The sequence below is a fragment of the Cynocephalus volans genome, chromosome 7, assembly GCF_027409185.1.
Source record: "Cynocephalus volans isolate mCynVol1 chromosome 7, mCynVol1.pri, whole genome shotgun sequence".
Taxonomy (NCBI): Eukaryota; Metazoa; Chordata; class Mammalia; order Dermoptera; family Cynocephalidae; genus Cynocephalus; species Cynocephalus volans.
Window position 1 is genome coordinate 144,255,870 of NC_084466.1, and position 138,887 is coordinate 144,394,756.

Genomic DNA, 138,887 nt, shown 5'->3' on the forward strand with positions numbered 1-138,887 from the left:
TTGCTTGCTGGAATTCAAGTGAGGTTCGGTTAGCAGTAAGATTACTGCCCATCTGCAGGGTGAGAGCTGCAGAAGGCTCGCCCAGAGGACTGTTAAGATTTTTCGTATTGTCCTGAATGTTGTTCAAGTTACTGTTTAGGCACTGCAGTGTGACTTCCCTGGGGAAATTCTCCCATCTCGGCAGTAGCTGTCAGATAATCTCCTGAAACTAGTTTCATCCAAGGCCCCAGCTGCCCAGCCTCAGCCATTTTCCCATGCCTTTTTTACCTTGAGATTCTGAGGTGATGCCGTGTTTATAACCTTTTGATGAGGAGGACCCACCTCCTGCGATGTGAGCCTTCTAGGAAGTGAGAAGGACTCTAATGCTTGTAAGTCAGGCAGGGGCAGGAGCCTACTCTGCCTCTTCCAAGGTGCACCCAGATTTCTCTCATGATATTTATGTTAATGTACACGTGAGTATATGAAAACTGGAAACACAAAATTCACAATACTGGACATCTGGAGAGGAGATGGGAACAACACAGAAGTATTGACAGCTTGATGTAGAGCATGTACACAGTGTTAAATGTTGGTTGAGTGACTGTCACCCAAGCCTTTGCCTTTGTAGACATTCCTCATTTACTTGATTTAGCCGGAAAGCGTCACGTTCCCCTAAAGCAAATCCAGCATCACTTTGTGCATAATTATTCTCACTGTCTTAAGGAGCTGGGATGTATGCTTTAACTCTTAGACAATTAATTGGTGCCTGTTACACACTTAAGGGGCTTTAGCTTTGGGATAGCTGTATTTCTGCTCCTCATGCACCCCAATCCCCCAAAACAGCTTTGTTCTTAGTTGTGTAGTTCTTGCTCTGGCTTCATTTGCTGCCTGTTGCGCACTTCAGGATCAGGTGTTTTGTTTTCTTTGGGATGGTTTCTCTCATTTAATAGGTACTGTTTCTTGCTCTTCCTTAACAAGAGGGCTGTGGTTAGTGACTACTGTGTAGTGCTGGGAAATACAATTTTTGCAGCTCTGCCTGGCACCCTCCTTTGCATTTGTTCCTTTCATGTGTGCTTTTTTACCTTTGCCTTCATCATTTGGGGGACAGGATGCAAAGAACTTTAGTTAGGGTTTCATCATACCCGTAATCCTTTCTAGGTCAAGAAACTGAGCAATTAAAAATTAAGCATTTTTTCAGTGTTACAAAGCCAATAGGCAGAAGAGCTGGAGGGGGATCCCTAGCTCTCCTCTTCTCCAAAGCGGTGGCCATTCCACTGCCCTGGGTGCATCCCTGTGCATGTTGTCGAGGACTGAAGTCTCCATTTATCTCTGCACAGAATTCAGAGTCATCAACATGCTGTATATGTTTATAACCGAGACATACTGTACAGGGTGATTTGTGAATTCACATTTTAAAAGGGCATTTACCGCCTACAAGTTACAAGGCACTGGGATTGCAACAATGTGTAAAGCAAAGTCCTGGGAAGCAAGAAGCTCCCAAGCCCTCTGGGATGATGGTCCTTCATAATAACTTTTGGTTTTTTAAAGTCCCACAAACCTTCACAAAGGAAGGGTTGTCATGGATGATGAAAGTGGTTGCACAGCTTCTCCCTGTGTAAAAAGCCTCCACCTGCTGGTCACCACTCTCTAGAGCTGGAGCCACCTGACTTCCCTCTTCCCCGCATGCACACCTGATGGTAAGAGCTGATAGGCATCTGGGACAGGCTGATTGTACTTTGATGTGAAGAAATTTGAAGCAAGTGGTATTGCCACCAGTACTTATACTTTTAGCCCTGTACTAAATCATGGCATGAAAATGTGAAATATCTGCCAATTAAAGACATGTCAAAAATGTCAGGAACGTCCAGGATTGAAACCCAACTTCTCCAAGGTAAGTCTGATCAAGGCAAAAGTGTGCTGGTAAATGTTGATCAACCAGCATAAGGGGTGGGGGGAGAGGGTTGTCAGAAGTGGAATTCCCACTTTCACTGGGACCCAAGGTCTGCCCTTCTCAGACCTTTCATGTGTCCGGAGTGGTACAGGCCACTCACCATGCGTGGCTCCTGGACACTCAGGATGGAGTTAGTCCAAACTGAGATGTGCTGTAAGTGTAAAAAAAACCCCCAGGATTTCAAAGACTTTGTATAAAATATGTCTACAGTGATTATATATTGAGATAATATTTTGGGTCTTTGAGTTAATATTATTAAAATTTAGTTTGCCTATTTCTTTTCGCTTTTTAAATGTGGCCTCTAGAATATTTAAAATTACCCATGTCTTGCATTACATTTCTCTGGGACCATGCTGATGTTATAGTCAGAGACCACCCTCCCCCAGCATTTAGACCTCAAGACAGGTTCTCTGCAGGGATGATACATTGGTATATTTTGTATGCTGCTCTTCTGTGGCCCTGTCTTTACTTTTGGGTGCTCAGTAAATGTTATTGAGAGGAGTGAATTAAGAGAAAAATTGATCCTTTTTCTTTTCTTTTTTTTTTTTTTTTTTAAACTGGAAGCTGTCAACGTTGGGAGGATTGGAAACCAACTGATAACTAGACCGAAATGCAGCGTTTTTGATTTTTTTAAAAACGAAATAGAAAAAACAGGAAAAATGTTATTTGCCCCTCAGAGTGACATTTACAAGAATAGTGAGGGAGGGGCACGGAAAAGAGGAAACATCATTCTCCTGAGGGCAATTTAAAAGCCTTAAATTGTTTATACTCTGTAGCTTAGAAATTTACCTTCTTGCAGTTTATTCCAAGAATTGGGCAAAAGCAGAAAGATCCCTAATCGCATTATTAAAATTGGAAGTGTATTGTTCAACAATAGCAGATAGGTTAAATACATTAGAACATTATATGGTGGCTAAAAGCAGCTGTTCAAAAATGGAAGCAGAAAGTCCAGTTAATAATGTACAGTGTGTATGGAATGAACTAAAAAAAATTTAAATTTTTATATAAGTAAAACGATGTTGGAGGAACATACACTGTAATGTTGACAATGATGACCTCTGCGTGGTGGAATACGATCAACTTGCTTAGTAGTGTGTGTGTATATATATATATATATATATATATTTTTTTTTTTTTTTTTTGCAGTGAGCACTCATTATGCAATACTTTTTCGATGAAGTGTGAAAATTATAGATTATGCAATCATAGCCCACATTCATTCAGATTTGATTATGTACGAAGCATCGTGCCCGCGTTGTGCTATATTGCTTTGTGGCATTTGATTTTAAAAAATCAGGCACCCTCTAGACATTAAACGAGGATGCGGGCCAAAAGGTCCGCACATTGTCGCTCAACTGCAGTAACAGGACAGACAGGTAAACAAAAGGCAATTGCCATGACAAATAGAAACGATGCCAAAGTCAGCGTTTTCTCCTGGGTCGGAGCAGTAAAGCCTGCGGAGTGGACAGCGGGTGGCCCAGCGCCCACTGCTGCACCGCTCAGAGGCTGGGAGACCCGCAAACAGGTCAGTCCCTTATTTGCCGACCTTGGCCAACGCCAGGTTCCCAGAGGCGCCGGCTGCGCGCCCTGGGGACAGCACCTCCGACCTGAGCGCGCCGTCCTCCCCGCCTCTCCTGGGAGGGACAAACAGGTGTCCCACGTGGCTGCTGCTGCCCCACGTGGCTGCTGCTGCCCCCCGGGGCGCCCCTCCTGCGGGCTCGCAGCGCCCCCTGGGCGGAGCGGGGCGGAGCGGGGCGGGCCGCAGAGCAGCTGGACGCCGCGCTCCTCCCGGCGAGTCCGCGCGCTCGGCTCCCCGCTAGCGGCCTCGGCAGGGGCGGCTGCCGGCTGCTCTGCGCTCTGAGGAGCGGAGCCGCCCTGCGCCGAGCGCGGAGCGTGCGGGGCCCGCGTGGACGCGGCGGGCTTTGTTCGCGTTGTCGGCGCCCTCCCCAGCGCGGCCTGGCTGGGGCGCCGCGTCCACCCCGGAGCGCACCTGGCGCGCCTCCCTCCCGCCTCCCCGGCTCCCCGCCGCCGGCCCGGGGCGAGCCCAGCCCAGCCCGGCCCAGCCGAGCCCAGCCGAACCCAGCCGAGGGCGCGGGACGCAGGTAAGGGGGTGGGGGTCAGCGTCGGTGGAGGGAGGGCGGCATGTCGTATTGAACCCCAGCTGCCTGGCACAGTCGCCGCACCCTCTTCCCTGGCGGCCCCACCCCCTTTACAGGACAAATAAAGGTGTTAAGGTGACTTCGTGCAGTTTTCCCAGGAAGCCCTGAACCCGGTAGGTGGCCGCTGTCCTGAGACCCTCCCTTGGACGGTTTGGGCGGTGGGGAATCCAGGGAATTTGTCCTCCGTGGTGACTCGGTATGCTAGGACCAGCTCCCTCGCTGAGCACCCGTTCCCCAGCCGGGCGCAGCCGTGCCGCCTGCGCTCCTCTCAGCCAGGCCTGGCCCTCGGCCACCTGCTGGCACTGTAAATGGGAGCGTCTCAGAATTTTACCCTAGAATTTGCCAGGAGCGTTGATTTCAAAACAGCGTGGGCACCAGGCAGAAGGGAAGGGAGGCAGGCGCCTTGCTGCCTTCATTGTGGAATCAAGGGCTCCAGCTGAGAGGGGCCTTTCAATGGGGACACCCTGCAATGTGTTTGATGTCTTAGAGATTTGAAGAATTAGAACCTGTACAGTTTTCAAATTATATAAGCTCCTTTAGTGAAACAATAACAACAGCAAACAAAACCCCTAGAACCTCTGAGAGTTTTATAGATTCAGGCCTAAAAATTCAAGGTCTGTTTTGTTCCTAGTGTGACATTGTATTAAGAAATGTCTATTTATTGGGAAAAAAGTCAGAAAAGAGAAGGAGCAAGTCAGAAAAGTGAGAGAGGTACCATTGCAGTTGGCAAAAGCCACAGGAGGGAGTTTGTAAATGCTGCCCGCGGCTTTCAGTAGCCTGAAGCTGTTCTCTTCTTGCGAAAGCTCCACCAGCCTTACTCTTTTGAAGAAATCCACCCAGAGCCATCTCCTGAGGGTATAAGAATTTCCCAGACTAGGTCTCCAGGCAAATCTCAGGGGGTGGGGGGCGGGGTGGGATTCCTTCCTCCATCATCTCTGTCTATTTGACTGAAATAGTGATGTATTTTTCGTAATAACGTAGGATATGCTTAATAATTTTTATTGGTCTACCATCTGGAGCTGAGAGTCACTATTTTCCCTCCTGTCAATAGGCTTGGGTCCCCTGGATGAATCATAGTCAGAGGCCCATGTTTTTACAGATGAGGAAACTGAGACCCAGTTTTAGAGTTTTAGGTTCAAAACAAAATTGTGGAAGGTACAGAAATTTCCCATCCACCTCCTGCCTTCATATGCATAACCTCCCCCACTGACAATATCCCCAACTGTAGTGGTACGTTTGTTATAATTGATGAACCTAAATTGATATGTCGTTATGCCCCAAAGTCCTTAGTTTACATTAGGGTTCAGTCTTGGTGTTGTACATTCTATGGGTTTTAGCAAATATATAAGGGCATGTATCCACCATTACAGTATCCTACAAAGTAGTCTTACTGCCCTAAAAATCCTCTATGCTCTGTCTATTCATCCCTCCCTCCGCTACCCCCTGGCAACCACTGACCTTTTAGTGTCTCCATAGCTTTGACTTTTCCGGAATGTCATGTAGTTGGAATCGTACAGTATGTAGCCTTTTCAGATTGGCTTCTTTCACTTAGTAATCTAAATTTAGGTTTCCACTCCTGGCTTTTTAATGAGCTTCATATATGGCACAATCATTAATTGGCAGTAATGACACTGGGGATAAGATCCTAGTGAAATGCCTTTTGTTGATATTGTCCCCACTGTGCATGCATCTTACAGTTACAAAGCATTTTCATGGCATCCTCAACACCTGAAAGGATGCTGGGCACAGGGCAGGTGGTTAATAATTTTTATTGGATAAATGAAATTGCATATAATTACATCAGTGGAAGGGTCGGCAACACTATGAGGCGTTTTAGAACAGTGGTTCTCAAACTTTTGCACTTCACACATCAGTAAATAAAAAATTGTTTTAATTGGGAAGGCAGTAATAGAATTGCTAATTTTTTAATTTATCCAATAAGGCTATTTTAAAATAAGATAAATCCCTCCCCTCATCTGCAAGGCTCTGGAAAGTCTCTTGTTGACTCTGCTTGGGGACTTTGCACATCCATCCCTGTAACGCTTCTTTCAGCATCACTCCAGGCCAGCTCTCTGGGACAGCTGAATCCATCTGAAGTCCCCTCCTTTAGTTTGTCCTTTCTCTTCTTCTGAACAGGTCTGCTTAGACTGCTAAATGTTCCTCTTCCACCCAGAAGATTACCTGCTGACTTTCCCTGATTGCAAGTACTACCCTCAATCCTCCACTTCCCTTCCTAATCCAAGTCTCTTCTGTTGAGCTGATTTCCCTGATCTCAAATTAGGAAACTTTGCCCTTGGCCAGGGGGGCTTTTGCACTGTGGTTTCATGGGATCTTTCCCAGGTAACTAGGATGGGTGGTGTCACTAGAGAGAAGGAAATTGAGAGACTGAAGTGAGGAAATTGACCAGAAAGACTCATGCTCATGTCCCCTGACATGCAACTCTTGCTCTCTCCACCTATGTACTGCACACTTCTTGTCATGGCTCAGAACACCAGGGTTGGACTCCAAGCTTGTGGTTTACTAGCTTTGTGGCCTTGGGCCCCACCTTCTCCAAATCTGGTTCCTCGTCTATAAAAATGGAAATGATCATATCAACTCCACAAGGTTATGAGTTGTTAAATGAAATTAATATTTAATTGTGATGATAATCTTTTAACATCATTCATTTGCAAAGAGTTTTACCGTTTAGCAGGGACTTTCCCACACAATTTCACTGGATCTTCACAACACTGTGTTTGTGAAACTGAGATTTTTCCCATTTGACAGGTGAATGAACTGAGGCAGGGAGGTTTTTGGATGCAGAGTCATCCAGCTGTTAGAAGCAGAGCTAAGCTGGAATCCTGTCTCAGGACTTGGAGGTCGGTCCTGTGTGTGTTCTCTCATACTTCAGTGCTTTTCGGAGTCCCACGACAGTGAATTTGGATCCTGTATAGCTTAAAGCATTTTCAAATGCCATCAAAACAAACATGAACATCTCTTCTGGCTACAGATATCTCCTAGCAGGTGCGGAAAGTGTGGGAAGCTCTGTGATTTATGCCATTCTTCCCAGATTTCTCGCTGACCTTCCAGGGAATCCAAAAATGGCACATTGTTGATTGGTGCTGACTTCTGATTGTCAGACTGTTGGGTTCTGAAAATTTGCTAATTCTTTTAGGGGGAGCATAACTTTCCTCAAGCAGCTTTTAAAATGCTCTCCCTGCCATATCAAACTAGAAGCATGTTGTCCACCTCCCTTGACTCTCCGGGCCTGAGCCAAATATTTTGCCAAATAGACAAGGAAGATGATTGTTATTGTAAAAGACAAGAACTTCCTGGCTGGAGACTTTACCTCCAATTTTAGTCTTCCTGTTCAGGTGTTGGGTGCTTGCAAAGGGCTCAGGTTTCCATCCTGCTGATTTGAGGGAAGCTGCCAAGGGCTAATCTAATATTTGGGGTTGGAATTGCATTTTTTTAGGAGGTGGAAGTGGTTTCCTTTTTCACCCTACACTCATTTCATTTCCGATCATGGAGGAGAAGGCAGGCATTGTCCTGCAAAACTGCCGTTAGCTATTGCCAATCCAGCCCTTCTTTTTTAAAAGTAGCCTTGTTTTGGCCTTTGTTTCCTCCTGTGTCATGAGAAATGTAATCCCCAGGTATTGCAGAGTGGAATGTTTTAGTGGCATCCTGCAGCAACCTCACTTGCCCATTGAACCTAATGCTGCTAGTGTTGTGTGGAACCAGGATCTGAGGGCAACAATCAGATGAGACAATCGGAGGGGTTGGGGGCATCTAAGTCCATGTGTGAGAACCCCGAAAACCAGGGATAATGTATGGGATTAGCCTGGGCAATGGAACAGAAAGGAACAAAGATGATGAGCAGAGTGTTCTGTAATGGAAAAGGCTTGACAAGGTGTACCTGGGAGCGAGCAGTCTGTTCCTGTCCTTGGCTTGCAGATGACTCTTGACTACTTTGTACAAGAATGCAGAAGGCCCTGGAAATCTCATGTTATGTGCTCGGGTGTGGCTGTTGCTGGCAGGTATTAGCTGGGTGGAAAACTGCCAAAGGGAGGGATTCAGGGTGGCAGATTTTTAATTATACTTCTGTTCTTCCATTACTGCTCATAGTTCATAGCCTTTTTGCTGGAGCCTGGACCTCTGCCAAAGTGTCCCCTCTCAATCCCTAGCCCTGATGTCTCTCCCTTGTTATGCATTCTGTGGCAAATCCTAGAGTCTCCAGAATCAGGGAAGGTAATGGGTTGAACAACTAGCTGGGAGGCCAGAATGGAACTGGATGCACCAATTAGCTATGTAATCTGGGGCAAAACAGTTCTCAGTGCCTCATTTTTTCTCATCTGTAAAATGGGGATAGTACACCCTCACTGGCTGGCTGTGAGGATTAGGAGAAAAGATACAATAAATGCTCACTAGCTGTTGATTTGTTCTGTGGAATTCATCCTTTTTAAAAAATGTTTTCCAGGTGTCAGGCCATATTTGGAATGTCAAATTAGTATTGGAGGAAAGTTTTGGTATGTGATAAGAGGGGAATAAACCGAATATTTGACATGATTGGGTGTGAAGAGTCAAAGAGTGCTAGCCGTACTTTGCCAGCATCAAAACAGCATTTGTTTCACTTATGTTGGTATAAAAAGGATGCAGTGAGCACAAAGATACACCTGGGAGGATCCCTCTAGCTGGTCTGCTGTAGGCATCATGGTGCTCTGTTTGTCCAGCAAGCACGTGCCTCACCTGCTATGGAACAGGCACATGCTGGAGCACATGGGGCTCCAGCAGAGACTGAGATACAGTCCCTAGTCTCAGGCATTTTCCCCCAGGCAGTGTCAGTGTGAGCTGTGTGACAGTCGGGGTTGTGTTGGGGAATGGGGCCAGGAGAGGCAAGTCCTGCTGAGGTTGCAGAGCCAGCACCCTCTGATCCAAACACTGGGGAGGAGGCACTCAACATCTCACTTCCATCTGCAGATTGCCAACCTAAACTTTGTCTTAATGAGCAGAAACTTAAGAGACTCTGGAAAAGCATTGAACTGGGCAGGCAGAGGCACCTAATAGAGAGAAGTGAAGCTGCTTAGGTTTGTCTCATGGCATGGAGGGATGGGTCCTGTGCTTTCCAGGCGCCTTCCTTCACAGCGGGAACCTCCTGTACTTCCTTCTATTGTATCCTCACAGCAGCCTGGGGAGCTAGAATCTTCATTTTGTAAATGACGAATAGGCCTGAGCCTCTTGCATGTGCCCAAGGTCAGAAGCTATAACCCCAGAAAATCATCCTGCACCTACAGACTAGACAGCACTGAGAAGCCCTTTACCTCTGCTCTACACTGCCCCTCATCCTCACTGCCTCGCCCCTGCCTGGCTCACAGGCACCGACACGGGCTGGTTCTGTGTCTTGTTGTGTGGAGTAAGAGAAAAGTGAACATGCCCCCAGGAGAAAGGAAAGGCCCAAGTCTGTCTTGCTAGCATTGCCAGCGTGCACCAGGGCTGGAAGCTGGCAGGAAGCCTGTGAGCCCCTCCGCAGGCCAGTATCCTTTCTGGCCACCTTTCTTCCTTTGATCGGATCTGGGGACCTCCTGACTTCCTCGCTCTTGTGACATTGGATATCTGATTTTTACTTAGATTAGGTGAAGAATTGAGCCTAGTCATTTGAAGCAGGAGGACCCTGCAGAAAGACGCTCAGCTGGTGGGGACATTTGATTTGGTTTGTTGTAGAAATGTTTTGAAATCCAAGGAGCTGAATGTACAGAGGAGTGAGGTCTGACCATCATAGGGAGGGTCATGGGATTTTTAAAACCAGAGGACACCTTAGCAACATTGAGTCTAACCTCCTCGTTTGGTAAGTGAGGAACTACGGTCTCTCTCAAGGTCACAAGGCATCAGGATGAGAACTGGGGTCCCTGGATTCATATTGTCAGCTCACTGCCAACATGGGGCAGGAGTGGCACCTGCTGGGGTCAGATAGCTATTTACAGGTGTGCCATCTCAGTGCGGGTGGACTTCTGAGCGTTGGCTCCAGTACTGTGAGCTGACTGTGGCGCCATGGTTAGAGGAAAGTACATGTATGAGGAGCTGGAGACCTGAGCTGTGTGACCGCCCAGGTCCCCTCCTCTCCTGAGCCTCACCAACTTCTTGGGTCCATCCCTGAGGTACTGTATGGCTCATTCATTCTGAGTCTCCTCTTTACTTCCCTGTCATAGTGTGACCCTCTCATTCCCCATTTCTGCTCCCTGAGGATGGGAATGGAGCCCAAGGGACAAGCAGTGTCCCATGAAAGCACCCCACACCATGCTGAGTATTTCTCTTTCCTGCAGTTGCAAGTAAGCTCTGGCAACAGCAACTTCCAAACATGAGCTGGGTCATTTTAAGCTTTTCTGCAAATCTAAAGAAGCAACATGTCCTAGAAAACTGCTTTTTCAGGGCAGTCCTTGTCCTCAGTCTGCTCAGCAAATGCTCTGGATGTGGAGTGCAAGCTCTGGGGTGTTCCCACAGCTGGAAAGTGCATTTTTATGCCCTAGTAGAGCTGGTAGTGTCCGTCAGACCAGTGAGAGAATTCATTGTAGTGCAGGTTAGGTTAGACTACAAAAGATGCCCAAGAAGCTCATGCCATATGTTTTGGAGAACTGACATCACCCAGTGGAGGTGGGGAGGCCCACAGGCCTGAAAAACATGAAGACTTTGCATTCCTGCCTCGTTATCCGTGTTCTGAGATGGAGGACAGTGGTGCTTATTTAAGGAGTGCGTCAGGCTGCAGTGTGTGTCCCACTAGATGCTTCTGGCTTGTGATAGCTCACGTGCTGATGATCTCCTCTCTCAGCCTTGGTCTCTAAAATCTGGGAGTCTCCTGGAATCCTGCAATATTTCTCTTTCCATATCCCTGCCCTGGGTTTCCTCCTTGGAATTAGTTCCTCAATGAATGCCAATGGTATTTGTTTGATGGAAGGAAAATTTAGTAAGACCTGCGGGTAGCCCTGCCTTGCTCTTCCCAAGTCTTTCTTAATGCACAAGTTCAATGCAAAGAAACTACAGGGTGATTTCAAATGTATTGGATCCCATAGGGCAAAAAATAGAATTTTTAGAACCTATTGTTAGTGATATTTTTAGATTTTCCCTGATAAATTATACTGGGGAAAAAAGTCTAAATTTCATTCTGTGTGACCCCTTTCTGTTCTTCTACTATGTGTTCGCTTACTTAAACAGAAAGCTATCTGAATTGTGTGACATATCTGTGACTGAAATGGTAATGATGGATTTCCTGGGCTTCACAGCTAAAATTAGAAGTAAACCTCAGGTATGTGCCCTTATGGAACCAAAGTTACGCTTTATCATTTCTTATTAAAAGCATTCAGTTTCTGCTCTTAATACTCCTCTCAAAAATTAATAATCAGGCCCCATGGAACTGAATTTTACCCATGCTAGAAGCATTATTAGATTTAAAAACTTAAAAAAAAAAAAAACCACTTTTTTTCCTTCCTCAGCCAGAATACTGTTTATAAATAATTTAGAAAGTTCAGGCTTTCTTTTGATGCCATCTTCTTAACTAGGGAAAGGTTTGTTAACCTTGCTAGTTTTCAAAAAATAGAACATTGAAAACCACATCTTCAACCTTCAGATTCTAATTCCTCATGAAGAAATGAAGACCCCACTTTACCCAAGGTCACATGGTATATTAGTCCATTTCTGTTGCTTCTAACAAAATACCTGAAACTGGGCGGTTTATAAAGAAAACGAAATTTATTGCTTAACACTTTCAGAGGCTGGGAAGTCCCACGTCCAGGGAACATATCTGATAAGTCTTTGGTGGTGGCTTTACAGCAATGCAGGGATCTCATGGTGGAAAATGGCAGGGCAGAGAGAAAGACTGTTCAGAAAATAGAATAGTTTGGTCAGGGCCCTGGCCTCGGGTCCAGTTGGGGGTGGTTCAGTAAGCAAATTGCGTGTGTGTAGGTGGAGTTAGTGTGCATGTGCACCAATGTATCTTTTTAGTTTTGTTCCTATTCTTGTGAACTTCAGAGTTTGTGAAGCAGGCTGGCTAGCTGGTGTTTTTCTGCCCCGGGCGTCCACTCTGCACAGCCATGCTTTCCAACCTATGGCTTCCAAGGACCTGTTTGCTGGTTCCCTAGCTCATAGACCTGTGTGCGAGGGGTCTGGTGACCCAGCCTGGCATGTGAAGGGTTTGTGACCCAGTCTGTGAATGGGCTTGAGGGGTCTGGGAGCTCCAGACCCAGCCCTAGCTCAACAATCGACCCAGTTGGTGCAGGATTATGGGCAAGTAAAAGAGCCTGACAACTGGCGTGGTCACTTAACTTTACAATGGGCATCTCGAACAGGATTAAGAGCTAGACAACTGGTGATGTCAACAGGATTCCGACATTAGCCAACAGTGTGACAGAGACTAACGTCTCATGTGCTCTTCTTTTAAAGCCCTCAGAACCACGCCCCAACCACCATTTTTAATCCATTCACTACGGCATGGTTCTACAATCCAATCAGCTCTATGAGGCCCGGCTTTTCAATTACCGTAATAGGATTTCCCACCCTCAACAGTTACAGTGGGGATTAAGCCTCAGTGAGGTTGGGGGGCATCCGATCTACAGCACGTGGCTAGTGAGGGCCTGGGCAGAGCTAAGAGCCAGGACTCCTACCCCTGGTCAGAGCACACCTTCCCTGGGTCTGTGAAGAAGCTGGGGTGGGTTTGGGGAGCAAGAGTGATATTCTGGGGAACATGTTAGATTGTTGTTTAAACTCAAAGTCATTGGAGAAAAGTCTTCCATGGCTTTGGGGGAAGTTGGGTCTTCTCCAGGCTACTGTAGTTTTGATGGTGAGGAGGGACTTCCAGGGTCATATTTGTGCCTGGCAGAAGGCTGAGTAGTTGCCATCTTGTTTGGTGGTGTGGCTTGGGGAGTTCACAGAACTAACTGCTGTTGCTTTGTTTCTTTTCCCAGCCCTATAGTTATATCAACATGCCCTCTTTCCTGTTGCTGGAAGCCATCTGTATTTTCCTGTTTTCCAGAGGTAAGATGTTTTTTGCTGGGGGGTAAAGTATTGGGGGTTTGGTTTATTTCAAATCCTATTAATTTTAACTTTTAAAGATCCTCGCATACATCTACGTCTGCCCATTCCACGGTCACCGTCCTAGTCTAAGGCACATCATCTTGTTCTTGGACCTCTGCACTAGCCTCCTGACTGGTCACCTTGGGTCCATTTAGTCCTCCTCCAAACCATTCTCCACGCAGAAGCCATTTCAAAATGCAAATCTGGTCATGTCTGGACCCTTCTCCACCCCCGCCTGAAACTTTTAAGCGACTTCCTATTGCTCTTAAGAGTCCCTGTCTGATGCCGTCCCCTCTTGCCCCTCCCCACCACCCTCTGCCCAGCACCCTTGCTGTCTCCTACCAGAGGTGCTATTTATGGTGGCCCCTCTGCCTGGATCACCCCCTCACGCCAACACTGCCACCCTGATAAACTCCTACCCATCCTTCAGCACCCTGCACAATTCCTCTGGGACCCCCAGATCTGTTCAGATTCCCCTGTTCAAATCTCCCATAGTTCTGCTCTGTAGCACTTAACACAGATTTGAGTTTACTCTTTCGTGAATTTTTATTCACCACCAGATTATCTCCTTACCTAACACTGTGCGTGGCACATGGTCTGTGTTCAAGAAGTACATTAGTGAATGAATATGGAGCAAATCAACTTTCTTTTTACTTCCCATTTTGTCCCTCTGAAGTTCCAGCCTCTTTGAAATATGAGATGGTGGCAAGGAGTCAATGTGTCTGTGGTTTGTCGTCATCCTGCAAGTGAGAACAAGTGGGCTGAGTGGCTGAACTGGCCGAGTCTAGCTGGGGATCCTCTTCTATAAAATTCAGGGGGTTGGACAGTTGGACTGTGTCCTCTGAAGTTCCTCCCTGGTCTGTATTTTGGTGAGAAGGTATTTGCTCTCTGCTGAGCTGGCTGCTGTCACCGCCTGCCTGTTCCTGGAGCCTGGGGGAGGCCAGAAAGGGGGGATGTAAGGGGCTGTTTGCCTCAGCCTTGCTGTTAAAGCCACCTGTTCCCCCACATCCCATCTCCAAACCATGTAGGGTGGACAGTGTAGCAAAGGAGCCTCATGGCCAATGGATTGGGGAGGGTCAGATGCGTCTGGGGCAGGGCCTGAATGAGGTCTCTGGGGCCTCAGGCGCAGTCCAGGTTCTGTTCCAGCTTGTCCTGAAACTTTGCCTTCTGTGCCCCTGTCCAGCCTACAGAGCATGTTCACATGCACTTGATCTGACCATCCCTGGGTTGTACAGATGAGGCAGGGGAGACCCAGAGAAGCTGTGTGGCTTGCCCAGGGTCACACAGCTATGTAGTAGAGCTGGGGCTACCACTCAGGTCACCCCACTCCTGAGCCGGTTCCACCACTCTGGGCTACTCTGGGTAGACAAAAATGTGCAGGAATTCTCTAAGTGCTAAAGTGAAAGAGTTTGACTAGATTTGTGATCCTCAACCTGCCTGCTCATTAGCCTCCCCTGTCCCCCAGGAGATTAAAGTTCTGGAGCCCAGGCAGGTGGTAGTCAGTGGAAAGGGGTTAGCAGCAGCAGCAATCACACTTTAATCAGCAGCAGCAATCACATATCAATCAGCTCCCTGTTCCAGGGGGAACCTCGGCAGAGTCTGGGTGTAATTTCACACGGAACATTTGGGATGTCACCCAGGCTGAAGGTGGCCTCACTTGGAGCCTGGCACCTGCCATAGTAGCTGAGCACATGGTACAGGGAGGCACAGTTAGCTGAGTGACATCTTTAGTGAATGGTCTCTGGTCATGGAACTCCCTTGCCCTCCCATCCTGGGGAGACAACTGGCCTGTCTCCAGCTGGAGAATTTTCTGGTAAGACATTTAAAAAGAAACAGTATTTTTCTGTTCTTTGAAGGGTCTTGGAGATTCCTCAGCTACTGGGCCTTTTGCCAGTAATTCATGGACTCATTTCTGGAAACCTTTGTGCCTGTGTGGTGCATGCAGAGAGCTGGGCTAGGTTCAGTGGAGTACGGGGGGAAATGTTTCTGTCCTCAGGCGCTTCCAAGGGAGCAGGGGTGAAGGGCCTACGGGGACACCACCACATTATGGGATGGGCTACAGTGGGCCCCAGGAATTGGCACAATCTTGATGATCTCTGAATGCAGTAAAACAGAAAGCCTCTAGTTTTTTGAAGTACTGTCCCTGCCTCTGTCCCAACATCTGCCATTTTTTAATGCAAATGGAAGATTTTTTTTTCTTTAATTCAATCTACTTACTGTCTTTGCCTGTAGTATAAGTCGACATATTTCCACCTCTGGTAACAAAACAGCAATGGCAATGGCAGACTGTCCTAGACCTAATGAAAGACATTTATCCGACAGCTTTTGACTGTGGTGCTAATTGCTGGTTCAGCATATTGACTTAGAATCTCCACAAGTAGAGATTGAGGGGAGAGAATATCAGGTGAGCAGGAACTGTCTGCTTCAAGATATGGTGGGGAGAGAGTTAGAGACTAGTTTAGTTTGCACTAGGGACTAATGAATGGGGAGGAGGCATGGAAGATAGAGCTGCGACCAGCCCAGGGGATGCTGAGCTAACAGGATGACCAACAGCATCGGCCACTGGCATTTCCCGGTAGAACCTGACAGCATTGTTTGGTGTCTCTCTTGTAATCACTTTCCTGGCAGGTGCAAACTCTGGGAGCCCAATTCTCCTGTGCTGTGTGATTTTACCTCTGTTTCCAGCAGCCCCTCATGCTCATGTTCCTTCACCTGTCCCCTTCTCGGGCCTGTTCCTGAGCTCTGCCCACCCCAGCCGTGTTTTCTCTGTGCTTAGTTGCCGGCCATCAACATTTATAAAGCAGCTGCGTGGACACTTCCTCTGCCACTAGACATCTACCTCTGCATTTGCAGAAGGGATTCTGGCCTTTCAAAATATCCCTCCAGGTGACCTCTCATTGTCCTTATGACTGGCATCATGGTTGGCTCGCCATTCAGCCGTCCTGGGGCTTGCTTGGGGTGTCACCCCTGCCCTCAAAATTTGTTTCTTAAATTGTGACTGATTGCTCATATACCATTATTATTTTACTGGGTATCAAAAAGAACAAAAAATTTATCCATGAACTTCCTACCCCAGAACTTTTTAGCCCTTGTTCATGTGAATCACGTTGAACAAATAAGTTGTCATTTCCTCATGCACCTCTGTCTCTAGATGTCCGTTCTCTCCCATGTTCCTCCAGCACAGATCACACTGAAGGGGGATCTCAGTGCCCACTTTGCTGTCTCTAAAGCTGTTTTTCCTTCAGATCAGTTCTCAGGTGCGATACTACAGAGTCAAAGGGTGTAAGCATTTTTATGACTCTTAATTCATTTGGGCAAATTGTTATCCAGATGGGTTGTACCAGCTTACCGTGCCAGCACTGGAAAAAAACTTTCCTAATTTCATCCTTCCCCAATTATATTTAAATTTAGAATTTGGTCACTTGAAGTTTACATTTAAAATGGTGTCTCATCATTTGAGTCAAAATATTTTGTCACCTGTTTGAACATTTTCCCTTGAGCTTTCCCATGAATCTGTTTCTTCTGTGGATTGTCTGTTCACAGCCAAGGTTAATTTTTATGGCAATGAGGTGTTTTGCCTGTGGGCCTGGCAGGGGGTGGGGGGTGCTTCTAAGGATGTACCTAGCGATAGTGCAGGGAGCTGCACCCGGAGAGGGACCCAGTTTTCCTACCTAAATAGGCACAAAAGTCTTCAGAATCCTAGGCTTGCTCTAGCCCCTCTGGATGTATTTTTAATCTTTCTCTTCAAAATATCCAGATTTAAATACTTCCTCCTAGAAGTGAGGTAGTTGGGGGGTTTCTTTATGCCCTCCATGTGGTCATTGCTGAGATACAAATATCATCAAAGTCTTGCACATTCCTGTGTTCTTTCCTGTTACCTGTGAGTCCCGGTCCCAGCATGTGGGGACTCAGACTCCTCTCCTCTCCGCCTTGCAATGACTGCTTCTGGCATTTTCTCTCCTAGTGTCCCCATGCCTCCCTCTTCAGGAAGTCCACGTAAGTCCGGAGACCATTGGGAAGATTTCAGCCGCCAGCAAAAGTAAGCCCATGTTTTACCCTCCAGACGTGCATTCAGACCCTGCCTGACGGACCTGAGGGAAACCTGCTCTTCCCGGGAGCTCCTGCCTGGCTCCCATCTTCCTTTCGTGCTGTGCCCAGAGTCATTTTCCCCAAATAGAGGCCTGACCACATGACTCTCCTTAGTTAGAAAACAAACAAACAAACAAACAAAACACCTCCGTGAGTCTTTATTGCTGAATTTCTTGGCCTGAGCCCCCAGGTCTCGTTACCCGACCACTGTCTATCCATCCTCGTCTTTGCCATATCCCTAACCCCCCCCACCCCACTCAGTGTCTGTCCCCACGCTGAAGCCACCCCAGCACGTTCCTGGAGGCCCCGCCTGCCCCTTTACCCATCTCTGGTGAGGGCCCCTTGTGCGTGCACAGCCCCAGTGCTGCCTTCTGGGTGGTGCTTGTCTGACTGTCACTCTCTTGTGCCCTTGTGGTGATGTGGGGACAGCAGGCAGCCTGGCTTTGATGCCTGGCTCCACCACTCGCTGGTACTTTGGCCTTAGAAAAGTTCCCGTGTTACCCCGTGCTCTGCTGTCCTCACCTGTCTAGTGGGACTAGAAAGAGTAAATCTACTTAGGGTTGGATGTGGGAGGTGGGGCGCGGGGGGTGACAGCTAAGAGACACAGGATTTCTTTTTGAGGTGATGGAAAGTGATCTAAAATTCAGGTGATGATGGGTTGTATCTGTGCATCTACTAAAAACCATTGGATTTTTCACTTAAAATGGGCAAATTGGGTGGTATGTGAATGATATCTCAATAAAACTTTCAAAGAAATGAGAAGGAATCTGTCTCAGCGTGGTTGTGGGAATGAAATAAATTAGTGCACGTCAGGTGTTTCCAGCAGCACCTGGCCTGTAGGAAGGGTGTGTCATGCTGGCTGTCATTATTACTACCTGAACTCCTGGGGAACACGGCCTCATGTATCCAGGTGCTCAGATGAGATCGTGGCCCCTCGAGGGCTGGGACCACAGCTTTTCAGTGTCCCTCACTGGGCAGTAGACCCTCCTCAGAGAGCTTAGTTAGTGTTGTTGAACTAGACTCTTCTATCGTTACAACAGCTTTCATGCAAGGGCCTGTTTGTGAGCTTCGTGCCTAGGGCGGGTGTGGGCTTCCCCCTTCTGAGGAGTTTCTTCAGTGTACGAGGGTCCTTCAAAACATTCATGGAAAGATTAGTATTTTTTTTTAATTCTATTTTTCCACAAATTTTTTGAAGTATCCTGGTATCTCTCCCCATCGTGATAAGAGGAGCAGTAGCCTGACTCACCGTGAGGTCCATTCCCCTTTCACTCTGCATTGGGAGTCAGAACCACTTGCTACCAAACTACAGGGAAGCTGGTTGTCACCCATCTGTCTCACTCTCCCTAGTGATGTGGTGCTCGGCTGCAGTGGACATCCTGTTTCTGTTAGATGGCTCGCACAGCATCGGCAAGGGGAGCTTTGAAAGGTCCAAGCACTTTGCCATCACGGTCTGTGACGCTCTGGACATCAACCCTGAGAGGGTGAGTGCAAGTCTTGTCAGTCTTTGTGTTAGGGTGTCTTTGGCTACAAGTGACAGAAACCCAATCTGAAGCCAAAGAGGGCATTTCCTAATTTGTGGAACTGGGAAGACTGAGGGGTAAGTCCTGGTTCCAGGTGTGGTGGGGTCTAAGGGCTCAGTCAAGGCTATCCGGCATCCTTCTCTTTTTCTCCTCTCAGTTTTTCTTTCCTTGGTTAGCTTCCTTCTCAGGCAGGTGTTGTTACATGGGAAAGCTACCCTGCATTGTCCTTCAAACTAGTGACCCCAGTAAAAAAGAAAGTAGACTTCTTTCCTTGTATGTCTGGCAAAAGTCCCAGGGAAGGCTCCAATTGGGCAGGCTTAGGTCACATGATGATCCTTTGGCCAATCACAGTAGTCAGAGGAAAGAGTCTCTGTTCAGACCAGAGTCAGTACTCATTCACGTTTTTGGGGTGGGAGGTGAACACATGGATTTGGTTCCCCAGTAGAAAGAGAGGCTGTGATTGAAGAATAGTGGGAAAGAGAGAGTATGCCGAGTAGACCAAAACTGGAAGTACCTGAGAAGACAAGAGTCTTAATATGAAGCACAGCTTTCACCCTCTCTGTTCACGTGAAAGCAGCTCCTCCTGCCTGAGTGAATCCAGCCAGTATCTTCATTTCTCATTTTTCCTGGCTTCAAATAGCAGGTCTTAACTATCAGCAGAGTGTGGTGGCTATGGCTCTTTTGTCTAGAGGGCATTATTTAACAACCCAACAGAAAAATGAGCAACAAATAGACAGTTCCTAGAAAACAAAACCCAGATAACCCTTAGGCATAGGAAAAGATGCCCAACCTCACTCAATGTAATAGCAAATCTCCAACTCACATACCATTTTTCACTGACTGAATTAGCAAAAATCCAAAGTTTGGTAACATGCTCCATTGGCAAATCTTTAAGAAACTTGTTTCCATGCGCTGCTGATGGGAGTATAAACTGGTGCAACCTCTGAGGGGGCAATCCAACAGCATCCATCAAAACTACAAAGGTTTGGACCCTTTGATGCAGCAATTCCACTTCTAGGAATTTATCTTACAGATACTCCCATCAGTGCAAAATAACACCGTCCAGAGTTATTCAGTGCAGTGTTATTTGTAATAGAAAAAGATTTTAGGCAATCCAAATGTCCATTGACAGGGGACAAACTAATCCATTATGGTGCATTCATATAATGAAACCCTGAGCAGCTGCAGAAAATGAATGAGGAAACTCTATAGGGAAAGACGCCACAACCAATTATGTGTAAAAAGTAAGTGCAGATGGTATGTAGAATATGTTGCTTTTTATGTAAAAAAGTAAAGGGGAATGAATGAGAATCTGTATTTGTATTTGCTTGTCTACTCATAAAGAAACTGGAAGGATTTGTAAGAGGCTAAAAACAGTGGTTTCCCACTGACAGGGAGGGTGGGTGTGGGGGACGTAAAAAATTGTAGTAGAATTGTAGAAAAATATACCTTTAATGTACGCAGTTTTGTAACAAATGCTTGCTAAACACATTTTAATTAAAGCAGCTCCTGAGAGGCCATATAAAGGTCAGGCGGGCCCAAGCACACTAAACATTCCAAGGAAGGGAATGACCCCACCCTGTTCCAGGAACTAACTAGTTCCTTATCAAAAGGCCACCCAGCTAGACCCCAGGGAAGATAAACGATTGAGAAATGCGCTGTTCCTTATCGGGGTGCCAGCCAGCCTGCTAAAGCCTACCTGTAAATCTAAAGGTGCCACAAATCTATTGGGGTACCAGCCTGCTAAAGCCTACCCATAAATCTAAAGGCGCCACAGATTACCAGCAAATCATCCTGTCACAAAGATCTGTTCAGAAAAACTATAAAAGATGCTTGTATTGTAAACTCGTGGTCGCTTTTGTCTTGAATGCCGAGTGACCCCAGCATGCTGGAAATAAACTCCTCTTGCTTGATTGCATCGGACTCTGTCTCGTGGTCTTTGTGAGGTGAGCCATCCCAACGTGTGGGGTTTGTGCATGGTGCACGGATCTTACATGGGAACTGAGCAGACAGGGCACAGGCCAGAGGGAGACTCATCAATACAGACTTTTTTACACTTTCTGTATTTTGAACCATGTGAACCTACCCAAAAATCAAATAAAAAATTAGGAAGGGCATTTTGGTCTGGAAAGCCATAATTATTTGAATACAGGTTGGGGAGGAAGTGGTTTTCCAAGATGATATTCCTTGGGTTAATCCTAGCAAAACCTCTAGGATTTAGGAGCAAAGGGGGCTTTTAATGAAGGCCAGGTTTTCTCCAGAATGGCATGTCATTTTGAAAAGTGAGCACCTTACCCTGGACCTCAGGCAGTCTCGCACAGCCATCTGAAGACTCCATCGCAGATGTTCACTCTAGACACAAGCAGCCCAGAAGTTGTGACCGTGATGTCAACTCAGCATAGACCTTAAAAGGGCCAGGGCCAAGGACTTCTGAATCCCCACCCTCCTCCACATGGAGCCCTGCTTTTAAAAGGATTCCCTGTGAAGTTTCACTGGTTATTCATGAAGGAAGTAAAATAAAGATCAAACACTACTGACCTTAGCATTGGTGTAGTGTGTCCTGAAATGAGTGGCCTGGAGACCCCTGAGGATGGCAAGTTGGGAGAGAAGAGTTGGATGGATTATTAGTGCATGTTTTACTGATGAGGAAATAGGCTCGGAGAGGCCAAGTGACTGCCCAGTGTCACACAGCAATCTCAGGAGATAGCTAAGTGTGGAAGAACTGGGGTTCTTGACTCTCAGCCCAGCGCTTGCTCCATTGGGCCATTTGTCTCTCCCAGTGACTAGCCTCTGGGCAGGGAGGAGGTGATGACACTCAGAATTCACACCCTGCTATCACACAGCAAATGGCCAGCCAGTGATGTGGCAGAGTGTGGGGGTGGAGAGATGTAAGAAAGCCAAGACAAGAAACTTCATGGCTGGTTCTGTTAGGGGCAGATCCCCAGAGTTCAGGGAATTTAAGTTCAGTGTTGCCAGGCCACATCTGGAATGTGGCATTGAGTTCTGGGGGCTGATTTTTAGGTTAGATAATAGCAAACTGATCGTCTGCACCAGAGAGGCAGGACAGTGAAAGGCCTGGAAACTTCTGTAGATGAGGGAACCTGATTATCTTTTTCATGTGAAAGATGGTGCAGAACAGCTCTATTTTATTAACCATAATCTGAGAGAACTTTCTCCCAGCAGGACTCAGGGAGCAAAGGAATCAGGTGTCTATTTGAGTCAGTGTCTCGACCCCCATGGTGCTTACACAGACTCCTCGGCTTCTGTAGAAGGGTTTTTGCATAAGGGCGATTCCAGATGGTTCAGTCTGATGTGGGGCTTCAGGTTTTATGTTTTCGATGCTGCATTTTTGTGTCTTCTTTTTGTTATCTCCGTGTACAGGGATTTTATTTGCATCTTGTCTTGCTTTCTATAACTTCCGGTTTTCACAAGGAAATTTTCAAGTAGGTGTAAATTAAGGATTTAATGGGCGCTCTGTTGTTGAGGTTGATTTAAGGTGTTTGTTCCTCTCAACACTTCAAAGCTGAGAAGCTCACTTCCTGGCCCTCTCATGATTGCAGCAGAGTGATTACAGTGTGGTGAGAAACCTGGGTGGGTTTGCTTCTGAGTAAGTAAACTGAAGATAAAAAGCGACTATTTGGCTCCCAAACTACCCATTAAATAAAATGCCTTAACTCCTGACTTAAGCTGTTTTCCTTCTTGTTTTGTTTTGAAGTTGTATCCTTCCTGTTTAACCCAAGTAAATACACCCAGCTGTTGGTCGCAAGGGAGTTTTTTTTTTTTCTTTTTTTAAACTAAGTACTATAATTCATTCACGTGGTTCAATAAAAAGATTTACAGTGAAAAATCTCCCACCCACACATTTCCTATTGCTCAGTCCTCCTACCTGTTCTCTTGAGCACCCTTTCAGAATCACTTCATGCAAATCAAGCAATATGAGTAGAATCGAGTCCCCTTAGGGGATATGTTCCAAGATTCCCAGTGCATGCCTGAAACCACAGATAGTATCAAACCCCACATATACCATGTTTTTTCCTATACATACCTATGATAAAGTTTATTTTATAAATTAGGCACAGTAAGAGATTAACAACAATAACTAATAATAAAAATAGAACAATTATAACAATTATAACTAATAAAAATTATGAGAATGGGGTCTTCCCTCTTTCTCTGTCTCAAAATACCTTATTGTATGAGGGTATTACAAAAAGTTCATGGAAAGATTTGTATTGTCTTTCAATTCTATTTTTCCACGAACTTTTTGTAGTACCCTTGTATTGTACTCACTCTTCTTCTTGTGACCTGTCAATCTGATAATCGAGAGGCCTACTAAGTGACTAAAAGGTGGGCAGCGTAGACAGCAGAGAGACGCAGAACAAAGGTATGAGTCACAGCCAAGCAGCCTGAGCAGGATGAAGCAGGGCAGTGCGAGATCTTGTCACACTACTCAGAACGGCACTCAATTCAAAATCCATGAATTGTTTATTTCTGGAATTTTCCATTTAATATTTTTGGACTGCAGTAGGCTGCAGGTAACTGAAACCATGGATAAGGGGGAACTACTGCATATATTTTTATTTCCCCCTTTTTACACAAAAGGTAGCATCGTATACACACTGTGCTAGCTCCTGCCTTTTTCTCTTCACATTATCTGGGAAATCTTTCCATATCCGTATATAGGTATGTGTTATTTTTTGCAGCTAATTAATGTTCCATTATAAGGATTTATCAATTTCTAATTAGCCAACTTCTTATTGATGGACATTTGCCATTACAAATACACTGTGACTTATAAATATGTCATTTCACATATTTGGAAGTGTATCTATAGGATGAATTTCCAATAGCCCTATGCATTTTTAATTTTCAATAAATATTGACAAATTGCTTTCTATGGATGCTGTATCAATTTACATTCCCACCAGCAGTATTTGAGAATGCTTACCTCCCCCTGCAAACATTGTATCTGTTTTTTTGCTAAACTGATATGGGAAAGTGCTATCTCGGTGTGGTGTCTGCAGTATGTCAAGCATCTTTCCATTAAAGAGTCATTTGTATTTCCTGTTCTGTGATCTCTGTTCATATCCTTTGCCCATTTTCTGTTGGATTGTTGGTCTTTTGTATATCAACTGCTAGACACTCTTTTATGTATTGAGGAAACTAACACTTTGTCTCCAACATGAGTCGCAGATAATTTTTCCATTTTGTCTTCATTTTTTATTGCATTAAGGTATGTTTGCCCTGCAGAAGTTGGTTTTTTTCATGTATTTGGATTTATCAATCTTTCCATTATGGGCTTCTAGATCTTAAGTCCTAGTGAGGTCTTTTGTACTTTTAAGTTATAAAGGAATTCTCCCAGGAGTCCTTCTAGAACTTTCATGGTTAGATTTTTCACTTTTGAATCTTGAATCCACTTGCAATTTACCCTATATTTTTTGTAGATTGCTCTCCAGTTGTCCCAACAGTATTTACTGACTAGATGATTTGAGATGCCCCCTTTTTATCAACATACTAAATTCAAGGTAAATCTTGGAAGGGATCCTTCTCAGAAACTTCATCCTGAGTTTGTCTACTGCTCTGACTTCCTGCGTTCATCTCCCCTAAGTCCCCACCCAAGACTTAAATTTCTTCCTACTTAAGATGCCCAACAGCTGCTCCTTGGAACTTGCTGCCTGTAGAAGGGAAGTCCAGAGCTGAGCCCATCTCCCGAGCACCAGGCCTGTTAAGGGACTGCAGGGAGGGGATTCAAGTGGGGAGCAAAAGGCAGCATCATTGCTCAAATGTGAAGCACTTGGTCTGTTTGAAATCTTGGTTGGTACTGGGATTAGTTGTGAGAATAGTAACTGAGAAAGTGGTTTTCTCCAGGGGCTTTGGAGACCCAGGAGTGGGTGTAAGACTTGGGCCCTCGAGAAGAAACCCGAATATTTATAATCTTCTCTGCTCAAGACACGCTAGTGACTTAAGGGTCCAAAGAATGACTTCACTCAGTTTTCCTTCTCCTGTTTTGCAAGGCATTGGACTTTCTCCTGTTAAGAGACAAAATACGTTCGGATTCCCTCACGACGGGGGAAGTTTACCTCCTGTGTTGCTCGTGGTCAGTTTTGGGTGCTGATTGTACCCCAGTCTGACTCTGGTCTAGAGACCCAGCCTTTCTCTAGTTGGCAGGAGCAGGCCTGGAGGGGCTGGCCATCCAATGAAGGATGGGTGTGGGGAGGTTGTGGTTAGTGATGAGCCACCAGTGATGGTGGCTGTGGTTAGCTTCTGTGGCATAGGCCTCTGTTGGCTGCTGAGATGGCAAGAAGGTAAGTGAGACCTAGGAAGGACCATAGGCACAGAGTCCAATGGCCTGGCTCCCTTTCTTACCGGCCCTGGGCAAGCAAGCCCTTGCCTTGGGCCAGATCTGTACACTCTTCACATTTGAGTTTCTCCAACAATCATGTGTGTATTAATCGTGCCTCTACGAGTTAAATGAGATCATGGATGAGACTACACGAAACAGCTCTTGTGCCTGGTAAAAATGAGCGGAGACCTGCCCTAAAGATGCTCACAGCTCAACTAAGAAAGCTGCCAGGATGTTTAGCTACCCTTTGGGGGGAGATGGCTCAAGAATGTTGGATGGGGTTATCAGTGCCGAACACAGGCAGATTTGACTGCTTCCTTCCAGATTCTCCAACTGGTCTGTGGAACCTTCTTTTAAGGAGGCTAGAGAATGCTCTGGCACTGGTATTTGTTGAGTAGGCAGAAGGCAGGTTCATTAACCTTTCTTGTCCCTTCTTTCCTCTCGGGAATGTTTATGACCTGACCCCAATCTCGGGCCCTGGGCCCCCTGTCTCCTACTGCAGGTCAGAGTGGGAGCATTCCAGTTCAGTTCTGCTCCTCTTCTGGAATTCCCCTTGGATTCATTTTCAACCCGACAGGAAGTAAAGGAAAAAATCAAGAGGATGGTGTTCAAGTAAGTATGATAAGATACCGCAGTGTTAGGGTGAAGCCAGCTGCTCTTAAAATCGCTCCCTTGAAGGGTTTGGCCCTGCTTTTGGCCTCACAGAGCAGGCTCTGGACCCTGGGCCTGCTTCCAGAACCCCAGCTGTGCACTGTGGGTAACAAGTATTCCCTTCTCATGACTGTCCCTCCTTGTTAAATGGTAATGTCCCAGGTGGGAATTTAAATGCAAGTTTAAAAAAAATAGAATTTGCTGCTACTATATGTATTTGTCAGTTACCTAGGACAAAGGGCTATTGGAGGTTGAGACTGGGGTTGAGAGCGTGGGGTGGTGGGAAGAACACTGGGTCCTGCTCCCAGTTCTGTCCCTGGTGGCCACTGCAGCTTCAGTAGTTCACCACACTTCTCGGAGCCTCATTTTCTTTCTAAAAAGAGTAAGTGCCCCTCTGTTATTGAGAGTGCTTTAAAAAATATGAATAGGTATGTGCACACCCTGTATATACTCATATCTGTATGTAGTAGGGTCAAACTTTACTCACATTACAAGTCAGCTGACGTGTGTGTCTGCATGTGATGTGTGTGTGTGCTTGTGTGTGTGTGTGTGTGTGTGTGTGTGTGTGTATGCAGTACTTCAGAAAGTTCATGGAAAGATTCATATTACCTTTCAATTCTATTTTTCCATGAACTTTTAGAAGTACCCTCATATTTTGTGTATAAATATTTTGTATGTGTATTTATATACAAACATATATACATATAATCTGTATATATATAAATGTGTGTTATACACACACTCATATATACATATACAGACATATATTTACACTTACATATATCTACACACACACGTATAATGCTCTTCCAAGCCCTCACAGAAGAATGACTTTGCTTTGCCGCTTGCCACTCTGATCTCTGGATCTGCTCTTGTCTCTGCTGCCCCTTGTGCTAGCGTCCACTGAAGTCCATGGTCCTAGCCATTTGTGATTGTCACCTCCAATTGCAAAGGTCCTGAACTCTGAGGTCCTTTTTCCAGTCTTAAGCCTCTGTAGCTCCACCAGTGGTCTCAAGAAGCCTGAAACCACATACTGGGCACAGCAGGAACTTTGGGGGTCCCACAGACCCCAGGGAAGCCCTAGGGACCCTCAGTCACTTTATCTTAGACTGTTTATCCCTGCCCTTTCCTCTGCTTGTGGATGCCCTGAACAGAAAGAGCAAGTCATATGCAAGAAGGTGTGAAAGGAAAAAGCACATTAATATGTTTTTTAAAAAATATATTAGTGCACACCAGTGTTTCCTTTTCCCCTAGGAGCCTTCTGCCCATGGGGCCTCCAAGAATTGGTTTCCTATAGAGAATAGTCTCAGCCTCGCTCCCACATCTTGGGCCCAGACACACAGAGCAGAGTTTGTCGAAGTGAGGTCTTAGGGCCACCCAGGTCAAAATCGTCTAGGGAGTGTGTTAAAAATGGCTGCCTGGTGTCCCTCCCAGATCTACTGAATCCCTCTCTGGTCTGGGCTGGTATACTTAGGAATCCATACTTTAAAAGGTGTCTGCCCACCCCCACCTTCCCTATGACTGTTGTACACACTAGCTTTTTAAAATAGCTTCATTGAGATGTCATTCTTATGCCATGAAGTTCACACATTTCCTGTGTACAATTCAATGGTTTTGACTGTATTTACAGAGTTATATGACTATTACTATAATCTAATTTTTGAACATTTTTATCATCCCCCCCAAAAACTTGTAAATAGGCATTTCTCCAAAGAAGAGATACCAATGGCCAATAAGTACATGAAAAGATGCTCAACACTGTTAGCCATTAGGTGAGATTGGGCGTGTTCAGGGTGGTGTGGCCGTAGACTCAGGTGTTAGAGAAGTGCAGATCAGATGCACAGTGAGATACCATGTCATAGTCACTAGGAAGCCTAAAACAGCAGACTGATAATGAGTTGGCAAGGACATGGAAAAACTGGAACTCTCATACACTGCTGGTAGGATTGTAAAGGTTGTGCCTGCCACTTTGGGAAATAGTTTGGCAGTTCCTCAAAATGTTAAACACAGAGTTACCGTATGACCAGCAATTCTACTTTAAGAGAATTGAAAACATATACCCACACAAAGGCTTGTACACTAATGTTCATAGCAGCATTATTTATTATTTATTATTCAAACATATACCCACACAAAAACTTGTTCACTAATCTCATAGCAGCTCCAATGTGGAAACAACACAAATGTCCAACTGAAGGATGGACAAACAAAATGTGTTATATCCATGTAATTGAGTATTATTCAGCCCTAAAAAGGAATTCATACAAAAACTAATTCCTGCTACATCATGGATGAACCTTGAAGACATAATGCTAAATAAAAGAAGCCAGTCACAAAAGGTCACATACTGTGTGATTTATTTTTATGAAATGTCTAGAATAGGTAAATCCATGGATAAAAAGTAGACTAATCATTGCCACAGGCTGGGGGGAAGAGGAATGACTGCCGATGAGTGTGGGGTTGCTTTTGAGGATGATGAAAAAAATGTTTTTGACTTAGATGGTGATGGTTGCCCAACTCTGTGTCTGTGAATATACTAAAACCCACTGAATTATGGTATATGAATCATGTCAATAAGGTAGTCATAAAAAAAGACTTTGTACACATTATATACACACTGTATAGAATGTGCCTCTGCAGAAAAAAATTAGCCTATTGGTTTAAGTTTAGCACAGAGAGTCAAATACCATATGGGTGACTTTGACTCAAATGATTCAGCCCTGCTCTCATCTGAAAAACTAAGCAAATTGCAAAGAAATCACACAAAAAAGCACGTTAGAGGTCATCGAGCATCTAGTCCAACCCTTTATTTTACAGAGGATATTTTACAGGTAAGGAGCAAGTGGCCTGGCTGGGTCACACTGTTAGTCCGGCTGTCCTTTTCCACCTCTCCCCACCCTCCACCCCCAAATAATTAATTGAGCCTCTTTTCAGCTGTGTTGAAAGTCCTAACAAGGGGCTTGAGAGTGTTATTCATGACAAATGAGATCCAGAGACACACTAAGCATGTGCCAAGTGAGGACATGAGGATGGAGAAAGTAGCCTCTTTATGCACCGACCAAGTTGAGCTCTTCTTTTAGGGATGTGCATGGTTAGCACTTCTGTATCCTAGGACACCTAAGAGAGACAACAAACAAGGCAAGGAGGTGGTAACTAATTTTTGGCTACAGTTGTGGTGTCATTGAGGACACTAAGAATGAAGACATGCTATCGTGAATCAGAACAGAAGAATGTTGGCCGAGTAGGAGTGATGACCTCCCTGGGGTTACTCTGTTTCTGCAATGAAGTCTTAAATGCTTGACTGATTAGGACAGCTCCACACAACCCCAGGACCCTTGCCTTTCCAGACCAAAGCAATCCACCAAAAGTGTGGTTTGAGTTGGTTAAGAAACCACCCTGACAATCTCATTATTGCTACTTGGCAAGAAGTTTAAAAAATGTTACGGTCAAGCCTTCTAATATTGCACCCAATGGTGACATAAAATCAGATACAACAGGGCTGGCAGTTGGTTCCCAAATGCTCAGAACTCCTGGCCAGCTGGCCCCATGGGCTCACCCGCTTACTTCATTAACCCGCTTACTTCATTAACCTCACAGTAACAACCTTGAGTTCTCTTTGACTGAATTTTTTGGACTCCCTTTACTGCTTTATCAGCACTTTGTAGTTTTGTCGCTACTTTACCTTAGCACAAAACCTTTTACAGCTGTCATTGGTCCCTTCCAAACTGAATTAACATTTAAAGATACCTTTTAGAATAGTTAGAATTGCAAAGCATTTGTTCTTTTTTTTTCCTTAATATTATTTGGTGTGTGCTTTTGCATAAAGATGTATTATTTTTTCATGTTGATCCTTTTTAATGATTATATGATTATGTAGTGAATTTGGCTATCACAATGTATTTAATAATTCCCCTTAAAATTAAACATATAGGTTGATTCCAGGATTTTTGTCTACCGCTTTAAAAACAAAGGCTGTAATCAAATCCCTGTACCTGCAGTGGGTTTTCCTGTGAAGTATTTTTCAAAGTCTGTTCCTTGGCCTATCTGCATTAGAAACCCTTGGAGGGGGCCTTGGTGGGGGTGGGGGTGGTTTAAAATGGAGATTCTCAGACCCAGTTGCACACCTACCAATTTGGACTCTCTGGGAATAGAATCCACATTATTAAGTGTTTTGAGGGATTTTTATGCACACTAGAATTTGAGACTAAACTCCAAAGATAAGCCCCTTATAGCAGGCTGCTGGTTTGTTCATAATGATAACTACCACTGCTGGAGCAACCCACTGGGTCCGAGGTCCCAGAGCATTTAATCTTCAAATAATGCTATTACCTTCCCCATTTGAACATGGCATTTGTAGGCCATATGGTCTCTGCATAGACAGTACATAAGTGCATGGGTGTGGCTGTTTTCCAATAAAGCTCTTTTTACAAATACAGGCAGCAGGCTGGGTTTGGCTTGCAAGCTGTAATTTGCCAAACCCTGGAAAGAACAATGGCTTCAAAATCAGCCTGACTGGGGCTTAAACTCTAATTCTAACCTCTGCTAGCTGGGTGGGAGGCAGGTGGCTTGACTAGCCGCGTATCTGTATGATCGAGAACTTGAGCTCTGGAAGTGGAGGGCCCAGCATTCAGGTCCTGCCTCCACCACTCATAAGCTGCATGACCTTAGATAAGACCATTCGCTGAACTCCCCTATCTCAGAGAATTAAGTGAGAGTATATATGAGGATATGTTATATCCTCACCTGTTAAATGAGGGTAATATTGGCACCGTTTATCATAGTTGCGAGGATTACATTCAATAACAGGTATGTGAAGCGTCTGGCACAGAGTGGAAGCGCGGTACTAATATTTGCCCTTAGAAGTGGGAGACAGTCTGTGCTCCCAGGAGCCCCGGAGGAAGCCTCTTTGCGGATACAGGAGCTTTGGAGAAGCTGGTAGTATTGGCAGGAATCAGAATGCTCTTGGTTGCCTGTGGTATCTGACGTGCCATCCAGCACGGTGTGACAGGCGTTGGGGGCGTCTGGGATTCACTGACGTTGGTGGGCTCTGTTTCTCTGTGATGATTGGTCGCTGCTGGTGTGCGCTGTTCCTCTTTGATAAGTCCATTGCCCAAGCCAAGCTCTGCTCACCAGCTCCAGAACACACCTTGTGTTGCTCACCTGTGTCTGCTTACACCACTTGCCCTGACTGGAATGGCCTCCTTTCCTAGTCAGCTCCTTCACCAAGACCCCCCCTTCAGACACTCCTCCCCTCTGAAGCCTGTTCCCTGACAGGCCCATCCCCCAATGAATTCCCTCCTCAGCGCTCTTGTTATTTGCATCTTTGCATTGATATCTATTTGCTGTCTTGTAGGGTCTCTTTCTTCAACTAGACTGAGATTTCATTGAGGGATGGGACCATGTTGTACTTCCATCTCACTATCTTCCTTCTAGTGGGTCCACAATAAATACTAGTGTGTTAAAAGCAGGAAGTGATTTTTTAATTGATGCAAATGCCATTGTACATTGTAGGCTGTCTCAGTTCTAGGAGTTGTCAGCTTTTGTTGATATGTATTGACGTAATGGAGCTCCACAGAGAGAATTGCCCCTTAAGAGCTTGCTCAAGATAAAAAGCAATAGAAGTGAAGAATATTCTAGGCCTGGTTCATAAACCCTTCCCAAGCACAATCTTCATGCTCTTTCCCAATCTCTGCTGAATGGAGAGGACTTTGAGGACTGAGGGGAAGGTGGAACCACAAGATGAAAGGAGCCTGAATTCCTGAGCAGCTGCTTGAAGGAGAGCGAGACAAAAGAGATGCCTGGGCAGGAGGACCTGTGTCAGACGCGCATGAGAAATAAATGTCTAGGGTTAAGTTGAAGCAAAATACACACACACACACACACACACACACACACACACACACACACACACACACACACACACACACACACACACAGAATGCAGTGCTCATGCCTCTTGCCAGTCGAATGTTTTCACATTAGAGGAATTGTAGTAGGGTCCTCAGAGAGGGCTGAATTAAAAGCAGGCACTGCTTTAATTTATAGTCAGAGTATAAGGTGAGTATCCACGTGCTCTCCCATTTATAGTCTGTGGTTAGTTAGCATTTCAGAATGATGCTCCAACAGGCTTTTCTCTACGTGTACAGTTAATAACCATAGCGATTCCATCAGCCTCACATTGTCACTTGTATTTGAATGCATTGCCATCTAATGAAAGTTTTGGCTGCAGCAGGGACCAACTCACAATTCAGTAACCTAAAGTCCAACACTTGCACGACCCTCCTATTTCAAGATTTAGCAGAGATCCTGCTCTAGGATTCTAAGCTCTGTCAACAACCCCTATAACTGGGCTATGAAGATTAGAGAATCTCAACAAGCCTTGGCAAATAGAGTACCGTTAGCATCCTGGTTAGATGGGACCACTGCAACCTGGCCTGATCTGGAGGGGGTCAGATAGCTCAGCCTTCCAGCACCCAACCCTGAATTTGGACTTGACCCAGAAAGGCCTGGATCATGGAAAAGTCTCTCATCAGTCCCTTGCATCAAAGCCTTGTCCTTCACTCTTATGGATTCTTACTTAATACACAATTTTCCTAAGCTCACTTATCTGCTTTTCCAGCCCCAGGTGATGTAGAGTTGTAATGAGAAGGGGATGATACAGAGATGGGAAGGTGGGTGTCAGAAAAATAACGAGTATTGTCAGCCCAGAGTCATCGCGCGGGGAGAAAATAAAAACACCTACATACACGACAAATGACGACTTGCAGGGGGAATCCCAAGTTCATGGAAAAAGTTAATCTTTATCCATCATTGCTGTGGTTTAGATCATGGTATCATCACGTTGAGCCTCTGCTAGGAGAAAGCACCTGTTCACTAATGATGGAGCAGCCTGTTGATTTCAGGCTCTCACCCCAGCTTTACCTCCTGCATCGCTGACTTTTCTTTTTTCTTTTTTCCTTCTGGGTGTGCCCAGAGGAGGGCGCACGGAGACAGGCCTTGCTCTGAAATACCTTCTGCGCAAGGGGTTCCCTGGAGGCAGAAATGCCTCTGTGCCCCAGATCCTCATCATTGTCACTGATGGGAAGTCCCATGGGCACATAGCGCTGCCGGCCAAGCAGTTGAAGGAGAGAGGCGTCACTGTGTTTGCTGTGGGGGTCCGGTTTCCAAGGTAAGAACCCCATGCATTCTGGGCCAATCCTAGAACGGTCAGCCTGGGGACCATGACATAACTGAGAGCCTTCACAGCCACAGGAAGGGAGGGGAGCTGGAAAAACCACCCTGGTCCTTCCATGGACCTGTCTTTTTCTCACTTTGCAGTTTTGGCTCTATTACTTAGGAAGCTCCAATCTGTGGAAGTCTGAGAGTTTGCCTTGCCTTTGGTTTTTGTCTGAACACTTGGTTGCAAATGCCAGAAACTCAATTCAAATTAATGTGAGCAAAAATGGAAATTCATGGAGTCATCTTACTTCACTGAGTGGGTCCAGGTTCCCTTCAGGTGGGCAGGAGCCAGGGACTTCAATGCTGTTGAGATTCTTTCTGCCCGCTGCATGTCTCTGCTGTTCTCTCTGCCTGTCACCTCTTCTCTCAGCCTGGCTCTGTCAGGAAGCTGGAGCTGGGGCTGCAGTCAGCACCCCAAGTCAGTCCTCACAGATCTGCCTGGAGAGAAAAGGTCCATTTCCCAGTTTCAAGTTGAACAATCCAAGAAAGGATTCTGACTGGCCTGAGTCCCAAGCCCACTCCTGGGCCAGGAGAGTGGGGGGTCTGTGACTGGCTGCCCCCTCTTCAACCCCATTTATCTAGATGCAGGGCAAGTATGCCTCCCTAGAAGAAAGGGGGCACAGGTCCTCAGTGCCCCCAACCCTACAAATGGATATGATACCTAGTAGGCATTAAATGACATGACTCTGGTCTGGGCACCATGCCTGCACATGGAAATCTCTTTATTCATTTTAGTATATTATTTATTCTATCAATTAATAAATATAGGTTGTCTTCCTCATGCCAGGCATTACTGTAGGTTCTTGAGATGCAGAGACAATTCCAAGTTCCTGCCCTCAGGGAGCTTCCATTCTAGGAAAGGAAGTAGATAAAAAAACAAGTGAATTAATAAGTAAGTAATATTATTTCAGGTGGAAATAAAATGCAAAGGATAAAATAAAGTGGGCTAAGAGGTTAAAGAAGATGGGGGGTAGAGAGGATAGCTATATTAGAGAAGGGGGTCTGTCGGGGCTTCTTTGAGGAGTTGGTTTTTGAGCAGAAACTTTAGTCAAGTGAGGAGCAGGCCTTCCAAATATCAGGGAAAAGAGCAGACAGGGCAGGTGGGTGGATGGCAGGTGCAAAGGCCCTGAGGCAGTAGCTAGCTTGGTGTTTAATCAGAACAGCAGGGCAGCCAGGGAGGGGCTGGAGCTCAGCAAGCAAGGGGAATTACAGGAACTAAGGTAGAAGAGGTAGTCAGGGGTCAAGTCATAGAGAGTTTGTCAGCCATGGTAAAGATTTTGGACTTTACTATGACTAGGATGAGAAATCTTTGGAAGATTAGGAGCAGGGAAATGACAATTTTTAGAAGATCACCCTGGCTGCCATGTAGAGAGTAGACTGATGGGATGGGGGTTGGTGGAGAGGCAATGATAAGGGAAGGAGTAGGGACTGGTCAGGAGGCCTTTAGAGCAGCTCACACAAGAGATAGTGGAGGCTCATGGTAGAGAAGCAGCTGTGGCCCTGCTGGGGAGTGATTGGATCAGGACATGTTTTGAAGACAGAGCAGTGGGGTGGCTGGTGAATTGGATGTCAGAGAAGAATTAAGGATTTGGGTCTGAGCCCCGGGGTGAATGGGGTTGCCATTTGCTGACATGGGAAAGACGAGGACAGAGGGAAGAGCAAGGGAAATTGAATTCTCTTGCAGGCAGGTGGTTTGGGCTGCATATTGGACATCTCAGTAGAGAAGCTGAGCACACAGGTGGGTGTAAGAATCTGGAAAATGGAAGAGAGGCCAGGTATAGAGACTGCAATTTGGGTTGGTTTTAAAGCCTACATAACGTCACCTAGGGAGTGAGTCCAGAGAAAGAAGATGACCAAGAACCAGCATGTGCAGATCAGAAAGAGGAAGAAGTTCAAGTGAAGGAGACTGAGGGTGGCCAGTAAGGTGGGGATATCCAGGACTATGCCATGCCATGGAGATGTTGATGACCATCATTGTCGTTGTTGTCGATAAGTTGGTATTTAACACAGGCTGCTTTATCCTTCATTGGCTCTTTCTGTTTCTCAAATATAAGGAATACAAACCTGTTGAGAGAGGAGACAGGGACTTTGCTTTCCGGCTCTTTGCCCACCCTCCTTCCACATATTGCCGGGTAGAGCGCCTTGAACTTAACAGTTGCCCAGAGGTTTGTTACTGACAGTGGAGTCCCCAACACAGTGGAAATACATGTCCCTTCCATGCTTTCTTCTCCACCTGGTAGCTGGAACAGTGCTTCTCAAATTGTCTGCTCCAGTTTTTGTTTGTTTTTTTCCCCTAATCCACCATGGACTGATACTTTAAAAAAATACAATAAAAATAAATTAGTAAAACAATAAAATAGAAAAACAAATAGCTCAAATGTTTATTATTCAACTGAGCAGACATAAAATGACTGTCTGGTTTCTGTACAATTTATTTCTAAATGCTTGCTCTTGATGTCTGCTCACCAAGCTCCCGACCAGCATTAAACAGTTTCCACAGATCACACACTGAGCAGCCCTGGCCTAGAGAAATCAAGAAGCCATTGGTCAGGAGCCAGGGGATGGCCTGAGCTGTTGACCATCTACCTGATGGGCTCCCAGGGCACCTGACCCCACCCCCTCCCCACTCCTAGTAAAAGGCTGGGTCACTGTTGGCCAGTGGGTCTCAAAGTGCGCTCCTGGAGCCAGCAGTTTCGGCATCACCTGGGAGCTTGTTAGAAATGCACACACTCGGGCCTCACCCCACTGACTCTAAAACTCCAGGCAGGGAGTCTCAGTCTCTGGTTTATCAGGTCCTCGGTGATTCTCATGCCCCCCTAAGTCTGAGGGCCACTGCTGGGGGCAGCCTGAAACTCTATATGAGATTGAAAAAAAAAAAAAATGCTGGTGCAGTCTCTTTCCCCATTTTAGTATTTACTCAGTCACTGCTCTGGTGGTTCTCAGCTCTGGCTCAGCATCTGAAGTACCTGGGAAGCTTTTAAGGAAGTCTGTTCCTGGGCCAGGAGAGCTAAGAGTGGGGCCAGGCCGTGCTGCCCGCAGCTGCTAACGTGAGGCCAGAACTGAGCAGCCCACTTCCGTGTGCGAGGCACTGTCCCAGGTGCTGGGAGAGAGGCCTGGTGTGTATGGATTCAGAGGACAATGGGGAGTTTTACTTCCGTGAATTTTAGAGATAAGTGAAGTTTTTGTTCTATTGCCAAACCTTGATCTTATTTTGATGAGTTTGGGATGGTAGGATTCTTCTATATACATTACTTGCTGCCCTGTCTTTTAAAAAAGAGGTTTCTCAGCATCGTGTCACCCTTTCTTCACATCCTAGCACTGTCCTCCTGCATATCATTTTTGTCCTGGGCACCCATGGCGATGACCTCTGGCTGTAGAAGTTGCTGGCTGCTTACTCTCAATGGCCTCACGTTGGTTAATAGTTTTTCTCATTTGCTAAAACTGGACAACTAAAGCTGTCAGGACTGTGTTTCAGATAAGAGCCGAGGGTTCTGAGTGTGAAGCTCTCCTCTGAGGAAGTCCATGAACTTTAATATGTGCACATGGTGACCAAGGCCGGGCTTCCTTGAGGACTTTCTGTGGTTCACTCCTAGGTCCTTGCCTACACCCCAGATGGAAAAGGTTACTCTAAGTGGCCTCTGGATCCATGGGGAGGTGCTGCTGTCCTCGAGGAGTCCATGGTGTGGGAGATGAGTGGACAGGAGGAGGGAGGGCACAGGGCGACAAGGTGTTGTGACTTCTGGGCACAGGTGGGAGGAGTTGCACATGCTGGCCAGCGAGCCCAGGGAGCAGCATGTGCTGTTGGCTGAGCAGGTGGAGGACGCCACCAACGGTCTCTTCAGTGCGCTCAGCAGCTCTGCCGTTTGCGTTGTGGCCTCGCCAGGTAAGCCCTTCCAGCCTGGGAGGGAGTGGCTTTGCCCATATGGAAGCTGGGTGTTGACGCAGAGAAACAGGGGACCAGCAGCCTCTGCCCTGGGGGCTCTGTTCTGTCTCCCTGTGTCTCGCCCTGTGGGTTGCCCAGTGGGGAGCCCTGAGCTTGTCTCTGTGAGGGGAGAGGGGCCCAGGGCTTGGGACCTAGATCTGGTAGGGCCCGTATCCCCTGCTCGGGAGGAAGAGCCAGGTCTGCTTCCCCATATCTTGGTCAACACAGAGAAGCACAGGGAGGCTTGAAGCTTGGAGCAAGAGCCCTGTGTTCTAGTCATCCTCATCAGGGTGCACCCAGGAGCTAGAATGATGCACATTATATATAACGTTACGTGTGCCCATTATGTAAAAGCTGTGTGGGCTGGGCCCGTGCAGAGGAGATGCCCAGAGGCTGATGCCCCACTGAACTGACAGAGGCAGAGGGTGGCCAGGGCTGGGGGTGGGTGGAACCCCCAGGAGCAGCTGCTGAGGGAGTGTGGGTGGGAGTGTAACCCTGCCTTCCCACTGGTGTGTGTTGTGGACACAGACTGCAGGGTCGAGACTCACCCCTGTGAGCGCAGGACACTGGAGATGGTCAGGGAGCCTGCTGGCCATGCCCTGTGCTGGAGAGGATCACGGCAGACCGATGCTGTGCTGGCTGCGCTCTGTCCCTTCTACAGGTTTGTCCGTAGGTCTGGGGGCAGAGCTGAGGGTACAGCCTGGGTGGGGAGGAAGACTCCCCAATGCCGAGTGCTCACGAGCTATAGGGAGGACAGCACTGCAGGGCCATGGCCGTGTAGCTTGTGACATGAAGGAGACCTGGAAGGGAGCCAGGGACAGAGATCTGGGGATGGGGGGCGGGGCACAGCTACTCCGTATCAGAGTCATGTTAACACACAGCCCAAGTGCCCATGGCAAGTAAGGGTGGCTGGGTCACAGCCATTCTGGAAGGCCTATTGGTCTGGTAATTTTGTTCCTCTGAGCAGCAGTTTCCATATTATGGGAGCCAAGTGAAGCAAAAGGATTGAGATCCTGGGTGAATTCCGTTCATGGAGGCCATGGGGCACTCTGGATTCTTCCAGAGTGGAGCTTAGGCAGTCAGGAGCACCTGCTGCCCAGCCAGGAGCCTTTCCCTTGCAAACACTCCTGTCCCATCCCTTGGCTCTTTATCTAGACTCCCTGCTAGAGGCTGGGGGACCTACCATCTCTCCCTTACTGGAGAGCCAGGGTCACAATTGAACCAGCAGCTTCTTTGCCCTGTGTCCTGCCCAGCCCAGTGGTGAGTTCAGGAATGAAATGAATTGGCTGAAAAGTTGTGAGGCCTGACTGGGAAAGGTCTTGCCCACCCATTGGTCAGAGGAAACAGGCCGGGTGCCATGCCAGGCCCACTAGAGGCTCTTCAGAATCTGAGCTCTCGAGACTGGCCGGTTAGCTCAGTTGGTTAGAGTGCGGTGACACCAAGGTCCAGGGTTTAATCCCTGTACCTGCCAGCCACAAAAAAATAAAAATAAATAAAAGAACCTGAGCTCTCCAGTGAATGGAGACATTTATTTGCTCCCCATTGACCATGTTCTAAGTGCCCACTCTGAGCCAGGCAATGCAGAGATGGGCACAGTCCCTGCCCCTAGTAAGCTCGTTGCCTGGAGGGGGCCTTGTTCAAGGAGATCACTGGCCACCCTAAGGCAACCCAGGTGCTGGGGTGGGGCCTGTCCTCCCTGGACATCATGGAGAAGGGGCTGCTTGAGCCGTCTTGAATGATTCCTGGACTCCTGGAAAAGGTGGCGGTGGACAGAGGCATTTAGAGCCAGGAGCCTGGGAGAAGCTGGCGGATGGAGAGCATACTTCCTCCTACATAGACTCTGGAGTCAGGCTACTCTAAATTCTTAATCCCAGCGTCACCACCCATGAGTTGTGAACCTCCCACTGCCTGTTTCTACATTTGAGAAGGGGCGTGATAGAAGTACCTACCCCCAGGGTGGCTGAGCGCAGCAGTGAACTGATAGAAGGCGCTGATATCCCAGTTCCTAGAACGATGCCCGCATAGAAAGCTCTTCATCTATTCCCTTGCTGAAGGAATGCTCACCGAGGGCCCCTGCCATCCCAGTACTGTCCTTAGGTCCTGGGGAATCAGCACGAACATCTCAGAAATAAATCCACCCTCACCAGCTGATCCCCCAGTTGGGGAGGCAGCCTTAAAAAAAAGAATGAATAAAATAAACTAGTAGGTGGTGACAAGTGCCCTGGAGGGAAGTAGCAGCAAGGATGGATGGGGAGGTTGGGGCAGGGCTGCAGTGTGCAATAGAGTGGCAGGGAGGGCCTTGCGGAGAAACAGGAACAGGTGTTTGCGTCTGGACCTGAAGGAGTTGGGGGCAAGCCTGGGGCAGATCTAGGCGCAGTCCCCGTGGACAGTGCCAGCTCCAGCAACGCTGATTCTCAAGGCAGGCCAGAGTGGGGGAAGGGCAGGCCCACAGAGCTTTCTGGGCCAGGACTTGCGGCTTTAGGAGGTCACTGGGAGCAGACATGGAAGGGAAGAAGATTTCTCTTTAATGAGCTGGCAACTTGGCGAACTTTTTAGTTTGACAACTCCTTGAGTTCTTAATTCACTTGCTTTTATCCCATTTTACCCCAGGAAAACCCTGCCCCAGAGATGAGTCCAATTAGCCTGGCTTGGAGTGGGCAGCGCAGGGGGAGATGATGTTGGAAGAAGCCCTGTTTGGAGAAATTTAGAGAACATTTTTGCCAAGGCTCAAGAGTATCCTTAGATAAGATGGTACCAGGAGCTGCTGCCAACCAAGAGGGGCACTCTTAGCCCACCGGATGGGGAACTGCTTCTGCTGCTGCAGGGCCCATCCATCACCCCAGAGACTCTGGAGGGGCGGGAGGCAAAGGAGGGCCGAGTGCGTGGGCCTTGGTGTCAGGTGGTCAGGATTTGGATCTCAGATCTGCTATGTTCTAGTAACCATGTGTCTTTGGGCAGTGTCCTTCATTCAGCCCTCTGAATCCATTTACCCATCTGGAAGACTGAGATCACTGCCTCTTCAGGTAGCTATGGAGTTGAGGTAATAACAGGGACACCTGGCATGTGGAAGCTGCCCTGGGAATGGTGGCTGTTATGTTATCACAGAATATGAGTGCTCAAGTGGACCTGAGAATTCATCAAGTCCGGTAATTTGCAAATCCTTTTTTTTTTTTTTTTCTGGTGTCTGGCCAGTTTGGGGAACCAAACCCTTGACTTTGGTGTTATAAGGCTGTGCTGTAACCAAATGAACTAACCAACCAGCCCCCAATTTGCAAATCTTCTTGAGCTGCAGAGCCTTGTGTAGACACTCATTGTGCAGACCAGTTAGAAGCAGCACATTTGGGGTGAAGCCATGGGGCTGCGGTTCTGGGGGAGGCCCAGCACCTTCGCCTCTCAGTCCCCTTCCTTCACCATCAAAGCTCCAATGATCACAGTTGAAAGCTACAGATAGAGTTACTGTACAGAAGAGGGAACTGAAAACCAGAGGAGGAAGTAATGTGCCTGGGGTCACACAGCCAGAATCCACTTGCCCAATTCCCAGTATTCTCCCCACTGCACGGTGGGTCTTAGAAAATAACTTATAATACAAAGTTCCCACAGTTCAGTTTTACACACAGACATCTCTAACTTCTAACGTGATAGCCAGCTTACATTATCTTTTTTTTTTTTAATTGTCTCTGGGTAGTTTGAAACATTCCCTACTCTATGTGAAGGTGAAAGGTAGAATCAAGAAAGAAAACAAGAAAGTCTTTATTGTCCCACTTCTGCATTGGAATCTTACGTCAGCTTTAGTGTTGTAAATAATCTGCAGGTTTCTGCCCTCCCTTTAGACCTTCGATCTCTCTATCACTCTGTTTCCTTGGATTGTAGCTGGAAGAGAGTGTTCCTAAGCCACCCCACCACCTGCTACAGGACCACCTGCCCAGGTACCATCTGCCTCTTCGGTTCACCGGCTCTTTCTGGGCCCTGGGACCAGGCTGGTTCGTAAAGGTCCTTTTACAGTCCTGGGGCAGAGGGTGGGGTCGGGACTGGCTCCAGCGCAGAGGAACAGGGCTCTCGGAGGCAGAGGGGTATGCTCACACTGTGCTCATTCCTCTCTTGCTAAGTGGCATTTTTCACTGAGAATGGAATGACAGCTTTGGAGTTACTCCCTTAACCAATGATACTTGCATTGGTGAGGGGCAGAGAAGGGCATGCACTGAGCACCTGCTTTGCAGACAGCCTCCAATCCAGCATCAAACTCAGGGCGAGACACCTGAGTTGTTTCCTCCTGTATAACATGGGGTGATGTTTGCCTGAGGTCTGGGATCCCCATTTCCCTCCTGTATAGGATAGAGTTTCACAAGCTGGGGTGCTTGTGAAGATTCAATAGATAGCACCCATGGAAGTGCTTCATCATCTATAAAATCCCAAACAAACATGAGTAATTATCAGTCCCACTATGCGTCGTTCAGCACGGCTCCCCAGTGTGCCCTCACTGCCGCTCACCGAGGGGTCTAGTGCATCCCACCCACCTGGGAGCTAGCAATTGCACCCGCGTGTGTCAACATTGATTATTGTGTGAATTTGCTACTTCTGATGAGGTAAGGAGCCCATCTCCCCAAAGCAGAGCCAACAGTTTTACATACAGGCAGGGGCGTGTTCTTACCCAGCACTAGGCAATGCCTTTGACATGTCATTTCAAAGTTTTCAAGTTCCAACGTCACTGGCCTCTGAAGCGTGGGGGAAACTGACAGTGGGGCTGTTTCTGCTCAGAAATCAGAGTTTGAGGATTTAGGATTTTGGAACCAGAATGATCTGGGTTTGATTCCCAACTCTGCCCTTTACCATCTGACCTTCATCACATGACTTCTAGCCATTGAGCTTCAGCTTTCTCATCTGTAAAGTTTTTTTTTAAGTGCCTACCTCGTAGGGTTGTTGTGATGATGAAATGATGTCATGCATGAATAGTACTTAGCACAGCACCTGACATACAGTAGATGCTCAGTGAAAGGACACTTGTTGTGTTAACGAGCCCCCTGTTGTTTCCGTGGTGCTCCAGCTAGCAGAACAGCAGGCCTAGTTAGGTACCCAGAATTAGCTTCAATAATTTCTACCTTTAATTACACTTTAATTACAATGATGTGACCACCAAGTAATATATTAATATTTTTTAGTAAAAAGGACAGAAATCGCCATCCAAATAGTAACCACACTTAGCTGCTTATTAAGCCCTTTGAATACACGAACACGTGAATACCCTGTTTGTCGTCTGTCACCCTGGAAGGGAGGTTGTGGTTTTATCTGTATTTTGTAATAATTGGTAAGGAAATTGATAAGGGGCTCAGAAATTGACCACACGGTCTCATGTAATGGGCCTGATTTGAATGGGCCCAGTTTGACACAGGCTGTGGTTTCCTGTGTAAAATATCAGCTTTGACGAGGATTCCTCATTGTCTGCATTTCATATCCAAAAGCAAATACCGTTACCTGTTACGCCGGGTTTGCCCTGTGCTAAGACTTTCCATGGATTAGTTCATTGGATCCTTACAATAATACTGTGGAACTAGTTCAGTACCATCACCCCTCTTCAGATGAGGATGCTGAAGCTTGGAAAGGTTAATTAAGGTGCCCAAGGAAGTGGTGGAGGCTACGTTCACTGCTGAGCAGCCTGCCTGCAGGATCTGAAGGCTCACTGCTTTACTGTGCCAGGCCGCAGAGGCCGTTAAGAACAACCACGTGTAGAAGTTAAAGAAGAAAAGGCCCCCTCATCACTGCAGCGTTCCCTGAGTCTTAAGACACCCACGCTGTCACCTTGATGGTGATGAGATCTTCATCCTTGTTAAGCTCAGGTCCAGCACCAGTTAATCATTATGGTCTCCCTGAGCTGCACCAGGCCTTCTGAGCAGCTGTTGGTAATGAAGGCATGTGTTGCCAGTCTCAGAGCCGGGAGCCAAGTCCCGTTGGCACATCCCCAGGGTCTTCCCAAGCCCACCACTGAGTGTCCTTTAGCAACCACATGCAGCCCCTCCTTTAGGTACTTGTTAGTTCCTTCTCCTCCCTGTGCTGCTGCTTGTTCCCTAGTGGACCATGGGGGGAGTAACGGGCTGGGTCCCAGCAGGGCAGTTGGTCTGCTGGCCTCACATCTGTGGCCGGCCCCTCTGTGCCCGTATGTTCAGCTATTAATGAGCATCTCTCTGATAGGCCCTTGTGACTCCCGGCCCTGCCAGAATGGAGGCACGTGTGTTCCAGAAGGACTGGACAGGTACCACTGCCTCTGCCCACTGGCCTTCAGAGGCGAGGCTCACTGTGGTATGTATGCACGGGACCTCTGAGACTCTGCCCACTGTGGGGCAGGTAGAGCACGCCCCGCCCCCCGCCTCCCACCCTTCTAGCTCCTGGGTAGAAACCGACCCTGGAGTTTTAAAGCCATCTACTTCCCAAATATGCCACCGATCTAATGTCTCATGTGGTATACAGCCTCTGAGTGCTCCATGAGTAAATAATTTGGATGGTGTAGCTCTGGGTAGGACAGCACCTCCTGGCTCATTAGCTATAGAAGGGCCGCTGCGTGATGTTTGAGCATCGCTGAGCCCTGCTGAAGCTGGAGCTGGACTGTCTCTGGGTCCTGGTTCTGAGCAGAGTCTTTTCTTCTCTCTTCCACAAAAGAGAGGTGAGAAGCCCCAACCCCTTTTGGGTTTAAAGGTGTGAAAGGAAGATTATAATAGGCTTTGCCTCATAGGGTGGTTGAGAATTTTAAATAAGGTTCTATATGTAAAGCATAATGCTTGACACATAGTGAGGGCTTGTTACATAATAACTTTTTTAAAAATGTGGTGTTGGGTTCACTGGAGATATTTATGGAAAAAATAAATCTTGACCTCACAGCCTACCCAAAAATCAATTCCAGATGGATTATAGATCTAATGTAAAAGGCAAAACTTCTAGAAGAAAACTTAGGAGCATTATCTTCATGATCTTGAGGTAGACAAAGATTTCTCAGGACACAAAAAGCATTAACCAGTCTGGCCCTATTTCTCACTCTGTGCTGAGTATTGGTCACTTAAGTCCCTGGGGCCTCAGTTTCTCTGCCCCTCCTGGGAGTGAGGCTTCTCCCGCCACATGTGGTATTTGGGCATCTGCATGCTCCAGTGGCCACAGCATGACGGTGGGTATTGCTGTGATTCTGGCAGCCCCGAAGCTGAGCCTGGCATGCAGAATCGATGTCCTCTTCTTGCTGGACGCCTCTGCTGGCACTACCTTGGAGGGCTTCCTGCGGGCCAAGGCCTTCGTGAAGCGGTTTGCACAGGTCGTGCTAAGTGAGGACTCTCCGGTCCGAGTGGGCGTGGCCCGGTACAGTGGGGAGCTGGTGGTGGCAGTGCCTGTGGGGGAGTACCAGGATGTGCCAGACCTGGTCAGGAGTCTCGACAGCATCCCCTTCAGTGGCGGCCCCACCCTGACAGGCAGTGCCTTGCAGCAGGCGGCAGAACGCGGCTTCGGGAGTGCCACCAGGACAGGCCAGGACCGGCCACGCAGAGTGGTTGTCCTGCTCACTGAGTCTCACTCCCAGGACGAGCTGGCTGGCCCAGCGCGACATGCCCGGGCCCGAGAGCTGCTCCTGCTGGGCGTAGGCAGCGAGGCTGTGCGGGCAGAGCTAGAAGAGATTACGGGCAGCCCAGAGCACGTGATGGTCTACGCAGACCCTCAGGACCTGTTCAACCAAATCCCCGAGCTGCAGGGGAGGCTGTGCAGCCAGCGGCAGCCAGGTGAGGTCCCCATGCCTGACCCAGGGGCTGGCTGGTCAGTGGATGGGTCCTGCTTTCTTCTGGTCACCACTTAATCATTATTCTCTCCTGGTGCCTGCGCTAGGGGTTGAAAGCACAGCCCCCACTCTTTGATGTACTAGCCACATGACAACTCAGTTTACTTGTCAATAGAATGGGACTATTAATAGCACCTCCTGAGAAGCTTTTTGTGAAGAGAAAGTAAGACAAGCAATACACACCCTTAGTACAGAGTAAGCATGCAGCAAATTTTGTGTTGCTATTATTATTCATTGTTATTCATTATTATTGTTAACAAGGAGCTATGAATCACTAAGCCTGCTCTGGAGCAGCAGCTTTCCAGCTTCTGTGACAGCAACCCACAGAAAGAAATGCATTCCTAGTACACACATACACATGCACACACATTCCCAGTACATGCATGCACACATGCGGGGGTGTACACACACATGCACGCACACACACACACACACACATGTATGCACACACATACATAATGCACACACATGCATGTGCACAAATGCATGTACGCACAATACACATGTGCATATTTACATACATGTATTCATGTGTGCACATATGCATATGTGCACATACACACATGCACGCACACATACATGCACACACAGATGCACGTGCACACACAACTGAAACAAATGTTTCCTGGAATGATATTTATCCCACTTTACCTGGGATGTGTTCTGACCTTTTTCTGTGCTGTTCTGTTTCACACCCCATGACACTGATTTCATGACCTGCTGTTGCTGCTGTTGGAGGGTGCTCTGGAGAACACTACCCTGGGGGTGGATATTGCCAGGCAGTGGGCAGAAGCCTCCCTCCCTATGGCCAGAGATGTTGTGTTGCAGCTGAAACACATCCTTGATGGGTTCCCTGAGTTTTCCTCCAGGGAGGTGAGCAATGAGCAGCTGCATATTGGATCAGCTTCTCAGTCTCAATGTCACTCTCCCCAGAGGTCAAGGACTTTATTCTGTAAGGGCTAGTCTCACCATGGCAGCCAGAGGGTTTTCGTTTGTTTTTTTTTTCTTTGTTTGTTTTGTTTGGAATTATTGTAGATATACAGAAAAATTGTAACAATAGTTGAGAGTTTTCATATACCCCACACTCAGTTCCCCCTCTTATTAACACCTTACATTAGTGTGGTACATTGTTTACTAAAGTCCATACTAACTCAGACTTCCTTAGTTTTTACCTAATGTCATTTTTCTCTTCCAGAATCCCACCCAGGAGCCCACAGTACATTTAGTCAGCTTGTCTCCTTAGGCTCCTCGTGCTTGTGACAGTTTCTCAGATTTTCCTTGTCCTTGAGTGGTTTTTAAAAACCAGTCAATCTGCTCATCAAATCTCTTACTCCATACTTAAACCTTTCCATGGCTTCCTTTGCACTTGGAATAAAACCCAAACTCCTTCCACTGGCTTCTGAGAGCTCCCCTGCTCTCTGCAGGCCTCTCTAATGCCCCTCGCGTGGGAGAGGCCTTCTCCCTGCTTGAGAAGCACGAAGCACCCCTGCCCACTGGCTCACGCTCACTCATCCTTCCATTCTTTGCTAAAATGTCACCACCCCAGAGAAGCCCTGACCCCTTTCTCCCGGTCCCATTATGCTGCCCATGCTGGTCTCTCTCACAGCCCTGCTCTTTTCCTGCACGCTGCTCACGCCATTTGTAATTCTGTTTATTTCATGTCTGTCCTCTCGTAGACTTTCAGCCCATTGTCTACAAAGTGTAATTAGTGTCCTGTACACAGTGGATGGCACATGGAGGGAGCTCAGTAATGGGATGACTGAAGACATAGGTGAAGAAGCTGTCACGAAGGGTCCCCAAAGCTCAGTGGCTTACATGCGATAGAAGTTATTTCTCTTACATTCAGTTGAGGGGTGAGTGGCCTTGGCCAGAAGGCTAGCTTGGCCACCATGTGGTCCTCACCTTGGGGTCCAAGGTCACCATTTCTCAGCCAGCAAGAAGGAGGAGAGAAGAACTGGAAGACAAGCAACTTCTACTTGCACAAGTTTGAAACTGCACAATTTCAAACTTGGAAATTGCACATTTGCTTCCGATCACATCCCACATGGCTACACCTAGCTTCCAGGGAGGCTGAGAAATGTAGTCTAGCTGGGCATTCATGTTCCTGCTAATACTTGAGGAGAGGGTGTTCTACAAGTAAAAGGAAGGTGTGGCGGGGGCTACTGCAGTGGACATACAGCAGACTGGCTGACCTGGGCTCCACCCGCCCTACAGCAGTGCCCCCTGTGCTGGTTGGGTCCAGACAAGGGTTCTGCTGGCAGAGCCCACCGCTGAGGCCCACTCTGCTTGCCCCTGCAGGCTGCCGGGCTCAGTCATTGGACCTTGTCTTCATGTTGGACGCCTCGGCCTCAGTGGGACCCGAGAACTTCGCTCAGATGCAGAGCTTCATGAGAAGCTGTGCCCTCCAATTTGATGTGAACCCCGACATAACGCAGGTTGGCCTAGTGGTGTACGGCAGCCGGGTACAGACAGCCTTTGGGCTGGACACCCATCCCACCCGTGCTGCGGTGCTGCAGGCCATGAGCCAGGCCCCCTACCTGGGTGGGGTGGGCTCCGCTGGCACGGCCTTGCTGCACATCCATGACAAGGTGATGACTGTCCAGAGGGGTGCCCGGCCTGGTGTCCCCAAGGCTGTAGTGGTGCTCACAGGTGGACAGGGGGCAGAGGATGCAGCCGTCCCTGCCCAGAAGCTGAGAAACAATGGCGTCTCTGTCTTGGTCATGGGCGTGGGGCCTGTCCTGAGGGAGGCTCTGCGGAGGCTTGCAGGTCCCCGGGATTCCCTGATCCACGTGGCAGCTTACACCGACCTGCGGTACCACCAGGACACGCTCATCGAGTGGATATGTGGAGGTGAGTGGGAGAATCCACACCCTCCAGGGCTGCCTCCAAGGTGGGACCTCAGCCTGAGCCCTCACGTCCACTGTTACAAGGACAGCTGCCTCTTAGCTCCTGGGCACTTGCTCCTGGGCACAGTGCCAGGTTCTGTGCCAAATTCCATGCTCACATGAAATCCCACAGTAGTCAGCACCGTCCACATTTGACATTTAAGGTGTGGAGAATTTAACTAACACAGACCCCTCCTTCCCAAACCTGAGAATTTGTATGCATTCCATTTAAATGGATGACATTTTCAGGATACTCACAGACTCCTCCAAGGGTCTAAGAACCCCATTTTGATACCCACCGAGGTAGTGAATGACCGATCTAGGAGCAAACAGGGCCAGTCCAGATGGACTTCAAGGCTTCTTTTCGCCAGTGATCTCCTTCCCACCTTTCAAAAAGTATGTGGCAGTAATGATAATAGTAAACGCTGCCATGTGTACAGTACACGTGAGAGACAGAATCTCCTTCTGCAGGTGGGAAAGCTGGGTGGAAGTTGGGTCTTATTAACCTAGCCAAGTAGTATGTAGCACCCACCCACTGTGGGTTAATGTGTTGCTTCAGGGCCAAGGGAGACACTAAAATGTGTAAGACACTGCTCTAGCGGCCTTGCATCTGTTCTGGGCTGACTCAGAGTAGGGGTCTTTGGGTCTGACCCATTCTGGGCCTGGTGGGCATGTTCTCCATTGTAGAAGCCAAGCGGCCAGTCAGCCTCTGTAAGCCCAGCCCTTGCATGAACGAGGGCACCTGCGTCCTGCAGAACGGGAGCTACCGCTGCGAGTGCCGGGATGGCTGGGAGGGCCCCCACTGTGAGAACCGTGAGTGGGCACTTGCTCTGTGTGTGCGCGCTGGGGGTGGCATTCGGAGTTCTGCCAAGTCCTACGAACTCAGCCAAAGGCAGATTCTAGGGCATTCATTCAACAGAAGGAATCGTTTAATCATTTTTGTTCACCCACAAAATATTTAGTGAGTACCTTGCACACCCCAGGCATTGTTCTAGGTGCAGGGAACATAGCAGTAAACAAAACTAAAAACTTCTGCCCTCATGGAGCTCCCATTCTAGTGGGGAGATGGACAATAGACAAGATAGTACAACGTAATATATTCGATGGTGCTAAGAACATTCTAGAAAATCATGACAGAGGGAGGCCTCATTAGGAGCACAGTGGATCCAGAGTAACGGATGAAGGCAGAGGATGTGGGCAGAGAGCAGGCAGGTGGGCAGGTGCGGTGGCAGGAGCTCATGGGGGCTCTTTTGTGTTTCTGTTTGCTCAGAGAAATGGGAGGAAGGGCCATCAGCTGAGTGACGGTGGGAGGGTGGAGAGGATGAGAAGTAACTGTCCAGGAGAGAAGGGGAACAGACTGAGGACAGAGAGAATGACTGTGGGCAGCATTGTGGGCCCACCTGTGGCTCCTGTTGATGAGTTCAAAGTTAGAACAGCCAGAAATCAGAAGATAATTCCAGCCGAAGCCTTGGGTTTTCGATGCCCTGAGGTCGGTTTTCTGAGGCCAGGATTGGGTCTGAAGGGTGATCAGAAGGGGTCTCTCATCTGGCATCTCCTGCTTGGGGCAAGTTGGGCTGTGGAGCAGGAGCAGGACATGAAGGACCCACAGGGCTGCCGATCAGTTGAGAAGAGGACTCAGACACTCAGGTCCTCAGAGTCCACTTCCTTCCCCAGGGGTCTTGAGAGGAGATGCCCACAAAGCACGAGGCTCCCGCCAAGAGCCTGCAGGACAACAGCTGCACCCCTCCCAGCAACCCCGGACAAGGCCTGGGCACCCCGGGCGCTGAAAGGGCACTGCCCTCAGTGTAGTGTCTGCTTCCGGCTCTGTCCAGAAGCCCCCTGCCTGCTGTCTTCCCGGGAGAAGGATGTCCCAACTACAGTGCTGCTTATGCTTAGGGGCAGCAAGAGCCGCTGATGTCACCCGCTAATGATGATGCTGAAAACTCTGGATGTGTAAGTACATATTTACTTTCTAGTTGTGCCTTGTTGAGGTTATGTCATCCACCACTTCTCCCCTGAGGATAAACAAGGGATCTTGGAGACTCCAGAGAAATGTGATGGCCTGAGGTCACTCTGCCCACAAGTGCTGGACACAATGCTGTTGAGAGCAACACCCAATGGAAGGCATTTACTAGTGCGTCATTTGGACCTGAAGCGATGGCACTTCAAGATGGAAAAGGGTGGACTTTTTCACTTCCCAAAGATGTCCTAGATGCATTTGCTTTCAGTTTGAAAAGGGGCTTGAGTGGCATTTGTGACTTCTGATGACTGGATCTGTGTGTGCGAAAGGTCTCAGACTAGAAATTGACCTGCTTGTTTGACTATGGGGGAGGGGCCGAGTGTGCAAAGGGCCCACGTCTGGAAGGGGCCATGCGGAGTTGGTCTGGGTACCTGACAACCTCCCCTTGGAGGGTGTTCCTTTTAAAAGAGTTTACTTAGGATGGGGTAATTGTAGGGTGTTTATTGAATAATTACTCTTCTTTTAGTAGGGCAAAGAGGAGGAGAATTCTTAAACTCAACAAATACTCATATAGGATAAAGGAACATATATGGGGTTTTGCTTTTTTAAACATAAATCTTATGCTGTCTAGGTATGTTTTGCTTTGCTTTTTAAGCCTAGTTTTTTAAGGAGTATTTCAGGAAATGGTTATTTATTTAACAGGAATATTTGTACCTATGTGGCAATGAGGCTTACTTGGAATATTTTTCGGCAAACTAGGTACTGACCCCTGCAGTATTTAGGAATCAGTTTTTCCCCTTGGTCATATTTAGAGTTGGGTTTTCAGCAGAAACCTTTGCAGAGCTCTGACATTAATCCGGAGACTTCATCATAGTTTTTCTTTTTAGTATAAATATTTTAACAAAATGTTTTATATACAAGTTCAAGGCTACTTGGATTTAAACATCTCTTAGCTTTAAGGACATTAGGCTTTCTGGTGCTAAAAAGGTGCTTAAAGAGGTGTCACCATGGTATTATTAGACGTTAAAAATAAGTCTGGTATACTAAGCACTCACTCACAATGATTATTTGTGTTCATGGGATATTTCCATTGATAATTAATTTGCTGTTATTACACTGTACTTCGCAGAAGGCAATATCAGGGCAGGATCACATGCCCACCCAGCAGATGCTAAGCAGTGATATCACAGAAATTACACAAATTCATTGCCTTTAAATTAATAGCAGTTTAATCATTTTATGATGTAGGCTCTTTGTCTTGTTCAGGGTTGATATTTGGATGTCTCATTTGAATTACTTGGAGTTTGAACAAACAACCAGGGGCCCTGGGCTTATATGTTAAAGGCCTTTACTGTTTCTTTCTAGAAGCTGTAGTCCTAGACCTTGAAACTTTTTCTTAACCTTTTCTAGTGAAGGTGCCACTGCATAGTTCAACATTTTTTAGTCTCCCAGTAGCAACAGAGGGAAATCCTATCTTATTGCCTAATCAGCCAAGCCTTTTTCTTTCATTTAAAAGCAGTTACCTGTAATTTGTAGCTTGAATTTTTATTTTTAGCTTTAATTGTATAAGTAGTATGTAAATATATTCTCTTTACAAAAATCAAAGTACTGTAGATGGGTCATAAATCTCCTTTTATTTTATTTTATTTGAATCCTAATTCCAGCCACCTTGCTGAACTCTCAAGTTCTAATAGTTAATTGAGTCTCTATTTCTAGAGAAATATTTACAATATTTTGTCTCTTCGTTTTGAAGTTTTATATATATATATATATATATATATTTTTTTTTTTTTTTTTTTTTTTTGTCATTTTATGTTGTCTGGGACCTCCAGAATAATGTTTTAAAAAATAGTGGTAATAGCACATATCCATATCTGGTTCCTGGGGACTTTCTCACCATTAGAGTTGTTTTCTGTGCTTTACTTGATGGGGTTAAGAATGCTTATTTCTATCCCTAGATGACGAGTGCTTATTATGATGAGATTTATGGTATGTTTTTTTCACTTCCTTTAAGATGATGTTTTTTTCACATTTGATCTATTAATAGGATAAATTAACCATTAGTATATTTTCAATCATTGAACCACCATTGATTCCTTGGATAAAGTCTATTTGGTCATGCTACCTCATTCTTTAAACACTGCTGAATTTCATTTGCCAATATTTTATTTAGGACAAAAATGATGTTTGGTTTTCCTTTTGCAATATGTGTTGAATTTTTGGTATCAGAGCTATACTAACTTTATAATGGAAAACACATATTTCTCAAATTTTACACTGCTATATTCACAGTATTTTCTTGTAATAAATCTTGTTGGTATATGAACTTAAGGCCTCCTTTTCAGTTCTGCTATTTCGTGTTACTTTAGGTTGTCTCTATTGCATTAGTCCTTTCAATGAGCCAGATTTTGGTTTTGTCATTTTTTTTTTTTTTATTAAACACATTTATGCTATGACCTTCCTTAATTACTACTTAGACAACCTTTCAAGTATTGGTATGTTTTTTCCCCAAGAATTATTCATAAGTATGTTTAACTTCTAGGAGTATTGATTTTCAATTGTCTACAGATGATCAGTTTCTGCAGGTATTTCTTGTGTATTTGGTACTTTAATTATGCTATTAAGATCCTCTTTCAGCTTTAGGTGTTACTTGATTTAAAGCAGGTTAAAATCTCCAGCTAGATTCCCACCTTGTAGTTCTCCCAATTACTTCTGCACATATTCTGAAGTTCCATGTGTGAACAACCAAGACATTTCCCTCTTTTGGTAAAAGCTCACCAAGTTCACCAGACCCTGCGCCAAGTCACTCCATGAAATACAAGGAACACCAAAATACAATGAACATTTTATTAAAAAAGAAAAAAAAAAACCTAACTCACCCCTTGGTAAAAGGTCACCAAGTGTTTATGACAAAGGAAATAAATGCCCTGGGATTAGAAAGACAAGAATAAAAATGACCTTTAGTTCTCAGGAACCAGTATTCAAGAACTCTGATTCAAAATCCTCAGAAATGAGGCAGAGATGACAGATGAAATGTTTCAACCTGTGTTTTAAAAAAATGCCACCAGAGGAAAAGATAGGGCAGCACAGAGAACCGCACTGCCTATCTGAAGAGAAGACGGAGACCACTCTCACCAAAATTCACCACTTTTTTTGTTGGAAGGGGACTGGACATTAAACAGAACTAAAAACAGGGACTAAGAGAGCATTACATTAAATAATTCTTCCCTTAAAAATGGCCTGACCACAGGACTGAATCTGTAAACACAGGGTCATTTTTTTTTTTCCCTGTGGTAATTTAAAAAGTCAGTTAAATCTCAAAAGACATTTTTCACTGTTCGAAATGACAGGATTTTAAACATTTTTTTTTTCTATATAATACAGCAACTTAAAATTTTATTTATTTTTTTTATGTATTTTTTTTTTTTTAAAGATGACCGGTAAGGGGATCTTAACCCTTGACTTGGTGTTGTCAGCACCACGCTCAGCCAGTGAGCAAACCGGCCATTCCTCTATGGGATCCGAACCCGTGGCCTTAGTGTTATCAGCACCACACTCTCCCGAGTGAGCCACGGGCCGGCCCAACTTAAAATTTTATTAAAGGCAGTTGATTCAGTCCTGCCTTGGACCCCATTAACTTAATGGGGTCAGTGCCTCAGCTCAATCCTAAACAGTTCCCCATTACTGTTTCTCAAAACTCAGGTCATAAATGGTTTTACATAGGTGGTGTCAATGCTGTTTAAAATCACTGAAGCTTGAGTTGAGCCTGACAGTACTGGAGAACAAACTTAAAGGCAAGGACAGTTTAAGCCCCAACAGTTCTAAGTACTGGATAAGACATGACAGTCAGGACTTTAGGTCTTCTCAGTCACCAAAGCCACATGACCAGTGGGACAGGGCCCTGCTACCTTGATTTCGCTTCCACCAAAGTCTAAACATCAGAATCTTTTCACTACTTAAAAATCTTGATAAAGCAATTGATGAAAACTTCAAGAAGGAAACAGAACATCCCTAAATCCAACAGTGGCTTGTTTACATCCAATAAACTTAGGTCTCCAGAGAAGCCATCTTTTTTGGTTGCATCATTCCGTTTGGCTCTGAAAAGGGACAGAGCCTCCTCTCAGCCGCAGCTCCATTCACAGTACCCCAGTCTTTACTTTTTCTTCTAAACAGACTCACCCTTGCACATAGTTGCTGCTTTAATGAAGATCGTAACAAAGCAGGATTGTCACCAAGGTCCATGTTGACACGAGAGTCTTTAGATGAAGCTTGTTCCCTAACTTGCTCCTTTCTTCTCCCATTCCTAGGGTACCATTCAAATACCAGCACCCACCCCACCCCCCAAAAAAGAAAGTTATTCTCTGTAGCAACCTTTATATACACAGAGAAAAAGTAAGAAAAAATATTTTCAGCATAGAAGTAGGAAAAGAGATGGCAAATATGTTTCAAAACCTGTGTGTTCATGGCTGCTTGGAGCACCTATTAAGAGATTTTGAGGCTGCGGCATAGCAGAGTGCAGTGAGTGATTAGTGATGTCTGCCGTGGCAGTGGGGGAGCAGTAGCCCACAGACTCATGTGGATTTAATAGCCATTGGTGTGGGTGCTTCCAAATATCTCCAGCAGTTAAGCAGGATAAGAATAAAGAGCAGAGTTTGCCAAAAACAAAGGCAGCTCTAGTCATGTTCTTTATTGTACAAATGAGTAAAGGATTAATAACACTTTTTGTCTAGCCCTTGGGGAGAAAAACCCAGTCATAACATCCATCCTCGTCTATGCCTTGCTGAGCCTGTTGCCACTAGCCAGTGGGCACTCTGGGCAAACCACATCACCTGTCTGAATCTGTTTCTTTAGTTTTAGTGGTAGAAGTCCTCTGGAGTCACTGACTTTTTGGTTTGAAAACTCTTCAATCCGAATCTGTCCCTGAGCTGCAGCCATCCCCCCGAAATATACTGATAACTGAGTAGAAGGTAGGTCAAGGATCTCAGGTCCTCAGGCTTATTGGTAAGGACACTTGAATTAAGTGCACCTGCCTTTCTAGTTGGTCAGTGCCCAAGACTAAGCCACAGGCACAGCAAAGCTGGAGCCTCTGCCACTTCCTGCTGAGAGCATAACCCTCGCTCAGAGCTGGCGCCCAAAGCCACAAAGTGCCACCTGAGTCAGAAGAGGGGCCTCACCTTAGCAACCCTTCTGCAGGCCCTGAGGGAGGTGGGGAGTGGCCACTTACCTTGGCTTTCTGGAGGACAGTGCCTTTGCCTGTGACCATGACTGAGAGAGGCCTGTTCTTGAGTGCAGTTGCGGAGTTGACTGGGGTGCACTCTGGGGCAGGGGTGGGGGAGGCAGCTTTGGGCTGTGGTTACAGGAGGAGAGCAAAGACTGAGTCAAGGGGAGGGAGACATGACCCACGCCCCACCCTGTGTCCGGGAGGCCCTGCAAGCAGCTCAGAGGAGCCACGGTGCGCTGCACTCACACGGGGGCTCATGTTCTCCAGGTGGGTGGTGTCCACGGTGGTGCCCAGCGTCACGGGTCCCGCCTCGGCCTTCTTTAGGTTGTCTTTCACCTCCATGATGTTGAGCTCGAGGTCCACACGCCTGCTCTCCTCGAGTCGGCACTCCTCGTCAATTTCCTTCAGCTTCTGTTCCAGGCTGGCCAGGACTCCCTTGTCTGGAGAGAGAGTGAAGCCAGCTGCAGAGAACAGCATTTCAGCCGAGACCTGGATATGCACCCCTCCCCCAAGCCAGCTGCAGAAGGACCCCAGGTGGACGTGGAGCACAGGTCTGACTCTGACAGAGCCGGGATGGACCTCTCTGTGTGCAGTGGGTAGACTCAGAGCCCAAGTCCTGCGTTAGCATTCTGCAAAGGCCGGGAAGGCTCTGGAGGAAGAGAGGTCTACCTTCGTGAGAGGGCAAGAGTTTGAGGGCTAAGTCCCTTCTGTAGGTTCTCAGAAGCTCTCGGTTGTTTTAGTATGTGCTTTTGTTACAGCAGCCTCAAAGGGTGAGAGAAGCTTGATTAATCCTTGGAGGATGGCTGGGCTATTTTGACCTGCCGCGTAGTTCCCTTAACCTCTGGCACTTGGTGCTTCCTGATGGATCGGGGTCCTCAGTCCTGGCACCTTCTCAGCCCTGTTTTGTGCTGCTCTTCTTAACCCTGGGATTCTCAGCTTGATACTGCAGCCCCAAGACACGATGACCTGTGGCAGCCCATCCTAGCAGCTCACTGCTAGAGGAAAGGATGGTACCACTTGTGCTCAACATCGAGTCCCCAGTCAACAGCCACCAAGAAAACATATGTGCTGTTTCCGAGTTCTATGGTAAATAATCACCTGTCAGCCCTCGGCAGAGGACGAGCAGTCACAGGGACCACTGTTTAAGAAAAATTCATGAGGAAAAGAAAGTTGAGTAAATGTGTTAATATTTTTGAGATTGGAGTTTAAAAAACACAGTTCATATTTAGTGGTCGATATCAATTCTTTGAGAATCACTTTCTTATAATCTGTGACTTATCAACCCGTGATCTAAAGGGCTTATTCACCAGGAGAACTAACCATCATGAAAATTCTCTCCTCTCCCACCTAGTCTATCCATGCAGGAGGGAAAGGGCTGGGCATCCCTGGCTCCTTCCTTGTGGCCCCAGCTCAATACTTTCTCAAGCTTTTCAAGGACTGTCATAGGTGAGCCTCTGGTCACATTTATCAGTGCGTGTCCCAGCCTCTAGCCTGGGCTGGGTGGAAAGGAAGCCCAGCTCCTGTCTCCTCACCTCTGTGCACTGACAATATCCAAGACTGCTGAGCCCTCAAAACCAGAGGGTGCACATTTATAGAGACAGAAAGCAGAATAGTGGTTGTCTGGGGATAGGAGGTTTGGGGGGAAAAGGGCAGTGACTGCAAATGGGTATGGGCTTTCTTTGGGGTTCTAAAATTGTGATGATGGTGGCATAACTGAATATACTAAAAACCATTGGTTTGTACACTTTAAACGTGTCAATAACATAATATGTGGACTATACCTCAGTAAAGCTGTTGTTAAAAAAAAAAAAAAAGGTGACTCTGTCCCCACAGACCTTCCTGTACCAATCATGTTAAAAGCTTCCCAGGAATCAGCTGACTCTGTCCCCAAACCTGCTATGCCAGTTGTGCCTGGTAGTGCAACTCTGCAGTTTAAATATTAGATGAGAACAAAGTTACTAGGTGAAAACAGAGTCAAATCCTTCAGACAGGTTCTGTAAGAGGTTAAGTTGCTAGGAAACCTCTGTTGAATGATATGAGGATGATTTGGAAAATCATCTAGAAAGACTTGATTTCTTTGCGAGTGTCTTAAGTTTTTGTTCACTTTAAAGACATGAAGCCTGGAAATGAAGGCGGATGCGTTACAGGTGTGGTTACTACAAGCAGGATGATGGGGGCCTCCGCTCAGCTGACCCAGATCTCAAAAACCCTGTAGTGCCGGCTGTAGCACCACACCGAGAGGTGGCCAAGGAATGTACACCTGTGAAAATAAAACATTTTAGGCCTAAACATATAACTTGTAAGGACTTGCTCCTTTAACTAGCTTTTTCAACTACCTGCTGCTCCTGTTGAAAGCCAGGGGGCCTCTCTGTGGTGACCTTTCAGACACTCGGCCATGCCAAAGGCTGTAGGGGCAAGGCTCGTGGGTCTAGAATCCGGGTTCTGATTCTGCCCCCCCGAGCCCTCCCCTGGGAGCCCCTTACCTGTGCACTTTAACAGGGTATCTTTCAGCTCCCGTTTCTCTTTCCGGAGCTGAGCCAGGTGCCCCCGGATTTCTTCCTTCTTCTTCTCAAGCCTCTCCTTCTCCTCTGTGTACCGCTTCACCTCCGCTTCTGTCCGATTCTTGCCAAGTCTGATCTCTACAGACCCAGAGAGGGGAAGCCCTAGGTCAGCTGGGCTGGAACATGAGGGTGGTCCCCAACCCACTCTCCAGGCTCAGACAGAAGCCGCGGCTTTGGAAGAAGATCAGAGCTGGATGCCAGGCCAGCCTAGCAGGGACAGGAAAGGAAACTGAGCCCACGCCTTTGCTGTGTGACCTTGAGCAAGTCCCTTCACCTCTCTGAACCTCGTTTCCTCATCTGAAAAGGAGGGAATTGAGCTAACTTCTCTAAGCCATGTCAAAAATGTTAGGCTCTTATCTAGCACAAGCACCTGCGGTGGTTGCCCTCAGCCTGTCCTTCACTGGTGGGCTGGCGCCAGCTGGAACAACAACCACAGTGTCAGGGCAGCTCGGTGGGAAGGAGATTTTCTGCTGTTCAGTCTGGATTTTGACTGCGGCGATTCTCAGGGAAGGCTCCTCAGGATCCGGACTCTCCAGCTGCCTCTGCTTTGGAAGAAAGCAAACAACTCAGCCAGCTGGAGGGACCTGGGAAGGTGGTCTGGCTCACCTGTTGGTGGATGGCTTTTACCTGCTCCTCCAGGTTCTCTGGAGGCTTTACACAGGGCTCAACTGGGGCAGGACATGGGCCCAGGTCTGGGTCTGCGGGGAGGGCCTCAGCCAGACTGTCCAGGTCGGGCAACGTGGGGGAGGAGGCCTCGGCCTGTGCACTGGGGCTGTGTAGGAAGGACTTGACGGGCGTGAGATCCAGGTACACCCGGTCAGGCTCGCTCTCGCTCAGGGCATCTGCAGCAGGGCTGGCTTCCTCGACGGGCTCCATCTGCAGAAGAGTCAGGTGTCGTTCACCCTTACCTCTACTCTCTTGACTGTGGTGGGGACACCAGACCTGCCTCAGAGCTCCTGTCTCCACCCCAGGTTGGAGTTTGCAGGGACCTCCCTCCCTCCTGGGGGAGCCATCTATTGAGTCCTGGATGTGCCACTCAAGAGGTAGAAGAAAAAACTTTTTTAAAAAGTTTTAAATAATAACAAAATAAAAAGAGGTGGAAGACCCAGGACATAGCACTTAATTCCCTGAACCTTATTTCCTCTTATCTGTAAAGAGAGGAAAACAGCAGACCTTCTAGAAAGTGGTTAGGATTAAATGAGATCATCTACATGAAGCCCTTTTCACAGCACCGAGTTCAACGCCCAGTCCATGGCACCTGCCATCAGTATGGTCATTCCACCACAAGTAGCAATCTGGACCTCAAAAGCTAATGGTGTCATTGCTCCCAATCCCAACACCACACCCTCCACCTCTAGCACTGGCCAGGGTGGTTAACCAGCTGTTTGATCTAGATAAGCCCCTAAGGCAGATGAACTGCACAGCCCGCTGTGCAAAAGACAATCTTGTGGCACCTAGGTTCTGCACTGATGGCCCCGTAGTGACTCAGAACCCACTCATCTCAGGCACAATCTAACCATCTCTGGTGTCGAGGCACTGAGGTTTGGCAGGAGGATGACTGGATGCCCCAGGTCCTTACCGCGGCCGTCAGCTCTGACAGCTCCACATCGTCATACAGCTCCTCCTGGCGGTCCTGGCTGGGCAGGCCGTCAATGTACGTGTTGGGCTCTGAGAACTTCCTCTGCATCAGTCTGGAAGACAGGGCAAGATACAGCGTGCATGGAGTCTCCAGGATGGGGTCGTGAGAGCACCAGCCTCCGAGGTTCACAAGGACCAGAGGCATAGGAGATCTGGGACCAACACCCACCTCCGTGCATCAGGGGACCCCCTCTCTCTTCTCCCAGCACCTTCATCCTGGAACTCTTGGTTCCAGATTTCCCTCCCAGAAAAGCAAACTGCCCTTGTCCCACACCCCTCCTCCTAGGATCCTTTTGCTATCTTCCCCTGATTCCTCCCTTTTAGGAAGTCCTTCTGACAAGAACTACAATGTTTTCATTTCATCTGCACAGTACACCTTGAGCAGAACAGGCCAGGCTATCCCCATTTGCACATAAGAGAACAGATTCCATTTCAGGGGCTCGGCGGGCTCTACCACCCGACCTGGGAATGCTTCTCCCCGAGCCCGTGTGCTCATCTGGAGAGCAGAGGCAGCAGCCCCTTCCCTGCTTATTCCAGATGGACAGGAGGGACAAACGGAAGGTCAGGAAGGTGCTGCCTCTGCCCTCAGGAGCGGGAGGCTCCCGGCGCTCAGCAAGGCCTCCCGGGGCTGCTCCTCCGCCTCCACTTGCATCATCCTGCTGTGTGTGGAGCAGCCAAGCCCCGTGCTCTCAGCTGCCCCTGCTCCAGCCGGCTGCCAGGGCCAGCCTGAGCCCAGGATCTAGAAGCACAGCTGGGAACGGGAGGGTGCACAGTGGAAGTCCCCTCAGTACTCACAGGAGAGAGTTTTTGGCTGCACTCACAATACAGGAAACCCTGTCGGCATCCACGTAGTCGTAGGTGAACTCTTCTGGGTCTGTCTTAGAGCCTGACTCAGAGAGCAGGAGGCCCAGCCAGTGGCCCATTTCCTCGGAAGACTTGGCCTGGAAGGAGGCCCACAGGGATGGGAGCTGGAGTGTGCTGACTGATGCCAGCCCCTGCCCACCAGCACCCCTGCCCCATCCCTGATCCCCACCCGGCAAGCCTGAGACAGCCTGGGGCCATGCTTTCTCATTGTCACCAGCATTCCCCATCCCCCAGTGTCCCCAAATAACATTTCCTGTCAATGACATCTTGATGCTGCCTCAGTGATACTGTAGGCCTTTGTCCCAAGTGTCATATGTGATTTATGCATGCATATTCTAGGTGATAACTTCTTGTCACCAGGTGTTAACTATTAAAAATTTATTAAAACTTATTAAAACTAATAGTTATCATCTGTTAATAGTTACTGAAATTGTTAACTATTAGAAAATTCTAGGTATCTTAGATTCTATTTTATGAGCTATCACATGTCAGTTTATCACCCTAGTCCCATACATACAAGACTACCTGGATCCCTAAGAAATAACATTCAAATTTATTTTTGTTTATGGCTTCAGTAAAGTCAACATGTCTTAAATATACCAGGTCAACTAGCCCTACTAAATCATGAACTAAAACCCAGTGAACTGGATTCAAGTGAAAAAAATCCCTTGGTTTATTTTCTAGGGGACAATACATTCTAATCAAATACATACATTGGGGGCCGAGCCCGTGGCGCACTTGGTAGAGTGCTGTGCTGGGAGCGCGGCGACGCTCCCGCCACGGGTTCGGATCCTATATAGGACTGACCAGTGCACTCATTGGCTGAGTGCCAGTCACGAAAAAACGACAAAAAAAAAAAAAAAAAAAAATACATACATTGGGCATGTCTATTAAAATGCCAACATTGTTTCTTGCCTTTATAAAGAGAAAAAACTGGGAGTTCTAGAAAAACTGCGGGTTTGTTATGAGGAAAAACAGTTCTCACTTTGGCATGATACCACCTGGCTCTCTCACCTGTACTGCTACCTTCTATTTATGAGAGAGGCAGCTATCAGCTGAATCTGACATTTAGTTGGTTGCTTTTTCCCATTTGTATTTAACTGGCTTTCTCCACACAGCTCTTCCCAGGCCTCCCCTAGTTCAGCCTACCACCATCTCTGCCCTTGACAACTAACGGCTTCCAACAGGTCCCATTTTGTCTCTTCTTGTCCCCCTTCCCTCTGTCCCCCACCCAGGAGCTGGAGGAAGTGTCTCAAAATCCAAATCTGGGCATGCACCCTATCCTGAAACCCTCCAGGGGCTCCACTGCTCCTAGGATCAAGCCCTGTCCCTTCCCTCCCAGCCTGTTACATGCACCCCCAGCCCCACCCCCCCACATATATTCACAGCCCCCTCCCCACTTCTTTCCAGCAACTGTAACGAAGCAATTAATTAGGTAATTAGCTGAATAACATCACATTCTCAAACTAGAATGTAAACCCCATGAGGACAGGGAGAATATATTTCTGTTGTTCACCATATCATGCACCGAGTAGATATTTGTGCTCTGGTGACAGATGAATGAAGCGATTGTGATGTGGGCCTTTTAGCCACCAGAGGGCAGTATTGGAGCGCAATTTGACTGACGCCCCCCAGATAAAGGACTAAGCAAATGGGCAAGTGTGTGTTTATGTGTGCGGAAAGAACTGGGGCTGCTCCGGCTTGTTACAAGGCATTATGTCACCTCTTATTTTTGCAAATATAACATCACATCAAATAGTGGGTGGAGACGGGGAGAAATGTAATTGTATCACAAAGCTAATTCTTCCCACTAGATAAACTTGAACAGTGGTCACTTTTATGTACTGGGCCTAAAGGCTCTCCCAGCTGGTGACACATGCAAACTAAATAGCACCCACTAAACAGAATCCCCAGCAGCTTTTCCAGCAGTTCAGGGAGTTATAAATACTCCGTCTGCCCTAAGTGCAGGAAGTAGCTCATTGTCCCACTCCTATAATACAAACCACCCTGAGGTCAAAAAAGGAATGGAAATTTTAAAAAATGCAAACAATCTCAGGCAAAGGAAGTGAAAATACCACGCGACTACAGAGATCCTCCCTTGGTAGGATGACAGCTCTTGAGACTGGCAGCAGGCAGCTACACCTGCCACGCCCCGGCTGGCCCCACAGGCCCGCAGTACCTCGAGCTTGGCCAGCTCCTCGCCATTGTGGAGGATGCGGAAGGAGTAGAGGTGATCAGGGCTCGGGTCAGGCACCACCTCACAGCCCACCAGGCTGAGGGGCTGCTGAGCCACCTTGCTCCGGTTCCGGTCCTGGTAGAAGTGCAGGTGGTTGTCCCTGACAGAGCACCAGCGAGACTTCCACTGGCTGTTCACCAGCACGTTCAGGTAACCTGCAGCGGGGAGATGCAGATGCAGGGGCCGAGGCTGTGGGGGGAAAGGAGGCCGCAGGAAGGGATGCACCTGTAGGAGCTGGTGCACCTGTAGGAGGGCAGGGGCAGGCAAGGGCGTCCAGGGCTGGCACCGCCTCTGGGCCTCCTGAGAGTCCCCCGGAATCTCAGATTTGGAAACTGCGTGCCTTTGTTATCTCATGGAGCCTGTGGAAGCCCACAGCTTACCTTCTTCCTTGTGTGAGCAGCTAGACCCTTTGAAGGTGGGCAGCACAGCTGAACTGGTTTTGGGCAAAGTTTTGTCCAGATGGAAGCTGAGTCCTTGATTGGACTAGGCCCAGTGGGACATGTGTGGGACACAGACTCCCCCTACCCTGGGGCCTCCCCTTCATGGCTCTACGCCCCCAGCCCGCAGCAGCCTTCCTCCCACCAGCCTCTCAGGCCCCTGTGGTGGGAGGCTCCCAGCCTGTGTCTCCTGGCTGCGGGTTCAATCCTCTTGCCTCTCCAGCTTTCGTTTGCTCAGCTCCCCTGACAGCCTCTCCATCCCGGGGTCTTTCATACCCACCAGAAGTGCCCAACTCCTCCTCGTCCTCCCAGATGCGCTACCTCAGTGCTCAGCTCCCCTGACAGCCTCTCCATCCCGGGGTCTTTCATACCCACCAGAAGTGCCCAACTCCTCCTCGTCCTCCCAGATGCGCTGCCTCGGTGCCCTCCCTGGGTCCCGACTCCTTGCTCTGCCTTCAAAAGAACACCTGGATCGCAGTACAGTGAAACTCTCTGCTTCCGTGTCGACCTCCCCGACCGGACACAGTGCGCTTCTCAATGGCAAGAACTGTGCCACGTTCCTCTCCTGTGCCCAGGGTCTGTATCCTGTGGCATCTCCACCACACAGGAACCCCTCTCTACAGCACGCAGAGGCTGCGCGCCGTGGGGTGCACCTGCCATGCAATCCCTCATCATTCTCAAATGGTTGCACGTGCGGGCTTCAGCTTCCCACGGAGCAAACAGGCCTTAACCCCATTAGGTCAACATTTCCTGAGCTGACACCATGCCCCAAGTGCAGGGCTGCACCTGCGACTACAAAGATGAGAAAAACCCAGCCTTCAGGACCCTCCACACACACCGTGTGTGGTGGGTTGACATCTCTCCGTGTCCCTAGTCCTCCCAGAGGCACTGGCGTACAAAGTAGGTATGTTTCCCATCCCAGGGGACTGGCACTGGCTCTGAATCTTAGCCAGATGAACTAGGTGGCAGGTGAAAGTGCTTGGTCACCTGCCGGCCCAGCCCAGCACTGGAAACACAGCAGGCATCCTGAGTATCTCGGAGCCACATTAACATTACGTCACAGTGGCAAAGTGGAAGAGATGGAGGCCAGGACCTAGGAACTTGGGCCCATCCATGTGCCCATCCCAATCCTCTGGACCAAAGAGCACTTTGGGTCAAGAGAGGCGGGAGCTCAGATTCCACGCACCCGAGTCCGGATAAGGCGAGCAGCTGCTCTCCCTTGCCCTGCCCAGCCACAGGGGACAGGAGCGTGCTCGGCTGCTGAGTGGACGTCCAGCAAAGAGCCAGCCACATCTCCCAAAGGGTGACTCACTGGGACCAGGCTCCCTTGCCCCCTGAGGCTGCAGCACCAGCACAGCTGGGCCACTGCCTGGCGCCCTGGCTGGAGAAGCAGGGGACGCCATCTGCCACCTTCCCTGCCAGCCTCGAACACCAGAGAACTTAACTGAGACTCAGGAAAAGAGCCCACGGATGGGACAAGGGTTGCACAAGGAAGAGGAAAAGGCCCCAAAGTGGACAGTATGGCCTTCAGGTCCCGAGGAGGCCACAGCAATGCGCCCCCACTCGGGGATCAGGATACTGGCTCACCCCACGATATTTTCTAGGAAAGGCCGGTCTCCTCTCCTGGCCTCAGCTGCCTCAAGACTGAGTGAGGGCAGGAGAGATGGCCTCCAGGAGCCCACCGGCACCCAGACGCCCCCTGTACAGCAACACGGGCTTCTCACGATCCCCTTCATAGGCTTCGCCTGGTCCCATCTCAGGGTCCTTGCTCCCACCCACAGGCGCCAGTCCCACCTCCTCAGGACCCAGCCACTGATCAAGGCTCAGGCCCACAAAGTCGTCTCTGACCACAAAGCAGGAAAGGTTCTTTCTGTCCCTGAGTGCTTAGGGCTACAAAGACGGCACCGTGTGTAGTTATGGGTATAAAGCCATCATCTTTCTCAGGCTGTAAGCTCTCAGGACGGTGCCTTCCATGTTCCCGCCGTACTCCATATGTGTAGATCAAATGACATCATTTTTAAAAGAACATTAAGGGGACATCAGTCACCTACCCTTCACTTCCATGAAGGACCCAACATTGCAGTGAGAGGGAGTCTGGTTGGGCATGAAGAACCACCTGCCTCAGAGACAGTACCCCGAGGGCTGCGGGCTCCCGTCCCTAGCGGTGCTGACGGCCACACATGACATCTCTGCCTTGGATGTCTGGCTCGCCTTCCTGGGAAGGGGGCCCAGCCCAGCGAACGAACCCTTTGGTCCCAGAGGTGGTTATGATTCTTACTAGATGTCTCCAGGGATCTCTCCGGAGGCTCCAGCGAGGTGGATTTCTTTCTGCCCAGGTTCATTAGGTTACTCAGTTTGAGGCCAGCAGTACATTTCTTCTTAACTGTCAAGATGAGCGAGAAAGCAATCACAGTTGCACACAGCCCACCCATAGGTCTCCATGAGAATCTTTACAGACTGTATTGGCTCAAAGAGATGTCAAACAGGGTTAGCAAATAAGAAGAGGTGGAAGAATATCCTACCCCAGGATTTCGTGAAATTTAACTTCAATTTGGCCATCTCTCCCTTTTTCCTGGATCTATCAGATGTAGTATTTCCCACTAGTGTATACACTGGAGGCCGGGTTAGAATCAGCTGCTAAACCCATTAGAGTTGAGCCAGACAGCCGAGTCTCACGCCCTGGAATGCCATCCCCTCCCGACCGAGAGGCTAAGAGCCACAGCGTTGTTACCGTCTTTGGTCTCCAGGACCTCAGGGTGGCCATCCATGGAGCTCCCATAGTCTGAAGCTGACAGGTACTTCTCAGCTATGTCTGGCTGTGGACAAAAGAGAGATTGGTGAGGATCACTGGCTGGAAACAGTTACCTTGGAGACTATAACTTAACAGAAAATAATAGATGACTCTTGAGTGTAGGCCTGAGGTCACCTGACCAAACTCCCACTGGCCACTCAAACAGCAGAATCCGGGTCACTGGTAGGACACCGGCCAAGATTCCCTCTGGGGCTCCTGGAGTACCTCCTGCCCCTTCCCCAAGCACCGCCCCTATCCTTGTTCACATGTTCTCCACATGGCTGCCCAGCCTGATGTGACAGTGGCCACAGTGGGAAGGCCAGGCCAGCAGCCCCAGAGATGGTGTTAGAGCCCATGTCCCCCATGATATTGACTGTCAAGCTAGGAACCACCCATACTGGGAGCGTGAGAAACTCTTTGAAGAGCTGACTGCATGAGCAACATGCGGGCTTCGAGGAGAGCTGGCGTGTCTGCATGGGGACACACCACAGTTTGAGTCCCAGCTTGAGCCTCCTGCAGCCAGGCCAATGCCGCCAATGCCAAGTGAAATGAGCCTCTGAGCCTCACTCTGCACCTGTGTCCAGTTGGGGTGACATCCCAGCCTGTATTCACAGGGGTGTTGGGGACTACAGATAATTCCTAGAAAAGTGTAGCTGCTGCTGTTGCTGCTGGAACATGGAGCACTCAGAGAATTACAAACAAGCTTCTAGAGAACCACATGTTCCAGACCTCTGGAAAACAGGCTGGGGGATTCCTAACCAGCAAGACCAGCCTTAAGCCGAGGTGTCTGTCCAGGGAAGCACCGCACGCCGAGTCCTTAGGGAGACTCCAATCAGAAGAAAACCCCAAATTGCTCTGACTTTTGTTTTCTTGTCAGTGGCCAAAGAATGAACCAGACAACAAAACCCTCTCAAGTCCCTCCAGAAGGGCTGTGGGTGTTTCTCCATGAGATGGTCTGTACCCTTCCAGAGAGCAAATGGCCACCTCCCTGCTCAAGCCCTCCATGTCCCCTCTTGCTTTCCTCCCTGCCAGGGGTGGGGACCCCAAAGTGAGACACAGCAACCCTCTGGCTGTTCGGTGCATACTCAGGCTTAGAGTACCTATCTGCAGATACTCAAGGTTATGGAACGTGACTCCCCCTCCAGGTGACAGCCCTCCCCTTGGCCAGCACGCAACCCAACTTCCTTAACCTTGACCCGTAAGTCCAAAGCTTCCTCCATGCAAAGGAGCACTAGAGCCCTGGGGTTGGGATACCCACTGAGACACTGTCCCACCCAGGGGGCTCTGGTGGGGAATTGGTGGGAAGGAAGAGCCTCATAAAATAAATCTCCCTGCTTAAGAATGTAAGGCAAAGTCGCTTTTGCTCCAATAAAGCTTCCTCTCTCAAGCAAGAAAATATTTTAGGTCTGTATCAATTTCATCTGTTTTCCTGCCAAGCCAAAGTTACTGCTCCTAGCCAAGCATTGTATGTTTCTTACTAATTGGGCTGAAATACAAAAATGAAGCTCCCAATTTTACACTTTTAATTTTTACGGAGAAGTGGGGTCGGGCTCTCCCTCCAGGCAGGTGGGGGCTTACCTTCTGACAGTTGAGGCGCTGGGCATCCGGGCTGTATTGGTTTCCCTCGGGCGCTCCTTCGGAAGGCAGGCCGCTCACCTCCTGGATGACCTGAAGCAAGAAGAAAGCCTTCAGCAGAGGCAGTGTCCCTGACAGGCCCTCCAGGCCTGCACTCACGGCCAGACCAAAGCTGGAGCCCCTCCAGGGCAGGGAGCGTGGGTGGAGATGAGAGAGAAGATGCATGATGTCCAAGGAAGAGAGGATGGCCACCCCACCCCCGCCGCACATGGCCTCGGGATACAGCTGGGCAGGCCCCTTCCTCCACATGTTCTGGGGTGGGCAAGGGGGACCTCGGCAGCAAAGCCCAAAGATGACCCGAGCAGCCAGCTCTCAGCTCCACAAGCTGCCCTTCTGCCACCACTCGGGCAGGGGTGCTGTCCTGCTGTGGGTGTGATGAACTGCATTTGCTGGATGTCCCCTAGCTTTGGGGGGCCGTGGCACTCTCTGTGGAGTCTCTACGCTGCTTGGGGAGCATGCATGCCAACAGCCTTGACCCAGCTTCCAACTCTCCCAACTTAGGCCATTTCTCACTTCTTAGGTTGACTCTACTTCAGGACTTTGGTCCATACTGAATAGGCAACAAAGTGTCATGGGAAGATTGCAGGCACTGGAGTCAGCAGACTAGCTGTGTGAGCTTAGCCTCAGTCACCACATCTGTAAGATGGGACAACAGCTACACCACGGGGTAGCTGTGAGGACTCGTGTGAAAAGTATCCAGCATGGTCAGACATGTTCATTACTGTCCTTACTAACTTGGGTCTGAACACACAGATGCAGCTGCCCAGGGGCAGCACCACTAAGCCAGGAGTTCAGGCTCAAAGGCATTGGGCATTTCTGCTTCTTTTGAAAAGCCCCACCTTGTGCCTTCCTTTTCTGGGACTCTTATCCCATACTTAGCATCTCCCATTTACTACCATCTCGTCTCACCCTGGGCACAGGTGGGATTATGCAGAATTAGACACAGAGGCCCAGGGAAGGCAAGTAGGTTTGACAAAACTGATGCAGCTAGATGGAGAGCCCGTTGGATAGGCTGACATGTGCCACTAAACTGCAAGAGTGGCAGCTGCTCAGAGCCAGGCACTCATAGCCAAATCCACTTCTGCACTCATCTGTCCAGGGAGGAAAAGGGTCTCTCTGTGAAGCTGGACTCAGAGAGGCGGTGCCTTCTGAGAGCCTTCTTGTCTTTGAAGTCCAGCAGAGGCTATGGGGCCAGGGGTCTCAGGCAGAGGGTGTGGGAGTTTGGGGAGGGAAGCTGTGGTCAGGGGAAGGGTGGGTGGGTCTGAGCAGTCAAAAAGACAGCACTGGGTACTGGGAGCAAAAGCAGTGTGGGTGCATGTGTGTGCACGTGCATGTAGGCATATATGTGTACAAATGTGTGTGCTGCATGTGTGTACGTTCAAATGTGTGTGTATGATGTGTGTGTAAATGTGGGTGCATGTGTGTGTTAAGTGTGTGTATAGTGGGTGAGGATGGGGGGAGCTACCATAGAGACAGGAGACCTGGGCAAGAGAAGATGATTAAAAAACAAACCAGCCACTCAGGGCCCTGGGTCCTAGTCAGCTCTGCAGCCCAGGACAGGCCCCTCACTCTTTCTGAGCCTGAGAGGTCTCATCTGGACCATCCCAGTTTCATGGAGCACTCAGTCTACACCAGGTTCAATGCTAAGCACTTAGTATGCGTTAACGTGCCAACCCAAGATCACTCAGCTAAGAAAGGGTGAAGCCAGGATTTGAACCCAAAGCCCTTGCTCTTAAATGCCCAGGCTAGGCCTCTCACAGCAAACATTCTCCCAGGAATTCTCATGGAGACTGTGAAGCCAAACCACAGACCTGTCTGTGCAGTGGCCCTTCCTGTCTGTGCCACTGTCTGTAACCACCCGAAAAATGTGCAGTAAGGACTGAGGTACCTATCAGCTTCTCCTAGAAGCTTGGCTAGGCAGGGCCTGGAATTCTCAAAACATTGAGAATTGTTTGGGTTACCACAGACAGCCCGCTTGCTGCAAATCTGAGGTACTCAGCCCTGGGGGGGGGAGGGCAGGGGCAGTGCCTCGGGCAGCCTCTGTTTTCAGTCATGCTTTCATAAGCTGGTCCAGGTCAGTTTCTGACAGGCTCACCAAGGTGTTTGTGCTTAGCTAGGGTGGCAGATGGGGGTGTGGGTGGAGGGTGGGTAATACATGCAGGATTATATGTGGGACATGCAGGTAGAGTGGGCAGCAGGAAGCAGGGAAGGGCGGCTCTGGGGCCCTATTGGGTTTAGAGACCCTTCTGGAACTGTGGGTCCCTTCTTGGTGCAAACCTTATACCTTCTGGAATCATCAAGCTCTCACCTAACATGGGGCAGAAAAGCCCCTGTCCAGGTGCTTCGTCATCATCACACCGTGGGTAAGTGTGGACAGAGCTACCATGTGCATTTGTGGTGAGAGAAAACACTGCATGTGGTCAGAGTCCTAGGTTGAAATCCAGTGCTGCCACTCACTTTCCCAGTGACCCTGATTAGCCACCTCTGCCCTCTGAGCCTTAATCTCCATTCCTGTAAAATGGGACATTAACATTGCCCAGCTATCCCCAGCGTGCTTAGGTGGGTCATATTTGCTAAAAGCCCACGGTCCATGGTAAATACTTAACAAATGGTAGTGACCTCTATTCTCTTTTAATAAGGAGGCCAGTGATGACGCACTAGAGGCAAAGAGGTAAGTGAATTCAACTCGGGCCCAAGTCCAGGCTCCTGAGAAGCCCTCACGGCAGAGCGCTATGATCCATTTCCCTGAGACTGATGGCATCGCGTAGACCTCAGGGAGCCTGGGAACCTGATGGATCATAGACCTTTACCCTTGACCACATTCTCCATCCCTTTAGACAAAGCTGGGAGCTGGGACTGCAGGAGCCCCTCAGAGCAAGCCCTGGTGGGGAGCAGCCCATTCCCCTGGCCCCCTCACCCGGAGCCACTGCTCAGCCTGGTCCTTGCTCTGCAGGCCCAGCACGATCACATCGGCGTTCATCGGCGTGATCTTGAGCTTATGCTCCTTCTTCCGTACTTGCTTCTCCTTGTGAACCACACTGCTGCCCAGCAAGTTCACGTCCAGCTGAGGGCTGTGGTCCTTGGACGATTTGTAGCACTGGAAGTAAAGAAAAGATACCCTACTTTTCCAGGGGTGCCAGGCCTAGCCAGGTTCTGCCAAGGAGGGGTCACTGGACACTGCAGGACCCACCAAGATCCCGACTTTATCCAACAGGACTAGGAGACTGGATGCCCCAAAGCAGGCCCCGAGCCTTAGCCTCAGATCCCAGCAACTCCTGTTCTCAGCATCAGATTGCTTCCCTTCCCAAGCCACCTCCTCACTGGCCTTGGCCAGGGATGCTCCTGGACCCTAGGAAAACCCAAATGGTTCCAACTTGCTCCAGGCCTGGAGGGCTCGTAAAATGCATCCTCTGTGGATAACTTTCACTTTCTGCCGCTCATTTGTACAATGGGGGTCCTTACAGGGTTGCTTAACAGGGTTACCCAAAATAACATACGCACAGAGCATGACATGATGTAACCAGTGAAGCAAAGGTGTTTATAATAATTCCATGGAACTTCAAGTCAGGACATTAAACTATGAATCTTAATTTAAAATAACAGGAAACAGGATGATTGTCAGAGTAATATCTTCTGATTCCTTTATGGGTCCTGTCTTACAATCAGTAACTCAAAATACTATAGCTTCTGAGAAGATTCCTAGGTTTCTCATGCTGCACAGACAAAAGCACGAGCCAGAATTGGGGCTGGGGGCTGGGCTAGGGGACCCCTGACTGGAAGGACTAGGGAACAGAAAGATGTGTCTCTCAAAAAAAGGTGTACAGGATGGAGTGGGGAGGGGGAGACAGTGGTAATCCCAGCCCCCTTTGAGAGCCTAATGGATACTACTAGACCTTTCTAGTTCAGAAAAAGCACGTTCACCCACACACGCACAGTTCTGCCTACAATTTCAGGTTAGGGAGAGCTTAAAATCTCCTGATATAAAAAGGCTCTAAACCCCTAGTATCAGGGACAATCTGTCCTCCCTGCCCTGCCCCCGCCCACCCCCTCCCCCAGAGGAGAGAAGGGGCCGACTGACCAGAAGCCTGGTGTCCCTGATGACACAGAGCTGCTTGGCCCACTGCCCCAGCCACTTCTTGCGCCACAGGAAGGCGCAGATGCGGGCGTCACGCATCAGCTCGATGCTGGCCTCAGGCGAGGGCCACTGGTGGGGGGCCGACTTGCCCTTGCTGCTCTCCTCCTCGTCGTAGGACTCGTAGGAGCTGCTCACAGCCTCACCATCCTCTGCAAGGAAGACCGGCCCAGTCAGGGCCCCGCTGGCCAGGAGGGCAGCCAGTGGCCCAGGCCTCAACCCACCGGCCTGCCCGTGCCCCTGAACCAGCCCCACAGCCTCCAACCGAGGCCAGGGCTGGCTTTCCTGCCCCCAACCCCCCTCAGCAAAGCTCCTGGGCGGCTGCCTCTGGCCACAAGACAATTAACTTAAAACCACAAGTCTTTCCATTTTCCTCAAATCCTGTCATCTCAGATTCCACAGACCCCCCCCCAGGAGACCGATGGTTTGCTCTTGAGAGGCAGGTTCCCCTACTCTGGGCCTCTGTTTCCTCAACTGAAGAATTGGGGGGGGATGTTTCCAGGTTCTTCCAGGCCTGGAACTCTCACTCTAAGGGGTCAGGGAAGAGAAGACCACCTGGGCCCTGAGCTGTGCACCCAGCAGGCCTCTCACCTGCCCACCTGCCCACCTGCTCTGCCTGGTTCTGTGCGGTGTCAGGGGAAGGGGCTGTGGCACCTCAGAAATAAAAGGCCAGGTCAAAAATCCACTCATGCTCCACAGGCTCTCTTCCCTTTTCCTCTCTGCTGAACACCTAGCACAAACTTAGCTCCTTTCGCTTGTTCCCAACTTAAACCCTTCCTCTACCTCTGGCAATCAGCCAACCCCACCATGTTTTTGTCATTTTGAAAGCATCCCAACACTCACCAAAGCACTGACTTTATGCATACTCTACCTGCGTCCATTTCTACCTTCTGCCCCCACCACCCTGAAAGAGTTGTTCTATTCTCCAGGCCTCACTGCTCTATTCAAGGCCAACAAAAATTATGTGAAGAAAAGCAATCACCTCTGAAAAAATGAAATCTCCATCCTTGAAAAGCAGGGAATGGAGAAAAAGGAACCTCAGGATCCCCGGTTCAACCCCCAGAGGAGCACAGGAGTCCTGTCCATTGTAACCTTGCTGCTCTGCCTGGATCCCCTGGGGACAGGGACTCACTACCTCGTGATCACTAGACATTCCTTTCCATTCCTGAGCAGCTCGAATGGTTAGAAAAGGGGCCCACCCTCTACCCTCTACTCTCCTGTGATGTCTACAAAGCAGTCTTTGTTCTGCCCCCCTCTTGACTCAGATTGAATTATACTCTTTCCCCCCCATGACACCCTTCAGAAGAGGGACAGTCCATGGGTCCCTAAGGCCTCTCAGAAGACTCCAGAAGCCCCTTCTCCTATCTGCACAGCTAGCGTCCTGCATAGTAGGAAAACAGAACCATAATTTGAATTGGGATATAGGAAAACTGAATGAGGCCATTGCAAAAGTTATTCTAGCTACAGTGCCAATGAAAATCTGTTTTATTTTATTTTAATATTTCTAAAAATAACACCTTACATATTTTAGTATCAATTTTCCTTCAGAGCAGTGTGGTGCTACTTCTCTTCATGGCTTAATAAAGAAGTTGCACAGTTTATAATTTTATTAAATATATTAAATAAGGAAAGATTGAAAACAGCACTGGGAGACACTGAACTCTCATATTGCTGGTGGCAATGTAAATTAACACAAGCCTCTCGGAAAGCAATCTGTTGTTTCAAGAGCCATAAAAACACCCATACTCTTTGATCCAATAAATTCCAGCCCTGGGAGTTTATCCTAGGAAACTAAACTAGTTTTTAAAAAGAGGAGAGAGGATGTTACATGCATTAAGATATTCATTCAAGTGCTATTTAACAGTCAGCAGAGGGGAGTTGGGAAAGTAAAGTTGATTTCGACTACTTAGGAGCATACCATGCAACAATAATCAGTTAAAACTCTGAAATCTAGTCTGCAGCTAAATAAACTCCCTAAGATATGATAATTCAGGAGAAAGCACAATTAGAATTATATAGGCAAACAGATCAGTACTGTAAGGCAACACAGAGAATTCAAAATAGTTGATTTGGTAGCATGGTAGAATCAGGGTGACTTCTAAAATTTTTTCTTCATTGTTAGTATTGTATTATCTGTCCAATAAGTGAAATAAGAAGCATGATGCAATGTACTTGGGATTCTTCCTTCTTCAGTAACAAAAATTAACAGAGGGAGGCTACAGAGTTTAGTGCGATGAGGCTGGGTACATCCCAATGTTTTGTGCTTCTGGGGTTGCCCCACGTGCTTCATGGAGAATTCTAACACCTGCCCATGCTACTCCATGCAGGTATCAGGAAGCTAACTGAGAAACAGCAGTAAATCATAGCTCCTGGAGTAGCATGGAGGAAATTTAGAACAAATGAATTAATTTTATGTATCCCTAAGAGGGATCATAGCACACCATCAATGTAAGATAATCTTAGAACAGATACGTGGCTTCCGGGGAGTGTAGGGCAAGCCAGAATGAAAGGCAGAATGCTCAGACAATCCCATCCCCATATTTGCCATCCCCAGGTGGACTGTACCCAACTGTGTCCTGCAGGAAGTCCCTGGGAACCAAGGGCAGAACCATGCACACTGTGGGTCTTTCAGTCACGTGTTCCAATGCCAGGCAGAGTAAGTCACTCCTCTGAAAGGATGGCACATGGGTGTGCACAGGCAGGGCCCATGCACGAGGATGGGGAGAGGACAGTGGCCATGTCAGAGCATGCACCCATCTTGAGCCAGGCAGCAGGCAAGGGGTCACTGTCATTCTAGCTTTGGGGACAAGCAGTACCCAAGGTGATTGTGGCATAAATGACTCCTTCAGGCGCCTGCACCCATCTGGGGACTCCAGTGGGGAGAAATCTGCCAGAATGACCTGCACAATATTCAGAAACACAGACAGAGGCAATAGGAGAGAGACAAGATGAACAGAGGGAACGCCCAAGTGCAGAGACCCTAAGAGACAGACCCAGTTGTGGCTACATAGCCGCCTGCCCACCAGAGGCATCTGCTTTCCCGTCAGAAGCGTGGGCTTATAGGAGGGGCCACAGCCCAGCCAAGGACATCATTTCCCAGCCCCTTTCACATGCAGACATGACCTGTCACCTGTCTGGTGCTTTCCAGAAGCAGATAGAGGTTCTCTGCTTTCTCCTTGCAGAGGCTTCTATGGCCTTACACGGTGGCCGAGACAAACATGGACAGAGCCCAGGTAACTAAACCTCATGAAAACCAGTAACACCCACACTAAACTGCTCCATGAGACGAAACAGATTTTTATTGTGTTACTGTCAACTGAAATTGAGGGTTATTTGTTACAGCAGCTGGCATTACCCCAGCAAGAAAGACCATCCGCAAAGTACCTGGTGTCTGGGGCAAGCAGGACAGACCTGCTATCTCCAGTATAGGCCATCAGGGCACTTGCTAAACGTTTGCTCGGAGAAAGGAACGTGACCCAGTGGAGTGGTGTGGGGACACTGCTGACAAAGCAGGACAAGAATCCAAGCAACTGGTCTTGTGCAGGAAGTCAGCAAAATTGCCGCTGGCCAACCAACTACAGCAAGATGCTGGGGCCCCAGCTGGCTCCTCCCACTGCAACCTGCAGTCGCACTGCTCAGACAGGTGTGGGGACCGGCGGGAAGTGCAGACAGGCGGCTTACACTGCAGGTGAGGCTCTCCCTCTGCTGAGCACAGCTGCTTCTCCCGAGGCATCCCCAGCCTTCATCCGGTGGGGGGGGAGGGGGAACATGGTCTTCCCACACACCCGCTATTTATTTCCCAGCTGGGTTTTCTCCATCTAGAAGCTTTCCTGACCCACTCTACATGGAGAGTGCAGGCTGTCCTTCTGATGACCCCTAGGCCTGGCCACAATCCATGTGAACTCACAGGTGAGAGACAAACACCAAGAAGCCTGGTCTTTCTGACCACTTGTTTGTGTCGAGATGAATTGTCTGCACCACAAGCCAGCCTCCAGGCGCGTCTGGGAGACAGGTCCTGGCTGGCTCAAGCCACACCCTAGAGAGACGGGCTTAGGATACACCGAGGTGCTCACCGCATGGGTGAGTCACTGTTTCCACCTTCGAGATGCCTCCAGATAGCAGCACCGCACCCTCAGCTCTGGTCTGAAATCACAGCCTGGCCCGGTGACTCGGCAACACCTCCATGCTCAGTGGGTTAAAGCTAAGTGACGTCTAACCACAGTGCCAGCCTCTTAGAATAACCTCAGTACCAACAGGCCTTCACCTCCCACACAGTTCCTGGGGCCGGAGGCAGCAGGTGAAGTGTGAAGGAAGAGGAGGAGAATCCCATGTGGTTCCAAGTCACCGGTCCCATCTCATCCCTGGTCCTGGGCTTCACTGAACCACCAATGCCCCCTTCAGTCAAGTTCACTTCCACCCCCAGCATCCCTCACTTTTTACATTTGCAAATTGCTTTATGCTTTCAAAGTCTTTACGCTTACAAAGGAAGGAAATAGAAGGCAGTAAGAAGGGGAGGACTGGAGTCCAGCCGCCCTGCAGACTAGGGTTACAACCATCTCTTCCAGATCCTTTGGGGCCTTTCTGTGTAATAGAACCCCAGAGGGTTCCAGTGTGAGCCCTGCCTGCACAGCTCGTTCACACGGTGCCCGTTCACACAGTGCTCTTTTAATACCTAAGTTAGGACAGTCACTGAGTAACCCTCCAAAAAGCTCACCGTCTCATTCAAAGAAGAGCCAAAGTCCTTGCTGTGGCCTGCAGCCCCTTCTGTATCCCTATCTCCTGTCACTGTCCCCACCTCCCCTGCTCCTGCCATGCTGGCCTCCTTGTTGCTCCTCAAACATGCCAAGAATCCCCCTGCCTCGGGGCCTTTGCACTTGCTGTGCTCTCTGTCTGCAGGCATCTGCCCACCCCCCTCCCCACTTCATCCAGGAATCTGCTCAAGGTCACACTATCAGCGAGGCCTGCTCTTTCTAAAATAACACTCTTCCCCTGCCGCCACCCAGCCCCTACTCTGTTTTCCAACCTAACACTATCACCACCAGACACATCCTATGTTCATTTGCAGTCTGTCTCCTCTCATAGAATCTAAGTGCTGGGACGCTGGGCTCCAGACCCTGACACATAGTGGGGGCACAATAACCATCAGTCCAATGAAAGGATGGGGAAACTGAGCTCAGGCTCAGCCTGACCACCATTTCCACTGCTTACCAGGGCCCGGTGCCCTTGGCCAACACACCTCTCCTCTATAACCTTTTGTACTAAATTCAGCAATTTCTGGGTGAGAATGCAGAAAATAGCAGACGCAGGAAACCTGCTCATTGTGTGCCATCTCTGGCCCCTCCTTGCAGGTGAGATGGGTCTGCTGTGGGTGTCAGTTTCCTATTCAGACTAAAGGCCAAACGTTCTGTGGCCAGTTCCCAATCTGGGCCACACTCTCTGGTCACAGCAGCCTAGACTGCCCTCTGTCTTCCAGCCAGGATGAGCGAGCCAGTCACCGCCAGATGAGTGAACACCGACCCCTGTGCAGGAAGCAGCTAGACCCCCTCCGAGCCCACGCCAGTAGGATGTACCATTGAGGGACCTGTCATACGGCTCAGCCTCTTCATAGTAACCCTCAGGAGACTCGATCTTTGGGATGGCGAGCAGCTTCCGTTCTGGAATCTGTGGCATGAACAGATAAAACAAACATTTTCAGATATGACAATATCTGGGGGCAACTTATAATTAACCCTTTGGGTGGAAGGAGGGGGGATGTCCAGGAGAAAAAAAGCCCAATTGGACTTGAAGCAACCTGGGCAGGTGGAACACCATGAGTCCCGTCAGTCACCCAGCACCCTGTGTGTGGTGTGCAGCCAGTTGAGGGACTTGGGTGCATTTCTAAGCTGCTGAGCCTCAGCTTTCTCCTCTGCAGGGTGAGGCTCAAAGCCTCCCATCACACACACAACACACTGTTACACACATGGCGTGTGATGCACTTTAAGGTCCAGATAGTGTCGGGCTGTTGTGGAAGCTATTACAGCTTTCAAATGGAACATACTTTCTAAAAAGACAAGGTCTAATCAATGGCACATGGAGGAAGAGGACCAGTTTTCTAAATCCCTAACTTTTGCCACAATAAAGTTTAATCACTGGTTCAGCAAATACTGGACGGCTCCCCTGTAGCAGCTGTGAGGGACGCGTCCAGACGTCAGGAGTCCGTCCTAAGGAAGACTTAGCTAGATGGTGAATTGTTAACAGGTCCCGACCAAGTGCACTGTTAGTAGTGCTTTATCCGATAAGGTCAGAGTTCTTCCAAAATCAGAGGAGGGTAAGAGCAGCATCTAGGACCAAGGAAGGATGCCCCAAGGACAGGATCTTTGAACTGAGTCTCAAAGACGACCCCGAGCCTCTTACGTGGGATGGGTGGACGTGTGTAATTTGAGTAGAATAAAGAACATATACATGAAACCATTCACTGTCCCTCCATTATTCCACTTGTACACTGGACACTAGACCATGAACAACAGCCTTGTGAACTATAGCGGGGGAGGAAAAAGAGGGCGACTGTTGCAGTAGTATGTGACATTGGTCATGCAGGTGTAAGTGCCCACGAATGTGACTCTCCAGTGTCTTCCTGAAACATGAGACCCCTGAGGAGGGCCACGGGAATATGCATAGAGTTGAGAACACAAGTGGCACAATGTGAAGGGCATTCCCACTCTCGGTTCTGAGAAGTCCTTGTGCTGGACGCTGCACATGGGCAGGCAGGTCTGGGCCCCCAGGGAGCTCCAAGTGAAAGCACCAGAAGGCTTTAAGGGAGGGAAGGTGGCAGGGGGAGATGACAGAGGAGGTGGCCAATGGAAGGTCCCCACAGGGCCCCGAGCTCAAGATGGTCCCTGAGCCTTAGGGATTCCCTGCTCTCCTTTTTGAAGGGCTGGGGGTGAGACTAGGGATCCAGAAACCCAACCTTAGAAAATAGGCCTATTTGGGGGGACTTCTGAACAGGTAGCTCCTGGCCCAGAATACGGTGGGAGGACAATCAGCCTAGGCTCAGCCTCTGTGGGACAGTGCCAAGCCCAGGATGCAGGAGTGTCCATTCTAGCTTCCCCCAGGGAAGAAGGCAGGATCCCCAGAGCCAAGTCCTGTGTGGCTTGGAGCCTATAGTCTATTTACATGGACCCTAGAGTTAATGTAACTTGGCTTAAATCCAGCCTTTAGGACTTCATAGATTTAACTTTGAGTACGTGTCAGCCTCTCTGAGTCTTGGCTTCCTTCTCTATAAAATAAGAGTAATACTTGGGTTGTTTTGAAGATTCAATGAGATAAAACATGATGATGTTTCTACAGAGCCGGGCCTAAATGAAATATGAGGAGGCTATTGTCATCGTTGCAGAACCAAATCACTGGACCTACAAGCTGAGATAGATCTGCATGAACAGGGTTGGCCCTAATGGGGTGTCACAGAGGCCAGGCCACAGCCTGGGTCCTGCACCAGATATCTTCCAGCTAGATCCAGCCTCATTCCAACAAAACTGACAGAAGAAACAGAAGTGGTCCCTAAACAGCATCTGCCCCAGTAGGATGCTGGACCCCTCCCCTGAGAGTGCAACACCCCTCAGTGCACAGGAGGGCCTAGAATCATCTGGTCATTTCCTAAGCAGACCGGGGCTGCTGCAGGAGACAGGTGCATAGCACCTCAGGCCGGGCACCTTCCTGAGGGTGAGGGCCTTGCCTCCAGTGGGCATACAGCCCGTAGCTGCTAGGGAATGACCCTCATCTTTGCTGCCACTAGCCTGGTGAGATGTCTCTGCTCTCTTGGCCATTCCTGGTGTCCTGGCCAGCCAGCAGCCAGAGAAAGGACTACCTATGAGACCCAGGCATGGCCCTCTGAGAGCTGACTTCCTGGGGTCCAAGGGGAAAGTGCCCTCTCACCTTAGAAGCCACAAGGTCTCCTGGGGCTCACACATCCTGCTGGCTGGGCCTCCAGCTCTAGCCTCCAAGAAGCCCTGCTCCAGGTCAGGATTCCCACAATTAGAATAGGACAAAGGAGGAATGAACCCTTCTGCAGGAGCTCCCAAGGAGTCACTGTCACCACAGGGTCTGTCTCTAGGGGCCTATCATCCTGTCTAGGGTAGAGCACCAGGCACTGTTTTGTCAGAGTCTCCCAAAACTCTCTGCAAAATCTACTGTAAATGGATCAATACAGACAGGCAGTGTAGGGCAGAGATGAGGACCACACCATCCAGGGCCAGGCTTGAATCCTGACACCCGCACATCCTAGCTGTGTGCCTTGGATTGAATTGTGTCCCCCAAAGTCCATATATAAGAAACTTAATCCCCATTGTGACAGTGTTAGGAGAGTGGGAAATCCTATTATGCTAACTGAAAGGTGGGGCCTTGAAGAGGCAATTAGATTGTGAGGACCATGCATGAGTAAGTGAATTAATAAATTGATGGTTTAATGGTGGTAGTGGGCATGGTTCACGGCTTTAAAAGGAGGAGTAAGGAGTTAGTTCTCTCCCTCTGCTCTGCCATATTCTGCCATGTGAGATCCCTGTGTCACTGTCACTACCAACAACGTGTTCCCTGTACTCAGGACTTCCCAGCCTCCCAAACTGTAAGCAATAAATTTCCCTCTCTTATAAACTACACAGTTCCATGTATTTTGTTACAAGCAACAGAAATGGACTAATATACTGGGTGACTCTGTGCAACAAACTTAACCTCTCTGGGCCTCAGTGTAAAATGGGGAGAGTAGAAATATCTGTCACACTGGGTGTTTAAAGGATTAAATTGTGCTTAGCACTATTAAATACTCAATGAGTATTAGATTTACTAAACTAAAAAGATAATATGTAAAAAGAACTCAAGGGAGAAAAGTTTCATGTATATGTTGGGGGAGGAAGGGTGCAGAGGAGACGTTTGGGCCTGACCTGGCTCAGCCCAAGCTCTGCCTCGACTTGCTAAGGAGGAGCAGGACCAAGTCCCAGCTGGAGCAAAAGATGAGCGCCAATGTCAAGTAAATGATGAAGCCATCTAGCTAACAATTCAGAAGAGTCACATACTCACACAGACATTATCAGAGGCCAAAGGAGAGAGATCCTCATCTTGCAGGGTTAAGGAGAAAGGGCTATTATCTTAGATATCATCACCATTATGACAGTGAAGATTATGAATATGAAATGAAGGTGGAGAAGAGATTTGACTTCAAAACCTGAAAGAACTTTCTGACTGTTCAGAGGAAGCGACGATGGAAGAAAGTCGTCCTGCTCAGCAGGATTCATCAGAAGTCAGCAAATTTGTTCTGTAGAGGGCCAAACAGTAACGACTTTAGGGATGTGTGGGCCATTTGTGGTGTCTTATCTCAGCTATTCATCACTACTGTTGCAGCACAGCACAAAAGCATCCACAAATGACACATGACTGAATAAGTGTGGCAGTGTTCCAATAACTCCTTATTTATTAAAGCAGGTGCTGGGTTGAATCTGGCCTTCAGGCTATAGTTTGCCAACCCCTGATTCAGATTGGACATAAGAGCTGAAGACAGAGGGTGGCCCAGATGACCTCAGGCGTCTTTGCAGCTCTAAGCGTCCTGCCCCAGAGTGTACTACGAAGGTTCCTTGCTGGGGGTCCGTGGACGGGCCAGCCCCAGCTTCCCAGACTGACCATGGCAATGTCCTCTTGGGGAGTAAGCTGCTTCCCCCACAGCGTGGCTTACTTAAGACGAGCGCCAACACATGTTCGGGCCTCATGGGGAAACGGGGTGGAGACGGCTGTGCTAGCCAGGAGCACAGACAGTGGCCAGCAACATCTGTTTCTCCCGCAGTGACCACAGCACCTGGCTGGGCAGACAGCGGCCTGGAAAGGCCACAGCTGCCTGAGTCACTGTCCACACCCATGAGGTTGCTACAGACCCCTGGCTGCCCCTTCCATTGCTGGACGGGTCTGCTCTCCACCGAGTCTCTCAGCGGGGCTGCAGTGAGGACCCAAGCCACTGTAGAGAGAACCAGGCTCGTGGCTGACAGGCGTTCTCAGCCTGGGACAGAGGCCATGATCCAGGCCCTGCCATAGGCAATGGGGACTCCAGACAGACAGCCAGTGTCTGCTGCAGCCACGGTGAGCCTGGGGCCAGGTGCTGGTGTGGGGTCCTGCATGAGGTGGAGGAACTCTGACACTCTTGGATCAGGGAGAAGGGGATGGGTTTTCTCTGCCTGAGGAAGAGGGGCTCAAGGGTCACTCCAGACTCAGGCCAGAGGGTCAAGCTGCCACGCTCCCTCCCCACGAGGCCACTGCTTTTCCTCCTTCAGAGCCTGAGACTCAGCTCTGCCCTGATGCTGCTCCCTGGGGGCCTTGGACTCAAGAGTTATGGCCACTTCGGCCTAGACTTGACCAGAGAGGAGGCCTGAAGGAACAAAGACGTGTGCATGTGTGCGGGCGAGGAGCAGAGTCCCCGGTGGACACCACCCCTTCCTCATGCCATATCTGGAAGCCCCCGGGGTGGGGGTGGGTACTAGGACAGAGCTAGGAGGGACGTAGACAAGGAGCTGCAGTGTGCACCCTCGTCCTTCTCAGCAGAAAATGTCCACGAGGAGGGAGGGAGCAGGCAGATACTGTAAAGTCAGCTGGCTTTGCTGGAAATCACCCCAGGACCTGGAGTCTGTCCACAGAAACAATTACCAGACGTCTGAAAGGCCACCCTGGGATCGTGCTATTCCTGGGTGGTGATATTTTCCTCAACTCCATCACCAGATTTTTCTTAAACACAAACACCAGCCTCTCCTGGCCCAGAGCAGCCCCCAGTCACACAGTCTAGAGCAGGAGGTCTGTCACTTGCCTTCCCTCCCCCTACACTTCACCTTGCTCAGAGGCCCCTTGTGCCAGAGGTCCAGGACCCTGGCAAAGGAGCGATAAAAGCCAGCGCCAGAATCCTAGAGGCTGCTGAGACTCACCATGACCCAATTAGTTTGTAAATATAATCTGGTCCCAGACCTTGAGCCTCTCAGTCCACACTGTGTTTGTAAAACAGATTTCTAGAACACTCAGTACTCAATGCTGGTGAGACTCTATAGAATACTCAGTACTCAGTGCCAGTGAGATTCTGCCTGGTGAACCCCCCACACACCAGGTGTTGACCCCCAAGGATCATGACTTGGCACCCTTCCTCTGCTACAGAGACAGTAAATCAGGAAGGTGGCAAGGAGGCCTGGACATCAGCAGACCTGCATTCCAATCCTGGCTGGGCTACCTCCCAGCTGTGGGACCTCAACTCTGAGCCTGCTTCGTCATATGAAACACTGTGACAATACCCATCTCGACATGTGGTGGAGAGGGTCATGTTTGTGTGCATGGAGTAGGGTGGAATCTCAGGGTGTGGCAGTCACCAGCCTCATCAGCATCATAGGGGACACCCAAGGACTCAGGATCAGCCCATCAAGTGTCACCCAGCCTAAGATAAAGTATCCCCACAGCTGTCACCCAGCTTGAGGGGCCTCATGCAATGGGACACTGTCTCAGGCACTCCAGAACTGCTCCACTCACCCCACATGGTAGAGTCAGTGTCCCCAGCTATGGGTGCAGGTGAGAGAAGCTTGAGGAACCCTCAGGAAGCCATGAATGAAGGGGCTGGTCCAGAGCCATTCTGGGGTTGGGACTCACTCAGCAGTGACTCGAGCCCACAGATCAGGTGATGGGTCGCTTAGCTGGAGCTCAGTGACTATGGGTGGGGTCAGCTTCCTGCTGGCGCTGACCCCAAGACCCCTTCTACCTATACAAACCCTTCCCAGCTGTGGCCTTATCCCTCCTCTGGGAAGCTGCCCCAATCACATCTTACAGAGGAAAGAACATGGATTCAAATGCTGCCTCTGCTACTTTGAGTTTGTGCCACATTAGGCATCCTCACCCAAAAAATACTACTACTACTCCTTACCTCACTGAATACTGGCACAGTATGCCATCCGCCATGCTGAGTGGCTTACATCCTTTGCCCATTGAATAAGACCATCCAAGGAGACAGATGTTAACATTCCTTCCATTTAAATACCAGGAAACCAGGGATGAGAAACCTTAAGTGACTTGCTCAAGGTCAAAGAGCTAGTACTTGGCAGAGCTGGGATCTGAATCCAGCCCTATATGATTCTGCGATTCCATCCATCCATCCAAATGAATCATTGTGTATGGCCTACGGTGTGCAGACACTGGACATGAGGTCGTAAATGAGAGCCCTGGTCCCTGTCTACGGAGAGTACATCTGGTGCAGGAGTCAAATAATGAACAAGACTGTTCCAACAGTGGCAAGTGCCATGGGGGCATGACTGGGGGTTGGGGCAGACAGCAACGGGGCCGGGTCAGGCCTGGAATGCCTCACTTAGCCAGGTCGAGGAAGGACTGAGAACTGCTGAGAGATGAGGAGGCACTGAGGAGCCAGGCGCCAGGGAAGCGCAAAGTCCCTGGGGCAGGACCAACCACAGTGGCACCAACCAGGAGCAGGGGGAGGCCAGGGAAGAGCAGGCAGGACAAGTCTGGACACACAGCTGGGCCAGACCGCACAGGCCCTGGGGCCATGATGAGGACTGGGGATGTTTTCTTCTAAGTTTAATAAGAGCTGTTAGTGGGTTTCAAGCAGGAAGTGGAGTGTGATATGATTTACAAATTATTAAAAGTTCTCTGTGGCCTCAGCTGGTGACCACAGCTGTACATGGTCCTGCTCACATGGTGCTGTGGAAAGAGCCTGGGGTAGTGACAGACACTTGGTGGCACTTGATCAAATCTCCCGTGCCCATCCCCCTCCGCATCTGGTGTATTGCAGCCCTGAGCACATGAGCAGTCACCTGCTTTGTCTCTCCCAGTGCCTTGCCCCATGCACTGTACACAGTAGGTGCTCAGAAAATGCCAGATGTTTATACATCGACACCTGTGAGGACAATGGACATGCAAGGGGCCCAAGTCAGAGAAACGAGGGGTCCTGGAGTGACACTTACGATCTTGGGTGGCGGGAGGTCTGGAAGGCTCTTTTGAGGGGCTGAGGCGTGCTGGCCAGGCTCCCCATTGGTCAGCGGGCACTGCTCCTCGGGCGCTGCAGGCAGCAAGAGGAGAAGGCTTCATAAGCGGTGTACAGCCTCACAGCAGGGTCTCAGTACCCAGGAACATCTGGTCACACATGTTAATTACCCAGGCAGCCAGTCCCTGGAGTTGAAGTTGGTTTTCCTCCAAGCTTGGGGTTTCGGGCAGGCTCCACACCCTCTCCCCAACCTGCCCGTGTCAAAAATGGCCTGGCCACAGAGCTGTAGCGAGCAGAGGCGCTGCCTGGCGGTCACTATATTGAGCCACTCTCAGCACCGACCCTGTGATTATGGCTCCTTCCTCCTACAGTTTACCCGGAAGACAAACAACCCTGGGCAGAGTGGCCACTCTCATCTGGATGAGTTCTGCCAAGTCCCAGGCTTGGTGGCGGGCTGGAGGTGGAGAAGCCATAGTGAGGAAGTTAGGCCACCAACCGTCCGTGCACTTTCAGGGAAAGGCACCAAAGGCTCTTCTGACCATTGCAGCAATCTCTGGGACAGAAAGGCTCAGACACGGGCTTTGGTGGCTGATGTCTCGAAGGCAAGCCTCGAGCAGGACTGAGTGCGCTGGGGTGCTGTGTCCCCACCCCTCTCCAGGCCTTTGTGTTTGAGTCACAGGCTTGGGAGCTGGGAGATGGAGCTTCCTCTTCCCTCACCCCCACCTCCTGCAATTGGACAGCTCTGCAAACCTCTGGGCTTCCCTGGGGTCCTGCCAGACCCACTCCTGGCAGTTTTCAGAGAAAAGCAATGAGCAGAACACTGAGCAGTGAGCAGAGAGACAGCAGAGGCACCACGGAGGACAGCATATGTCTTTCCAATGGAAGCGGCAAAGTTCTGCCAACGAGAGCTCCTTTGAACATCACCTTTAAATATGAAGGTCGTTGCTGACACCACCCTCTTCTCCCTTACCTCCAAACAGATTTCTAACAAAAGACGTCAGCTGGAACCATGGGACCAGCAGCACACACAGACGCTTTCTTAGACATCTGAATTATGACTTCCCGTTCCTGGGATGATGCTGGGAACAGCCAAGAGATTTTAGGGCCAGATTCCTTATCCAACGGGCATGGGGGAGGGGATGTTGAAACATCCCAAAATACATCAACCCAAAATACCACCAACCAAAATGTGGCCTCCAAAAATAACTCCACTGGCGTGTCTGTGTGCTGGCTGGGAGGAGGGAGGGCGGGACGGACCCGAGCTTTGTACCCTCCCCTCCCGGGAGCTGGCCATCCCGTCAGCCGTCCCAACCCCATACCCTTGTCTGGAGACTCAGCATTCTGTTGCTTGTTGACCGTCACTTTGTTCATATAAATGTACTCCTCATCGGCACCTGCAGAAGGAGGATGAAAGACATTGCTTCATGTGACTTCACGAAGGGAGAGAAATGGTGTCCCCTAGAGACACTTTCATCTGCTTGGGTTCCAGTAAAAGCACACAGCATTTTGGGTTGATTGTAAGAGTCCATCATAGAGAGAGTTGACAGATTTCCAAAAAAGAAATGACAAGTTCCTGACTGCTGCTTTTCTGGCTTTTAGGGGTTTGGCGGGGGGGACGGGGATACAGAATGAAGGGGCTTCAGAAATGAAAATCTTAAGTTGAAAGGCATCCGTACTTCAGAGGTCTGCCTCACATTCCACCAAGCAGTACTGTCTCTGGGTTTCCTAGCGTTTCATTTAAATTTTAAAATATTTCCTATCTGTCATTCTCACTCTAGTCTGAATGACTTAAAGGGGCTAATCAATGTGATGTCTAGATAAGATAGGCCACACTGAGGAACGGAAGTTTAGCTCCCAGGCCTCTAGGTGGGGTGCCATTAGGAGGGCAGGTCCTGAACATCATATGAGTTTTGAGTTTGCTGGGAATTGGAACTAGAGAGCCACCAGCCACCTGCTCTACCCTACAGATTGTACCCTGAAGTAGTACGACCCATCCCCTCCTTCCAATCACTTCTGTGCAGGTAAAGTCACCTTTCCAGTGCCTGTCCAGCTAGAGAAAAGCTAGTCTCCTAACACTTGCTGGGTTTCTAATCCCCCAAATACTCTTCTTCACAACCCCCAGAGGAAGCTCATCCTAGTGTTTCTCCTCTTCAAAATCCTCCTGAATTTCTTTTGCGGCCCTTAATTTGCATTTCCTAGAAACCTGTGGCTGATAAATTCCAGTGGTTGTGTTACTGAGCCAAGGGACCCAGTTCAAACCCCTGGCGAAGGAAGCAGTTCAGCGTCAGTCTGTTTCACGGCCACAGACTGCCCAGACTCCAACCAACAGGCTTGCAAAAACAGAGCCCCAAGGACCAAGAGGCACAGTAGGATAGGTCCTCAGCCATCAGTCCAGGGGACTGACTGTCACCTCAGTGCCCAGCTCTGGAGGACCAGTCAGCAAGGTGACCCCTATACCAAGGACACCCCTGCACCAAGGACACCCCTAGAACAAGAACACCACAACACCAAGGACACCCCTAGACCAAGGACAGCCCTATACCAAGGACACCCCTATGCCAAGGTACAGATGGATTTAACCACAACTTGCACACTTCCACCAACTGAGCTGCAGAGGGGGCTGGGTTGGTACCTTCTTCAGAGCATTGCATGGGGGAAAGTGCTCTGCAGGGACAGGCAGGGGACAGGATCTCAGCTAAGCTCTGCCATTAACAGAATAGTTCTGGGCAAAACACCTAACCCTGGACCTCAGTTTTCTTGTCTGCACAAGATGGAAAACAATCATGATGAAATACTACCTCTTTCTACATAACTCTTAAGTTTTCAAGAGTACAAAACTCAAATATTAGGGGATTTGCAAAATTAAGATAACCTTACAACTAACAAAGATTAAAAATGACAGTCTAAAACATGAGAAATAACTCAAAGACTCAACAAAAGGAAAATGATAAAAATAAACATCAACATATACAACAGCATGTCACCTTTAAAAAATAAATGGATTACTGGAGAGTGTGTAAATTGGGACAACCATTTTAGAGGACAGTTTAATTTTATGTGTTCATATTCTTTAACCCAGCATATCCACTGCCAGGGATTTTTCCTACAGATAAATTCCAGCACATAAACAAAATTTTACTTGAGGATGTTCATCGCAATATTGTATGCAATTCTTTTTTGTTTTTGTTTTTTTTTTAAGAATACAACTTAGGGCTGGCCCTGTGGCTCACTCGGAAGAGTGCGGCACTGGTAGCACCGAGGCTGCGGGTTCGGATCCTATATAGGGACAGCCGGTGCATTCACTGGCTGAGCGCGGTGCAGACCACACTGTGCCGAGGGCTGCAATCCCCTTACCGGCCAGAAAAAAAAAAGAAAAAAGAAAAAAGAATACAACTTAAATGCCCACCAACAGGGGGCTGCTTGAACATAGGGTTCATCCACCAGTGGACACCACCAACTGTGAAATATAAGGAGATAGCTCTATGTTTGCTGTTTACAAAGATTTCCAAGACATAGAGTTAAACTAAAAGATCAAGTTTCAGAATAGCAAAAAGAAACAAAGAAAAAGTATGTGAACTGTCAGCACGTGGAAATGTGCACATACAGCAATTCTAAACATAAAAAGAATGTAAAGCAGAAACACAGAGGCCAACCACAACTACACAAAAATATTCAGATGACACTGATAAGAATCAGAAAAGGAATGTGAGGAACACAGTGTTCAGTGTTCATTTTCTGTTCCTTTCTTTTTTTAATCATTGACAAAGTTCATACTCCTGTAAAAAATAAATTAAAGGCAAGGTATCATTCTTTTTGTTTTAATTGTTAGATTCTGAGCAGGTGCTTTCTCCCCAAGATAGCAAATTGTAAATTACAGAGAAAACTCATACTGGCCGCCTTACCAGGCTGCATCTGTCTATGCTGGGCACTCTGCAGGTCAAGCTTGACTTAGTTTTGATTCACAGAGGGTTGCTAAACCAGGACTATCCAGGTTGGTAAGTTAGAGGCTCCCAAGATTTTCTGCAATTGTGAGAAAAGCACAGTGACCTTGGCCCTGGACAGGGAGCAGTCCCCTGTCTGGGAGGTGGCAGCCTTCGTCTGGAGAAGAGTTTCTATCATTCACTCACTCATTTTCAGAAGTGCATTGAGCACCGCAGTGTGCTAGGTGCTGCGGACATGGCAGAGAACAAAACAGATGTTGTCTCTGCCTTCATGAACCCAACAGTCTGGTGGGGGAGACAGACCTGAACTGGATGGTTACACAAGCGAGTGGGAAATAACACAGCCACCAGGGTTGGAAAGGAGCACGCGTGGTGCTCAGAGAAAGTGTGGGATTTCTGGGGGAGCTGCCCTTGTCTGCAGAGGCTGGTCCTTCCCAGAGAACTGGGGTAGGGGTGGTGAGGAGGGACTGGAACCTCTTTGCTACAGTTGGACAGATCAGGCATTTGAAGCACTTTCTATCAGAGGGGCAGCCACTGGAACTTCTCCAGATGTGGCCCTCACTGGTGAAGCCATGAGCAGACCACAGGCAGCCAAGGCCCTGATAAACAGACCTTGACCTGTGCCTTGACCTCACCATCCAGACAAAAAGCAAAGAGGATAGAACATTCATGTGACAGTAATAAAATAAGAGATCAGAAAACCCAAACAGGCAATTCCATGTGAAAAGACACACGCACTCACACTCTGCCCAAAATGTGTGAGCATAAACCACAGCTTAGCCACGTGGGCCATAGGCTACGTTGAAATGATCAGCCAGCCTCCACCTACAAGTCCCATTAGGCTGAGATAATTTTTTGGTAGATGAGACAGGCCTGGGAGACCAAGAGAACCACAGATGCCTCAATTTCGGGGGAGGGGGTGCTTAGGTTCTGTCTCATGCAGGACAACAATTAATCTGGTGCAATAGAGCGTGGGAAGGTAAGGGGTATATAATGGTTAGGTCCACCTGCCCAGGCCTAAGCCCTGGCTCCCCCACTCACAGCCATGTACCCTTAGGCAAGTGACTTTCCAAGCCTCAGTTCCTTTGTTGGTAAGACGTGGATAAAAACAACTCCCTCGTAAATTTGGGACGAGGATTAAATGATGTAATCCACATCATTTAATGCATTAAGCACACTGCTGGGAAGCAGTAAGTATACAATAAATGTTAGCTGCTGTTATACCCACTCTGCAGCCAAAGGGGTATAAAGTGGACCAGAAGGGACACTCTCTGTCAAACAGTGGCTATTAATAAGTGGACATCACCCCTGAGGATACAAGTGGTCGCCATAGGCCTCGGTATGGCTGTACACACTTAGCAATCTGGGTGGCCTGGAGGTAATTTACATCGGCGAGCCCCCTGACCAGTTCCTGGCAACCTCCCATCACCTACAAGCTGCAGAGACCAAGTGCGGGCAAGGCCGGACTTTTTAAGAGCGGATTAAGTGCAGAGCAAAAGTCACTGCAAAGGAGGCTGCATAGCACATTACACCAAAAAGGAGACCCACACAGGAGGCTGTGCCAGAGCACTTAGCACCAGTGGCCATGGGTCAGACCTCTCACAAATGGGTATTTTCCAATTCCCAGCAGAGGCATTCTTTATAATTGAACGTTCTCAAGTTGGAGCACATCTAAATGGTCTGGGGAGTGTGCTTTTTAAAGGTTCCGCTGATGAATCCTTCCCAGGAGTGAATCACCCCTCTCTAACTTTCCTGCTTTGTAATGTGGGTTTCCCATCTGCCATTCCCACTGAGCCCTTCTTTGATGTGCTGCTGCCCAGCGCTCACTATAGGCTGGCAGACGCTCCTTCAAAGCCAGGAGGAGCCTGGGAACTGCAGGATGGCCTGGAGAGCTGCAAAGGTGACCAAGGGGCTCGAGGCAAACACCTCTGATGAGAGGCTAAGGGAGCCAGATGATTGCTCCAGAAGAGAAGCTGACGGCATATACAGCCACATGCTTCAGCTTTACAACTGCTTTATTATTCAGAGGATAGAAACTAGTTCCACTGGGAACAAAGATGGGAAAAGACCTTGAAAGGCAGCCTGGCAGATTCAGGTTGGATGCAGGGAGCATTTCCAGACGGCAAAGGTTGGAGCAGGTGGAGACTTCCTTTCCTTGGCATGGACTCAGTCTGGCTCTGCTACGAGGCAGATGGGTTAGATGGCTTCATATGGTCCCTTACGGTCCTCAAAGAGCTCTTCCAATTCTCAAACATCTGACATAAAAATCAACTCAACTGTTATGACTTCACAAGATGTTTTTTCTTTTTTTAAAAAAATCTGAATTTGCTAGAAATGAAACCATATGTCCACAAGAAGATTTGTACAGGAATGTTCATAGCAGCCTTATTCATAATAGCCCAAATATATAAACAACAGAAATGTCCACCCACAAGTGAATGAATAAACAGATTGGGGAATATTCATAGAATGGAATACTACTCAGCAATGAAAGGTACAAACTGCTGACATTCCCAACAGCATAGACGAAACTCCTGAGTGAAATAAACCAGATGCAAAGTAGTACATACTGTATGATCCGTTCAAACAACAGGAAGGGCAACAATAATGGTGGTGGCAGAAATCAGAACAATGGTTGCCTTGGGATGGGGGTGGGAAGGAAATTAACTGGGAAGCGGCAAGACAGAACTTTCTGGATGACAGGAATGTTCTATGTCTTGTTTTGGGTGGTGGGCACACATGTGTATAGCATCATCAAAACTCACTGAATTGAATACTTAAGATCTGCTCACTTTATTATATGTAAACTTTAACACAATAAAAAAGATAGAAAAATTATAAACTCAGACTTCTGTGACTTACAAAGTTTTAAAACTATGTTTTCCTATTTTCCCTTGGGCTGTATAATACTGGGCAAGTTATTTACACTCTCCAGGCCTCCTTCCTCCTCTGTAACAACAGCACCAGTCTCACAGGGCGTCTTGAAGATGAAACAAGTTAAGGCGTGTGCACGTGGGAAGTGCTCAATTAAGCCTGAACTATTATTATAATAGTTTATTATCCGTTCTCTAATTCAACCAGCAAGAAAAAGAGCTTTGAAAATACTTTGTTTAAAGCCTCGCTCCTGGGCTTTTAAACAAAGCCATGTTGAGGGTTCAGAGATTTCTCGGGCTCCCACTCAAGTCAGGTCACCCCAGCACCACTATTATGGGCTGAACTGTGTCCCCTCCCCAAAATTTACATGCTAAATCCTAGCCCCACAAAGATCAGAATAGGACTGTATTTGCGGATAGGGTCTTTAAAGAGGTAGGTAAGTTAAAATGAGGTGATTAGGGTGGGCCATAATCTAGTATGACTGATGTCCTTATAGGAAGAGGAGATCAGGACACCAAGGCAAGGCCACGTGAGGACACAGGGAGAAGACGACCACCAGCAAGCCAAGGAGAGAGGTCTCAGAAGGAACCAGCCCTGCGGCACCTTGATCTCAGACTTCTGGCCTCCAGAAGTGTGAGAGAATAACCATCGTGGTCTCAGTCCCCCAGCCTGCGGGGTTCTGTTACAGCAGTCCAAGCTGACTACCACAGCCATCCTTCTGTTTGGGGGGACTGCTCCAAGGCCCCCGGGCCCTCACTTACTGCTGCTTTTGGTGTAAAGCCGGAGGAGCTCGGCCAGACAGCTCTTCTTCACCACGGCTGCACTGCTCAGGCTCTCCTGGTCGAGAATCTTGAGGAAGTCGTCCAGCTCTGCCAGCAGCTGCTCCAGCGCTAGAGACAGAAAACACAAGAAACATTTACAGTGGCTGCCTTCTCTCCAAAGGCCCCGTGGGGACACACCTCTGGACCCTGCAGCAACCCATGGCGGACACTCAGGTCCCAGGAGGAAGGGTTTGGTGTGAGGCCTGGCAGCATGGTGGGGGGGCCTGGCCAGGAGGTGGGATTCCCAGTTCCAGGGTCACAAAGACAGAGAAACAGGACCTCGGCTTTGAGATGGACAACGTTGGCCAAGCCACAGGTCTACCATTTGCTGGAGGGTGACAGCAGCCAAGAGGGCCCACCTTTCTGAGTACACCTCCTCCAGGGCAAATGTCTGCTGTCACAGGGTGCTTGGGGGAAAACAAAGACAACGCAGCTTCTAAAGAGTTTTGCCAGCTGTTGAGCTCTGCTCCTGGAGCTGTGGATATAATCAGGGATATTCTCATCTTGATTCTGTCCGGGTGACTTTGGGTCTGTTACTTAACCTTCTCAGGTTGTTTAGAGCAAATGCTTTGTAAAATTCCTTCTAGCTCTGACATTCTTTGATTCTAAGCCTGGTCTTGGTTTGGCTGCCTGGCTTTCCAAAACACAGATCTGTTCATGGGTCGCTCGTGATTAAAAAAACCACTCCTGGCTCCCCAGTCGCCCTAACTGGCCTCCAAAGACAGTCACAGGGTCAGCCACCCACGTTCATAGTCATACAGCCCAGCCCTGCACCCTCCCTCCTTCTCCAGAGTTCATGCAAATGGTCTTCTCCTCCTCTGGCTAAATCCTACTCATCCCCTGGGTCTTGGTCTAGATAATATTCCTCCTGGGACACCTTCTCTGGGCCTCTGGAACAGTGAGGCTTCCTTTAGCAGATAATCCCATGTCACCAGCACTGGCCCCTCAGGTAGGCTGAATAGTGGCCCCCCAGAGATGTCCATGTCCTAATCCCCCGAATCTGTGACTATGCTACTTCACATAGCAAAAGGGATTTCACAGATGTGATTAAATTAAGATCCTCCTGGATTATCCAGGTGAGCCCAATGTAACTGCAAGAGCCCTTATATGAGGGAGACAGAAGGGTGAGACTCAGAGAGAGAAGATGTGGGGACACAGGCTGGAGTCAGAGGAGAGAAGGGGATACAATGTTGGCTGTGAGGACGGAGGAAGGGACCAGGAGCCAAGGAATACAGGCAGCCTCTAGAAGCTGGAAAAGGCAAGGAAATGGATTCTGTCCTAGGGCCTCCAGAAGGAACAGAGCTCTGTAGAGCTCTTTTACATTCTGATCTCCAGAACTGCAAGTTAATTAATTTCATTGCTTTAAGTCACTCAGTTTGGTAATTTGTTATAGCAACAATAAGAAACTAACACACCCTCTCATACCTCTCATTGCACTATGTTGTAGCTTCTGTGCCACTATTTACCTATAAGCTCCAAGGACAGGCTCTATGTCTAGCTCACATTCCAGGGCCCAGCACAATGTCCAAAAAATACTTAACTAAATTAACAAATGAAAGCAAAGTGAGTCCTTCCACTTACTTTGGACACAAAAGTACTCCGCGGCCAGCTCACAAGAAAAATAAATTAATGGCCTGGATCAGGACACAAGAGATGTCCACTGAAAATCCAGGTCTCTGGCAGGTCCTATCTAGCTAAAACATTAGAATAGATGGGTTTATTAAAACGGATCTCTCCCCACTTTTCTAGGATACATAATACAGTAATAATAATTGGAGCACAAACAATTCTTCCCCCAGATGGACTAAGTGAAACCAACTCCTCAAGTTTACCACATGGACTAGCTGTTCTAAAACTTGGACTGCAGCAACCTGCCCACCCTCTGGAACCTTTGGTGGCTCCTGCTTTCCTTATCTGCATGGGGAGCCCTTCATCATCGACATGCTGGGGCAAAGCAAAAACCAGGGAGAGACATGTTGGTTGTCTGGGCTCATTGCTCACCCTGCCCATCCCCTTGTCACCTTGGCATTGCTGGTCAGACCCACCATCACACTGAGCAGACTGATAAATAACCAGAGGAGAGGCGGAAGGGGCCCTGGGCACACCAGTGTGCAGGACAGACTACGCTCTTCCAGGTGGTCAAATGCTTCCCCAAAGAGATGGGCTGCAGCAGCTTTCTGAGTAGAGGGGCATCAGGGGACATCAGTCACTATGAGCATCACTAGGACGCTCCCAGCAAAAGTTGTCCTATTAACCTTAAAGGGGAGGGGCTCCGCCATCTGATCAAACAGTGTTTCTCTGCTGAAGCCAGATGCCTCAGCCCAATGCCTGCTATGGCCAGACTGGCTCATTAAGGGTGGGGAGCCATGCTGCCAACTTGCCCTGGCCTTGGCCAAGGCAGTGATGCTGCTGGGCCCGGATGACCGAGCTGAACCAGAGCAGAGCTAGAGATGGCAGAGAGACCAGGCAACTGAATCAAACAAGGGAACAGAGCGAGAGAGATGATGGCAAAATCACAACTCTCGCCTGAGATAAAGTTGGGAGGGACCATAGTCCAGCTTTATAAGTGTGAGCTCTGACAGTTTGCGAACAAATATTTACTGCTAGTAAGTCACCGAGTGTTTATTCAGGGTCCACCTATGCTGGTCCCACAGAAGAATTTAAAGGAAAGAAGAAAACATGGTCCTCGAACTGAAAGGCCTTAGGTTGTGTTTTGTTTTGTTTTTAATAGCTATTCGTAAGTTTCCTGTTGGCTGCAGGAACTCAACAGGCTAAAAAACAGTGAGCTTAAAGAAGTCAAACCAGGGAAAACAAAGGATAAATGCTAAAAAAAACTACACTGAGCCTTGAACTTGGCTACCGTGGACAGGAAAAGTGAAAGGGCCGAGAAGTTAATTGGGATCTGAAGCTTCAGTTTTCCTGTCCCCTGAACTTCTCAAGGCTGTCCCACTGCTGCTACTTCTAAACTAAAAAAAAGAGAAAGAAAAAGGAAAAAGCACAAAAACTGAAAGTGGCTCTTCACTTCCACATCCTTAGCTGTTCCCAAAAGCTGTCCGATTCCTGGAAAACAGCCTTTGTTTTCACACAAGCAAACATGTACCAAGCCAAAGGTTGGAAAGGGTTTTGCCCGCCTCTGAGGACACAAAGGTGAGCCAGATGGGGTCCTCAGCCCTTCCAGGGGCCTGGTAAACACAAAGAGTGAGAACAGAAGTAATTCAGGGATATCTCCAAGAACCAAGAATGCACCAAGCAAAGAGAGGCAGACTCTGGGGTTACTGGGGAGAGGAATTCATAAGCTGGTCCCTGAGGAACGCTTAGGAGCTCACCAGGAAGAGGCAGAGGCATTTTAGGGAAAAGGGCATGAGATGCTCAGAAGACTCGTGTGTGTTTGGGAAACCATACATGGCCCGTGTATCAGGGGCACATGGGGTAGGGTGGAGATGGGCCTCAAAAGGGAGATGGTGGGCTCTGGGGCTGGAACTGCAGTTTGGGGTGCGGCAGATCCTGAGGGCTTTACTTGCTTGTCTCAGGAGTTAGCGCCTTACCCTGCAGGGCCTCTAGGCAATGCGGTGGGCATGGCTGGCAAGCCTGGTCTTCAAGCAGGCTAGAGATGGAATAACTGAAAACAGAGGGGAGGACAGATGGAAGGGAACCAGAAAGGGAGGCAGGGAGGCCAGTTAGATGAGCATATTAGGGCAGATGAAAATGACAAGGGGGTGACTTAACCGTGGCAGCCAGGCACCGTGCCATCAGCTGTACCCTCACCATCTCCAGTTCTCACAGCCAGCCTGCAGGTGCACAGCTGTGGGAACAGGCTGCGGAGGCTGAATTACAACCTAATTTGGCCACATCCCTGGTGAGTAGTAGCTCTGGGTTCAAAGCCAAATACATCCAGGTTCAAAGGAGTGCCTGTAGTCACTCCCAGGAAGCCAGGGAGGTTTATCTGAGCGATGGCCTCTGCTTCTTGATCCACCATACCCCATGAAGCAGGAGAGTGGGGAGGTGTGGAGAGGAGCGGTTGGACTGGAGATGCATGTCAGGTAGAGCCATCAGGACTTGGTGATTTAGGGACTGTAAGAGAAACGCCTGCATGGCTGAGAGATGTGGAATGCCACCAGACGTACAGGCCTGGGGATACCATGGTGAACCAGGCAGCTGTGGTCCCTGCTGTAGGGGAACTGGTGGGCCAGGCAGATGGGCAGGGGAGAGCGGTGCTCATGTGCTTTCTGCTCTGCCTTTTCCTTTAGAACAGCTGGGCTGAGTGAACAGTAAGCACCAGCATTAAAGAAACGCAGGACAAGGGACCAGAGTGAGTCAAAAAGCCTACGTGTCATTTCCCTTCCTCTCCGGATCTGCCTCATCCTTCAAGGTCTGCCCAAGTCCCTTCCTTGTGAAGCTACCCAGGACCAGCAGCACTCAGCTCCCTCACCAGCTCCTGCCTGGCTAGATTCCTTACTGTCAAAGCCAGTTGTTCACAGTCATCTCGTTGTGCGTCCAGTCTATGTCCAGGGCTAGATGTAAGCTCCATCTGGTCAAGGGTCAGGCTTTGTAGGTTTGGGTGTCCGACGGGTGCTAAGCACACTGGAGACCCATCAGTGATTCTCCTGCAGGCACAACACCCTTTTGGGGTCCAGCTACAGGCTTTTGGAAATACCAATCGACAAAGGCAAGGCCCCAACTGCACCATTCCCAGTGACATTTTTCAGCCCTCAGGGCTCAGAGGGGCAGCCAGTCCCTCAGAGGAATGTGGCTATTCCATGAAGGCTCTGGAACGTGCTCATCACATCCCCCCCCCCCCCCACGTTTCATTTCGGTCTCTTCCTCGTCCTCAGTGGAGGGAGGGAAAAATAAGTGTGTTGTTCATTCTGGAAACTGTAAGCCCTTGTGCAAGCTTTCCATCCTGGCTCTGTTAAAGTTCAGAGTTGTCTGCTCAGGGGCTGACAAACCATCAATAAGAGTCTTGTTTAGGACTTCCAAGGCCCACGCAGAGCTGGACGCTTCAACCACTCGATTCATTGCCCGCAGCCACGGCCACCCTCTGCCTCCAGTTGACCTCCTCTCCTGGGTTTTCTCATCTGGAGGCAGTCCTGCTTTTTGGTCACTAGGTTCCCAACCATAAATGTCTTCCTAACATGCCAGAAAAGCTGCTCTTCGCAGCTCCCCTGCTGTTTTATGCACACATTTTTATTTATTCAGCTGCATTTGCTGAAGACCACGGTTGAGCATGATTTTACTTCCAAGCATCAAAGTGAGCAGACCTGTTCTTTACGTATAAAGACACATTACCCCCCTCCCCCAACCGTTCCCAAGATCAAGCCACTGGGTATGCAAGAGGACTTCAAAAAGTTCGTGGAAAAATAGAATGAAAAGATAATACCAATCTTCCCATGAACTTTTTGAAGACCCCTTGTACTACCGTGTTGGAGACCAACCAAAGTTATCACTCTTGTGAAAATTTCTGTAAGAAGCAAAAAGCACAACAAAGACACAATGGCGGGGCAGAAAAAGCCGAATAGATGCCTCCTGATCAGAGGGTCCTCAAGTTCTCAAGATGAGCTTCCGGAAAACATGCCTCATCACTCCACCTACAAAAAGAGACTTCAGACCAAACGCCTCCCCTCTTCAGAAACGCCAAACACTGAGTCAGCCCTTACCAAGGACCTACTATGTGTCAGCCAGGCTAATAGGAAAGCATGATTTTCTTTCTCTTCTATGGTGGTAAAAAACACGTCAACATAAAATTTACCATTTTAACTATTTTAAAGTTTACAATTCAGTGGTATTAGGTATAACCACAATGTTATGCAACCACCATCTATACCTAGTTCTAGAACTTTTTTTATTACCTCAAAGGGAAACTCATTAGATAGTCACTTCCCTCCCCTCCTCCTCCCCGGCCCTGGCAACCACAGGTCTGCTTTCTGTCTCTATGGACGGGTCTATTCCGGATATTTCATATAAATGGAATCATATAATATTTGTGAGCTTTTGTGTCTGGCTTCTTGCACTCAGCAGTATGTTTTCAAGGTTTATCCACGTTGTAGCATGCATCAGTACTTCTCATGGCTGAATAAAATTCCATTGTATGAATATATTACATCTTGTTTATCCATTCATTGTTGATGAGGGAGCGGTTCAACAAGTATTTTTTACTAGGATATAATTTGCATACAGTAAAATCCCCTGTGTTTACTGTACAGTTGTATGTGTTTTGGCAAACACACGCAGCTGTGGTAACCACCACCACGATCAAGATACAGAACATTCTTATCACCCAAAACGTTTCTTTGTGCCCTTTCACAGGCAACCTCTTCCGCATCCCAGAGCGTGGCAACTTGCATAGCTTTTGGTGTGTGACTCCTTTTCCTTAAGGAGTACTTAAGGCACATGAGATTCATCCATGCTGCATGTATGAGGAGTTTGTTCCTTTTCCTTGCTGTGCGGCATTCCACTGGATGGATGTAGGGAGTGTTTTTATAGCTCCTCTGCCAGGCACCTCTGTATAGACACAGCAGGTTCCTGTGTCTCAACACCAGTTTGTCATGCTCTCAAAGGTACCTTACTGCTGACTTTAAAGGACACGTCCTGCTTTAAGTCCACTTTACGTATGGCCACACTGGGACATGCATACAAAAGGCAAAGCACTGACTCAGACCTGGCTACACACTGGAATCACCTGGAGAAATAAACAAAAAATAAATCCTCATGCCTGGGTCCACCCCAGAGAGTCTGCTGTAATTGCTCTAGGTGTGATCTGGGGCATCAGGAATTAAAAAACACTGCACTAAATAAAGGTGTTATGATTGGGTTTGTGAAAAGTCTTTTTACTTTTCCTTAAAAAACAAACTTTCATAGTGCTTCTATATGACACAATTCTGATTTACATGCAGAACTTTCTAGGTTCATGCCTATTCCATGAAGTCAGATATACTTGAAAATATATTCTCCCCTCAAGTCCTTTCCCTTCTGGACAGTAAAAATATGGAAGGCAAGGACCAAGATGTCTATATGTTTACATATCACTGAACCCAGCTCTTCATCCTGCTGAAATAAGTGGAAGCTCTTATCCCCGACAATCAGTACCCCAAAGATTCACACACTACCCCTTCAGCAGACTGTAGTCATTCCTGCCTGCTTCAACCCTGGGTGACTGAGCCAGAAATGTAAATAACTTTCTCCAGTATAAATACTGCAGGAGTTTTTCTTTATCTCCATCTCCAAGACATGGCGAGGGGGAGGGGTGGTTTTGGCTTCGTTTACTAGCACCTTGAACGCTCTGCTCCCTGCTGAGCCTGACCTGCCAGGGTCATCTCGCCATCATTTTTGCAAGATCTGCTTTTTCTCACCTATCTTTGAGTCTCATCACTTAAAACACTTTCCCCAAGAATAGCCTCCCTCTGCATTCCCAGATTAGCTGTGTGAACTGAGGAGATGGGACAGATGCTTCGATGTGGCTTGCACTACTGGAAAAACAAGTCCATTGCTCACTGCTGACCTCTCCAATGGAACAAACCTCCCCAAGAGCAGAATTCCAACCCCAGCTAGGGCGCCAGCTGGAACCAGAGCTCTTTAGATAGGGCCCTTCAGAAATTCACAGAGTGAGGGCTAAAGACACCAAACCAAGCACAACAAGGCAGAAAAGACCCCAGGCCTGCCAAGGGCCACCTCCATTCTGCTCCGAACTGCCCAGAAGCATTACCTGTCCATCCGGCCCAATAGCACATGGACTATTACGTGGAAATTCAACGACTTTATTGTTCTCTATTTGCTCCATGAATGCAAGTCCTTTGTCCCCAGGGAAATTGAAAGCTCTGTATAGGTAGAGACCATCACTTCTGATTTGGTTTCCTCCCACTGTACCTAAACAGGGCTTTGCTCAAAGTCAGTGTTTGGAAAACGTCTGCTGAACTTAAGGCTTCCAGACAGACAGAGACACACATGGCCTAATGCAAGCTCCTCCTACTAAAAGGGTCTGGGATGGTCAGTCCAGTAGGCCTCGGTAAAGGGCTCATCAGTCCCTGGCCACAATTCCAGTCCCCACCTGAACCAGTTATTTCTGGAATGAGCACCCAGAGGCAGCCCCTGGGAGCCAACAGAGCTGGGAAGTCAAGAGGCACCTCTCTTCTGTATGGTGCTCCAGTGGGAGAACTTTCTCAAGGGTTCAGGTAGGAAGGGCACAGAGGTGGCTGCTCCCCTAGGGATCAGAAACCCAGGGAATCCAGAGTGAGAGGGCTTGACCCCCAGGGCCCTCCAGCAGTTCAGGGGCACATGAGGGCAAGAGAGACACTCCAGGTTCCAGCAGCCACCGGGTCCAGGCCAGACAAAGAGGCTTTGGGGCCCAGGAGGCCTTTGTTCCCCAGTCTAGTTAGGACATTCCTTACATGCAATCTGCCAGAAGAGTGGCTGCATTCAGTCAGTGGGGGCCAGTTATGCGGGTGGGAGGCACAAAGGTTTAGCCGGGTATCTCCCTGCGTCAAAGTCACACAACTGGCACAGACCATTTCAGCTGCAGAACAACAGACTGTTGGGGGTCACTCCAGTTCACACTGAAAGTTTGGGAAATACTGCACCAGATAGGGAAAAAGAAGGCTGGACAATGAAAATGATAATTGCAGTTAGCTCTCAGTGGAGGATTTAATGGGAAATTTTTCCTTCCCTCTTTACACCCTCCCCTGCTCCTCAGCACAGAAGAGCATTAAATACTTACGTAGAGGAAAGACACTGCTACAGCAGACGTTGTGCTTTCTTTTCAGTCTGGGCTGCAAATTTAGGTTTGCCCTTGTTCACTTGATATTTGTGTTAGAGGAAAAGGACACAGACTAAAGATATATGGAAGGGAAAAAAAATCACCTTATTGTCCAGATTTACTGTTTCTTTCTGGCATTTGGCAAAAGTGATGAAACTCCTTTGGTCTGATGCAACAGAAGGGCCTCTTCATCCCGTTCATGCTTCTGCCTTGGAAGAGTTTGACCCAACAGTCCCAGCAATCCAAAGCAGCCACCACCCTGACCCTGGAGTCAGCCAGCCAGAAGGCATGAGAACCTGCCCCCTCCCCCAAAGCCTGATTCGGTGCCCACCAGACCACCAGGCAGGAGCTCGTCCTTGGACTCTAAGGAAGCTGGGCTAAAGGAACAAAGGCCTCCTAGACCCCCCACGCCTCTTTGTCTGGCCTGGATCCTGGTGGCTGCTGGAACCTGGAGTGTCTCTCGCCTGCCCTCACGCTCCACCTGAACTGCTGGAGCTGCCTGGGGGTTGAGCTCCTCTTGCCCTGGGTTCCTAGTCCCGAGGGGAGCATCTACCTCTATATACTTCCCACATGCACCAAGTTCTAGATTCAAAGTATCTAAATCTTAGTTCCAAATCCTGGTTTACTCTTGGCTTGACCACATACTGGCTGTGTGGCCTTGGGGAGCTTAATTAACTTCTCTGTGCCTTAGTTTCCTCATTTGTAAAATGGGGTTAATAATAGTACCTACTTCATGGAAATCACATGAAGATCACAAAATAACCCTATAAAGAGATTTACTAAGGTAATTATTAGCTGCTAAATAATACCTAAATTCCTTCTAAAAGATGGATATAGAAAACTCCCCATATAAATACACACATGCACATTATAATTTTACTAAGACAGCATCAAAAAAGCAATTGGCGATGTCCATGTTAAATTCTACAGGACTACGAAATTGAGACCTGGCAGAGGGCACCAGGGGCAGTTGAGGTGGAGTCTGGGTTAAGCACTTCCAGGGAACCAGCTTCATGGAAACAGACAGTGCTGAGAAGGAACAGGTTAAAACCAACACCAAAAACAGGTCTGTAGGACAAGAGTCAGTGCCAGGTGTGGTTTGAGAGGAGGCTACCGGGTCTTACTTCTTCTCCACCCTTCTGCTATCTGTCCCCTGCCCCCACCATCACCGTCTGCCTGCCTTGTCAGCCACCACAGCCAAAGAGCACAACCCCATTAACAACACTGCCCAGAAGGCATAATGCCTGCGTGTCTGCAGTGGATGTCTGCAGTGGATGCCTGTGGCTTTTCCCCCTTTTCCAGCACGCATCCACCCTTACTCGCAATCAAATTTCTTTTGGAAACCCTCTTTTCCCATTGTCAGTATTCGTGGTTTGGGTGAAACTAAAAGCCCCACCTCTGACTCTATGAGTTGTCACATGACTTTGGGCCTAACCAATCCGAGCATTTCATTCCCCCAGCCACAGTGATTGGCTCACAGATGAACCCATGACCAGAGCCAAGCCAATGAGCATCAGCTTTGGGACTTTTCCTGGAACTCCTAGGAAGTCGACATCTCCTTCCTCAGGGTTGCTGAGCTGCCAGAATGTCCGTCTGAGGCTGCTGTGGCCATCTCCAGGAACAGACTCCTGAGAAGGAAAACAGAGCCTAGAGACTCCTGACATCGTCATTTCAACACCTAAACTCAGCCATGACTCAAATTGCGAGTCCCCTATACTACTCAGTTCCATGTGGCCAAGGCATCCTATTTTTTGTTTAAACCAGATCGAGTTGGATTCCCTTTGCTTGCAAACTGAGAGTGAACTACCACAGCATGTCTTTTGACCCTGGGACGTGGGCCATGCAGTCTGCATATACAATTCCAGTTCCTCCTGTGAGGTAGGCATTATCATCCCCAGATGTGAAGAAGACGAAGGAGGCGACATGATTCCACCAGGGCCACAGTAAATATCAGAGCTCAGATTCAACAAGTCCTTTGGCCCCAAGCGTAGAGTTTATTCCATTAATCTGATTCTACATACATTGGTAAAGATTTGCTTGTTAAAACAACTATACAGAGAGTGGCATTCAAAAACATTCTAATGAAAGCATGGGGAAAGATCCCGAAGAAAGCACCTTGAGAAGACAGGGATATAATGTCACCAAGGCTTGGGGTGGGGGACACAGGACAATGGGCAGAGGGCAGTGAAGACAAACCTCCACCAGCCTTAGAAATAAAGAGTGGAAACTGAAGGGAAAATTCCAAAGTCCCAGTGGTGACAAGCACGGTGGGGACGTGGCATCTCAGGAAATGGAAGGACATGAAAGAAGACCTTCACTTTTCCCGGGGAGTGTTGACAGATTTCAAGATGGTCGAGCCCTCCAAGTCAGCCTGATGGGAGAAACAAGGCTGGAAGCTGCAACTCTTGGCTCAGGGAGCCCAACAGCTGTGAAAAGAATGGCATGCCAGCTCTAAACCTCCACACCTGACTCCCAGTGCCAGGGGCCGGAATCCGGAGGACGACAGCTGACGCAATGGGCAGAACATGATTGTTAAGACATGGAAGAGCACAAGAAAAGCGTCTGCCTAAAACCATCCTAAATATTAGGAAGTGTGGAGGAGCCAAAGTCCCCCCGCATAGGAGCAACTCTAACAAAGCAGGCAGTTCTGAATGGCTGTCTGGGTTAGACCGACCTGCTCACGTGGATCGCAGCATCTCTAATGGACAAGAACTGATAATCAGGCACACAGCCTGTATACAGTCTCTTTATATGCACCCCATCGACTTGGAATCAGTCCCTTTAGCAGCTTCGAAGGAGCTAAGAATCAATAACGGATGGAAATTAATTATTTTGGTCTATTTAGCATTCTTTCCCCATTTTTTGTGTGATGGGAGGACCTATTCCATATGGTTCAGATTTGGCTGATCCCAGCGTAGCCATAGGTGAGGATACAGCCAAGGCCATCCTTCAGGCCCCAGTGATGGATTCAAGCAAGGCCAGAATTTTCTCTGGGATCTGCTCTATGGGCTTTGGGATAAAGAGGTCTTTCTTCTCTTTGGATTGCAAGCCATGAGCTGTACTTGGAGCTGCCCTAGACCCCTTTCTTTCTAGTCTGAGGATGAAGCCAGTGCTCAGAGGAGAGAAAAACTAAAAACTAGAGAAAGAGACAAAGCCCTGACACCATAGCTAGGGTCCCTAGGTCTAACTGTGCCTGAAAGCTAACTTTCTACCTGCCAACTACACGAACCAATAAATCCCCTTTTCACATAAGCTGGTTTTTAGTCACTGATGACCCAAAAGTGCTTATTAATATAGAAGCAACGCTTGAACAAATAGTGGCTTCGTGTAAACCACTCCCCTTACAAGGCCTTCCCCCAATTCTGCAAAGCCATAAAATGGCCTCACAGTAATCTTGATTTCCTGCTCCCTTTGAAAAATCCAAGCACACAGCCTACAGGGCCAGGTAATTATCTTGGATGAACCACATGGTGCCCAAACCACTAGAAAAACTGCTGACAATGGCCAACAAACACTGAGAGGTATGGCTGTAATCAGTGCTGTGTAAACCAGAAGGGAGAGAAGCAGGTCTAGGGATGGGCGGTGGGGGGTGGGTGGCTCCCCACTAGGAGCCCATCTCCCTTTTCTTTTTTCTGACTGATGCCCTGTCCCTGTGCTACTATCCATGATCTCCAATATAGGGCCCACAGCAGCAGCGCTTTGCAAACTGTAGGCACGACCCTTTAGTGGGGACTGCTGTCAACTTGGTGAGTTAGCACTGGCAGCTTAAAAAATGTAGTTCTGCTCAATTTTGCTGTGAACCTAAAACTGCTCTAAAAAATAGTCTATTTTTTAAAATGGGTAGAAAATATCAGAATGCACAGTATCCAGTAAAGAAGTTTCAGGGTGTGTATGTGTGTGCGTGCGTGCGTGTGTGTGTGTGTGTGTGTGTGCGTGTGTGTGCGTGCGTGCGTGCGTGCGTGCGTGCATGTGTGTGTGTGTGTGTGTCCTGGAATATGAAGTAAAATACATTTCTTACCATGGTCACAATCAAAAAGTTTGAAAAACAAGGGCCGGACTGTGGCTTACTTGGGAGAGTGCGGTGCTGATAACACCAAGGCCATGGGTTTGGATCCCTGTGTAGGGATGGCCGGTTGGTTCACTTGGGAGAACGTGGTACTGACAACACAAAGTCAAGGGTTACGATCCCCTTACCGGTCATCTTTTTGGGGGAAAAAAAAAAAGTTTGAAAAACTCTACTACAGGTCCATGATCTCGTATACGAAACCCCTAAAGCCAGAAGTGTTTTGAAATTCAGTGTATTTTGGATTTTAGAAAAGTAACATGGTGCATATTCCCCGAGCAGGGTCTGGGGAAACACTCAGGAATAAAATGCATTAATATTTCTACAGCAAAATATACAAATATTTATACAAAGGGAGATAAATTGATCATAAATCACCTTACAGCATTTCAGGGCAGGTTTTGTCTCCAAATGAATTTGTGCCAGCCTTGCCAAAAAAAAAAAAAAAAAAGGTTTTCCAAGTTTGGGGATTTTGGAATCGAGGAGATGGGACTGTGGACCTATAGAGTGATTCTCAGGATCCTTTTCCTTCTTCTGTCTCAATATTGACTTTGAACTTTTCTGTTTTTTTAAGGCCCTCTTGGATGACAGTGAACCCACACTAGGCTCCTAATGGATTAATGCCAAGCCACAAGATCTAAGAGATTCACAGAGCTGTGGGCAGGTGGACCTTCTAAGGACCCTTCTCAAATTAACACAGTGCTTGATGGTCTAAAATGGAACTGTCCGATTTGTTAGCCACTAGTCACATTTGTGATTGAGAACATGAAATGTAGCTAGTCTGAATTGAGATGTGCTGTCTGAAATAAAGATGGAATTTCAAATACCTAGTGCCAAATATATATATATATATACACACACAAAATAAACAATTTTTAATACTGATTACATGTTGAAAAAATGGTATTTTGGGGATGTATTGAGTTAAATAAAATGTATTCTTAAAATTAATTTCACCTGTTTTTTTTAAGTTAAACATTTTAAATGTAATTTAAAATTACACATGTATTTTGCATTATATTTCTATTGGATAGCACTGGTCTAAAACATCACAGACTCAGAGCATTTTAAAAGCATGAAAAAAGTCATCCCTTTGATTAAAACAAAACAAAACAATGTTCAGAGAGAGAAAAAGACTTTATGAAAGTCACAGAGTTAGTTTGCAGAAAACCTAAATTTCCCATCCTCCCCCCTGCCCCACCCCAAGGCTTTCTAAATCTAATTTCAGATAGTTTTGTATCCTAGGGAGCAAAGGAAAGAACAAGGGATATTCTTTAAGGAGAGTTCTAAGGAGCATGAGAAGGGCTTGGAAAGGAGATTTTCAATGGGTCGGTCATGATTTACCAAGGTGAGAAGGGGCTAAAAAGGAAAGTTCTCTCCTCAGGAAAACAGCTGTGACCTAGATGAAGAAGATTTGGTTACTCAGTGCAGGCTGTACTTTGTTTACATGAACAAGAGCCAGTAATTCATCACAGAAATATTCTAAATTAAACCCTTGAAGCCCTATTATATAAACAACTTAAAGGTATCACAGAGTTTTGAGTTGGACCATTGTTTTTGTTTAATGTTTCAGCCAAAATTTGTCAAAAGAAACTGCTGATGTACACTTTCAAGCTCTTCCAGTGCATTTCATTTTGGGGGAATGTTCTAAGTTTGTATTTGGCTCTTTATTCAAATCTCCCTTTCCCTCTCTGGCCCATCTCAGAGGGACCCATTGGGTCCTTATCTCCCTGCCTCATTTCCTCTCTGCGCTCTAATCGCTCCAACATTGTGGCTTCCCAAACTCAAACACCCTGAAATTGTCTTTAGCCACTTTTTCTCTGGTGTAACCACGTTCTCTAATGCAACACCCACAAACACACACTCTATCTCTGAACTATTATCCTCTTGAACTTGAAACCAGGCTTTGACATTGCCCCAAAGTGTGGTCAGCATTTCAGCCCACTCCCTGCCCCAATCTCACCGCAGCCCTATCTACCCATAACAATTGCTCAACAAAGATTTCCCGGGTGGGACTGCACGTCCTGTCGTCCATTTAATGCAGTTTGAGCACCTACTCTCTGCCAGGGCCGTGCTAAGCAACGCAGTGGGGAAGACACACAGGCAAGCTCCTATTTCTTTATTTTTAATTTGCATGTATTCCTTGAAATCATAGAAGAGGAGTACATGTTGCGATTCTGTTTGCATATAATTCCCTCAAATAAGGTGCTACTAAATTAAGGATGCTTTTTATAATCAGTGACATCTTCAGTGAAGAATCAATCATTCTTCAATCAGCTCCTCTCCTTTCAACCACGGTTATTTTCCATTCTCTCATAGGGGGCTGTTTGCACTGTGTTAAATTTCTTTTGACAAGAGGCTGCTTTCTGCATGTTTTCCCATCCCTTCAATGCTAAAGTTGTGTCTGTCTCACACCTCAAATCAGGTTTCCACAGTACAAGCAATGGGTCACAGAGTTCAGCAGCCCCTGGACAGTCCTAGCTCTGAATCCCCAGCTTGGTTCAGGAGTTGTTTACTTAGAAGTAAAGCTGAAATAGAAAAACCTAGGAATAAAGGAGCCTCCTCTTGCCTCCCGTGGTTCTGACTGTAATTTGGTGTCAACTAAAGCAAAAATGCACTGAACTCTAAATTCAGCAAGAAGGATTAATAGATTTTATGATGGGCTATTTTCTACTGAAACAAACTATGAAGACATAATTACAGTTAAATAAACAACACAAAATGCTATTAATAATAAACCAGTAAAAGAGAAAGAAGAATATAACACAAAAGAGGGAAACTGCTTTTATTAATAATAAAGTCAGCCAAATGTAACTTGCCCAAAGTCACACAGCTAGTAAATCCAGATCTGAATTCAAATCAGTCTGACCCTTCACATCAGCTGCCCACCCCCCTTGCACTTTTTTCTATCGTGTACAAACAGTAAAATAAATTTTTAAGAAATTCAGTCATTTGAAAATAGGGCCTAACACAGAATCTATATCTAAGGGAATATTGTTTGCCTGGGTTTGTATATAAATACAGGAAAATTCTGCTAGTCCTTTTCAACCCTGCTTATTAATAATACAAGTTACCAGTGACCAAATCATATCCTCTGAGAAAAATAAAATAGTAGAAGAAAATGGTGAAAGACTCAGGAAATATGTTACAACAGGTGGTGACACCACTGCTATTAAGGTTTTAGGTGTGAGACATTGAGTTGTTCAAACACTTGACAAGTTTACTAGCAAATCTTGCATGGTAATTATTTTGCTAGTATAATATTTATTAAGCACAGGTGGCCAAATTGCAAAACATATCAACTTTATTACTGGATTTAAAATGACTCCTGGTTTCAAAAAAGACTAAATGACTTTTAATAAAGTCAGATAAAAAAAAAAAAAAATCCACCACTAACATGTATTTTGTGAGCCCCGTGTGTAAAGATGCCTTGTACTTCTCAACATAGCAACTGGGAAATGCCAAGGGGCAGGAAGGAGGCTGGATGAACACCCACAGACCAACACTACTAGTGGTATTCATCCAGGTCATCTGGAAATGAACCAACTTTCCTTGCACCCTGCACAGCAGGACTCCTCATTAAAGTGGGTTCATGGGGAGTCATATCTGTTCATGGAAAGGTAGATTGACTGGCAACTCTTAGGAACAGCTTTCTAACAAGTGAATTGTTGGCTTAGTGTAGGCCTGGTCAAAGAAACTCAGCTCTCCCTGCACTGTCATAACATCTTATCCATCTTTTATTTCATTAATTAGAATTTTTAATTAATTTCATTAATTTAACATGGTCAGGGCAAAAGGTAGCGGAGGCCAAGTGAAACTCAAGGTTAAGAAAACATCCCATCTTACGAGCCCCTTTTTTGGATTTCTGCCTTGGCCCCTCCAATTCTGCTATAACTGAGTATAACTTAGGATACCAAAAGTATCATATATACGAAACTGCCACCTTACCAGAGCTGAGAATGAACATTTGCCACAGAGACAGTGTGATGGTTAATTTTATGCATCAACTTGACTGGGTCACAGGGTGCCCAGACATTTGATCAAATATTCTTCTGGATATATCTGTGAGGGTGTTTCTGGATAAGATTAACAATTGAGTCAGTGGTCTGAGTAAAACAGATTGCTCTCCCTAATATAATTGGCCCTCAGCTAGTCCATTGAAAACCTGAATAGGACAAAAAGACTGAGTCAGAGGGAACTCATCCTGCCTGACCGCTTGAGCTGGGACATTGGTCTTTTCTTGCCTTTGGACTCAGCTCTTCTTGGGTCCTGAACTGTAGGCTTTCAGACTAGAATTTAGGCCTTCGGCTCTCCTGATTTTCAGGCCTTCGGACTCAAACTGGAACTATACTATCAACTGTCCTAGATCTCTAGCCTGCTGACTACAGACCTTAGGACTTCCCAGCTTCATGTGAGTCATTCCTTATAATAAATCTCTTCAGATAGATTAGATAGGTAGATAGATAGAAACATAGATTAGATTAGATTAGATAGATAGATAGATAGATAGATAGATAGATAGATAGATAGATAGTCAGATAGATAGATTGATATCCTATTGATTCTATTTCTCTGGAGAACCCTAATACAGAGAGCTTCTGCAAACCAGGGAGATGTGCTCAAGCTGAAACATATTTAGATAAAGGCAAGAAAAATTTTACATAATTGAGAAATAAAACATTTACCACTATTGTCTTAAAACCTAAAACCTCCCAGGTACTTTTCTATCCCAAATTTATTCCAACAAACATGGTTCAAAACCCCATTGATCTGGACAGTCTCTCAGGCATTGAGGCTCAGAACTTCTCAGAACTTTGGACATGTATTTTCTTTTCCAAGCAAATTTCCCACATCAGTGTAATTATTTCCTCCACTTACATATTCTATTCCAGTGAAACCGTAGGACTAACTGTCAGAAAATGAACATGGGCAGAAAATGGTGGGCAAGTTTCTGTCTGGGAAGGTGTGGAATTTTGTAGCATTACTGTGATGGCTCTATCAATCCCAGTTCAGAAATATAAAGAGACAACCTGGAGATTCTTCCCAGACTCCTAGCACCTGACTTTTAATACAGACTCCTACCCTGGGAGAACTCTGCCAAACATTAAACTGAAAGTGTAAGGACAGTATTTGCGTGAGATTAGCACTCCTGTCTGACATGTGAAATCTAAACAGAGAAGCTAGGACAGCTCTGGTGCCGCATATGCAAAGTGATGGAACCATCCCGACTTCCCTTTGGCAAAGGTCATATCCCATGTCTCACAGCTTCACTTCTTCAGGCATTCATTTCTTTATCAAATATTTGTGGAGCACCTAATATGTGTTAGATTTGGTCACTAAATAAAATGGGTATGACCCTCTTGGGGTACACATCTACATGTCTCAGCATAAGTTCTCTAGTTATAGTTATTTTAGCTTTTCTGCATCTTCTGGATGAATATTAATACAAAATTCCTAGTATTCTTCTGTGATTATGCATGAATGGGTGGTTTCTACAGCTACTTTACTATGACAACTGTTGAATTTTTTCTTTCTTGTGAAGGGTGACTTGGTGCAACAGAAAGAGCTGAACTGGAATTTAGCAGCTGCACTAACAAGCTGTGTGAACTTCAGCAAGTTTTATAACTTCTTTGAGCCTTGGTTTTCCCACCTATAGAAGTAGGGGAGAAACTGTATCTATTTCACAGGGTTGGTGAGAGAATGAGATAATATGGAAAAACACCAGACACAGAGCACTAGTCAATAAATGTTGTTAATCACTATAACAGGTTGAGTTGTGTTCCCCAAAAAGATAGGTCCAAGTCCTAATCCTAGTACCTGTAAATATGATCTTATTTGGAATTCTTCACAATGTAATTAGATTAGAAATCTCAGGATGAGATTATCCTGGATTTAGGGAAGCTTTAAACCCAATAACTGGGGTCCTTATAAAAGAAAGGAGAGGGAGACTTGAGACAGGTGGACTAAGGCCATGGGAAGACAAAGGCAGAGTTCGGATGATGCTTTCACAGCCTAGGAACATCGGGCACCACCAGAAGCTGGAAGAGGCGAGGAAGGATTCTCCTGTACAGTCATCAGAGGGAGCGTAGTCCTGCTGACACCTTGACTTTGGACTTTGACCTCCAGAACTGTGAAAGAATAAACTCCAGCTGTTTTAAACCACCATAAGCCATTGTGGTTATTTGTTATTGCAGCCCTAGGAAACTAATATACTCCATGAGTTGATGGGGCATCAACTCATGAAGTTGGAGGAGAATATTCATACTTAACTTTAGGAAGAAAACAAAGGGCCCCTGTAAGGAACAGACTTACGAAAGATTAATCTGGTTGGAAAAGGTCTGATTTTCTGCTAGATTGTAAGAATCTGATTAGGTTTAAAATCAAACAGGGCAAAAACTTCTGAATTTGACAACATTCATTCTAGTGAAACACGGCCCTCCATTTTTGCCATAGATGATTGTGGAAAAGCTGAGTGCATGGTGGGCCCAGGGCTTCCTTGGTAGAAACCTGAAAGGTGTGGTGGGACAACTGTGTGGAGCCCACCGGAGAGGACCATGCCCAGGCCGTCCTCTGCCAGGCTCTGCCCCTCACTTAGTGACAGTGAGGTCATCTTGCAGGAGTAGATTCTGGACACATAAGCAGCAAACTGGGAAAATGGGGTTTCTGGGAGTCCGAGAGGCAACTCTTGGAATACACGCCAGACTCAGAAATTCCAAGTTGCATCTCTTGGGAGGTCCTGGAACCCACCACTTCCCATACCACATGCAGCCTGCAGAGCTGCCGCTCGTGCAACAGGCAACACTTTACTGGCCCAGAATCAGACCAGCTGCCCACCGTACTATTCTAGAAGGTCGGTCCTGGGCCCCCACAAGCCCCAAACAGGGGGAATGAGGTTGGGTCCCTGATTTCTGGCTCTGACTTCTGGTCTTTCCTGTCCTATCCGGGCTCCAACCAGCACTCACTGAATGCAAGGGCAGTAGGCTGAGCACTCGTATAATTTAAATTTTACTTAATCCTCCACAACCTTGTAAGACAGATTTTATTATCCAATCTCAAAACTGAGGACACTGAGTTGAGCGACTTTCCTAAGTGGTCTCAAGTGGCAGAGCTAAAATCAACACTCAGATCTTTGGCATGCAGTGCTCATCCCCCACATCCAGGAGGCCTTCCTCACTCAGTCCTCATGGCTTTTGTCCTCCAACGGTCAGCCTGTTCCATTCATACCACAAAAAGGACACCTGTTGTGTGACAGCCTGCTATGCCTAAGTGTTCTACTCACATTATTTTATTCAATCCTCACAACAGCCCTATGTGAAATATAGCATTATCCCCATTTTATAGATGGGGAAACTGAGGTCTCTGAAAGAGAAAGAGCCTTGCCCAAAGCCACACAGCTAATGCCATGCAGAGCAGGATTTGAGCCAGGGCCCCTAAGCCCATGCCCTTTCCCCCAACAGAACTCTGGCTGTGCTGCTGACTTGATACCGAAGGCATCTTCGAGCAGCAGCTGCTGCTGTGGGACTAATTAAAAGTTAAGGAAACAAGAGCCAAGCTGTCACTTACATTTCATTCTTTGAGTCCTTCTTCCCGTGCGGGCACTCTCCTGTGCAGGCGGCTGCTTTGTTAAAAATTCACTAAAGTCACAGCTATGACAGCTGTTGAGCGCTGCCCCGGGCTCCTGCTGCTGCCCAGGTCAGGGAAGGGGCCTGGCAATCACCTTTTACGTGAGTTGAGACCCTCAGGGCCTGCAGGCATGTCCTAGGGCTGCCATTACAAAGTACCATAGACTGAAGGCTTAAAACAACAGAAATCTATTCTCTCCCAGTTCCACAAACTGGAAGTCCCAAATCACATGATAACAGGGCCACACTCCCTCTGAAGTATGGGGGTGGGGGGAGGTACGTCCTTGCTTCTTCCTAGCTTCTGGTGGTGGCCGGTGATCCTTAGCATTCCTTGGCTTACAGCTGCATCACTCCCATCTGTCATCACATGCTGTTCTCCCTGTGTGTCTCTGTTTCCAAAATTTCCTCTTCTTATAAGAACACTAGTCTTTGGATAAGGGCCCACTCCAATCCAGTATGACCTCATCTTAATGTGATTATATCTGCAGAGACCCAACTCATGGAGCTGGAGTTCATGGAAAAATAGAATTAAAAGATAGTACAAACTTTTCCATGAACTTTTTGAAGACCCTTTGTATTTCCAAATAAAGTCACATTCCAGGGGTTAGGACTTGAACATATCTTTTGAGGGGATACAATTCAACCTACAACAGGCATATGGAGGCCCAAACAAATAAATCCCCTCCTTTGAGGCCTCTCACTTGTGCCCCAGCACTGAGCAAGCCCCTCCGTCCTCAGCCACAAGGGGCTGAGCTGACTTACCAGGCTGGCTACAGAGAGGCAGGATAGGGGGTCCCTCTGAGTTCTCCTGCTCCCCCTCAAGCCATGAATTTAATTTTTAGTATCCATGACCCAGACCAAATATGTCAGAATCTTTCTTGGTGTGTCCAAGCACCTGGAAGCTCCGCAGTTGATCCAAATGACAAGACAGGATAAGAACCACAGTCCTAGGTGCATAAACTTACTAAGCCATTGGTTCAAGAGAGGCGGTGTCATATGCAACCAATGGCTGATGCTCCCTGCAATGTGTTTCCTGGGCTTCCCAATTCCATCTATCGTAACACCCCTGAGCAGTCAAGGCTCATTTATGGTCTGCCTGTCCTCTCCTACTTCCCCCGTGGTGCCACCAAGCCTATCAGCTTCATGGGGGACATTCCTTCGTGGCTGACTTGAGCACATCTTATCCATAGTCCTGAGTTTGGGGAGTGGCACACAGCAGCTGCTCAATACAAGTTTGTTGAATGAATGAGTGAGTGAGTGAATAAATGAGTGAAAAATGGATGAAAGCATTGTGAAGGGCAATCTGGAAGAAGACAAAGCATATCAGGAGGGTAAGGTGAATCCCGCCATCCATCCAAGAACTCATAACCCAGAAGGTGGGACAAAATCCATCCCAGTCACCACCGCATAACTCAGGTAACGGTGTGTTAAGTTGACAGATCGCTAGTCTATGGGAGAAGAAAGGAGAGTGACAGATGACTGGGGTGATCAGAGAAGGCAAGGTGGTGCCTGGGCTGGGCTTTGGAGGATTTGGATAAATGGAGATGGGCAAAGATGGTGTTCAAGGCTGTGGGAAGGGAGAGTCTGCGGAGAGCAAAGTGTGGCAGGAGCACATGCTACAGGCAGGCAAACAGTGAAACCCAAAAGGCAGGTGGAGAGAGCTGTGCCAGCCAGGTGAAGGTGTGTTCACCTTGTTCCCCAGCTGAGGCCATCTGGTTGGCAATGAGAAGTCTTGGATGGCTTGAAGCAGAAGGGTGACAATCAAAATGGAATTGTGCTGGAGTAGCTGGCTGTGGTCCATGTGACGACACAGAAAGAGGGAGAGAGTCCAGCAATCCAAAGCCCATCTCTGCTCCAGCCCAGCCACAGACTCAAGTTTGCAACTCTCTGACAAAGGCTGTATATTGCAGTTATCTGGTGAGCCCCAAATACAGTCCAGAAACCCCAGCAAGATGTAATTTACAAGGTCTGAAGTCAGGACTTCAACACTGGGGGTTTTCAATAGGAAGGAATTCCCTCCCTGCTTTCTCAGTATACATACTTATTAAATCATTGCGATCATCTTAGCGAAGAAAGCTATTAAGTTCTCCAAGTGCTGCTTGATTTGCAATAACAACAATGCAGCGTTGTACAAGTAAAGTGTGCACAGGTATGAAGGTGTGTACGTTCTCTTCCACTCCCAAGTCAACATACGAGGGCACTTCAAAAAGTTCGTGAAAAACATAGAATTAAAAGATAATATGAATCGTTCCATGAACTTTCTGAAGTACCCTCATATAATCCAGGAATCCTTAGGCATAACCTTGTGGATCCTCCAGGGAGCCCAGTTAGTACTGTTATTCTTGGTGATCCCTGGGCGCCAACTGGATAGTAGATGTAAATGAGGCACCAAACTCTCAGTCATAAGGTGGCCATCCAGATGGTCCAAAACATGTTTGAAATAATTTTTAAAATTATTACTAAAATAAAACTACAACATTTAAAATACCCATAGAGAACTCACAGAGAAACAGATAATATCTAGGGCTTAGTTTGAGGGACATAATCTTTATCCTATGTAGAAAACCATCTACTGGGGCCGGCCCATGGCTCACTTGGGAGAGTGTGGTGCTAACACCAAAGCCATGCGTTCAGATCCCTATATAGGGATGGCCAGTTAGCTCACTTGGGAGAGCGTGGTGCTGACAACACCAAGTCAAGGGTTAAGATCCCCTTACTGGTCATCTTTTAAAAAAGAAAAGAAAAAGAAAAAAAAAAAAAAAAAAGAAAACCATCTACAGTAGCCTCCAAACAACGGGTCCCCCTTCTCAACTACACTCCCCACAAGACTCATGACCGTCACAAAGGCCTTTCCAGCCCAAGTCCATCCAAATCCAGTTACTGCAGTTGGTCCCAGGGGCAGCTTTTCTTTGGCCACCCTTGATTTTCCAGATGTTCATCATGCACTTGTAACTATTTGGGGCTGAGATTCATGACAGAGGTAAGTGTGCTCCTAGGAGAAATGTTTAGCAAGCAGATTCACTAATTACAGGAAAGAGCTGTGTGTCTTAATTCCCAGTAATGAGCTGTTACCCCTTAGCAAAAAAGGTAGATTCTCAGATACTTGTGAGATACACAACTAAGGCAAGCCTGAGCTGTAAGAAGGCAGGCCTGGGAGGGATTCTGTGCAGAGGAAGCCCACAGCAGACTCCAATGGGCAGGGCGGTGCAGAGACCTCAGAACTCAAGGACAGAGATGATCGGTGGAAGGGGGTGCAGATCCACTTTCATCAGGTCATTCATATGTGCCCCGCACACTTCCTAAAGAATTTCTGGGGCTGGTCACTGAGCTCACTTGGTTAGAGCTCAGTGCTGATAACACCAAGGTCAAGGGTTCAGATCCCTGAACCAACCAGCGGCAAAAAAACAATTTCTGAACACAGAAACAGAAAACTAAAAGCCAAGCTGAAAAAAGGGAGAAGAAAATATACCCCAAACCTCACCTGAAGTTGTAAAGAATAAGAAATTGAGCTCCACCAAAGTAGTCAAAGAAGGAAAGTCAAGGAGGGGAAGCAATTTTTCTTAGCTGATAAAACAAAACCTACCCGTTCTTCAGGAGTGACCAGCTTTTTCCCAACAATAAGTTGTAAGAGGAATTCCTCACATTTGACAGATAGAGGCTCAGCAGATGTTTTTTCATATTAACACTTAGCGTCAAGTCCAAGCTGGTCAGTGGAGATGGTGGGGGAGGGCCACACCACACCCATGGACAAGGCCCCGAAGGCATGGGAGATGACTGCCCACACATCACTCACTGGCTGAGCCCAAAGGAAAACAGAGCTTTGGTGACTTCCCATCTCTTCTGTGTAACAGGAGCCTTCCTGACAAAAGGCGAGAAGACCAATAGCCTTCTGGAAACACCATGTGTGCCAGGGCAGAGCATCATCAGCTGTTTGCAGATGGACACACAGGGACTTAGACTTACATCAGGCCAACCTCACATTCTCTGGGAACTCATTACAGAGAGCAAATTTTGGAGTGCATTCCATCCCTTAAGACCAGGGGGAAAATTACCCAGTGAATTGGCCCATCTATCTATGGGGGCTGTCTTCATTGCACTATCCTCTCCTACTTCAACACTGAGCACCCAACACCGTACAATAATAAAGGGACAGGATGTGTTCATGGGCAAGAGCTAAATGTGAAAAGGGTCGCTTGCAGAGCAGCAAGGAACTGATCAATAAAGAGCCCAGTCCTCAAAGCAGCTGATAACAGGAGGACAGAGGCCAGTCTAGAATGCCATCCCCAGCAAATCACTGTTAATTGCCAATGAGAGAGGAATGGAAGCTCTGCTTGAACTTGCAAGTTTATTTTGGGTTATTCCAAAGCCTTGCCAGGCTCCTTGGCAGGGAGGTAGAGGCAAGTAAAGGGGATAGAAGAAAGATTGCTCTCCACCCTTTTCTAATTGTGGGATAATGTTTTACAACATCAACAGCAGCAGCTGATGGCTCTGGGAATGCACACAAGTTTAATACAATCAGAAAGTTTCCTTTTTCTTCTCACCCCTGCTGGCCAGGCTGAAGCATGGCATTTGGAATGATTACCTGCATTGATACATGAATGTACACCATGTACAGACAGGGAGCAGAGATAAGCATGAGTGACCAGGAGCGAGATTCCACAAATGCTTGCTAAAAGTGAGTTTGTGCAAAATTGTCTCCTACTTGGCATAGGAGATAAGACAACATGTAAGTGAATAAATAGATAAAGAAAATGTGTCATATGTACCCAATGGAATATTATTCGCCCATAAAAAAGGAAGGAAATTCTGCTATCAGCGACAACATTAATGAACCTGGAGGACATGTTAAGTGAAATAAACCACAGAAAGACAAATACTGCATGATCTCACTTAATATGCAGAATCTAAAAAAGTTGAACCCACAGAAGCAGAGAGTAGAACAGTAGTTGTTAAAGACTGGGGGTGGGGGAGATGGGGAGATGTCAGTCAAGGGGTACAAACTTTCAGTGATAGGATGGATACATTCTGGAGATCTAATGTACAGCATGGTGACTATAGTTAATAACACTACGCTGTATACTTGTAACTTGCTAAGACAGATCTTAAGTGTCCTCATCACCGCCCTCCCCCACACTCAAATGGTAACTATGTGAGATGATGACTATGCTAACTAGCTTGACTGTGGTAAACACTTCACAACATACCCGTATATCGAATCATCACATTGTATGCCTTAAATGTGTACAATTTATACTCATCAATTATACCTCAATAAAGCTGGGGGGGGGGGATAGACCTCAAGGAGTTGGCCACTGTATAACCAATGCCACTATTTAATATCCATAACTCAAATAGAACAATAACCAAATCCTATCTTTCATGAAAACCAATTGTGAGATTATGGGGGGCAACTATAGGTGTTCCTCACGACAGTACTTTCCTTAGCTGGGTGTGAAAAATCACTTCTGATTTTTAAAAACTTTATTACAGAAATTTTCACACATCCAAATTGTCACACATACAAACCCATTTCTGAGCTTTGTCAGTTATACACATTCTGTCATTTTGGTTTCATCTCTGATCATGACCCGCCCCCCTCTTTTGCTGAAGTATTTAAAATAAGTCCATTTAAAATAGAATATGTATAAGTACTACAATATGTATGAACACTTGGATGTGTCTCTACCAGATAAGACGTTTCACATTAATCCAAAACCAATGATCATACTCAACAAAATTACCATGCCAAAATCGTATTCTTTGGTTATTTCGAACACCTCCTGCCCCGATACAAGATGCAGAGGGTAGCAATGGGAAGAGAGCCTGCCCTGGAGGTGACATACCCAGTCCTTATTTGCCACCACGAGCAGGGTGACCCTGAGCAGCTCATCAAGCTCCCTGACTCTTAGTTTCCTCAATACTAGAAGAAATCCAGAGAAGCTAGTCTCTCTAGCCAATCTCCAAATATTCCAAATTCTGTCTCTAGTTCACTTTAATACTCCTCCTTGAGCAGTGCCATATATATGTGCTTATAGGTTAATTTAAGTCCATACCCAAGATGGAGGGGCCTAATATTTAAAGTATCCTAATCAGATCACGCACACTCAGAGGCTGGCTGGTTAGCTGAAAGACTCCGATCAGAAGTCCACACCCCAGAGGCAGCTTTGGCTATTTTTGCAGATCCTAAAAATGTTTTTTTGCTGAAATGAGTGGTGTTCAGGATAAAATGGAGCGGCTAGAAATACTGTTCTGGCAGTCCATGCTCCTGTGAGCAGGATGTAAGAATCTGGGTAAGCCCAGCAGTCTAACCATTCACACTCGCATCTAGGTCCGGGACACAATGCAGTGCAGCGTTCACCCAGTTCTGGAAGATTCTACTGCCTGACCCACTAGAGTGCTAAATCCTGCCACTAGCATTTCTTTTCTTTTTTTTTTTTTGCACCTGCCTTTGGTGAGGTGCTTGTTGGGCAGAACATCTAAAGGCCAGAGAGCCCGAGCTTCATCGAGCCCATAAACTGTAAGACTGTTCTTGCGCTTGCTTGCTAACAGATGTTTGGGGTGCTGCTGAATTTGGTCTGAGACTTGCTTTCATTTTAACATCAACTGGGAGTGAAATTTTGGGGCGGGGACCTGCAGCCTCTCCTGTATCTTACCACTGGATGTCATCCAGGTTTGCCAAAAGCACCCACGGCATGGTTATTTTCCCACTTGTAAACTTTTGCTAGCATTATTTTTCTCCATCTGGAATTCACCCTTTTTTCCCTTCTGCATAAATCCTACCCACCATTAAAGCCCAGTTCAAGTCCTACTTCCTCCAAAAAGCCTTCTCCAACCATCGGGACTTAGGCTGGAGCGAGGCAACATTGAACCGAACTTTCCATTTCCCATGACCCTGACACATAATTCGGGACTGCAGGAATCCGGCCAGTTCCTCACTGTGACAGGCTGGCGTGTGCGGGGTCTCCTGTGGGGCCCATGGAGAGGACAACGTAAGTGCTGGCCCACTGGCTGGTGGGGGCCAAGCTGGGACTGATCCTAATTCCTCATCTCTCCCCAACAGCTACTGGACAGAAGCAGCTAAAATAACGCTGAAAAGTTTCTCAGTCTGGTTGTCAACACGCTCCATTCTCAAAAGAGAGTGCCAGGTGGGTTCGTGCTGAGGAAGGGCATGGGGAGGAGGAAGGGATTTGGCCACCGTCTTGGGAAGAAGGAATTCAGCCTGGCTGCAAGCAGGCAGATCACAGAATAAAAGGCTTCTGCTGTGGGCAGTTGTGGCTGCTGACTCTGATGAAAGCAGACCAGCAGGGCAAAGCCCCTCATCAGCACAGGGGGGAAAAAAATGGTGATTTACCAAGGTCAGAATTTGGAAAATTCCCTAAGTTCACTTCTTTTCTTTTCTTTTCTTTTCTTTTCTTTTTAACAGCACAAGAGCAGAAGGAAGATTATTTCTTTGTGGGGAAAAAAAGGCCCCTTTATAGCTCATAAACCTAGTACACTAGATAGGACTCCAGTGTGTGGGTTAAATGGGTGAGTCCTACTATATTGTATCAGGGGAAAGAAGATGAAATGGAATGACTCTCCCCACGGGAACCACTCCATTAACTTCTCCCCAGCAAGTCACATCCTGTAGAGAAAGCAACAACAAAGGTTTCTTTCCCTTAACTTGGATGAAACAGCAAAATTCTTGACTAATTTGTTCCAAATTGAAGTTTCTCCTTGGGCTTGAGGATTGATGCTTTAAGAGTTGTTTTCTGGGGAATCTCAGGATGGCTGGAGAGTTTAACCCCAAAATGACCACTGGTCTCGTTCCTTGGTCTATGCACAGTCACATGGGCAAGCCCTATGGTTGCCTTGGGTGCCTCCCTGCTAGTCCAGGAGATCCTGGCGCCATTCTTCATTCCAATGGGTTCCAAGATTTTCCCTCTGTAAACACCAAGGCTAGCCCTGGGCAGACCCACCATTGTTTTTCCCAGAATTTATGGCTCAGATAAGGGAAGCTGCAGAGGGCTAGGTGGGATGGGAGGGGCAGGGGTTGCCATGAGTGAAATGACCCAGTATGTCCTTTGCTTTATTCTCCATATCTCAATGTCCAGAACAGGCTGAGGGTAGCCAGCTCCGGAAGCTTTCATTATGCCAAATACCTTCTCCATGACTTTTGTGTATTTTCTTCTATTTTTATTGATTCAAACTTTTATATCAAGCAACAGTACAAACATAGGCAATGAAAAGTTTCCTTCCTATCTTAGAACCCCCCAGCGTCAGCCCCCTTCCTGGCAACTACTATCAATGGACTGTGTATCCTTCCAGGAATTTCCTATGCATAATATTCCATATATAAAATATTCAAAGAGGGCTTGCCAGTTAGCTCAAATGGTTAGAGCATGGTGTTGGTAACACCAAGGTCTAGGGTCCAATCCCTGCACCAGCCAGCTACCCCCTAAAAGATAAATAAATAAAATGTTCATAAAAAAATACAGGTAAAGCTATTTTGTATAGAAGTACTCACACTATATATAGCATTCCATATCTTCTATTTTTACTTGCCAGTGTCCCTTGGAGGCCACATACAGATGTGCCTCATTCTTTTTAACAGCTACATGGGATTCCATTGAATGGATGCAATGTATGTTTTAAAATACATCTTTTTGTTTATAGAATACTACATAATTATTATTTTGCAAAATGTGCATTACAGGAAAGGCATGTTAATAAGGGAAATCCCTTCCTCCTGCTCTTTTTAAAACTTTCAGTACTAGCACTTCAAAGTCCCCTGACTATAGGCTGCCCCAAAATGATGAGACTGGGACATTCACCTGGTGGCCAGTAGAGAAAAGATAAAGGCCATGCCTCCAGAGCTCTGCCTCTAGTCCGTGTTCCCCACTTGGAAGTCTCCAGGCCTTTGTCACCATGGTTACCTGCCAAGTGCTCCCCCCCCCCCCCCCCCACAATTCCAAGTAGCAAGATAATCTTGCCCCTTGTCTGCTGGGAAAATCAGCAAAGCCTGGATCCACAACGGACAGACGATGCTGCCTGGGGCTGAACTAATGTCCCTAAGACTTTCACCTGCTCAGCATTTGTAGAGGATACAAAAAGTAGGAGACCCTGCCTTCACTGAGCTTACATGTCAGGTCAAAGAGTAACATGACACAGTCCCCTAGATTAAAGATATCTCATGCAAACTACACACCAAGCCCACTCTCACCCCTTCTCTGTTGCTTCAGCATTCTGGGAATGGGAGGATATTCTGTCAGCTCTTTCACAGACCTTAACATGCTCACCCCTTAAATCTCCCAGGCAACGCAAACCCAAACATCCTAGCTAAAGTTACAGATTTGAAACGCCTGCACATTATCATTGGATTTTTCTGAAACTCAGTCATTCAAGCAGAAAGGGAAAAAGTGTCTCTGGAAACCTTCTCTGGGAGACAAACAGCACAGCTGGATAAACCTCTGGCACAGAATCATAACTCCAGGGGCAACAGCACTGACAAGCAGGACAGGGGTCTCCGAGGAGTTGCAGATGTTCATTCTTCCCTGGAGGGTCTTCATGGATACCCAGCAGAGCGAGAGAGTCCTTGTGGGTCTCCAAAGACCCTCTGAAAGATTCCCTTTCCCAAGCCCTGGCCTCAAAATAAAGGCAGATGCTGCAAGCCCTGGCTTTGATGAAGCCATTCTTACTGGTTTGGGAGTGGCAGCGTTTGCTCCAGATTTGTTCCCTGTCTTTAGCTGCTCAGCATTTATACAGGAGCTGCCAGAGTCCTGAACTCACCCCCTGGCTGGATGATTCTAGAAGAAAAAAATAATGCAGCTGTTTCAGCTTCTCCGTCCTTGGAAAGAGCTTCCAACTAGGGAGCTGGAAGGGGCCCAAGGCTGATGTTGCATCCTGGAGAAACTCTTTCCTAGACAGATTTTAGAGAACTAGGCCTGCGGGATAGGAAGGAAGGGAGGCAGCGGGGGGTCTGGAGGAGGCAGGAGGGGTAAAACGGAGGATTGAGGGGGTGGAGAGAGGTGGGATTAAGTCCCTTAGAGCCTAAGGGAATAGAAACATGGCTGTAGTGAGAAGGGAGTTTGTTATTAGACCAGACATTACCTGCAAAATATTCCAGGATCAGTAGAGTATCTGAACTAACCTAGTAACATAAGGTATTACTGGGGGCTACTGCCTCATCCTCTAGAACAGGGGTCAGCAAACTATAGCCCATGGGCCAAATAGAGCCCACGACCTGTTTCTGTATGCACGTCAAACCATACAAATGGTTTTTACATTTTCAAATGGTAGAAAATCCAGAGAATATTTCACAACACACAAAACTTACATGAAATTCAAATTTCAGTGTCCATAAAGTTTTACTGGAACACAACCATACACATTGGTTTACGTAACATCTATGGCTGCTTACACACCATGATGCTAGAGTTGAGTCACTGCTGCACAGACCATTGGCCACAAATTCTAAAATATTTACTATCTGCCCTTCACAGAAAAGTTTGCTGGTCCCTACTGTAGAACAGGCCAACAGGCAAAATCAAGGATATTATGTAGGCACCTACTGTAACAAGAGAGAACACAAATGTCCACAGACTTTTTATTGACAAACTTCAAAATGTAATAATAATAATGATGATGATGATGATGATGATGATGATGATAACGATAATTGAATACGATGCTTTGTAATGCAGGTCTACTAATGAGAATGGAAATACATTTTAAATGGGGATAACGTTTTGCTGATTGGGAATCCAAGTTAGTGTTCCCTATCATCAAACTGATTGCAAATGTTTATTTGTAAAAACCATTCTTAGCTTGAAGGCCATTGGCCTACGGGCTATAGTTTACAAGAAGGAAGGTGACTTTGATTTTCTAATTTCATATTTCGGTCCCCTAAGAATCTAACTAGAAACCAACAGAACAATTTTTCATTGGATTTGGGACAGCAAAGTATTCCACGGCCAGCTGTCTAGTTTCCCCCTGCCCTCCAAAAAAGTCTCCCCCTTAAAAGAACCATACCCACTAAACCTTTGTTCTACAGATTGTGAGATCTTTCAGGGGAAGGATCATGTTTATTCATTGCTACATGAGCACCCTGACTTGTGAAATAAACCAACATATATGGAGCATCAACTAGGAACCAGACCTCATGCTCAGACCCAGTGGCGGTGGGGTAAGGGTGGCAAGACCCGGTGGCAGTGGGTAAGGGTGGCAAGCGTAACACAAAGATATTTTGCCTACACTTAAGGAATTTCAAGTTAGAGAAGAGAGGGAATAAATGCCCGTTAGATAATAGAACTAAAATCTGATATTGACAATGGTACCAAAGTAGCATCTGACTAGCATATAAACAGTCTTCATTGGCTCCGACCACTGTGAATTTTTTTAAGCTGGGGTCAAGAGTATTCTGATTTTCTTACTCAGAACTAGAGAACCTCTCTAATCACTGCTCCCCCTGCAAGAGGATTACAGCAATCACTTAACTCAAAAACTGCAAGGAAGAGCATTTTGAAATGATCACTGGGGCTGAAATGACACTGCAAATTTGGACCTTGATAATGTAGCTGCTGAACTTGTTATATCCAGAACTGTAGACACTCAACGAAAAATACACACAACAACTTCAACACGATCCAAGGGATAGAAATTTTGAAGACTTAAGAATAAAGAAACATGGGAAGAATGATAGACCACCCAGGCAGAATCAGCTAAAGACTGAGAAACCCCTGGAGACTTCAGGCCTTCCTAGAAGTCACCACCCACAGAACGGGAAACTAGGAGGGATGGGAGTGAGACAGTCGAGAAATCCCAGGGGACTAGACTCGGCCTATCCCTCACCTGCCTACCCAACACAGGGAAGGTGAAGGGCACTCAACTTGGTGTTTTCAGATATCACAAGGGGGCATTACACAAGTCAAGGTCGTAATATGCATGTAAAACATCTCCTTTGGTCCACCATTTACTAATTCACAGTTCCCCCCTCCTTCCTACTCCCAGACTTCCCAAGTCAAAGAACACCTCTGAATAGCCAAATGTGAGATGCTTCGATCTTCTTAACTAGCACATAAAGAGTTATCACACAAGTTTAGCAAAAAGACTATTTTACCAGATTGTCTGAAAAGCCTGGTTGAGATATTCCTCCTCAAAGATTCTTCAGAAAGGCTAGTCCCAAGGCAAGGACCAAATGTGACACAAAAAGCACAATTTGTAAACTAGATGCCTCTGGGTGAAGTCCAACCAAGGACAATGATGTGTTTCTTGGAAAGAAGTCATCCCTGTGCCCATCAAGGTGTGGTGGGTGACGGATGGGAAGGACAAAAACATTTGTTGACTGTTATATCACAGACACTGTACCATATGCCATATGAGTTAATCAAGGGGGTGTAACTTATGCATCAGTGGTCAATGTTGTTTATGGAACCAGTCAATGGTACGGAATGGTTACTGGTTTTTCCTACTGTAATGACAGAAATTATCCATTGTTTATTGAGCTCCCATATTTTTCTAGATACAAAAATGAGGCAAGATGCATTTCTGCCCTCAAATGCCTTAATTTCAATTCAGCAAGATAGCTATAAGCCAAGTGCTGGGAAGTGCAGAGAAAGGAGGACCTATTGGCCCGAGTCTTAAGGAGAGAGCCACACAGAGATGGCTCCATTTCAAAGGGACACTGGAGTCCTCCACATGCCTGAGGGATTCTGCAGAGGCTCACTTGTGTTTTCTGCAACATTTCTCAGCACTGCTTCCCAAGAAACTGAATCATTTTTCGGGGTCTTCACTGGTGCCACACCTACAATGGACTGTGTCCTTATTTCCCAGGAAGCCTCCCAGGCAAGGAGGGCTGCCACAGCAAAAACAGAGCCCAAGACAAGGGAAAGGGCCTTCAGAACGAGGGTTATCAGTCACCAGCTGTTCTGCCAGCTGCAGATGGATTGCTCTGCTTGCAGAGAACCTGAGGAAGCTCTCTTGTTTACAATATTCATGGAATTCACCGTACAGCTGCTTATAATTTTTTCCTGCTTCCAAGTTAACCATGTTTCTAAAATAAGCATTAGCCTTGTATTGACACAGGAAATTGACTAGGAATTTTCAGCCAATCGGGGCAATACTGTCTCATACTACTGAAGCTTATACCTGTTACTCTATTAATCCTTTCCAGTCCACACCCTTGCAGACACCTGGATGAAATCTAGAAAAGGTGGAACACGCACACCCAAATCAGAGCTCTCTCCAGGACAGACTGATAAGCTTTCTATGAACAAATATTAAAAAGGTAGCCATTGTCTTCATTCTATCCCTAAAGGACAGGAGATTAGAACATAAAGAAATATTTTCTAATACAATGGACTACAATTTCTATGCGAGAAATGGTTTCTCTCCACGAGCAATGTTGTCTTGTTTCTCCTGCGAATGTAAAATCTTCCAGATCGTCAGAGACCTCTACATCTAAGACAGTGCCTGAAATTAAATTAGCTAATTCAATTAGCTAGAGGGCTAGATGAGGAGAAGCAACAACCCCCATCTTCCAGCTGCTCAGGACAGTTCAGAGTCCCCGGAGAGGACTGTGGAAGAAGCAGTGTGGTCTCCAGGCCTGCAGGAATGCCCTGGTCATTACTGAGGGAGTCTGGGCTAGTAAACCCCTGACCCGCCAACCCTGAGGAAGCACCTGGCCCTGGCCCAGGCCACACACCAGATGGAGAAGTGACTGCCTATACCAGCTCCTCTGCAACAGTGATGTCTGAGACAAAGTCAGAAAAACTGGGGTCTTCAAAATCAGGTCACAGTGACCTGGCCTAAATATCCTATTTTCCCATGATTAAAAAAAAAGAAGAACAAACCATCCACCACCCAAAAGAATAATTAAAACTTAGAAAAAATTTGTCCCATAAAACAAATGCCCTTGGGGGATAATAGAGAGAAGGAAAAAGAGACAGACATTTTTCTCCTTTAGAAGTTCTGAAATATCAAGACAACTTGGATTGCATTTCTGTTGCCATTTCCAGACAAAATCCTTTTGAGGTTTCTTGCTCTACATGGGTTTACCCCACATTCCTACAAGCAAAAGCTTCCAGGGTAGTCACGTGATGCTCTCCTAATCCCATAACCCCCAAACCCCAAGTGTTTGATGAAGTCTGAGGATGTGAAAGTTGAGTAGGTCTCTTCCTTGAGTCCATTAGTTCCCGTGCCTTACAACTCCCTGGAGAGCGGAAATCAGCCGAGGTCAGAGACTGGCTCTGCCTGGGAAGAGATGATGATTTCATTGGTTGGGACTTTATGGGGCTTTGTATGTTTTATATGGCAAATACTTTTGCTATCCCTTTGCAAGTGGGGAAAAAGGAAAACAAAACTCCATCCCCACCAGGGATCTTGAATCTCACATCTGGAAAGAGAGTGTAGCCAAAGTCAGATCCCCACTTCCCCACCATCTAGGTTCTCAATGGCAATGTAGAGTTGAGTGATGACTGAATTTATGTCCAAGAGGCTTCCATTCCAAGGTGTGGGGTCTCACAAGACTAACTCACGCCAATCATCCCACCACGAGGGAATAGCCACAGTACCGGGGAAGACACTGAATGGAGTTTCCCACCATGCTGCTCTGGACAATCTCTCCATTGACAAGGCACCCAAGAACACCTGACCCAATGCTTTCTTAAAGACAATCTTGTAGGTTTCTTTTTCCAGATTTTTCTCAAAGTCTTGGTTTCTTCATGTCTACACTAGAAATTAAAAAGTCTACGTACCCTCATAGACTTGTAAAGATTAAATAAGATAATTCATGCAATGCATTTGTTAGAAGGCATGGAAATAGAACCAGCTCTTATTTACTTCCAGCTTCTAGATGGCAGGAACAATGCTGGATGTGATTTGCATAATCTCTAACCCTGCACTATATATAAAGCTCTAGTAAATGCTTATGAGTACGTTTTTTAAAAAGTGAGAGTGAGCGAACATGTCACAAAACTACAATAATTAAAGCAGTACATCAATGGCACATGAATGGACAGATCAATGGAAAAAACTAGAATGTACAGAATAGACCTTTACATATACAGTAATTTACTTTATGATAAAGACAGTGGGAGAGAAAGATAATCAAAAAACATTGTTGGGGCAACAATAGCCCTCTGGAAAAATACAAATTTGGATGCTTATCTTATGTCTTATGAAGAATTTCTGGTGTTTCAAAAATCTAAAACAAGAAAAATAGGATCACAAAAGTATAGAAGAAAACACAACTGGTGGGAATGTAAAATGGTGCAGTCACTTAGGAAAACAGTCTGGCAGTTCCTCAAATGATTAAACACAGGGTTACCATATGACTTAGCAGTTCCACTATTTGGTATCTTAGGTATATACACCCAAGAAAAATGAAAATGTACGTCCACGCAAAAACTTGTATGCAGATGATTAGAGATGCATTATTCATAATAGCCAAAAAGTGAAAACAACCCAAATGTCTATCAACAGATGAACGGATAAACAAGATGTTATATCCATGCATACCACACAATGGAATATTATTTAGCCATAAAAAGGAATGAACTACCAATACATGCTTCGACTTGGATTGAATCTTGAAAATATTATGCAAAGTTAAAGAAGTCACTCACAAGAGTGTATACATTATGATTCCACTTATATGAAAGTCCAGAATCCTGATAGAGATTCTGCTTAGGGGTGTTTGCTTAGGGGTGGGGAGGGGAGGAAGGGAGGACAGGAGGACGGAGGGGTGGTTGCTAAAAGGTACAGTGTTTCTGAGGTGATGAAAATGTTCTAAAATTGACTATGGGATGGTTGTACATATTCATGAATATACCAAAAACCACTGAATTGTACTTTTTAAATGGGTGAATTGTATGGTATATGGATGATATCTCAATAAAGTTGTTTTCAAAAAAACAGAAAAAAATAAGGGGGCTTTTTAAAGTATAATTTTAGGGAAGACTTTCTATGTATAAAAAAAACCCCAGAGCCCTAAAAGGAGATAAATTTGACTACAAAAAATTTCGGAAAAAAAATCCTGCCTCAGAAAAGTAAACATAAAAGCAAGTCAAAAGACAAGAAGTTGGGGGAAAACTTTACAGCTCATAGCCAAAAGATTAATTTCCTTAACAGATAGAAAATTTCTACAAAATTAATTTTAAGAGACCAACAATCCAATAGAATAATTGATAATGGATATGAACAGAGTACACACACACACTCACACACACACACACACACACACACACACACACACACACGAGTGGATCTTAAACATACGAAAAGATGTTCACTTCACTCATAGTAAAAGGAATGCAAATTAAATCAGAAAGAGATACCACAAAGAGATACCTTTGTCCATTCTGAGAGGCAAAAATGATAGTTTGATAACATACCATGTTGATGAAAGTATTGGGAAACAGACACTTTGACACTGAGGGAGACATTAAGAGCAATTTGGCAATATCTACACAAATTGTAAACATACATATCCTTTGAACCAGCAATACTATGCTAAGATTTTATGCTACAGATATTCTTCATGTGTCTGAAATGACCTGCGTGCAAGGAAATTCAGAGGGGCCTTGTTTGTTATAGCAAAGGATTGGGGAGAAAACTTAAATGTTCAATGATCATATAAATCGTGTGATCTCCACACAAAGCAAATACTCAGCAACAGTACAGAGAAGGAGCTCCAAGATACATACACCCTTAACTTAAGTAAGAAGGTCAATAGTGGTATATTCCATTTGGGGGAAATGAGGGAAATGATACATAAATTGCTGCTTGTATGTGGATGATGTTTTGAAGGATACGTGAAAAACTGGGGCAGAGCTTGCCTGCCCCTGGCAAGGGAAGGTGGATGAACAGGGATCGGAGGGGCTTACTTTGTAGTCTTTTGTATTCAAAACTTTGTGCCATGGAAAGAAAGAGAGGGAAAGGGACAGGAGGGGAGAGGCAAAAGAGGAAGGAAAGATAAGGGAGGAAGACAGGAAAGGAGAAAGACAGGAAAGGAGAGGGCGGAATGGGGCAGGTAGGGCTACTGCAGAGAGGACAAAGTGTCTGGATGAATGTAGCCCTGACAGATATTCTCATCGAGGGTGAGATTCTAGAGATTTTCACATTCCAGGTTACAAATTTCTGCTACGTATGCATATTTTATAATAGGCATGTATGACTTTTGCCATAAAAATATAGATGTAAGATAACTACACTGAACTCCTTCCAGAGTGAAATAGCCATTTGGAATGTGTAGCTGCTGTTTACTCTAAATTATTTAAAAATAATTCCATATGATAAAAGAAATGTAACAAAAAGGAGGAAGACTCAGTTTGCATGGTTGGCTCCAACCAGCTTGGAAATCTGACCATTTATCTTTGCCCTGGAAAGTCGGGGAGACACAACCAGAGAGGGAAAGTGGAGGCAGAACTTGGTGGAGGTGGGGGTTGGGGACGTCCAGCCTGGAGGCTGACCAGACACTCACTCCCAGCCACAGCCAGCTCCAAGGCCAGAAGCCCTCCCTGGCTCCATCTGGATCCCCAGCTCATCTTCTCTTCTCAATCATCCCCTCCCGCCTCTGACGTGGTTACAGGAAGAGTGGAGCAGGTCCCAAAGTTCAGGTCCTGGCTCCAGCCCTTCGTCTCTCTCAGCCCTAGCACCCTTGTCCATTTGACAACAATGAATGTGGCCATGTGTTCTGCCCTGGAAGGACTAGACCCTCCAAAACCCCGCAATCTGATGATGACTGCAGGCTTTTGCAATTCTGTCAAGAGGACAAGCCATCATCCCAGAAGTGAACTTCTAGAAGATGGTGTTTGAGTGGTGGATTCATGCATGGGACTACTCAGGGCCTTTCTCGGCAGCCGTGAACCGCAGCCTTTCCTCCCCAGCTGTCTTCAGCCGCGCGCTCTCCACGGCAGCTTGGGCCTTCCTTGCTGAATCAATGGCATCTTGTCCCTGGGCCTGAGCCCGATCCACGTGATGAAGCAACTTCATTGGGAGAGTCTGCTCAGGGTTCTCTGAGAAGGGCCATTGTTCCCCCTGCACTTGTCCAAAGCCTCCATTTAGGGCCGGCTGTAAGCGTGGACGGAGAACATTCATCACGGGGAACATTTGCCAACAAATGAGGGACAGCTGTTGGGCTCGGATGGCGTGTGGCTGAACGTTGCCTGTGGTGAGATTTATCTCCCAAGAGAGAACATCCTCACTTATCTTTTATTCCAAATTGTAAGAAGTGGGAAAAACATTCACCTCCCCCTGCCACATCAGAGCCCACTATCACGTAGTGCGTGAGGTGTCACAGGAGGGAGCATGTCGGCACCAGGGAAACACCCACCTCCAGGCTGCAGAGAGAGGTGCCCGGGTCACAGCCTAACTCATATGGCAGCAAGCAGGCCCTACCTCTCTTGCCCCTCCACATGCCCACAGCAGTGCTGGGCCCACACGCTCAGCAGGGACTTCCGAAGGCTCCAGGCCTGGCTGGGAGGGACAGGTAGGAAACGCGACAGAAACTCTTGGGAATTATCAGGAACAAAGTGAACACCCAGCTGCATGCCAAACACTGACGCACATTTTAGGGGCTATAAAACTAGTCCTGGGGACAAGATGGATATTGAGAACAGAAACTCACATGTGCCAGCACAGTGAAGTGCCACTGGGTCCCACATGGAGTATAAAAGCAGCAGGGACCAGACGTGATCAAGGAAAGTGGCTTCCAGGAGGGGGGAAGGTGGATGAAAGTGGGTGTGATCAGGCAGGTGGGGGATGGGAACACACTTCCTGCTGTAAGGAACAGCATGAGGTAAGGCCTGGCTGGACCAGCTGGGGACAGGGCAGGGAGGAGACAGGACACCTGGTAGCCCAGCACACAGAGAAGCCCCTTTTAGGAAAGGCTATTTCATCAGGCCAGGGCTCTCTTCAGAGACAGCTACAGAGCCGCAAGCTGCAGCTGGGAGCAGCACTGGGGAATCCACCTCCCCATCCCAGAAGGATATACCAAGATGGGTGGACCATAGCTGGTGGACTCAATGCCCCACTTAACCTCAGATCTGGATGCAGCTGTGGGCCAGGTGTGAAGCCATCTGAGGCTGGAGATCACATTGACCTTGATCAGGCTAGACCAGGTAGCAGAATACACTCTAGAGCCCTAAGGAGCTGGGTTTGGATCCTGCTGGGTTGGCTGGGAGCTCTTGCTCGGGCTGCCTCTGGCCTCAAAGTCTGGCCTCAATTTCCTCCACCCTTAGAATAAGGATACTAATATTTACTGTTGGATCCCTGCCTTCTGCCCCCAGGCCCAGCTCTAATTCTGCAGGCTTGGAATAAGATGAAAGTGTCTGACAGAAGAGCTTTGGGAAGCCTTTTATTAACATTCTTAGCTCAGCCTAGCTCAGGGGAACAAGTCTCTGCATTCCTGGGGGCTTCTCCCAGAGCAAAGCAATGCCAAGAATGTCAATAAAAGCTCCCGAGATGCTCTTCCAATGGGAACCTTCCCAGTTATTCAGCTATCCCTGGAGGCTGCAGGTATGTGATGGAGCAGGAGCCAGTAGTTCAGATTCTCTCCATCACCTCTCAGGAGTCTCAAGGGATTAAATGAGATGATAAGTAGAAAAGGGCTGGGGGAGGGCTGTTGGTGTTGGATGCAGTCACTACTGGGCCTGGCAGTACGGCCTCGACTCAGCTGAGGGTCTGAAAACCCACCTTCTGGTAGTAACAACTTCCCAGTCAGTGGCTGTGAGATGGGTAAGTTATAGGCTCAGGCCCTCGGTTACCCCATGAAGAAAATGGCCATCATAGGACTACTGGGATATTTGTGAAGGGAAATGATGAAACGCTTTTAAAATAAAAAGTAAAAGGTGCTGGCACAGGGCTGGTCGGTTAGCTCAGCAGGTTAAACCATGGTGCTGATAACACCAGGGTCCAGCGTTCTATCCCTGTACCCGCCAGCCACAAAAAAAAAGAGAGAAGGTACTGGTATAAATTACTTTTCATAATTGCTCTTGATCTTGATGCTCTGCTTAATATCAAGAATGTGGCAGCAGCTGCAGAGCAGGGAAGATGGACAGTCAAGGTTGACAGGTGGGGGCTCCCCCCTTGGCAGGGACAGTGCCGAAAGTGGAGAGAGAAGAGATGAATGTGTCCCCAGCAGCCCAACCCCATCCAGGCCGCAGCCAGCACTGAACCTGCCCCACAGCGGCTGCCAGGAGATCCAGGGGTTCCTTGTGCCCAGTGGGACTCCATGGCCGGGCCAAGGAAGCCGCAGCCTGGGAGTGACCAAGCAAAATACAACCAGCAATGGTGCATCCCTGAGCAGATGTCCTTCTGAGTTGCATATAGTGTTGAAGCCATGTGGGCACTGGTCCTGGGACTGCAGAAGGCTTACCAACTTCCAAGCCTTGCAAAGTGAGGGCACCCACACTGCAGATGGGCACCCTGGTATGGAAGGGTCCATTTACCAGCCTGACTGAATCCTCCCTTACTGAGCCTTCATGTCCCTGCCCACTGTGATCCTATATCTAATTACTCACTCCATCAGCCAATCTCAGACATGATTCCACCCAACCCTGGCCAAGGAGGGAAAGCAGCTATTTGACCTTGAACCACCCAACGTCTCCCAATTGCTCCTCTCTTTAAGAAACATTGAATGCTTTATTCTCCCTCCGCTCATATTGTTTGAGGTCTGTGGTTAGTTGTAGGGAATATAATGTTTGAAAGTTACAGGGTTTGGCTTCATGCAGACCTGGTTCATATCCAGCTTGGACTCTTGTGACCTTGGGCAATTACTGCTCTTTCTGAGCCTCAGTTTCTTTATTTGAAAGGGGCTGATACTACTTCCTTGGAGATTTGTAAGGAGTGAGTGAAATTTTGTACTTAAGAGAGCTTGGCAGTAGGTCCAGCACATGGTAAGAGCCCCAAAATGCTAGTTGCTGGATTTGCCGTGGATTTGCTGTGTTATTGCTGATGCCTCCAACCCTTGCCTTCAGCGACACTACCATGAGGCTGTGTGTTGCGAGGGGAAGCTGATTCATTTAGGACACCTGTTTCCTGTTTCTGAGCCCATCAGTATGAAAACATTGTGTCTCATTAGTCTTTTATTGCCTGAGCCTCAGTTTACCCCATCTACAATAATCACAGCTCTCCTCATGTCACAGGCTTGTGGGAAGATCAATAAAAAACTGTGCATTAAAGTGTTTTGAAAACTGGAAAGAACTGAACAGATATAACAGGTGCCTGTTTCAGCATTGTACTGGGAATTGCAATCCCAGGCCAAGGGAAGTCCATGGTGCTACCATAGTTATTGCTGATTTGCTCCTAACTAATTCTCAACCCTGGAAGTAGGTAGGTATCAGCCCCTTTCAGATAAAGAAACTGAGGCTCAGAAAGAGCAGTAATTGCCCAAGGTCACAAGTGTCCAAGCTGGATATGAACCAGGTCTCCATGAAGCCAAACCCTGCAACTTTCAAACATTATATTCCCTACAACTAACCACAGACCTCAAACAATATGAGCGGAGGGAGAATAAAGCATTCAATGTTTCTTAAAGAGAGGAGCAATTGGGAGACATTGGGTGGTTCAAGGTCAAATAGCTGCTTTTCCACCCTTGGCTTTGCCTGGTGAGAATGACACGGGACCATCCTTCGCTGATCTCAGGAAATTTTTCTACCCCTGCCACCAATGAGCTGTGTGCCTGAGGGCCTCCTCCATGCCCTCTCGCACCCCCAGGACCCCCTTCAGTAAAGTGTGGACAACCACGATAGGTCAGTATCATCTCAAGCTCTTTGGAAAAGCATGAAGGAGGCTATTCTTTTAGGATGTGCTTAGATTTTTCCTGTGGAAAAAAGACTTGAATCCAAGGTAGTCTACCTGGTGGTGACCTGCGCATTTGGAAGAGGCAGTGAACACTTGGCTGGGAAGTTGAATTTCATTGCATGGGAAAGTGCTCTCAGAGAGAGATCCAAGCTCCCCGACATGGCCCATCTCTCTGCACCCCTCCCTCTCACTGAGGAATCCCTCCCCAGCCCAGCTTGTGACAGCCTCAGGACCTCTGCACTTGCTGTTCGCTCTATCACCTGAGCCTCAGTTTACTCCATGTCCAATAACCACAGTGCTCCTCATGTCATGTCAATGAAAAACCATTCATAAAAGTGTTTTGAAAACTGGAAAGAACTGGAACTCTCAACCCTGGTTCCGCATGTGGCAGGCTCTTTCTCTTCGTTTAGTTCTCAGTTCAAATGTCACCTCCTCACAGAGGCTCTCCATGACCATCCTGGCTAAGGCTGGACACCCTGCCATCACCACCAAATTACTCTTTCAACATCCTGTTTCCTTTTTTCATGTTGCTAATTACTATCTGAAATGATCCTTTTTTAGAATATGTTTGGTTGTTCATGGTCTGCTTTCCTCTGCTAGAATATAAGCTCCATTAGAACAAGCCCTCCTAATACCATGCCCAGCTTTATCCCAGCACCTAGACAACACTTGGCACACAGTAAAGTTTAAAAAATGCCTGTTGTGTGAATACTTGGAAATTCTCCCACACGGAGGGAGAATTTTCAGCAAGTTCATTACAAAATCACAAATCCTTTGAACTGGAAAAGACTCTGGGACTGACCCTTGAACTGGAGAAAACAGAAATGAAGATCTTTATCGTCCCATCACTTAAGGTAATAACACTTCAGTGGACTCCGGAATTGGGAATGCAGGTCCAGGGATGTGGGGCAAAGACAACATTGACAGTAAACGGACAGGTTGAGTGAAGAGCAGCTGGAAGAAAGTGATCTGCATAAATGAGATCCAGTGCATGAGAACAACAGGAAAATAGTCAAAGAGCCAACCTCATGGATTTTTCCATTTTCTGAAAACATGAAGCTTTAGTTCTTGGCTTTAAATGCACTTGGCTTTGCTGCCCCACCTGCTGAGCCCACACCAAAAGGGCCAGCTCTTCTGCTGCCCACGCTCATGAGAGCCCCGGCAGCTCCAGGTCCTGCCTCCTGGGCCCAGGCAGAGCACACCCTCAGGCAAAGCAAACAGGGGCACTGTCCATCCTGGTCCACATGGCTTTTTGCCACACATCCACTTTTGAACCTCAAACAAGAAAGACTTCCAAAAAAAAATTTTTAAAAAGCAGCTATTGTTTCAAGTAGAAATAGAGACGATGGACCAAAAAAGGTCAGAGCCAACTCTGTCCAGATCAGACAGACCAGGGTGGGAGAGAAGGGAGAGGCAGTTTATCTTGTTGGGATGCACTGATGCTGAATGAATATTCCCATCTCTTGGGAGGACAGGAACAAAATGGACCCCTAGTGATCTCAGGTCCAATCAATCAGGTACTGGAAAAACCCAATTCCACTGCATTCTGCTCAATCTGACCGGCATCTGGACATTGGCTCTCGGCCATGACCCGTACTTAGCAATCTAGACCCAGAGATGACTAAGGGCCCAGGCACTCAGAGTGGCTGGAGGCGACTGAAAAAATATACAACTATTAAAAGCCAGCGCTGCCATCCTGGCTTAGCCAATGGTGGGTGTCAGCATCCCCTCCCCTCCGTGACAATGGCAGACTGCTAACCGCCACTACAGCTCTGACAGTCAAACGTAAGGTGGTCTGTTATCACAACCTCATGGGAATAGGGTCTTGGAAAGTCCAGCAATGCATAAGAAAGAGATGGCCTCCCATCGCCTCGTCCATGGGGCAGGGGAGGGGAAAGCTCCTCCCCATCTTTCCACAGCAGGCTGTTTCAGCTTCTGCTATTGTTCCCACTTATGCCAAATTCTGCTTCAAGTCAGAATTATTCGGAGGCGTCTGGCATCAACAAGAGACGATAAGCAAACTCTTACCATTTCCCTTTCTTCCCCATACCCCGTTCTCTCCCAACACAGGTGGCCTTTCTAATACATACTTTTTGTATGTGTACTGCTTTATGATGTTTTAATGACTGTAATTGCTATTGTCAAATCTCCTGTCCTGCTTCTTACCTTTCAGCCAGCACTATGTCTTAAAGACCCGTCTGAGTTGCCAGGTGGACATCTAACCCATGCTCCTACTGCTGCGCTTGTCTATGACGTGCAGATGCCAGTTCGCCTGTTCCCCCTCCCAGGTGACACTTGGACTGCTTCCCACTCTCGACCACAACAAATAACGCCGCAGACCTCATCCTTGACCTGTGCAGACATTTCTTGGGGAATTGCTAGTTCATGTGGTTAGTGCACATTCAGCGCAACTGAGAAAAGCCCGCCTGCTCTCTAGACTGGGGGCACTACCTGCACGCCCTCAGCAATGCATGAGGGCCATCAATCCCAGCATCCCTGAGGACGCTTGGCATATCCTACAGCCTTCTCGTTTCTGCCAGCCTACTGGGTGGCTATTTCCGGTGGCTTGTCTCTGATGACTAAAGGAGCCCAAGCATTTCTTCAGATGCAGATTAGCTTTTTGGTGGCATCCTCCCCTGTAAACTCCTGCTCATACCCTTTAGTCATCTCCTGTTGATATTTCTGCCTTTTTCTGGTTGCTTTGCAGGAGTTCCTTGTATATCCTAAATGTTAATCCTCTGAAGGTTTTAGATGTTGTAAATATCTCCCTCCTTCTGTCTGCTGCCTATTAACTTTGTTCAGGGTGTCCACTGGCAAACAAAGCCCTTCCAACTCTAAGAAAACTTGAGGTCAGCAACCATTTCTCAATGATTCAATTCCTATTTCTTAAGCTCTCACAATACACCACACATGGGGTTAGGTGCTGTGGACACAGAAAACAATGTCTTTTGACCCTTAAGGAGCTTACAGCCTACTGGGGACATAGACCTTCTTTTAACTATAATGTGGACACAATGACCATAGCCATGGAAGGTTGTGCAAGGTGCACTGAGGGGTAAGGGCTTCAAGGGGGTCAAGGTCTAGGTGTCAAGGCTGAGTGAGCCTTGACAAACAAGCTTGCCAGGCGGCCCTGAGGGGAGGGTATTTGGGGCCAATGGAACAGCAAGTGCAAAAGCCAAGTTGGGAAACTGCAATGAGTCCAGGGTAGCTGGGCATAGAGTGAGGTGAGGGATGACCACAGAGGCTGGACAGCAGGAATGGGCATGTATGGAAGGGGCTCAGATGTTCTCCAGGACAGCACAAGGGGACGACACACTTCCTTACTCTCCCCACAGCCACTGATGAGTTGCCCTGGACACCACCTGCACTCGAGGAAGATGACTTAGCCAGGGGCCTTAAGAAATCTGTGCTCGCCTTAGCTATGGTAGCAATATATTAAAGCCACAGACAGAAGATCCTAGAAAGAAAAGGGTTCGTGTGCATCCAAGTTAAACTATAAAGGTGGAAGAGACATCCATTGGACAGGTCTGGATGGTCCTGAGTGAAATGAAGACTTTCCCTTCTTGGCCTCAGTTCTCAGCCACAAAATTCCCCAACTGCCAAGTGTGCTTGTGCTGGAAACGTACCGAAGAAAGTCATTAGGGACACAGTGGAATCTTACCCAAGGCCCCACACAATCCCTGCCAGCCAGCTGTTTCCTCCTGAATCTCAACCATGTTCACACTCAATAATGGTAGGTTTTATTTTTAAAGTCATTCGCGGAGAATATTTTGCTCCATTCTATGTGACTGCCCTTATTATTTTTCCAACTAGAGAAGAAACCTACAGGCACAGACACACGGCAGCTGAGTCAAAGACACAGAGAAGACCCACCGAGGAGTCTGAGGTCACTCCACCCCTGCAGAACGAGGGCTCTGGACACTCTCATTCTCTCTCCTCCAAGCTGCCTCAACCCTCCCTCGGCAGGAAAATACTCTTGTTGTCAGACGGCAATCTTATTTCTTGAGAGATGAGGTAAATGGCTTTAGGAAACTTCAAAAAAACTGGGCTGATTGCTATCCGACACCGCCTCTCCTCCAACACACACGTGCCCCAATCACACCTGATACCTGTAAAGTAAGTGCCTTGGGCTGCAAGGGGAGGAGAGGGAGCTGGGTCCCCCAAACAGGTACTCTCCATGTCCCCCTGTATGGAAAATAAAAAGTAAATGGTCAGGGCCCCTCAGGGGTTCAGAATCTTGCTGAGCATTTTATGTAAATACACACATGCGCCCAGGTGTTCCCTGGTTATTGTCTAATGTAATTGTGCATGTGCACCCAGGTGTTCTTTGGTTGTCTGACTCTGCCCAGGTGTTCCTGGGTTATTGGACTTAAGTATAAAGGATGAACAGCTCTACTCCCAGGGGGGTCGCAGGGAGGCTATTACTGGTGCTAGAGACTGTTACTGCCAGGGCCCCCAGGATGCCCCGAGAGGTCACTGCTGCTGGGTCTGTAAGCTGCTGCTGAGGAAGCTGAGGACTGAGCTCATGTCATCTGCCAATGACTCTTGGGATCTTTCCCTGTTACCTAGCTCATGGACCTGCCTGTGAGGGGTCTGGCGACCCAGTCTGTACAACGGATTTGAAGGGTCTGTGAGCCGCCCTAGCTCTAGCAATACAATTGGCTACGTCGGTAGAATTCTGACAGTTAACCTGACATCACACCCTGGCAACCTACCAAAGGCATTTGCCAGCACCATTCCTTGGCCCACTTTTGCTCTGAGATGACTCCCAACTGTATTGTGAGGGAAAGGGAGGTAATTAACTGTCCAAAGCCACGTCCTCGCTCCTGGCCCCCTGCTCTGGACAAGAGACTCTAGCTTGCACAGTGCCACAGCACTGCGTCACAAGTCCGGCTGCAGGGCAGAAACGGGGCTGAACCGTGCTGAAGCGGCCCATGCTCCCACACACAGACTGAGGGCTGCTGGTTTGTGCTTATCATCAGCAAGGAACATCCCAGAGCCTCCCTGAATACTTGAGAGCACTCAGGGATCCACA

General features: G+C 47.5%; 2 protein-coding genes across 4 annotated transcripts; one reads left to right on the top strand and one right to left on the bottom strand.

Annotated features, from left to right (window-relative positions):
• Positions 1-13,034: 13,034 nt before the first annotated feature.
• Positions 13,035-49,341, top strand: VWA2 (von Willebrand factor A domain containing 2). Its single transcript, XM_063101608.1, has 13 exons — positions 13,035-13,086; positions 17,090-17,164; positions 18,562-18,695; positions 25,580-25,689; positions 32,702-32,896; positions 36,696-36,829; positions 37,397-37,529; positions 40,739-40,794; positions 43,052-43,159; positions 44,041-44,613; positions 46,968-47,519; positions 48,242-48,367; positions 49,229-49,341. The coding sequence occupies exons 1-13, from the start codon at positions 13,035-13,037 to the stop codon at positions 49,339-49,341; spliced, it is 2,361 nt and encodes a 786-aa protein (XP_062957678.1).
• Positions 49,342-53,531: 4,190 nt separating this feature from the next.
• On the bottom strand, positions 53,532-85,391 carry AFAP1L2 (actin filament associated protein 1 like 2). 3 transcript variants are annotated; one of them, XM_063102082.1, is made up of 18 exons: positions 85,325-85,391; positions 83,986-84,080; positions 76,600-76,690; positions 73,846-73,929; positions 70,976-71,181; positions 69,815-69,994; positions 66,841-66,930; positions 65,203-65,287; positions 64,750-64,854; positions 61,978-62,189; positions 59,730-59,875; positions 58,876-58,987; positions 57,924-58,172; positions 57,667-57,832; positions 57,219-57,374; positions 54,982-55,175; positions 54,739-54,861; positions 53,532-53,817 (listed from the first exon to the last, which is right to left on the bottom strand). In XM_063102082.1, the coding sequence occupies exons 1-18, from the start codon at positions 85,374-85,376 to the stop codon at positions 53,791-53,793; spliced, it is 2,373 nt and encodes a 790-aa protein (XP_062958152.1). In that variant the 5' UTR covers positions 85,377-85,391; the 3' UTR covers positions 53,532-53,790. The 3 variants fall into 3 exon arrangements, with proteins under 3 accessions (XP_062958152.1, XP_062958154.1, XP_062958153.1); XM_063102084.1 differs by lacking the exon at positions 73,846-73,929 and having other exon boundaries at positions 57,667-57,838; XM_063102083.1 differs by lacking the exon at positions 57,924-58,172.
• Between the last annotated feature and the right edge of the window lie 53,496 nt (positions 85,392-138,887).

Excerpts from the sequence above, each read along its gene's own strand:
- VWA2 (XM_063101608.1), top strand. The coding sequence starts at position 13,035 with ATGCCCTCTTTCCTGTTGCTGGAAGCCATCTGTATTTTCCTGTTTTCC. Across the intron at positions 32,897-36,695 it reads GTGGGGGTCCGGTTTCCAAG|GTGGGAGGAGTTGCACATGC; the intron begins GTAAGAACCCCA and ends TTCTGGGCACAG. Across the intron at positions 48,368-49,228 it reads GGGCCCCCACTGTGAGAACC|GGGTCTTGAGAGGAGATGCC; the intron begins GTGAGTGGGCAC and ends TTCCTTCCCCAG.
- AFAP1L2 (XM_063102082.1), bottom strand. The coding sequence starts at position 85,376 with ATGAACAAAGTGACGGTCAACAAGCAACAGAATGCTGAGTCTCCAGAC. Across the intron at positions 71,182-73,845 it reads TTATGCCACAATCACCTTGG|AGGATGGTGAGGCTGTGAGC; the intron begins GTACTGCTTGTC and ends TCTTCCTTGCAG. Across the intron at positions 57,375-57,666 it reads GCTGAGGGCAACCACCGCAG|AGATCAGACTTGGCAAGAAT; the intron begins GTGCTTGTGCTA and ends CTGGGTCTGTAG.